General features: G+C 47.7%; 1 protein-coding gene across 2 annotated transcripts; it reads left to right on the forward strand.

Annotated features, from left to right (window-relative positions):
• Positions 1-36039: 36039 nt before the first annotated feature.
• LOC119387163 (protein Wnt-1) lies at positions 36040-98591 on the forward strand. 2 transcript variants are annotated; one of them, XM_037654471.2, is made up of 4 exons: positions 36040-36466; positions 70780-71060; positions 91370-91638; positions 98068-98591. In XM_037654471.2, exons 1-4 carry the CDS (start codon positions 36264-36266, stop codon positions 98575-98577), a joined length of 1263 nt encoding a protein of 420 aa, XP_037510399.1. In that variant the 5' UTR covers positions 36040-36263; the 3' UTR covers positions 98578-98591. The 2 variants fall into 2 exon arrangements, with proteins under 2 accessions (XP_037510399.1, XP_049269347.1); XM_049413390.1 differs by having other exon boundaries at positions 36040-36463.
• Positions 98592-144179: the final 45588 nt, after the last annotated feature.

The following is a 144179-nucleotide window of genomic DNA, read 5'->3' on the forward strand; positions in this document are numbered from 1 at the left end:
TACATGTTTCGCATCACCCCCCCCCCCCCGTTTTTTTTGTTTTTTTCATGTCAACGCCTGCCCCGCCTTACATAACGTATAAGGGCAATGAAGGACGTACTGATACGGAGGAGCCTATATAGTTTCGAGCGCTCAACTGCGGTCGAAGTAAAAAGAGAGAGTGCCACGAAAGCGGCGAACTTTTTCCACTGCCTCAGTCTCTTTCAATATCAGTTCGAAAGTCCGAGCATAACGTCTCCCGTTAGTCCCGCGTCTCTCGAAGGCGCGCGACCAACGTTCGAGACGAAAATGATCCTTGACCCCTGCTTTCTCCACTCCCTGAGCGGCTGTGTTCGCATTATGAAGCTCGTGTTGGACACTCGCCTCTCTCCCCCACCGTCGGAAAGACGCACATACGCGAAGAAACGCACAGTGGCATCGCGACGCTCTCCGCCGTGGCAGCGCAGCGAGCGCGAACGGCATGCTGGCCGCAGTGATCTCAGAGGGGAGAGAGTGCGGCGCGTTATTCGTGCTCCCTGTCGCCATTAATCAGGAAGGCGGCACTAATACCCTTTAACTTATGCCCGGGTCAAGGACATCCTTCGAAATGGCTCCGCTCCGCGACTGAGCGCCAGGAAACGCGCGTGAGAATTCCGGCAGCATCCATATAGCGGGCTGTATACCTCTAACGCTTCGTACACGCACACATATACACACGTACACACACTTAGAGCGCAGCACGTGACATTTCCGCTTTTCTTTTTCTTCCCCTCACCTCCCCTTCGCTCGACGACACATCATTGTCCGAGACCGCGCTGCAGACGCCTGGGCGCGTAACCATAACTCGCTCCGCTGTCCGCCGTTGACCTCGCTGCAGAAAACCGCGGGTTCTTCTCGCGTTTTGAAGACGCCTTCTTCGACCTCCTCTGCCTCGGCAGCCCCTTTGCACGACGTGTCGCGGGGCCGGGGCTCAGGGCGAGGGCCGCCGCTTCCTTCTTGCCCGTGTATAGCGGCGCGTCTCGTAAATCTCTCCGGCTCCATTACGCGAGCGAGGCTACTGTCCACCGAGCGAGGCTTAGCGCGGCAGCATTCTCGGCCGTCTCTTGGCAAGTCCCCGTGACGCGTAATCCCTCTTTTCAGGCGGAAACTACGACGTCTTCGCTTGCATATAAGCGCCATCTTCCAAACCGCAGCGAGTTCTTATATACACCACGCCCCATCCTCGCATACTGCACCCCCCCCCCTCCCCCATCTTCAGTTCTCTTTATTCTTCGACAGGCATTTGGCACTTTCCGTTGTGCCTGCTTGTACGAGCTATTCAGTCGCGCTCCGTCGGACCGCGTTCTCATTCTGCAGCAATCGACCCCAAACCGAAGTGTTAAGTCACGCCCGCCCATATATGCGTGGAGGGTGCACTCTTCCGAAGTGCAGCGCTCGGAGTGACTGTCGTGTGGCACTGGTGCATCTTGACACCGCGATCGTGTGCCTCTTCGACCGTGTGCGCAGCCATCCGGCGCGGGCTGCGCGCATTGTTATGGCCAAGAATGGCCGGCCATTGCCGCGGCAGCGAATAAGAGACGCCGTTTGTCTCGCCGTCTTTCGACGGTTGAAGGGACGCTCACAAAGACAACGTTATGAATGATGCCCATACGATATCGGATAAGACACCGCAGCCAACGACGTCTCTATAATGCAGCTCGTCCTCGTGCGTGCGTTGCAGCACGCGCGAGAGATGCGCGACCTTTTTTTTTTTCTTCCTCACCCTCTCTATTCTTTTCATGCAGCACGGAGAAATGGAACGTTTCCCTCACTGTGCCTCTACAAACGTCTCGCAAATCCGTGAAAGGGCCTATTCTGTGTCTTGCTTGACCAGGTCCATTATGTCAATGGAACAGCGTTCAGTATATCATATCAGCGGCGTCAGATTGATCAACCGAATTTCCCGTAAACTGTTTGCTTAAGGCTTATCATCTCGCTGTCGCCTTCACATTTTTTTTTTAATACGAGTATTCGTTATCTCATTCCATTGAATATGGCGTGCGCGCCACATCACATCACATTTAGCACATACTCGTACTACAGTCTACCAGTCGGCCACGTATACTTACCGCTGTCTTTCCAGTATTTCACGAGCAGGAGAAACGCGTCAGTTTCTCTCATTCTAGCCTATATTCGCCGCGAGATCGGGCTAAAGGTGGCAGCACCGTCGCCGCGCTAGTGTGGATAGGCGATTGCCGGCGCGTATATAAACGCACACAACAGCGCTTCGTTGTGAGCGATTTGACCCGAATTCCGGCAAACAAAATGCGTTGGCTGCAGCTTTCTGGTAATACGTGCGCTCTTCATTCTCCAATTAATGCACGAAGCGCGCCGAACGTTACTTTTACTTGTGAGAGAAGCGCATTCTGCGAACGAACGGGTTGCTCGCCTTCGGCAACAGTCGGCGTTTTCGCAATGGATGACGTTTTGTTGTTGTTTTATTTGTACATGTTTAGCTTGTGTTCTACCTACTACGCACTGCTGTAGTGCGACTGAATTAAGTATTTACTTCTTGTTCATCTAGATATCCCCCAACAAAAGGAAAGCCCGTACGTATTCCTGCACGATGAGTTCCGTATTACGTATTCCTGCACGATGAGTGAACTATGTGCAATGTGTGCTCAAATATTCATTCGCATTTCTTAATCAGTTCTCCATAAAATGTAGAACAGTTGATAGGTTTACTGATGAAGGCTGACAGCGCTTTAGCGCTACGGAGACGTTTAACACGCAGACGCTTGTTTTTATTCCAGTAACAGTACACACAGGTAACTATACAGCATGGAACTTTCTTCGATTGATTACGTGCACGACAGAATTGGAACAAAGGCCCGGCTATTTCACGGGACCAAAGTACGTTTTTTCATGCGAATAATGTCCGCTGCCTTCCGGCAATCTACTATAACAACGCAACACAAACGCTCAAGATAATGTAAAGAAAAAATAGATGTGGCTTCGCGTGAAATTACTGCGACATAAATGTAAAGTACGCCATTTGGATTAAGTTTGACTATCAGGGTTCTTTAACGCGTACCTTAATCTAAGTACACGGGTGTCTTTTTATACATTTCGCCACAAGTTATAATTGCGCAAGGCAACTCAGTTTTGCGATTTCAGTGTCATTCCATTTTCTGTTCTTTTAAGGGGACAATTTAAGTACCGAAGTGTCATACGTGACTTGAGAGAAATATTTCTCTGTAGTGGGACCACGACCGTGCACAACTAGAGCTCGTCGCGTAACCTATAAACGAGAGTCCCGAAGTTATACACCTAACCACAATGCGCAAGTGCATGAGAGCCTTTTTTTTTTTTTTTTACCACCGAGCTGCTAAAAGGCTATATTCACATGAGATTTAGTACTTCTCATCTTTACGACAACGCCAAGTGCACTTTGCAATGCGCTTGTACCAGCGGCACCTATAGACTGATATGACACTCGTGAACGGAAGGTACAACGACCACACACAGCACTCTCGACAAGAGCATTCACTGATCTTAGTACAGCACATATACAGCCGATCAAGGCCTAATGCTTCTTTACATCCTGTTAGGCATACGTACGAGCAGTTAAAGTTGCACTAACGCAACGGAACAAACCGCCTTTTGAGGACCTGCATGACGTACGCGCACATGCAAACACAACGTGGCTAGCAGACGACGCATGGAGCAATCCACACTATAGGCGCGGTTCAGCCAGAAGCCGCCAGGCGGCGACTACGCTCAATCTCGCGGCCAATAGCGGCAGTTTTCAGAGATGGGTTGTAGACTTCACCGCCTTCGCGAGGGACCGCATTATCCAGTGTACAGTTCATTTCTCGTAGCGCATACGATTAGTATGTCATTAAGTGCGCATTAAACCATATTCTGCTGTAACAATTTCCTCTAACATTCTTTGAAATTTTTCTTGCGGCGAATCTGAACTCATGAAGTCGAGCGTTACCACATCTTCCACGCATCATCTGTTCATCTTGAGTTGCTTCTGCTTAAAAGTTGTAAAACGAGGATATATATGCCGTTGTTATAAGCACGATGTTGACAAAGACAAATATTCCACAGAATCTGCGTTTGTGTCACCAGAGTGACACAGCAAATAACGAAAAGCCGGTCTCCATTGAGACTATATACGCCACGTCGTTGTTGCGCATAAAAGCAAGGGAAATCAACAGAAAGGGCTTGTTAATGTGTCTTGCTTGTGTCCCCGTTTAAGTGCGCTACAATATTATATAAAGATGCCATATAAACAAGCTCAACACTATTGCCGATGACACCATTTCGTTTCATTATTTTCATATAACGCCGTTGACCGCCTTTCTCGAACAGGGTGGGAGTTTGCTACGTTTCTTGAACGCGCGAGTGCGTGCCTCCACAATATACAGTCGTACAAGAAAGAGTATGTCTTTTTCACAGATCTTTGGTTTTCTTCGCCATCTATACGGAAGTGACACGCGCTGGGGTAGGCTCCCGTGGTAGAGTCCATGCAGGAAAAGGAAGTGCCGGCGTCGTCGGCCACAAATCAGCTGGAAGCCACCGCGGTCCAGGCACAGTCGAAAACGCCCTCTGGCCATAACTACGCCGCTTTTATACTGTCAAGATGGCCGGGTAACACGTGTTCAGTGTCACCGGTGCATCACGCGAAGGTCAGGAAACACAGTTGCGTCACGTGTTTCACAAATTAAAAGGTACAAATAAAGAAAAATACAGTGTGTGGACTAGGGCACGCCGGGTAATCATTTGTCACATTCCTTATACAAAACAAAACAACAACAAAACGGTTATAGACTACGACAGTTGGAGTTGTTTGCCTGGTCGTCCGCTATACCGCGTAACTTCCTACAAGGCGATGGCCTTACATTACATGGCGATCTTACACGATCTATACACAACCACACACCCTAAGTACTAATCGCAGTATCTAGCTGATACGCAAAGGTGTGCAGGCATTCTTGCAAGGTCTATGGGCAGGATTGACATGCACCGCCGGGCTGAATAATTATATACACTTCTGCTTGTTTGTATTGTGAGTGAGCTTTCGTTTGACGGCGGAGTGAATTCCACACTGAGAAGATAAAAGAAAAGAAGACGAAGTGGGTAGCTCGCGTGCCGCGGTAATGAAAAACAAGTCTTTCACACATGTATACTAGTCTGCAAACTGATAAAACAAAGACAATACAGTTCTATAACCAAGGTTTTGTGCCTTTAACGAGTACAAGGGTTCCTTTTCCTGTTTCAAGTAGAACGAACGTTGTAGCGCAGGTTTTCGCTGCCGTATGAGAAACGTTGCCGAGCTTCCCATGACAGCCTCACTGCACTATTCGATTTTAACTCAAAAGTGTTTTATATGCCGGGGTCCACCGAGACTTCATTGACGTCATTTCCGTCATGGAGGTGACGTCGGTAAAATGAACACGAACAGATGACAAAGAAAAGCCAGAAGAAAAAGTTTCGTTGATTTAGAAGACGTGGGAGTCGAACCCACGACCTCTCGGTACGCAACGATAGGTGCCGGGCGCTGTGCCCAATGTGATACCTACAGGAGGCTTCGCAAACGCGCCTTATATCTCTCACGCCTTCTGCTTCTTGCAGTGACCTTGGTTGGCGGGTGCGGTGTCGCCGTCTGGAAGCGGTGAAGTGAAGTACTGCATCATGCATGACACTAACGAGCCCGGACAGAGAGCGCTTCGGCAGTTTCAGCGCAACCGAGACAGGCCAGTGGGAAGGGGAACGCCTTCCCGCGTTTGCAGCTCAAGCTACGAGCTCTGCATCATGGTGTTCCTGCAGCGCTGTGTGGTGTATTCATTAGCACAGGCGTAGGTTACCCTATTTGGGAGCGCACACCTCGCCGTTTCTCTTGTGAAATGACGACATCTTGAATGAGTGCATATAGACCAGTGTTTATTCATTACGTACTTGTTGGCGCCATCTTTTGCGCGGGATTCACCATATGTTGTGTCCAGGTGTAAACTACACTGTAAAAAAAAAATTACTCCCAGGTGGGAGTAAAATGCTTGTCCTCTAGCGACCCCCCCATTCGGAGTTTTTTATACTCCGGACTTCCGGAGTAAAGCATTTACTCCGGCTGGCCGGAGTTATTGCGTGGCGCCTCCGGAGTGTTTCTGCCGCTCCTTCACTCCGGCTGGCCGGAGTTATTGCGTGGCATCTTCGGAGTATTTTTCACTGTTCTTTTACTCCGGCTGGCCGGAGTTTTTGCGCGGCACCTCCGGAATATTTTTTGCCGTTCTTTCACTCCGGCTGGCCGGAGTGACTGCGTGGCACCTTCGGAGTATTTTTCGCCGTTGTTTCACTCCGGCTATCCGGAGTTTTTTCGTGTCACCTCCGGAGTATTTTACGAATCTCCTTACTCCGTCCGGACGGAATTTCAGTGAGATGCATCGGGAGTATTCTTCTCCTTGCTTCGCTGCTACAGTTTCTTCACTATATGCTGATCGTGTCACGCGTTGGTTACATAAGGGAATTGTCATCAAAACACTCCAGAGACACTGTGTACTTTTATCCACAGACCTCTAGCAGATGAAAGTCAAGAGAACACGTGAGTTTTTATTATTTCATTTATTCACAATAAGCTGCAGTTTTCTGTTCATGAGCCAGCATTTGGGAAAGCAATACAAGAAACAAATATGCAAAAGGCCACCAAAAAAACAAAGCAGAAGTCAGATCACGTGAAACCAACAGCGCTCAAGTTTTAAGCGCAGCCTGTCGAAATGAAGCCCAGAATGCTGCAAAAGAATGCACAACAAACGAAGGAAGCGTAGTCGCCGGAAACCATCCACGACGGACCATCCATCAGATTCATTGACGACGCAAGGATTCAGCTGATTTCTTCCTGCATAATTTAGCAAAAAAGTAGTACATGAGAACTAAGTCATGCCACAAACACGAAAACTGAGGACACTGAAGCCACAGATACTCATTAAATTACATGCAGGGTGGCAGTCCATGAGAACACCCAGGTTCTTACAGCATAGTCAATACTAAAATTAACGACAAAGTTTGACAGAGCAGCACTAATTAAACGGACCACACAAAGTACACAATATCACAAAGAAGTCAATATAAAGAAGCACATCCCACGTACTCTGGTGTCAGCCAGCCGCTCTATGATAAAAACACACCTCCGCGCCGCGAACAAAGTGCAAAACGCGCGAAACTTCCATACAATTATAAATCGATACCTCTACTTCTGCTCAGTCTTTCAAAACTTTCTTTTTCACTAAAATGAGCGAATTTCAGTACTCTCGACGAAAGTATCACGAATGCCTCTCCCGATTAACTTGCTAATTTTATAAAATATCATTACTGGTTATTACAGTTGCATTTCAATCTGTTCTTATCGTCCTACTTCCCGCATATTAGGCGCTTCCAGTTTTTATGCTTACGACCGCTCCATAAGAAAAGCGTTCCTCTATTCTGCTTTCCAAAACAGGCTTCGAGGCAAGTTGGCGTTGTACCTTCCTTTCTTAATTTGCTGCGCCCATCTGTCATGAAACTTTTCGTAACGGACATTTTTCAAAATAGTTATTGCCTGGTAAGACGACGATGTGTACACAACTACTGCACTTAGAAAAACACGTCGATCCACCTCGTAACGCTTGGCCCAACAAAAAAAAAAAATGCAGCCTCGCTCACTGCTTCGCATGAAACCGATTCCCACAAGGCGTGGGATCTGCCGAATATTTAATACCTTGTTATCCTGTCTACATGTTAACATTGTCTCCCAACATTTGAAAAGGATACCCTACGTCTCTTATTCGATCTTCGGCTTTCTTTACGCAATGCTTCGCCGATCGCACATGTTGTTCCTCCGGTGTACATCGCGCAAACTCCCGTTCCCGTTTTGCTTTCATTTTCTTTTCGATGCGTCGCGGATTCTAATATTTCAACAGCTATCTTCAGTCTATGTATTTCATGTAGCTTGATGCAACGAGGGTCGTCGTTGGCGGCCGGTGCGCGAACAAGGCCGTCGGCGACGGCGATTGCAGACGGGAACCGATGGAACTAGGTCTACTCCCCAGCTTTATCCCTGTTTGCATAGCTGTTTGTGCTGCCTGCAGTTCAGCCTGTCTGCTCGGGCTTGGTTCCCGGGGCCTTTCGGCAGCGCAGGACAAGCGACGAGAGCACAATGAAGCGCAGCCGACATCCAGCACCGCGTCCCCGCAGCTAGCGCCTGCTCCTTTCTGGCACTCACATGCCATTAGTCCGCGCCTCCACTCCCAACCCGTTTCTGTGCCAAGCGACCCTTGCCTTCCTTTCGCATTCCTCGTCACCCACAAACTGGTCTCGACACCCCTCTCTCCCTTTCTTTTATGGACGGAACACATTCTCCGAAGTGTCAATTACATTCCTACATTGATATTTCGGATGCCACTTATCATATGAAATAATTTTTCGCCAAAATGAGCACGTATATGCGTTCTAAAAATCTGTACCAAACACATTTCTCTAGCTCTATTCGCTAAATATATAAAAAAATTAATACTGGTTTCAGTTTTTCATGTCCTATTAGTTCCGCTTATATGAAAGATCAAGAATATTAACACTTAATGATAGACCCCGACCTGGCGTATATTAATATCGAAAGCGGACAAAAATTACCTTTTATTTATACTAACCAGGCCAACAATATCTCTTTACCAATTAGATTTACTTATCACTTAATAACTCTTTATTGAATTAACCCACAATTATGATGTTTTCCATGAATGCATATCGCTAGGGTCACTCCGCGCTCCGAATATTACAGTGCTGTGTTTAAGTTACCGCAGTTATCCATATTAAAAAAAAAAACCTAGTCCAAACAATGCGTTTTCTAAATTTCCGCTGGATTTTTTTACTGCCATCCTGTAATGCCAACCTAGTCTTCGTAATCTCTTTGGTTATCAACATAACAGTACCCAATCTTAGCACTTTTCGAGAAAAATGACGCAGATAATTCAACAAGAGCTCACTCACCAGGTTGGCGCCGCACCCGCGACCGTCCGCTTGTTCGCCACTCGCGAGATCACAATGTGTCGTTTGCTGCACGGCACCATCACGCGATTAGGGCGCCGCAACTTGCTGCTGTCGATGAGATGACAACCTTCGCTGACGCTTGTAGTCGTTTGTAATGTCCGCAAGGTGCATGGAACGATTTCCTTTTTCCGAACGCGGCCGAAGGCTTCGGACAATCCTCGCTGCACTATGATGCGGACACACGCGCTTCAGGCCGGGTCACTAGGGAGACAGGGGATTGGAATGCAAGGCAAGCGAACTCGTCGGACGGGTTGGACGGCCGGCGGCTTGTGTCGTCAAATTCTTGCTCGCAGGCCTGAAAACCTGCCTAAGAGGTGTTGGTGGAAACCGGTCGGCCGGCGAGGCTGCCTACGTCACTCCTCCAGCAGCCAATGAACGTCGCTGAGCGATGCCGCCGACGTATTTGCGGCACGTGCACCGGAGTATATTCAGGGAATGGGCGCCTTTTTCCTCCCATCCATCGGCCGCGGGAGGAGAACGGCGGTGAAAGAACGTATATACTCCGGCAAATTCCGATGTGCTCGAGTTGGGGAGAGGTCACCGGAGTTAGGCGGGAGCATCATCCTCCAAGACCTCCCAGCTAGGTACATTTTCGTTTACAGTGTACTACCAGGGGCGTAGCCAAAAATTTTTTTTCGGGGGGGGGGGGGGGTGTTCAACCATACTTTATGTATGTTCGTGCGTGCGTTTGTATGTGTGCGTGTATATATACGCTAGCAAAATTGAAAAATTTCGGGGGGGTTTCAACCCCCCCAACCCCCCCCCCCCCCCCCTTGGCTACGCCCCTGACTACTACTGATACCACGGGGTATACATCATGTTCATGGACGTTTTTCGTCGGGTTGGAGATGTGCCACTAGGCGTCAACGTGGGTGCATCCACGTCAAACGGTGCTACTGCACCAAACAATAATAGACATTGTGCAAGCTTTCATACCACAATTTACAATAAATAAGCAATCAACTACTCCTGTGAAGACATGGCTCACTTTCGTGTTATACCGATTCCTATGACGGAAGGATCAACCATGTTTTTTTTCCCATACATCGAGGTCGCCGTGCCGCCCAATAGTGCACGCTCAGATGAAGCTTAGTTGACACCAAAGAAAGCATACTTAATTGAGTCAGCTTGCAGTACATGAAGTGAAGTGCTAAATATAAATTTCAGTAACGGTCCGAGAAATCGCTGGTAAATGGACAACGGCCCACAGCTCTGCGAGAGTGCGACTCAACATTCGTAGGAAAGGTCTTCAACCTCACACAATAAAAACGCCTCGTCGGAAACAGGCTGACCCTTCAGCACTATAGTATACGTGTACAGTAGCTCATTGAACTTCCGTTGTTCACGGAAGCTTTTTTGAGAAGACGTACGTTCTGAAACGTTTAACGTGAATGGCTCGCGGTCACAGTAGCCGTACGAACATACGGTAGTGCCCTAATAAACTGGCGTAAGAACGCGGCCACTGCCGACTGGTACGGGAGCAGCGCTTGATGCATGGTCGAGAACTGTCAACAGCGCGGCTCCTTTTTTCGCAACGCGCATATACCCCTCTCGAGCGAGCGCGGTGCCCCGTAGAGTGAAAGCCACGGCAGCAAATTTACGCAGCGCACAGAGGGACGCCCCTCTAGAGTGAAAGAGGGCGGAATACCAGAGCACACCAAACACACACGTATACATGTACACCGTGCCCCCCATTTGTACTACACCACCGCAGAGCTCACCACAAACGGTGTCCGGAGCCCACAAAACAGGAACACTGCACGCGTGTGGTCGGGTTCCCGAGCTAGCGGTGTCAGCGACCAACGTGTTCTCGTGGCTCCTGCATGCGCGCCCCTTTTCCACAACCTCCACAACCACCAACACCCCCACCGCGCGCGCGAGGGCCGATGCATCAGCGGACAATTCGCCATTGTCATCGAGAGCGTGAGCTGAAAAATGGTGGCGGCGGTCAGTTGGTGGCGTGCGTGCGCCTTGTGTGACGACGAGTCGGTGATCATGGGCGACGGCCGAAGTCTGGCCCCCACAGGCCACTCTCTCACAGTGCGCCGGTGGTCCCATCGCCACCTCGGGGCCTCCACAATGGGGGCCTCTTTCCTCGCGAGACCCGCGCCGATTCGACTCGCTTTCGGGACCCGGCTTCTCCATTTTTCCTCGTCGGCGGGGGAAAGCGACCCTCAGTGAGTGGCCGCGGCGCGACAATGGGCCCGATGCGAACACATGTTTCCGTCTCGCGCTACAATAGCCGACGCGCCGGGGGACAAAAACAACTCGTCATCGACATCGCGATCCGAGGATGCATGAAGCCGGTAGAAGCAGCGGTCAGGCGCGAGCCGCTCTTTCTCTCTTTCCGACAGCGCTGTTCAGAGAGAGAGTGAGTACGCGTAGTGCCGACAAGCTCTCATGTCCTCACTGACCATCGTGTGCGTGACTCTCGCCCTTTCTTACGTATGCACCGCCTTTATTTTTCTTTGTTTCTTCTCTTTTCGGGAGACGTGTCGACGCTGATGTCTTGTTTTCCATCGAGGGGACAACGAGGAGCGAGCTGGCTCGATGGTGGCCTCTTCGAGGATGCAGCTCGTCGACTGGCCGGTCCGCGCGTGCGTGCGTGCACATGTGAAGAGATCGGTGTCCGTCGATGGCCAGTTGGAGGAAAACGCGCGCGGCTTCATTATATAAGCGCACGAAGGCGTTGCTTTGTGCGTCGATCATCTGTCTATCGCGCTCGCACCTTTGTATACAACGCTGCCCATCAGTTTCTTTGCGCCTGCTCACTGTAGCTCCTATAGCTGCGCGAGCATTGAGGTGTCATGATGGCGCTGTACTTTTTCATTCAGTTGTTTGCAGGAGCATCAGATTTCTCGGAGGAATATCTTGCTTTGCCGGGTGTATTTTAGGTTTTATACTTGTTCTTCGCATCATCTTTGAAGAGCTAACATCTTCAGCATATCATAAAAGAAATTTTCTCTGCCTCTCCACATACGTGTAGAGATACCACTGTCGAAAACTTCAAATGCGGTATTCCTTTATTTCTTGTTTTACTGACACCCGAGTGACTTGTAAAAGTTTTTGTAATTATATATATACCGCTTAGTAAGGAGGAGTTGGAATGGGCAGTAGCTTTTAGTTTTTACTTCGTGAACATTAAATGTTGCTTGCTGATGAGCATTTCGTTTTTTTTTTTTTTTTTCTATTCAACAGAGGGTGACTTGTGGTAACCCATTAGCTGAACATTCCAGAAATTCACGTTTACTAAATCCCGCGGATTCAAACTGACTGGTCCCTGTCGACAATTTATTTCTGGCACTTTCGTTAACTTATTTCACATTCGTTGAGACGACAATATCGCATACTCATAATTACGTCTCGCGGTAAGATTAATTCTTATCGACTCCATCGAGGCCAGCTTTCACTTACAGCCGACCATGTAGAAGGCTCAACAAAAGAATGCTCGCCATCCATAACTAATTACGGCCGTGCACTTCTTTCCAGCATTCGCGCACCGTCGGTTCCTTTAGCGGTCTTCACAGCGACTTCGAGCAACAGACATGCGCAGCGATTACTCCCGAGACGCCTCACAATGCGTCCCTTCCTAATGGTGTCTGCTTGCGACGATTAATGAATCGCATTACGTAGAAACACTCTCTTTGTCATATTGTGAGCGCAGTACAACTCGTCCCCGAACGCTCGTGTGTATCTGTCACTGTCGGTGCTATCTTTCAACTCGAAAAATGGGAGAACGCTTATACCGCAAAGAGAGCGACGCGGCGATGTATACACCCGAGTTGTGCCTTTTGTCCGATGCTCATTTCGTGCCCAGAGCTCGTTTCGCTTAATTTTTGACAGTTGCTCGTGTATATTTCTTTTTCGGAACTTTCGTCGCGTCATGCAGGCACTCGCGAAGCCTGTTTCGGAGGGCTATTTAGGAGGAAGCTGCCGCGCATATATGTATGCGCATGGCTTCATTCCGACTGCCGCTGCATTCTCCATATCATCGCCGTCTCTCAGGTTAACGCCTCTTTTTCATTTTTTTTTTCTTTTGCGTCCGACGAAGGAAGAGAGAGAAGTGGCCAGTCCCGGACCACCTCGGTAGCGAACAAATCGTATACGATTGCCTACGGCGCACATCGCGTGCATAGTCTACGCGCCACCCAAAGTGAGAGGACACGAGAAAGAGAGAGCGAAAGAAAGCGTGGACAGGCGGTGAGCGAGCAACGCGAAGTGACAGCGGTTCGATCAAGGTCTTCATTCTCAGGCCTGGCTGCTGCCAGCCGCAGCCGAATTTCGGGTGTTTTCGCTTCAATTGTGTGGCATTTGGCTCCGCCGAGCACGCAGGCCTTCCGACGCGATGACTGGCATGGGATACTGCTATGGCCTGCTATTGAGTTTCGCGGCTCGCTCGTATAGATTCAGAGCGCAGGGCGTTGAGTCAGCAGCGGGCTCCGAAAATCGGACTTCCCGGCCTTGTCAAACATGCGGAGCGTCGCCGGTGGTGGCGAGGTGTCTGTGTGTGCGTGCGTGCGTGCGTGCGTGCGAGAGCCTATGCAACGACGAAGCGAGGGGCGTTGTTCGTCCGCCTACGCCGCCATGTTTTCTCACACCTCGGCGGCGCAAATTAGGCGGCCAGCAGCCCTTCTTTCTCGCTCGTCGGAAATAGCCCGCCGCTGAGAGATGCGCCTCTCGCTGACAATTGGCGCCGCGTTGGTGCAGTCACGCTGTGGCGCCGGGCATGTATGTATACAGCCGAACGCCACACACGTGTGTTGTACTGTACATACACCCTCGACGGTCGTCGTCTCGGCTGGAAATTGCGCTCCGCTCGCCCTCGCTCGAAGCCGGCTGAATCTATTGCGCGTTCGCGCGAACGTGCGCACCCGAGACCCACGTAGGCAGCCGAACCTTCGCGTGCCGTACGAGTGTGAAGCGCGCCCTAATCGTTTCTGCGGAGGCGGCGGTCTCTAACGAGCGAGGCGTTGTTTGTTTCTGGGAGGAATCGGCTTTATACGCTCTTGCGGTCACAATGCTTGCTTTAGGCAATATTCAAGGCCCGTACAGGCGCGGCACGGCAAGCTCTTTCTGCGGTTATGAGCATAACGCGGTCGCTCATATGTAGAGCAGGAAGTACGAGTTGCGCTTAAGCATGCAGCATGCGTAGCGCAAACGCATAGAGGGAGTCTATAAGTGTGGTTTTTGGGCCACGCTGCCATGGCCCGTGTTGTAGAAGCTGTAGAGTGGCTGTCGCAGGCACAACAATCGCGACTGCACACGTTGTGGTCGACATGGAGACCAATTCAATAGATAACCAGCGTAGAAGGAGCACCACCTCCGTGTACCATTTTCGCGGTATTTATGGGCAATTTGTTATCCCTCGTGTGAACTGGCGGGATTTAGATACCAGCGAAACGTTTCCCGGCTACATGGTAACGACGCCGAATAGAAAATCGCATACGCTTTTCGAGGCACGTGCACGTAGATAAGACAAACTCAACTCGCCATTCGCGGGACTGTGCGCAACCAAGCTACGATAGGAGCACAACCCCAAGGGCTTTAGATTAGATATAGAGAAACATCCTAAACGGAGTTGCCATTCCCGATATCTCGTGGCTGTCTTCTGACGATATCATATCCAGCGTATATGCCTCACTATCGCCTCATAAGTGTTGTCGAGGATGCTTTCATTTGTAATGTTCTCTTTGTACAGAGACGAACGGTAACCTATATACACCTAGTTATATTGTCACACACGATGAATCCACGAATGCGACGCAAAAAAAAAAAAAAAGTTTCTCCCTTGCCAGATCTCTACATTGAGCACCAGTCATATACTCTGCAATAAGCACAACCATGTGTATGCCATCGCGTGTGTCAAATATTGTTTATTAACACGTTATCTATTGTGCGTTTTGGTCCAACCTTCTGCCTCTATATATCGGCAAAGAAGAACTGTTCTGAGTCGAAGAAACTTTGCAGGTCTCAGACATCCGAGCAGGACACCGCTTATCTCTAGACAGCTTTATTAGAAAATCAATCAACGCACGTCAAGAGAAAGTCTACCTGCCCCGTCGCCCCTATATAGTCGTCGGCCGGAATCCCTCCCTTGAGGCACGGCAGCAGCAAGGGCTCTTAGAAAACCACAGTATTATTGTTCCACCCTAATTAAACTGGTGCCGAATGCCCGGCCAAAGTGAATCATACTCACGAAAAACAAAACTTAGTTGCTAGTTTTTTCACTCTCATTGAGTTAAACAAAGAGCTGGCAGTATCGTGGTCTTGCTTCATACTGTACGATGTGCCCCGGAACCTTTTTAGTTGGCTTCACTGCAGTAAAACAACGTGTGCAGTGAAGTTGAGATGTCGGTGTTGAACAGTATTTTGAGACGAAAAAAAAAGGGGGGGGGGGCGAAGTTGAAAAAGAACAGTTACATGAAAAGCAGAACGAAATGGCTCCAAAAACGACCGAGTGAACGAATGTATTAAACCTCTTAGCAGTCTAAAATTAAAAAAAAAATAATTAAATAACACCTCTAGTGATATCATAACTAGAAGTTATGCTGCTGAAGGCTATGGTGAAGAAAACAACGTGACTCGAATCACGTGTCACTGCAGATACGAAGTGCCGAGGAATTTCGGGGTTCGAGTGCGTACAGAATAAAGGTGACGCGACGCGCACGATTAACAGATTCGATGTAGCGCGTTATAATAATAGGTTGCCTCGAAAATGAACACTGGAGCTTCTCTTAGTGGCGAATGTAGACGTGACTACATAACTGGCTGACCTTTGCGCCACTGTTGCAACATGGGCTCCAAAGTAATTAACTAAACAAACCGGCTGATTAACGAAATAGCCTCAGTGGATAATTTGGGGTGCGAATAGTGGGAGCCAATTGAAAAAATCGCTTGAAACGGCGAAATACAATTACGTGAAAACAACAACCATACCTTTCCTTGCCCTTTCTCCGCATTGAAAAAAAAAATAAAAGACCAGCAAGCATCACCGTTTGCTGCGTCTAAAAGATTATGTACTGTGGCCGTTAATACAGTCTTTTAATACAGTAAAGCAGAGACAAACGTCACATGAAAACGATCAACTTCATTTCTGCGCTGCGAAAAACATTCTTTTAGTCGGGGTCTCAGAGTCTGATTCTGAGTCTGAGTGCGGCGCAATAAAAATTGCGAATATTATCAAGTGGAAATGCGGTGCAAATAGAATTGCTGGGGTTTTTATGTGTCGTTGTGCACTAGATCGGCGGGCTACGCGTCCAACTTCTCAACACACATGTTCACACAAGAGCAGCATCCTTGAAACCCTTGTGGTGGCGGGCACAATTCTATGTTAAAGTAAAGCTCGTTTTTTATTCTCCACTGCAAGGCTAGCGCTTATTAGATGTGTTTTTGGTTTAAAACACGAAGCACTGACAGATACATGCACGTTACTACGAAGCGAAACGAGGAAATACTTCTATAATGGGAGTAGACGAACTAGACGCTCGTGTTTGAAAATGTTTGCACACGTATACGTGTCTCTCTGAAGATAATTTCTTTGACACATTTCAACGAAGCAAGAATGGCTGACTGGGCGTGTTGGGTCAGCATGTTTCGAAGTGTAAGGCGGACAAGGGGAGAGCCGTACACACACACACACACACACACACACACACACACACACACACACACACACACACACGCACACGCACACGCACACACACACACACACACACACACACACACACACACACACACACACACACACACACACACACACACACACACACACACACACGGAGTGCCACTTAGAACAATGTTTATTCAAAAAGGACCGCAGTATATATATACTCTACGGGCTGTCACCTATCATCAATGCGCAGTCGCATTAGTATAACAACCCCTTTAGTGATAACGAAGTTGAAGCCGCGCTAACACACTTATCGCCTGCTTCGTGTGTACAGTATTGATGCAGATCTATCGGTAAATTGACTATCTATAGTATCGATAGTTTTTGTTTTTTTAACTATCGATAGTGCTACTATCGACAAACTATCGATAGTGCAATCGGTAGTACTATCGTTAATATTACTATAGCGATATTACTGCCACGCGTGTTTATTGCATTGTTTTGGCGTATTCGGGTTTCACCCACACAAACTTTTAGCAACGTTTGACGCAGACAGCGCCGTAATGTTTGAGAAGCTTCACAATTGTTTGAGATCATTCTGTTAAGATTACGCGCTGGACGCGAATAGCCAAATTTATTCGAGAGTTTACGCGAGCACCAGCGATAACGCTGGAAGGTTTGATGACATGATGTATAAAGGACGACGCGTTCCACCGATGATCGGATTACTCGACGGCTGACGACTGCTCCCGCCGCTATCAGTGCGCAACATGCATCGCTTGTATTTTGAGTTTTGATTTTCTGGACACAAGTTCGCCCAAATAAAGAGCTCCGTATTTCCCAGTCTTGCTGCAGAATTTTTCACCGTCACAACCACGTGACAATACTATCGATAGTGGTGTGAATAATGATGCGGTTACTGGCCGGCCATATTGCCCAAAAATTGCGATCGCCTACTACCAGCTTCGCTTAATTTATGAGCAATTATTGGCGGAGAAAAAAATAATTATTTCCGCAGTGAAAGTGATGGAATATATCCATCAATAAATTCGTATCCAAAAGCAACCAGTTACAACTTAATATTTTTTTTATTTTGAAATCATAAAATGCAATATCAATTTGAAGCCGCGCAGTCCCACCACATGTAAAGGTTTCCTTTCCGCTACAGCTGAACAGTTTGACTTTATGATCATGTGTCAGCAAAGCACTCTGGTGAAGTACACAATCATGTCAACTTTCTTGCCCTTCAGCCTGCTCCTATACGGCTACACTATAGGCTACACTATGTACCACGCGCGCGAGGAACCAAGTCTATTCTGCAGTGAGTCCGCGCTGTTGATTTTATACTATGGATAGTACCATCGAATTTCTTACTATTGATAGCGCTATCGATAGTATTTTTCACCATCGATAGTTCGATAGTGACTCATCTATCGATAGTATCGATAGTACCATCTATAGTTCTGCATCACTAGTGTACAGCACGCTTAACACGAACGCTCCGCAGCGTGACCTCGACTGGTTTGACTGATGCCAACCGCGAAGTGCTGGGTGCTGTTGCCTCGGTATGCTTGTATAGTATGTCAGCATGTATTGGCAACATCTCGGCAACAGAACCCAAAGCTACGCGGCACTGGCGTCCATCAAACCGTTTCAGGCCACGCTGCGGAGCGTTCGCGTTAAGCGTGCTGACGGCTGTACATATATATATTATTGAGAAATAGGGCTCTGTCGCCTCCAGAAGCCACGATAAATGGGTGAGATTAATCGTCGAAGCCAAGAGAATCATCGAAGCAGGCGATAAGTGTGTTAGCGTGGCTTCAAATTCATGATCACCATAGGAGTTGTTAGTGTTTAATGCGACTGCCATTGATGATCTGCGACAGTGCGTGGTCTACATGTACCGTGGGTCTTTTCCGAATAAATATCGTTGTAAGTGGCGCCTCGTGTGTGTGTATGACTCTCCCTTTTGTCCGTTGTCGCTGTCGCGCCTTGCACTTCAAAATTTCAACGAAGCGTCGCTTAACGTTGATACACGTGGTAGTTGAATCAAGTACGTCCTGTCCCGTTCTTTCGTAATACAGTGGAACCTCGATGATACGATCACAGCTCATACGAATTTCGGGGTGATACGAATTTTTTGTTGGTCCCGGCCAAGGCCCATTGGCCTGCAATATAATAAAGTACGGAGCGAACCGATTTTCACCCAGCGACGTTTGATACGAACGTACGCTACCGCCCAGGTACGAAGAGGTGCTGTCCGCGCTGTCGCGAAGACGCGCCAAGCACGGGCGAGCGCGGGAACGCAAGCGTGGGCATGCGCGCCGCACCGCCAAATCGCCAGAATCGCCGTGTAGGAAAAACACTCTTCTGAAGGTGGACAATGACCGAAAGAAGGCGAGGGCGGTCTTGGCAAAGGCGTCAGGCCTCACAACGTCAACATGCGCGACCGTTGAGGTCGCACTTGTGCGGGCACGGCCGTAAATCTCCCAAAAACATCCCCAACACCTACGCGATAACAAAATCATAACACAGGACCGCGGTTCCAGACTCCGGTGTCGTGCAAAACGACATACTAAAAATTTGGAAGGGGCTACTGCTGTCGCGGGTCAACGCCCCTGGTTCATTAATTAAATACGCGCGTACGTGCCGTATATTTACGAGTGCTGGTATGATTACCGATATCTAAAAACTTAACTAAAAATCATTCAGGATTCTTCCTGACGTTTGCTGCTGCCCTGAAAAACAGTAAATGAAAATTTACGCCAGCTTTCTTTTGTCGCATGCTAATTTTCCATGCTTTCTGGTGATACGAATTTCGGATGATACGAATATTTTTTGTGGTCCCGTGAGATTCGTATCATCGATGTTTCACTGTATTCCTATTCCCGCGTGACGTTAGACCAGCCGTTTTGTCTTTTTTCCATGGTGAATGCGAATTCTTGATACGAGAAGAGTTGCTTGACGACGACGTAACAGAAAGAAGAGGCGGACAGATACAGCACAGCCAATCTGTTCGGCGTGCTTAGTTACTATATCGCCGAGCCATTAAAGTTTACCCTACACAACGAATCGCTTTGTTCGTCCAACAACGACGTCGGAAAGGTGAATGAAGTTCTCGTGCTTTCCTATAGTAGTAGTACAGCGTGTAACAATGTGTGCATGCATGCCTTATTTTCCGGTAATTCTGTTCCGTCCTTGAGCTTCGGGGCTTTGTACTCGCCGATTGATTGAATGAAGGATAGGAGCGGCTCCTCCCTAACACAACGTCCAGCAAGGCGTGCGACGTCGTTGTAAGAGAATCAACAGATAAGCGAAAAAAAAACTTCATGGTTGTATCTCGAACAAGCTCGGCTACGTGTATACATATACACCACGACAATTCAAAACGTACGCGTCCAGGCTGTATGGCGTGAGACTCTTCTCTGTTCATCACCGACTTCAGAACATTGGAGTTTGTTTTAAAGGTGTGAGCAGACGGGGGTCGAAGAGGCACCTCTCACGTCTCAGCATCTCGCGTATTAGACTCTGAAGATAAAAAGAAAGAATCAAGACCTTACAGAGCACCGGAGCCAGTCCAAAGTCACTTGTCTTTGACATCCTGTCGGCGGAGACCCTTCGTGTTTATACTTCGAGTGACGCGAAAGACATGTACAAGTTCGAAAGCTGACGCCTCAACCTCCTTATTTTCCTCCCTTTCTGCAAACACGTCGCACAGCGGAGGCACGTCTTTGTTAACGCCTATAAAGCAACGACGCGTCGACCGATGACATGCACGTCAGTGACGGAATGCGTGCTCGGCGGCTCGTTCGTGTATGCTTCGCTCCACGAGCAAGCCCGTCTTCGAAGCGTCGCAATAGATTTTTCACGCGCCAAGCGCCCCTTAATTAGACTTAGTCGTGGGCGTTTGCATGCGAATGGCGCCCCTTTTGTGTGTGCGCGCAGTGGCGCTCTCAGATGCAGCAAAGCGTCGTTTGGCATTGACGCGAACGCCCCACAGAGGTCGTACGCGCGAGACAGAAAAGACGATGACTTTGAGTGTACGAATTCAGCACGGACTTATATCACAGTCGTCGTCAGTCAACTCCGGTCTCACCTTCTTAATTTATCTCTCTTTGTTTTGGTTTTTTTCACAGCGGCTGAGGCAGACTTGCCTCAACCGGGGAACAACTGTAACAGGATTCTTATACGTGGACTTTATTAAGTGTGTCAAGCCAATTCTTCTGTACCCGCTAACCAACCATATAAAGATATGCACAATGCACTCCAGGTAAACAAAACACTTAAATGAAAATGCCGGATAAACGAAACAGCGGTATCAGCGTTGGTTGGCAGTCCATGGGCACAATGTTAACAAACTTAGGTTAAACGACACTACTCTTTTTTTCTGTTTTCTGGTTAAACGGCACTTTAACCGGAATTGTCATTTGTCTAATCGACGTATCGAATAAGAAAAGTCCAACAAGCACGTGAAATGGTGATGTATACAGTGAAGAGAATGCAATTTATTAGGCAGTTGAGGAGAAGTTAGTGCAAAGTATGTGGAAGTCCGAAGTTGCAACGGCGTTTCTGTCATGATGAATTCGCTGACCATTCAGAAGGGAGAGAACGGACTTGGTAAGGTTACTTGTCTGGTGACCACTTCGTTTACAGCGCCAAATACATGACTCTGATGTTTTAGCTTCTGGTGCGCCAGCTTGCGTACATTCTCGAAAGGAGTCCCAGTGACCCCGCACAGTTCTCGCATTCAAAATAAATCCTCAGTCTTTCAAGAGCACCTCTTTCCACCTGCTCCTGTGACAGAAACGCACGCGGGGAAAGTATAACCTGCCTTCGTTACCAGCGTCTTTCTCGAATCTTTCTCGATTAACTCTGATGATAACATTTTTAACTGCCTCCTCAGTGTAGGTAACCAGCACACTATCTACAGTGTGCTCGTTTTCGCCCTGTCTTGTGAGAACACATCAGCTTGCACCGACCACGGAGTCTTAATTCCACAGAAACACGAAATGGTTCATGATCACTTGAACGTCGCTTATCTATGAAGTTTGAATAGCTATGAGCTATTTCGTTCTAATGCAAAGGGCTTCTCTGTTTGAAAGTTCGTGCTGTTTCCTTTTTTTTTGCATTAACTCTGAAAGCTCTTGCTGCTAAGATCACGTAGCATACTTCGCGATGTAATTAACAACAACAAAAACAATGACAACTACTGCAACAACAGCAACAATGACACCAAAAATCTGTTCAGTGTTTGGTGTTACGAGATGCTCGCATGCCAGTATGTTTTAATTCGTGTTCACCGTTGAGGCAAAATTTAAGATTCTCACCGTAGAGCTTGATTTTATTCGCTGTATGCTGCAACGCGAGCATCGAAGACGTTTCGAGGGTGTCTGCACGCATAGTCGGCACGTTGAAAGGCGGCTTCTCCGCAACGTAAGGCTCTGTGAGAGGAAGCCAGTTTTTGTGTTCTTGCTTTTATGGATGTCATAAACATGTCGTGTAAGCTTTCATTGTAATTATATTACGACAGCGACAGGGTGACACTGTGGGACGTCGTATGCCAAGTTCATATAAGAGAATGTCTGCTAGTGTTGTGATTTGACCACACGGTAGCAAAGGCGATGACGACGCAAGCATTTCTTATTGGTGATTGGTTCGAATTACTCACGCATATAGTTTCTCTCGGTATTTTTATTTTCGCATTTTTACCTACCAAGTTCTGTGGCCCATTGCATCTCGGCTGCACCGTCCGAAATGACGCCGATGAATTGAAGTGCGCGGCAAAAAAAAAAAAAGTTAGATTTAAAGGAAACGCAAGCGCAACATGCAAGCAAACTTCCATATAAGATGAGTAACTGCTTTTGGCAACTTTCCACGCCTTCCTATGTGGAAAGTCAGAAAGTAGGCGAGATCGAAGAGGAGAATTTAAACCAGTACGCTATGTCACTATGCATTGCTTCAATGCTACTGGCCTTAGCATCGACGTTCGCTGAAAGACGGGCTACAGTGGTGGCAAATCATTTAGTTAACTAACAGTTTATCTTTCCTTGAACAAACATTCACAAATGTTTCATTTCTTGTAAAGGGTCGTTTTATATGTGTGTCATACGTTTAATGCTTTGTGGGTATTTATATGCTTACGCCACACAACAAAAAGAAAAAAAAGAGGAACTACACGACTGCAATAAAAATACCGCCGAAAGCTCGCTATCTCGTTTTGAGCGGTTCGTGTTTACCTTTGAAAAGCTTTATCTATAGGCTACTATGCAGCTCAATTTTCTAAATAAAGAACAACTCTACCAATCTCCCGATCATCCAGATTCACGCTGAGACGTCGAAACCGGTGGCAGAGGTAATTTTCTTATCGCCGCCCGCTAACTCGTACGCGCCTTTCATTTGAACGGGTAAACTCTTAAAAGATAACAAGTTCGCAGTCCAGTGGCGTTTTGCTTATAAAGCACCAGCAGTCAGCGACGCAGACATTCAAGTTTCACTGATCAAGGACAAGGACCGCTTGTTTGAAATTTTTTTTTCTACTTCCTAAGCCACACAGCGGGCGATTAGAAAGTCAGTGGCTTAGAGTAACAACATCAAGCACAAAGACAAACAACCGAGACGCACCTTTAGAAGTACAAACCCTTATCCTCTACGTGCGTCGCGCACACATCTGTGTACGCTATTTGGGTTTGCCATGACGATAGAAAATAAAGAAGCAACACACATGTTGAGATTTGCATAAACTCAGCCCTTGTCCCTACTTGTACATATTTAACTTGCAGTGTGCAGCCTACTGGTAAGAATGATTTTTCGTAAGGCTCGCAGCCAATAATTCACTTGTGCATGCACTTCAAGTTGGTAATTCGATCATTTTTATGCAAAGATGCGATACGATTGACTGCACAATAAGTTGATATTTAATTACCCTGAAATTATCATGGCTCACTCTAATATTGCATTTCAGTGGCAATCTCAAGGAAAAGGTCCCGCCGACTATCCCGTGTTCAATTAGTTGTTCGTTGTCATACTGCTGTGGATCTTTATAAATACCTAGGAGTAATAATCACTCCCGACCACCGGTGGAATCAACCCACTGCTTTTACAGAAAATAAAGCCATGAAAAAGCTTCGATACCTCAGGAGATAGCTACACCAGTCAGCACTAGAAATAATATTACTGCCTTACAAAATATACATTCGTCTAATTTTAGAATGTGCTTCCGTCGTTTCGGATTCATTCACCCTTCGAAAGCTTTCTGGACCTAACGTGGTTTTGCACTGTCTACAAGATCGGAGGCACCACACATGGTTTTGCATTGCCTCCGTGATCGGACCACCTTTGACTAAGCTACGACGTTATATGGTGACGTCATAATGACGTCACAAATTTTGTGATGATTTCTGCAACACACGTCCCCGACGCCGCGGGACGCCGACGCCGACGGTCAAATTTCGCGTTTGATGAGACACTTAAAGGTTTCGCCTTAAAATATTGATACGCTAGAAAACTTAGAGAAGGTCCGCTAGATTTACCTTCTGCTCGCAAAATCGCCTTGCGTCAGTTTATAGTGCTCTACTTGAGACAGCGAACTTGGAGCTCCTGCAACTGCGACGAAAGATTAGAGAACATGTACTACATGCTCTTTCACAATAATCTTGGCATTCGATCAGTGCGTACAGTTACAACCCACGTGGCCGTATCACTAAAAAAATTTTTTTTTAGGTTGAAGGAATTTTTTTATAGGGCTAACACCTATACATGGGTTCTTTTTGCCCGCTAATTGTACGCGAGTGGAATCGCCTCCTAGTCGAAGCTGTACGTGCGACGACCATGCCTTCATGTTTAGTGGCGCTGGATAAACCATAGTGTTTCGTGTCAAAATATCTCTTTTGTTTTTTTTTTTTTCTGACGTCGGAGCTTCTGTCTTCTATTTAAAAGCGGAGCTGCTCAAGCCGGGCGTAAAGTGTCTGCTGACTACGAAAACTATCATCATCATGAACCGGTGCGTGCATCTTTACAGCTATTCGTGCACGTGTCCGCTGCGTAGAAATTGTGGACCTGCACGGACCACTGGTAAGGACATCGCAATAAGAGCTTGCAGCGTGGTAGGCGTCCTACAGGTATTGGAGCTGCCACATAAGCGGCAGGTCGGCGAGTACGTCCCGGGGTGGAAGAGGGCAAGACGTGCGGGAGTAAGGAAGGTGTGGGCCTGCAGTTGGCGCCACAAGTGCTGGTGATGCTGGGAAAGGGATTTGTGCGGTGGGGGGAAAGCCCTCTTGGCACTTAAGAAGTCCGCAGCAGTGGGAGGCTGCTCTGTCCAGCACCAGGCCGGATCTCCTACTTCGGCTGGTGACTTGGGCGGAGGACGTCGCGGTTAGGCACGGCTTGGACGCCACAACCGGCAGCCCGAAGGCCGCCAACAACGCTGCTTTTAAATTTTTTAAATATTTTTTTTTACCTTTTGGCCTTCTCAAAAATGAAGTTTTTCACCACCACCACCCACAGGTAAGCTAACCAGAGGCCGAGCGCTAGCACTTAGGGTGACGATAGCACTTGCATTCCTTTGTGAAAAATAGGCTTGGCCTTTGCCTGACTTGTAAAATCTGGGCTTGGCCTTTGCCTGATTTTGTGAAAACTGTGCATAACCCTTGCAAAGCTGGCGAATGGGCTTCGAAGTTGCGCTGCAGAGTTGAAGCTTAGTTTAGCTTGTGGGTGTAGAGCACTGCACGGGCTCGGGCTTACCCGAAAACCCGGGCCCGGCCGGGCCGGGTAAAGTAGTTTTCACGGCGTGCCCGGGCCGGGCTCGGGTCTGAAGCTCCGGGCTTAGGGCCGGGCCCGGGTTTGAGGTGGCGGGCTCGGGTCGGGCCGGGCTGGCACATTGCTCAGTTCTTAAAGGGACACTAAAGTGATACAATGAATTGGTTAAGACTGATAAAGTGTACTCTGAGAACTCGAATGTAGTTAGTTTCACCATCATAAGGAAAAAAATCAAGGGCAAAGTCCCATTTTTAAATTTGGCGCCGAAATCTCCGCGCGTGACGTCACGGATTTCAAACTGTATTTGTCGTTTTTGGGGACATTGGGTCAACGAAACTTCTTGATACTTGGTACGTTAAGTGTATGGCCCACTCAGAGGTCAATATACTTAATTTTTACCGATTAGGAACTACGTAGATCCCAGTAGACGCCGTGAGAATCTATGACGTCACGGTGTTGCACGAATTTCAAAGTGGCGTCGGCACCCGCATTTTCTTTTTGCGCGTTTTCTCGCTTACAAAGACCCTTGTCGCCAGGTGTGCCACCCACTGGCTACGCCACTGGTCGAGAAGCTTATTCGCATCTTTAGTACCAAACCGGAATTAACCCCTAAAATAGATCGCAATCACTTCGTCCACCAACTGCCACTCCTGCCATTGTAGTCTTACCAGCGTAGGCCACCTTCTACAGGTACAACATTGTTAGGAAGGCATACACCATTGTAATATAAAAAAGAAGCACTCTGTGCAAGCCGTCCATAACAAACACTGCTGAAAACTGCAAGGAGAAGCCCTCAGAGGTATATATAGATCATATTGAAGAGTGGCACAACATTCGGGAACGAGATAAATGAAGAGATCAGCTTGACGGATATTATTTTTATTCTGCAGAGGTCCAGAAAAGACATTCTAAATTTACTACAGTGGTGGAAATTAAAAACTACGACTGCCGACGCCTTCACATTTCGCAAGGCAGGTGTGCGCCCCTGCGGCCTGCGCAATCAGGAAACTTCAGCGCGGCAGGACATGTGATGCAACGGCGCATGGTGTGCTTATAGCGGAATCTCTTTATAATATTATTTTTGAACAATAACGTGCGAACAAATAAACTATAAACTATGCCACAAAAACTTAGGCTGTATAAATAGCAGTGGTGTGATATATGAAAAGAATGCTATGACAAAAAGTTTTTTTTTGTTTTTCATTCGGATTGTATACGTATTTCCAAAGTGCACGTGGTGCGCGCGGTTCGTTATAATTTTATCCAGGTTAGTGTATTTACAACAAATGTAATAAATGTGGCTTTTTTCCTCTATTTCTCTTGATGTGGCAAGGTGCCACTATGATGAAGATATATGTGTTACATATCCAGAAGTGTGCACGGTTGGCTTTGTCGTTACAGCGAAAGCGCTAAGCGTGTGCCGATACGAGTGACGCCGCGTCTTTTCTCGAGAAAGGCTTGACCATTTCTCTCGAGGATTCGTGTCAAGCTTTGGCAGCATAATCAGCCTGGACGTTGCCTTGTATTCCGCAGTGGGCAGGTATTTAGTGGAGAACAATGTGGCGATGCAGTTCATGCAGTTCGCAGGCTTTGTTGCATATAGGCGTTTGATGTCCATTACGAGTTGTTCCTGCTTGCGTGGGAACTTCAGCGACTGCATGCAGGGCCGTTCTTGAGTCGGTAAAGATGACCCAAGACTCAGCTCTCTGGTCTACGATGTAATTACAAGTAGTCAGCAGTGCAGCCAGTTCAGTGACTGTATACAGATGAATTGCGGTGACTGAGAGTGGCAGAGATGGTGACATTCGCAGGCGGAATCCGCACACCAATGGCAGATGATGTATAGGCGTAACAGAGCCGTCAGTGTAAATATGACGATGAGCCTTATAGCTGTTTTCTACGGGCTGTAGAGTGAAATATGTTAGCACTGGCCCGGGTGTACGTCTCTTGTTGTTGAGCCCAGGCACGAAAGTGACAACTGACGACGAAGGAATATTCCACGATGGCTTCGTCGGCGTTGATGCGCTTCGATAATGCAGCGGGAGCAAGCTCCGCACTACAGGACCGCTGTCTGGAGGAAGCGGTTGACCCGGCACTCTGATATAGCATAGGGCAAGTGGACTCGAACTCCTGAAGCACTGGAGCTGATAGGCGTCTGCTTTCTGCAAGGGTTCCCATACCTGATGTATTTTTCGGTATAGGCCAAGGCACACCGTCAGGGCTTTTGCTTGAGCTCCAGTGAGTGCTTGTATGTTGGTTTGGGAAATGCCATGTAGCGCAGGAAGGCTGTATCGTAGAAGACCTTCGCAGAGAACCGTGTACAATCTCAGCAGAGCATTTACGGAATAGGGATGGTAAAATCGATGAACAATTAATCGATTAATCGATTAAAGGTCCACATACAATCGATTAATCGTCATCGATTTCCGCCTTTCGATTAATCGAATTAATCGATTAAAGCTGTTCGATTAATCGATTACGGCACCCCAACTCCCGCTGCCAACTTCTCCCCATGGCCGGAGCGCATGACTGCGAGGCGCGCTATCCTGAGACGCAGATGCCGTGCACATCGCCTCTCTTTCACTGCTTTCACTGCAGCGCATATTTAGGCGCTAGCAGAACGAGCCAGGAGCTGGCGGCGGCCATACCCCATAGAGAAAGATATGAACTTGCTCTGAACTCCAAGCACTGCCCAATGCTTCAAGCCCGGACAGGAGGCGGCTCCACCCCGTCGAGGCAGAAATGAACTTGCCCGCTTCGTTCCGGCTCATAGTCTACTGCTGCTACTGCCTTCACCTCCTCTCCCTTAAGCTGGTTGAGCGTCGCCTGAGTATACGTGGGGCTTGCGTTGCTTGCGTGTTATATTGCGTAATTATTACACATTGGTGGTTATACTGCTACCTTTGGGATGCCATAATGCCGGGCAATCGGAAGAGGAGCGCAGTGTGGTCGTTGTTCGTTGAAGATGAAAAAACGAAGACTGCAAAGTGTAATAAATGTGGCAAGAACTTCTCGAAGCCAGCGACGGAGAGTCTAAGGTATCACCAGCTGCACCCCCACTATATTCACGTGCCAAAGAGCCATCTCCCAAAGAAAGGTGGTAACGACGAAGCTGACGAAGAACCCTATCCTGACGACACCAATCCGCCTCTTCAGGTAAGTTATCAGTATCTCGCTAGTTAGCCAACAGCCATCTCCCGACGACGGGCCCCTTGTGTCCAGTGTGCGAAAGTGGGAATTTTCGCACACTGGACAGAAGAGGCCCATCGTCGACACTTTCGAAAGCGCGAACTTTCGATCGTCAGCGCGTCTGATAAAAAGATTTGGGTCCATATCAAGCACGCACGATGCCTCTCAAACAAAGACATATCGGTTTTAAAGCACCCATAAAAAATGTCGATTAATCGATTAAAACTTTCCACCGAAAGCAATTAATCGATTAAAGGCTAAATCGGTTAATGATTAACGATTAACCGAATAAAAATTTTAATCGACCATCCCTATTACGGAGCAGCCCCTATAGCGACTAAGAAATGCTTCGCATTTAAAACGTAGTAGCGTAACTATAGGCACCCACTGCGCATCAATGTCTCTGCAGCAATGCAGACCTGATGGGACACTTCATGCGCATATAGTACCACCACTGTTTGGCCGCATGCACAAGTCTATTCGGGGAACGTGGATTCGAATCCCACCGCTGCCACCGTAATGTTACAATAAACCACGCGACGTTAACACAGCAGAAGAGAACGCTAAACGCAAACGTCACGCCATATGTAGAATCAACTTCACTCCATCTATTTCAAACTATAGCTCTTCGTCTTCCTCATCCTTCTGAGAATATGTCCCACTGGCATTCTTTTCCGTATAGCAATATACACGCAGTGCCTCAGCAGTCACGTGCCTCCGACTAGGACTCTTAACCCTTGTCCACGTGTCATCGGTCTCCAACTCCATGCCCACCTTGGCCGAGCATTGAGGAGTATGCAACTGCAGAGTATATCACACAGCTCGGTAAGCTTGCTTTGAAATGATGTTAGTTACCTTTATTTTAATACCTGCCTATATGAGTTCTGATTGCGGTTGTGTTGATGGTGTTAATGATGACGGCTATGGCAATGATGATTATAGCGACCGTGCTCTGTGGTCAAGGCTCAGTGAATAATGCACAAGAAATTCTTTATCACTACTATTTTAATTTCGCACAAATTAAACATACACAAAATAACAAAAGGCAGACCAAGGCAAACGCTTAGTATCAAGATAGTGATAATGCAAGACCAACTAGCCCACGGGTTCGTCATTTATACTGAAATTTTTTTAGTGCGACCCACAATAAGTAAACTTAAGAGCAATTTCGACTTTGCACATTTCTCCTGTCGGTGATATGCGCTGGACACCTAAGAATAGAACGCTTTGAGGGATATGCTTTGCTATCACAATTTGGGATTAATTGCCCCAATTGCTGTTAAAAACACCTTTGCTTCAGTAAGGCAGATGAACAAAGCAAGTGCGAAGTACACAAGATAGTGTGCGAAATATTCGAGAGACGAACATTGTTTTCCATGTTTACGCAAGGAGGAATCAACTTTATTTACATATATGGCTCGGTCCTGCAGGGTGGCTCCACGTGGGCAGCGACCCTTTCGGCCCAGGCAGCAATAGCGAGCTGCGTTTTAATGGAAGTTTTAACAAGCTCCTCCCACGTTGACCGCGAGCGAGTTGGCAGGAGCGTTCTGGGGGGAGTAAAGCCTTCACAGCCCCACAATATGTGATTTTGCGTGGCCAATTCTTGGGCGCTGCAATTTTGGCAGAGTGGGTTAACCGACCCGCATGTAATTAGCGCCAGCTGATGAGGACTAGGAAATGTGTAAGTTTGAATGCGGCGAAGGATCGTGGCCTGCGCTTTCGTGAAGTTTTCATCGGGCGGAGGGTAGACTCGCCGTTCACTTTTATAGATATTCGTTATATCATTAAAGGAAGTCAGTGCCTTACCAGGGAAGAGCGGGTCCGAGAGACGAGCCTCCCGGTTTGTTAGACCTCGGGCTACGCGGTACGCCTCCTCGTTCCCAGGGTTCCCCGACTGGGCAGAGACCCATACTAATTCAATAATTTTATCACGTTGGCAGTTTCTTCGAATCCTCGCCGCTCGGATGTTTATGCTCCCTTTCGAGATATTGATGATGGCTCTCTTCGAGTCACTTAATATCGTTCGAGCGGAGGCACTCGTCATGGCCAAAGCAATAGCGGTGTCTTGAGCTTTACTACGGCGGAAGGCACCTGTACCGTATTGATAATACCGTACGAATCTGTCTTCCTCCGGTCACCACACTTACGGTATACCATTGGTGATATTGTTTGGCCGCGTCCACGTACACGACGAATTGGTTGTTTTTGTATTTTGCATAAAGGCATTTTGCTCTGGCAGACCGCCTTCCGTCATGTCTGCCCGATAGCATGTTCTATGGGAAGAGGCCTCACCACGAGCTGACGTCTGATCGCCTGTGGTAGCGAGGTACGTCCCGCTATAGTCCACAACAGGACTTATATGCTATAATCTGTCCAGGACTCCTCCATCGGTCCTTGACAGACGGGCTAGCTGCGCATTTTTATGTGCCTCAATGAGTTCATTGAGGGTGTTATATATGCCTAATTCTAGTGTTTACGCAACACAGCGAGCAAGAGCAGGAGTCTATTCAGTGTAGCGTCCTGGTATATAGCAGAATGCCGTGTAAATATTGAGAGACGACTTTTTTTTTTTCCAAACACAGAATAACGCTGTTTACATGCATGACGCTGTACAGCTAACTTACATGCAAGACAAAAGTAGTTATCTCTGGGAGGATGATATCTAGACATGCTCACTGAACCTTTCAGAAAATAAAAATCTTGGAGGACGCTTGAGCTTCGCCTTCAAGAGTAGAACGCGATAGCGTAATCGGACCCCGTGCGCATCGCCTTCTCAACTGCTACCCTGTCCTCAGCTCTCGTGCATGCCTCAACCGTGCCGCAAAAAACAAAAAACAAAAAAACGAACATCTGTGCCCGTAACACTGGCCTTTTCAAACTATCTTAGAATGCCTACCGCAAGTATACAGTTGCGCAGTGCCCAATATACGCCATAATTCTTCCTTTTGCCAGTCTGTATGGTAACACGCGAACATACGTAGCTGCTCACTTTGTTGATGCTTCTGTCTGAGCGCTTTGTAATGTCTGTCTGAACGCTTTGTAATATGTCTGAGCGCTTTCTAATGGGTGGGCCTTTAAAACTCCCACTCGTTGCTGAATTCACATTTTTTTTTTTTTTGACGCCTGGCGCGATTCTACGCTTCTTCCACATAGTTTTTTTTTAAGCTTTCAAGCAATGGCGTGGCTCTGTGGTAGAACACCTGCTTGCACGCAGAAGACCTGGGTTCGATTCTCACTCGAACAAAAGATTTTTATTATTTATTTTATTTGCTTCTTTCTCGATTTTTCGGTCACGCACAACGCTGATTTTTCGCTCACAGCAAACGACGTGCACACCGGAATTTCTGCGGAACGAGCGTTAAAATCTGGTTATATACGCTTGTCTCGAACTACATAGTTTTCTTCATTTTGTGTATCTAATTTCAGCATTCCAGCTTCATTCGAATCATTTATGGTTAACGTGTTTAGCTCGTCCGACTAGGCAGTGTGACAACTCGCGCGGGCTGCTGAAATGTTTGGTGCCTTTCAGTGTACCAAACATTCTGCACTGCTGTGTAACGCCCAGACATGCACACACACCGGCACCGCTGCCGTCCAACACATATACAGGTCCATGGTGTTGTGCCGCCTCGCACTGTATATTTATATATACCGCAAACCAACTGCATCGCTTCTCGCAATACCTTGCGCTCTGGTTCATACAACGCACTGCGCCTTGACCAGAGGAGCGTGTTGTTTGCCAAGAGAATAAGTACATGCCGTACATATACTGTGGTGTGTATTGCTACAGCATCGACATTATATTTCACTTGCGTATAGCCAAGGTACAACAATCAATTTTATCTTGCGAAATTTTCACTCTTAGTCATTAGCATGTGACAAAGTCGGCCACCGTTATCATCCGGATTGGGCACTCGGTGCGACGATTGCATAAGGAATAGAATAATTAAATTTTTATGAGTTATGTACATGCATGTGACGAGTGTCGACGAGCGGCCATGGTTTTTATATAGCACTCCGCAGGCACATGAGCGAAAAAATTTCGCCTGTTGTACGCAGTTATATAGTTGAAAGCGTACATCTAAGTTACACTGGCATTCAGCGCAGCGTTAGAAAAGACCTTCATCTGGCTAGCAAATGACGCGGCAGAAAACTATCCTCTGCGACCACTGAGCATTGAGCCTTTTCGTCACCTTATCCACAGCAATTACTAACAGCGAGTCTGCGCCTCTATATCGAAAAAGCTAATGTCGCTCGTGAGGGTGGAAACTCATTTTAACGAAACAAGCAACACAACAAACTGCGGCCTCCCATTTCCTTTCAACTCGTTATATATATATATAATTCTGGGTTTTTTTGGCGAACCGTATACCTGGACAATACGTGTCATTGATGTACTTAATGATGTTCATCCACATTAATATAGCGTTCGAAGCGTCAATAAATGCAGGAAAGATCCTGCAGTTATAAGTGAAAAGATAACAGGGAGCATGAAGTTTGCTATAGCTCACATTAATTTTCAGCTTGGCGCAAACTTGAGGAAGTTATTTTACATACGTATAGCGTTCTGCCATTCGTTTTTAAAGTAACAGCCAGCAATTCAAGTCGGCCTTCGATGTATCACATATTTGGCACATTGTCATCAGAAAGATGAACGCAGCGCATCGGCTACAATACTGAGTGCGAAATCTAACGTAATTTTAATGAGAACTAGACACGGTATACGCTATGGAAATATACCTGACCTGCTAATAGATGTGATTGGTCGTGTGAGGAGTGAAATACAGAACACCATGTAGCAATAGGTCGAAGTCGAACAGCACAAATTACGTTTTCCTTATTGCAATAAAAATAACTGTCGTTGTCGCCATTTCTTTCTGACAGCTACCTCTTTTCACTTGGTTATTAGGAATAAAAGATTTTAAGAAAAAAAATCTTGCGTTCTGTGAGTCAAAGTTCTCGTTTCAACCCGCAGTATGGTGGGAGTTGTATAGTTTACAAATCAAAGAGGGACGCATTTGGTGGGTATATTCTTATGTTTGTAATTGGCGTAAGGTGCACACTCACTGGCTGCTTCGTTGATCATGATGGGGAATGGCAGCGGACTTCAAGATGTGTACAAAGCGCTCGACGCCATGTTCCACTGACATGTGTTTCTGTCGCTATGTTTTGTCATTATATGTCGAATAAACTGGCAGCTATTTATGAAAATATGGCTGACGAGCAACGTTGCTTGTTGGGCGAGTTGGAACGAGTCAGTCATAGCGTAGTTTAGGCTGAGGCTGAGGAATCATCGAGGCTGAGGAAATTAAACGGTCTGGGGACGCATGCGTAAGCACGCCTTCCTTGCATCTTTCTGACAAAGAGCTTTTGTTTTTGGCGAGACATGGGAAGGGGGGCGGTGTTGGCACACGTGTGTGACTTATCGGCACTTTTATTCTTTTCACCTTTCGGTTTTTACTTCTTGGTTTTTTTTTCTTTTCTTGCTTTCCCTGCGTGTATATATACATGCGTCCCAATCCAATAAACTTTAGTTGGAAGGAAAAATGCGCTGTGTCCTTGTCCTCTCACTCGCCTGTTTTTTGCGCTAAACTACGCTATGGCTGACGAAATCATAATAAAACAAGAGGGAGATTTGCGTGGCTAGCTTTTATACATGCATGGCTGGAAATGTACAGTCGTGCTCAATATGACTTGCAACACGGGAGCGCGTGGCCTCATGCGTTCAAAGATTGCGCATGGCTTCAACTTGTTTTCATTTCAGCAACTAAGTGATATTTTCATATGCGGAATCATCTTCGAGTGCGAGAACAGCGTGTAGTTATGGAAATAAGGGCTAGTGGAAGCCATGAGCAGTTTTTGAACTCGTGAGGCCACGCGCTCCCGTGTTGCAAGTCATATTGAGCGTGACTGTATACTGTTTTTCTGCTGCAAGTTATAGTTCTCCAAGAGTCATCTATTGGCATAAGACAGATAAATAACGGGTGTAATTAGCACCTGTTTTTATTTATGTATTTATTCACTGAACCTGCAGTGCACCGAGAAGAAGCTGTAAAATTCCCCAAATTACATTTCTCTGCCACCTGTATCCGTCGATTCAGGCAAGTTTCAAGCATGCAGGAGACTGTGAGCATCGGCTATGCTGGCTGAGGCGAAGAAAGCTCAGTTCGAGCAAACCGCGGTCATGAACTGTCGCTCCTTACTGACTCCAGTGAAAGTTTCTTAACAAGTATGGTCAGGAACCAAAGCGGGGGGAAAACCCATAATTAAAACGACGGTTGTTGAACCTCGGCTGTCAGAACAAGAAAAAGAAAGGCGCCACTGGGTGGTTCCACTGGATATGCGTGTGTGTGTGTGTGTGCACGCGCGGGACGCCTTGTGTGTTCATGCTCCGTCGAGGTTTCCGCGAACCTTTTACAATCAACATTTCTGTCTCGTGACTCCGCTGTCTGCGCGAACGGCGCCATGCGTTGACCAACGCCGGTGACGCAAGCGGCGCATCAGCGGCCGCGAGGATACTGCGCTCGTTCCCGTCCTCTTATTCTTCCTCACACCAGATTTATCCGCCGAGCAAGCAGCCGTACACATACACAGCGAGGCGGCAGCCGCGGAGGACCGGAAACGCGGTCCGCGATGAATAAGTGAATCAAGTGAGTGGGCTCGCTTCCCTCCGCTGGTGCTGTCGGTCGGAAGTCCCGAAGCCTTCTCCACCGCCGGTCGACGCCGACGCTCTCAACGACGTCGTTCCTCGACGTCTGCGAATGGCTTTCGCGATTTTCTCCCTCGCCCACTAAATCGCCGGCTTGAGAGCGCGTTCCTTCCCTCTCTTTTTTTGTCGCGCATTCTGCGTTGGATTGGGAGGGTGGGGGGGGGGGGGGGGGGAGGGGTTGCCGAGGGAAGTGATTGTCTTGCAGAAACGAGTGGTGCTACGACCCCCCCCCCTCCTTCGAGCAGCTTCCATAATTGAAGGCCCCGCCACTGCTTATAGTATCATGCGCGCCACATCACGTGCAGGACAACCCTGGGCAGCGCCTGGCAGCCGGGGACACACGCACACACACGCTGGCGAGCAAAGGGGAAGGTAACGGTATGAGGAAAGGTTAAGCGTATACGGCGCTGGCTTTTTGTTGTCGGCTGTTCCACCTCAGCTCTCATTGGAGGGAACAGTGAAGGGGCAGGTATCCTGGGGGGTCCTCGTCGGGCCACCCATAAGCAGGCTACGGCGGCGCACCTCGCTTCCTATTGGCCGAAGCACTCCGGAGGTGGGGGGGGTTGCAAGGCAGGGAGGGAGGGGGAATCGATGAATCTTTTTCGAGTTCGCCGTCTCGTCGTCGTCGCCGTCGGCAGCGGCGCGCGATCGGAGGCGCGAGAGAAAAAAAAAAAAAAAAAAAAGAGAGCCAGAGACCAGGTGGGGGGTGTTTCGGGGGCTGAGAGGGGGGGGGGGGGTCGAATCCAAGAGAGGCAGAGGAAGAACAAGAGAAAGACGACACGGTGCGGAGAGAGGGTGCGAGGGAGAGAAAAAAAAAAAAGGACATCCGCGCGAACGTGGAGACGGCCCGGATCCAGAAGGGTCCAGGACAGGTACCGCCGACATGCGCTCGCCCCGGACGACAGCCGCGCGTCGAGGTGTGGTTCGGACCAGGGTACGACGCTGAGCGGCTTCGCCATGGCGCAGCCGCGACGGTCTTCTACCGCGCCGCCGCACCGACAACGTCGGGCATCAACGTCGTCGTCTTGGTGGTCTACCGTCGTGCTCGTGATGGTCTTCGTCCTCTTGTGCTTCTGCTGCCTGCCTCCGGGATCGGAGGCAGTGGGCTCCGACAACGTGGCCAAACGCAAACCGGGCCGAGGCCGAGGATCTAGATGGTGGTGAGTGACCGTTCCACTCGGGATCACTGCTTGGCGCGAGCGCCTTCTTTTGCCATTGAGGAACTCGTTATCGCGCGCGCTCAAAACACCGCCGGACAAGGGCGTCGTCGTCAACGTCTCTTTCCCTCGCTAACGGGTTGTTGCGCAGTTTCTTCTTCTTCTTCCGAAGTCCTCCCTCCTCGGGTCACGACTCCGCATAATCCGGGCCGCCTAATTATGCTCCGCTGATCGGTATCGTGCGCGCCGATGCCGCCGAGCTGGCGTCCGTTCATCCTTCTTCGGTGCGTTTCTCTCCCGCAAAATAATATTCCCCCACCAGAAGCTCACCGGACGGAGGAAAGATACTCCTTCAGCTTTGCATTGTAAATCAGCTGCGTGGCGTCGGCCTCCGACGCCTTATCGGCTGGGACGATCGATGGCAGCGGGCCAATAATACGGAGAGCTAAACACCAGATTCAATGAACTCGCGGGTCACCCGCCTTTTCACTTGAACGCGTTCCAAGTTTCTCTTTCTTCTTATACGTTCTCTTCGTCCTTCGAAACAGTTCATAATCCAAGTGGGGTAATATTTCGTCAGTCAAGCAAGCAAACTTCTTCGAGAGAGCGCCGGCGTACGAAGCCGCGTTTACTTTCGGAAGCTCTCTATATCACGCGGGTGCCGTATGCTCACACGGCTTCATTTACTGTGAATGGTTACAATGTAGGCGTGTTTTCAGAAACTTCGTGACCTCAGAGCAGCTCGCCGCCGAAAACAACGCCGCGGCCTTGAGGAAACATCGCACGACGTACATTGTGAAAAACACGTTTCTTCATCGATTTCCCAATCTCATCTGACAGGACGCTATACAGTGCGTTTTTCGCAGCGCCTTCCTAACGAGTGACAACTTATAGTTAAAGAAGTCTAATACGTCTTGCTTGCGCGCATACGTGCGCTATCAAGGTGACCTTATGCAAATGTTCAGTGGAACGTTGTCATTTCTTTGTCAGTGTCATGGTGCATCGACAGCGAACGGCGAGCGCCCTTATCTTTTTGTGTGTATTTAGAACGAATGATCCTACAAATATAGCCTACAGAACAACGGTGAAGCCGCAAATCTCACGCTTGCAGATGCATGCGCACAGCGAAGCCCGCACTGGGCACGTCCATCCAGGCGAAAGCCACCTGGCAATGACGCGTCGGCGAAGGGACAAACCTTTAGAAACGAAAAAAGAATGGGGTTTCCTCTCCTTCAGTTTGAACGGCCGGACCGCACACACACACACACACACACATTGCGATACACGTGTAACGCCACTCACGGACGCACACAAGTATCCATGGAGGCGCGAATGTACACGAACTAATGTTTCGCACCGTCGCCTCGGATAATGGGTGCCCGGGCGGATTCTCCGAAAGACATCGCGAAGTGACCTGGCCACCACCGCCGCCTCCCTTGCTTTCGAACGGAACCTGCCATTTGGGCTTCGAGCTGCGTGCCCTGACGTACGCCATATGTACTATTCTCATATACACAAACAAACACGCACCAGTGAACACGTTTGTCACGTGTGTGTATACTGTGCAATCTCTCCCGTGAGCATGCACGGCCGAAGCGCTGATAGGTCTTTCTTTCTCGCACTGGCATTATAATGGTTTCAAGCTGCGTTTTGCTGGTGACCACATAATCGCACACAGCTTCGGTTTCCGGCCCGCCGAAGATGGAGTGCTGCACAACAACGACAAAACAACTTTTCAGCTGGAACTTGGCCGGTTTCCCCACGCCCGCTCTTCAAGGTTAAACTTACAAGCCTTTCTTCAGATTTGGCGTCCGCCGATGTTTCACGCAGCTACAGGCATGACCTCCAACACGTGCGGTGTTCTTTGACAGCAGATAGTAATGAATTCAATGAGTTCACAAACTGTGCGTCCAGCTTGTGCGTACGTATTGAAGGAAGTTTGCGCGTAAAGTGTGGCGTGTCCGTTGTTTGTTTCTGGGTTTCATTATGGTTAAGCAGCGCAAACAACACGAACGAAGAAGGAGACACAACGGCCGTTGTGTCTCCTTCGTCCGTGTTGTTTGCGCTGCTTTAACTGTAATGGAACCTTACCAACCAGTCCAGTTGTCAACCTTGTGTCTGGGTGTTGAAACATTTCCGGGAAATTCATTCATCACTGCCAGGAGAGTGGAATACTGCTTACAAGCCCCTTGCGATATCCCTAGGGGTGTGCGAATAGCGAATTTTAGAACCAAATCGAATACGAATAGTGATGACACCGAATCGAATACGAATACAAATCGAATACTCTATCTTCGAATATAGTTTTCGAATAGTAAGGCAACCATTTTCAATGCAGCCGCAGACTGGTAAGGTAACAATTTTCAAAAGATCCTTTGAATTCCATATTTTATTGGAAACAAATATTCACAAGCTTTAACAAAGGAACATCACAATTACTTTAATTTGACAAAAAATACCACAATTATTTAAACTGAGGCAAGCTCGTTGACAGCCGCAACTATAGAGCCTTCGAAATATTTTGTAACTACAGGCTGAAATATAGTAGTGACTACAGCATTGAAGGTGGTACGTTGTGAACAGCCTTTAAATAAAACTGAAAACAAAACTGATACATAAATATTAAGCAGTTTTCATCAGTTAACATCATCATGATATTATGGTGAAGATAGTGAACTGATGACAAAGTAAAAATGCCTTAATCTTGTGATCAATATGCGTCGATATTTCCTAAAGTACATGGGCTGCATGCAGCTGGGTAATTCGATGACGAAAATAAGAGGGGTTGCCCCTCGCTGCTCCAACGTCTCGTTCCTTCGAGCATTTTTCGTCGTTGCTGACTATTCGAAAAATATTCGGTATTTCGAATATGCGCTATTCGATTCGAGTATACCGAATCGAATAGAACGCCATTCGATTCGTTATTCGAATTTTTCGAATATTCGCACATCCCTAGATATCTCTAAGATGAATCGAACGTTGCGTCTTTACAGAAACACCCTTCACGATGAATTGCTGGCTATAGCCATGGATGTGTTCTATAATCAGTATTTTCTTGAAAGGTATACATGAGAAACCCAATGCGAAAACAAAACTGCGCGATTGCTTGAAGAGATGCATCGCCTTTCAAGATAATAGCTGTCTCGATTTGTTATACCGTGCAGGTAGAATTCCGCAATATACTATAATCGCACGCGGTACTTACTTTCCATGTAACCCTATCACCTGTATAGCATATTCATATGCAAGCAAATAGTCCATTATGGCGTGTTGCTTAAGCGCTGTTGAAAGTTTCTAAACTGATGCATGATGAGTGTAAGAGATAACGAGATAATAATATATTCCAATTTACGGGCTAGTGTTCAAATTCTGTGCGCTATACCTAGCTAAAACAAATGACCGGAACTTCGAATAACGATGTAGACAAACGATTTTTCTTTAAGCATCTTCATTAAAATGTGTGTAATAGTGGTGGATGAACGTGTGGTCGCCCGGGAAATAAACGTTCGACCATATGGTTAACCATTAAGCTCTCTTGGTATTTCTATGAAATTCATTCATCGAAATTTGAAGAATGCCTGTGTGAAAGTATAGACAAGAATTTCAGAAGACTCATCAAGAGTATGGTGCGAATACTGTTCTCCTATCCTGTCTTGAACAATCAATACTTTCTATATAGATGAGCAGAAGCATGATTGAAAAAAAATCGCCGATTATTACGATACTGCCTAATGCGAATTCTGAGCGCAGCTTCGTGTTGGGGCAAGGCCGTGGGCAAGGCCAACTGTTTTTGAAATTTTGGCTTTCCGCAAGGTATCGATTACGCCAAAAATCATAATTTTTGTGAAATATAGGACAGCACCCATTACGCCATTATTCGTCCTTCTGCGGATAATCGAGGTACCCGCTATACATCTGTAAGGTATTATGTGCACTTTGTTGATGCTGCATGTTGCTGATGACGACGAAGAATTATGGCTGAGCACTTTGCAGTGCGTGGGAAGCATTAAACCCCAAAATCGTTGCGCAATTATCATTGTGTGATCACTGGTTGTTATTTTAATCTTCTGCCGCGCTATATTACATAGGTTAACGCGATTTCTTGCCCGACATGACGCCTGTATAGGGTCTCTTTGCAAATGAGCTTCAAGCACCAGCGTGGCTCTGTGGTAGAATACTCGACTGCCACGCATAGGGCCCGGGTTCAAGTCCCATGCAATACTGGGTGTTTCTTTCCCATTTCATTTTTTTTTTTTCAAGTCTATCGGTTACTTCTTTATGTCTATCGGTCACGCCACCGACGGCGACGGCGACGCCGCTCAACGCAGGAACGGGCGCCTGAGCTGCGCTCTAAAACGTGAAGCTATATTAGCCAAGAACGAAAACAGCCAGTCGTTCAATGAATCACGTATGCAGAGCTCATAAATCCCAGCACTGAAGCATTCCGAAACTACTTCAATGCATTGTTTCATTTACAGTTTTATCTGCTTTTGTAAGAATGGTTTAATTGAGATCCAATACGTATACACACCAGCCCGTGGACTCCACTTTATTCTATCACGCGCCACAATTCCTGTATTTCAGTGTAAAATACGCCTGATGCTCTTGGCGTTTAAAGTTATGAGCAATGTACATTTCTGAAACTGTGCATGATAGCCGCCCACAATAAGTATTTTATTTATTTATTTATTTATTTATTTATTTATTTATTTATTTATTTATTTATTTATTTATTTATTTATTTGACGAGAGAGCTGATATATAGAACGGAAGCCAAGAAAATTACACAGCTCTTTACAATGCAAAATTACACTGCAATGATATGAAGCGGGTTGTATAGAAACCAAACCTCTTTTTATTAGCAATGTTGTAAAAATATGTATATCATTTGCTGGGACCGCCCATGCAATATAGGGCCAATCCGCCCACAAAGGTTTATAATTGAGTATACTGCCACACAGTTGATGTTCACTGTTATATCATTAAGCCTTGGAATCAGCTGATAGTCTCAACTTAAAGCTGCGACGTTTAAAGCAGCGAACTATATACCTTACTCTCTGTCTGTGCTTCTCTCAGTTTTCGTTCTAGCGAATACTTCTTGGCCTAGTATCATATCCGAATACAAAGTATGACGAGAAAAGGGGTTAACCACGATATGCATATTATGGCGTTAGGTACTGAAAGCATTGTAACGTTTCTCTTCAATTGTAAGTGAATTTTATACGTCGAATTTATATAGGCAAGATATGTAAACGTACGCCCTAATATAAGGTCTTTCTTCGAGATAAACGTTGATTTGTGCCAAAAATGTTAGTACATTAGAACCTACTGACCTTCTTAACATGCGATATTCATGGCGGTCAAGAATTTGCTGATTGAAATACTACATCGCCAAAGTATATACAGGAACATTCCCATCAAAGTTTTGACAATGTAGTTATATTTACTTTAAATGCAGAATAATGAGAAGTGATAGGCTACGTGGGGTCTGGCTATATCACACTATTGCAAATGCCATACTCGAAAAAAATTTAAAATAAGCAAAAAAATAAAAAAACACTATAAACACATCACAAGCACGGAGCACCAACACCAAATACACATTATGGCTTTGTTGGCGCCATGTATGCGCTCCTTTGCAGGCTTTTTTTAATAGTAGTTGGCGATGCATGGATGTAATTGAATACGATTGTTTACAGTTTATTACCGCGTGACCTACAGCGCTTGCAGACGAAGTTACGAATTCAATTTCTTATTCCTTGACCTTCACAACTAAACGTTAGTGTGTTGTGGCTGATTAGAGATTAAAAACGATGTCGTGTTTCCGTCAGACAAATGTGGGTGTGCCATATGCCCTCTCAATACAGGTTTAATCAGAACTGTTTCGATGATCTTCAAACACAGCTAACCGCTATGAAGGTATGAAGGAAGGGAATTCTGAGGGCTCGTTTCTTTGTCTGACACCACAACCTTAATGAAAACCAGCAGATATTAAAGCCGAGGAAGGGATAGGGGACGGTAGTTGGACTGTTTTAAGTGTATTGCAGTAATTGCGATATAGATGTGAAGAAAGTTGTCACAAGTGAAGTTTCTTTCCTTCTTTCTTTCTTTCTTTCTTTCTTTCTTTCTTTCTTTCTTTCTTTCTTTCTTTCTTTCTTTCTTTCTTTCTTTCTTTCTTTCTTTCTTTCTTTTTCTTTCTTTGTCGGGACGCAAGGTTGCAAAGTGTTCTAACTACAGGGGGAGATAATTTCCCCCTTTGGGGCAGACAGCCATTCCGCGCGTCGTACTGCACGTTATTCAACCCCGAGGAAAGAAAACTGACGTGCGCAGTGACAAAGTTCTTGTCGTTCAGAGCACATCGGGGTGTCTCGTGAAGTGTGAAGCGATGTACTGAGGCTGCTATCATCAGCCTTGCAGACAGTGGTGTATAGGGAAACAAAAGAAAAGATAGAAAAAAAAAGAAATGTGTCCGGGGATGCCGTTGTAGGGGCCACTTGTCAGCTCTGATGATGACGGAGTACCCCCGGACTGTGGATAAGTGCACGGCACACGCACTAGCGCGTACATACATATATATATACCCTCTATAGAGGGAGAGACGTGTTGTTTCTGACATAACGGCAAAGCTACAGAGCGCGCATTCTTTAAAGGTGACGATTTGTAAGCGCTCCGTGATAAATGACAACGTCGTGAATGGAGGTGCGAATTGCAGGAGAATAACCGCGGCACGTTTCGTGTCACTGTTGATGCACGCTATATAGGGGTAAAAGAGAGGCAATTGCTGAAACCGAAGTTGTTGGGCAAGCGGTGATCAAACCCTGTTGTGCGAACGTGCTTGAATGAATGGGATTGCTCGTTGAAGGAAAGTTTCACGTCGGGAAGGTCTTTATACCATGCTATTAAAGGATTTGCGCGGCTGCGGGCAATCTCTTTCTTTTATTTCATCTAGTTAGAGTGATAGTTTTCTTCGGTGTTCTTTGAGATTTGTCACGTCAGCTCTTTAACACTAAACAAGAACTTCCACTCCATTGTGGGACTTATTGGTTTTTTTCTCGGTTTATCGGAAACATTTTTTTTGGGGGGGGGGGGGGGGGGGGGGGGGGGGGGGGGGGAGGCGTTGACGTGACTTTGTGTAATTGTACAAGCAGCTGTGCCCAGCATCATTCTTGTAATACACTGTCAGCATAGCAGTATACATCACGCAAGAGAGTTTTAAAAGTGACTTGATTAAATTATACGAATGCTGAGTGGAAGTGACCTATATGAGCGAATGAATCCACACACGCACTGAGTAACGCTGTGCGCTAAACGACGACTCGTGTATTTATACTGTGTACGTTTAGGTAGCCGGAAAAAAATCATTCCTTTATTCGTATACATTCATTCATAGGCTGTCGTGCTTGCGGTTGTGCAGAATGACGCCTTAAGAGTGAATTGCATAACCTTCGACGCTTCTGGAGTGATTTGAAAAATGAAATTTTGAAGAAATCATGCACTAGAAATAATGCGTTCGTCAGGATGCGCGCTTGTATACTAAAAAAAAATGGAAATGGCGGTCACGGATATTTATAAACGGTTCACTCTTATTCAGGTCCCGCTTAAAGTACTAGATATAGCCAGGAGACCGGGCATTTTTCCTCTAGTTTTCTGGATATAGCCAGCATTTAGCCAGGACCTAATTGAGAGTGTTTGAAGTTTGGAATGAAAAGGAGAAGAAAAGCTGGCGTATACGTGTTTTATATTGCTGTAAATTGAGATCAGTTGGCTACCCTGAACAGGGAAAGCAATTAAGACGAGAGAAAGTCAACGCATAATGTGCTTTGCAGCCCATGTGCAGTGTGCAAGCTTTTCTATGCATTTATTGCACACATACGTAATATGGTATAACTTACCACTGCGTCATCACATAGCGTGCAGGCCAATCAAAAGTCCAATCATGCGAATCTTTATCACATGTGGGCAACACTAATAGAAAGGGCGCTTGTGGGTCTGTGCTTGTTGGTTGGTCCGTATTACAATCACCAGCTGGTCCGCGGTCAGGTCACGACACTAATGCAATCTAAATCAACGAATGAGATTGCAATATCCCTCAGTCCTAGATGCAGTTTAGTTGTCAAAGCATGTGAGTGTCACCGCAATAAAATATATTCAAGATTAATGCTCCTTGGGTTGTTCGTATCAGGGCGAACAAAGAAAATAATGAATTTTTACTTAAAACCGGCACGACGTCAACAATTTTTTTTTAACATAATGTACACAGTAGGAAAGATTTCCATTGTTAAGCAGTGTTTACGGTGGCGTGTTTCTTCCTAAACGCTAGTAAGATTCATGTTTCTCAATCGACTGTTACGCGCAGAACGCGCACGTATATTCGTATTTAACAAACGTTAGCTGATAAGACCTCTTGCGCACAAGCAAGAATATTACGTGTACTTTCAAAATATCCAAACGGCTGATGCAATGCCTTATCGTTAATGCACTAATATGCCGCTTTATGGAGAATTTCAGAACGCAGAGCATAAAATAAACATAAAAAGGCAACACTGTCAAGTGCTAAGCATTGTATAACCAAGACTCCAAGAGAGTTATTCATTAGCAGCGCTCCACAAACAACCATATAGGGCAAAAAGTACCCACATAAACGCTAAATATGCGTTAAACGCAAGACATGAACGCCTGAAAGAGTAGAGAACTGCAAAAATTAGGACTTGCATGAAGTCAACCGCAGTGCAAGCGCTTTTAGCGCTTAATTGTGTCGCATTTTCTCCACCGTCCTGTCGTAAGTTGAGCGCATCTCAACTCCGCAAGCATGAACCAAATAGCCGAGCAACATTTCCATATAATTCCTATATACATAAACTCCGCTTTGAATAAAAGTGAGGAAAAATTTTAAATTTTCGACTTCCGGAAGGAAATCCCGTTCTTCGCGCACTGTTTCTTTCACTAAGAACGCTGTATTGTACAAGGAGCATAGCGTTTCGGATAAATCAATGTTTTGTTTCCTAGACAACGCGGAGACGTCGCAGCTGAGCTCCTCCAAAGACTTTGCAACGCAGAAGGTCTGCAGGATACAACGTGTTTACAACGGCTCAAATTTCTTTCTCTCTCTCACATATTTCGCTACCGCTTGTCGCTCGCTTTTCCCTTCCCTGCATTCCTTCTCCCCTCTAAAAGTGAATTGCTTGTTGCACCGAGCTGGCGAGTCGCTCTCCTCTTATTTGCCAGACCTCCCGTATAACCAAACACTCGACTGCTACTTACCGCCGCTCGCTTTCTTCGATCCAACAATACCTCTCAGCGAGGCAGGTAACTCACTCCGCTTCCCGTGTGTCAGAGAACCTATACCTCGAGTGGTTTACACGCTGAATTGAGCGATCTAAGCCACTGCTGATGGAGACGGCCCGCGCGTACTTATACCGTCAAACACAAGCAGTCGACAGCATAAACAAAGCGAGCTGCAGCGGTGTCCACAGAGCTCATGATCAGAAGCGCATGCACGGAGGGGCTCAACTGACTCCCCGCGCAGGAAACCACTGTCCTGCAGCGTCGACGCTCGAAGTTCGCGAGAGAAAAGGTGACTCGTACCAGGGAGGATAATAACGGTTTGCTTTTCTTTTGCAGAAAGGATCGAGAAGTGTTATATACAGCTGCCTCGCGGTGAGAGGGTGGTGAGGGGGTCGAGGATGCTGCCGCAGCCATCGCTGAAAAGCCCCAAAAGGGCTTATAGCGACCGCGTCGAACACACGGCTGCATGCGGCGGCTTCAGGGGTCGAGCACGGAAGTGCTAGACGCAGGTGCGCGTGCTCACGCGGCTCTGCATGCTGCCCTTCCCGTCGCGCCTCCAAGGAGTCTGTGTTGCCGCTAGCTGCTTCTTGCAGAGGACGACGCGCACGCGCTTTGCGTGGCGTGGCGGCTGCGGAGTCGTTTCCCTCATGACCGGCGATTTCATCCTATACACAGGACCATACATGTATATGCGATATGTAAAGTCTCGCGCCTCCCTCGTTGTGCACTCCGCGATCATGACTTCGAAACCTCTCTTCCTCCCCGAGGCTTATTACGTGCACGCTCTCTTGCCGCCGCCGCCGCCACCGCATTTCAAGTTCAGGCGTTGTTGAATAACCGCGCCCTTTCTTTCGCGCGAGATCACGCTGCCGTGTGCGGGCGTGATCTAGGAAGCGGCGCGCGTGTATACATACACCTCAAGCGGCTGCAGTCAATCTTAGCCAATTTCCGCTCTCTGAGAAGGGACCCGTTAGGAGAAGGCGGCTGCTGCCCCGCTTTCGAGGTGCGCCTTGCGCGTTTCTATTTGTATGTGTGTATGTGTGAGCAAGAGCGGCCCGATAAATCTCTTAAAGCTACACGAGGAAGTGAGCGCTATATGGGTGGCGCACGCATGGTGTATACCCCCGCGGCGCCATGATTAGGCCGTGGCTATCGCTTGTGCTTTCATAAATGAGAAGTTTGTATCAGGCAGGCGTATACGAATTGTTTCGGATGTGCATTTCTTTGTTTACTCTCGTGTGCACTGTGGCGACATTACGAAGCCACTGAATATTTGTGAGAACACTGATGAGCACGCGGTTCACGAACGTTACAGCATTTTGCACCCCAGGGATCGCGCGGCTGCTCAGCGATGCGAATCCGCGATAATGTGCTCGTATATGCAGGTAGCTACACCGCTTAATACCTCGGCGGGGCAATGGATGAAATTAAATATTGTAGCTCCCTTTGGCAACAAAAACCGGGCACAAAGGTGTGCACCGTGATCATCACTTGTGGGCCTCAGTGAGACGAAACTCGATTGGATGACCCAGAAGCAATCATTATATTTGTGTCTTCTTTACAGCGAATATTAACGCGATAGCGTTAAAGAGCTCGTATCGCAGAAATTCCGCCGTCGGCGTCGGTGTCGGCGCCGTTGGTTTTGAGCGAAAAATCACCATCTTGTCCGTGACCGAAAAATCGAAAAAGCTGCAAATAAAGTAAATAATAAACATGTTGGGGCCGGGTGAGGATCGAACCCAGGCCGTCTGCGCGGCAAGCAGGTGTCCTACCACACAGCCACGCCTCTGCTTGGAGCTGCACTGAAAGTAACTTTCATGCTTCCCAAAAATACGCGTCCTGTATACAGGTGTCACAGTACGAGATGCAATATCGCAGTAATATTGCGTGGTACAAGCGTACATTGCCATCGGGCGTCACACCATGTCAATATCATGACGACTTGGTGGTTTAAAGACAGCCACCCGTTACAAAAGGCACACACATTACTGCCCGTATTCCCTTAAGACCACGTAGTGGGTGCATCGCAACTTCGAAAAATTTCTCGCGCATAATTGCTTCTGGTTTAAAGCATGCTACCCATTACATAAGGCACACACCTTAGTGCGCGCATTCTGTTAAACACTCGTAGTGTTCGAAGTGCGCACTAGGGGCAGGATATCGCTATCGCGTTGAACTCTTAAAGGCGAATCTTAAGCGTCCCCCAATTTTTTTTTAATAAAATAAAAGAAATCTGTCCAACGCGCCCAACATTTGTACGTGCATGTGTGTGTGTGTGTGTGTGTGTGTGTGTGTGTGTGTGTGTGTGTGTGTGTGTGTGTGTGTGTGTGTGTGTGTGTGTGTGTGTGTGTGTGTGTGTGTGTGTGTGTGTGTGTGTGTGTGTGTGTGTGTGTGTGTGTGCGTGCGTGTGTGCGTGCGTGCGTGCGTGCGTGCGTGCGTGCGTGCGAGCGAGCGTGCGCGCACGCTCTACATATGCAATGTGGTCGCTAAAGAAGGACATCATTCTCCGAGGACACACACGCATGCATGCCATTCGAACAGATATCGGTTTCTCACAGTGTGTAGAGTAATTTACGATTATCGGCAACTTACAACGCGTGGACTACGTAGGACGTATAGTAGTGCGCATTTGTTTGCCGTGCCCAATAATTAGTAGTTCCGTTTTTTCCGCTTAATTCCCTAATTTAGCGATACCGAGAGTGTTGTCATTGCCAAATTTATTGCTAATCTCCATCGCGCTTCATACGCGTTCACTTACAACATATTAACGTTACATGCTGCGAAATGTCTATTGAATTGATGTTCTCAATGTTCGATGGAGGTTAACACAAAGGAGCAGAAGAGAATAGCGAATCAATTCGCATTCGGTCGATGTTGCGTATATTGATCTTGACATCTTCATAGCGTACCCGTCTTTCCTTAATTGTATAATTAAGCAAACGCGCGCGAGTGTTATGAGTAACATGAAGACGATGATCCGCAGCGCATGTGCGAGAGAGCCCTGCTGCCGGCAAAGGCTGCAGCAGTGCCTGGCTGGACATCGTCACATACACCTGCTTCATACACAGTTACCCCTTTGCATCATTTCTCTTTGGTTTTTAACCTCAGCTGGATACTGTGTAATACAATTTAGTTCGTCATTTCGTTTACTACTCGCTATCAGCGTATATTTTAAATCGAATGTATCTCGATCGAAAACGTGCATAAATTTGTTGTGGGGCTTTGTTACTTTATTTTCTTTAAAAAAAATGAAAAAAAAAAAGAGCACGTGTTACTCTTTCTGTTGGATTCTGGCTTGTCACATGTGTAGCTCTCTTTCAGATGCGCTTTAACTCTCTCTTGGAGAGTCGAGCCCCCCACGACGCTCCGAATAGTGTGCAATAATCTCTATTTATTGATGTGTATCTTTAAAGACAGTCGTAACAGCGGAGGACTCACCAAACAGAGTAAAAAAACTTAATTGTACTAACAAGAAAAGAAAGAAAAGAAAGAAAGAAAGAAAGAAAGAAAGAAAGAAAGAAAGAAAGAAAGAAAGAAAGAAAGAAAGAAGGAAGGAAATGAGACAGTGTAGGCTACATTTACACTATTCCAGAAGTGGGCGTTTTAGCTCGAGGAGCTCGGTTCAGTGAGCAGGCGGTGAACGTATGCACTTACATGGAGGTGAAATACCCGAGTACATATATAGATCCGCATGTACGTTAAAGAAACCCGAAGAGTCAAGCTTAATTCATAGTCTCCCTCTATATAGCGTACCTTACAATCAGATAGTAGTTTCGGCACGCAAACCCCGAATTTTATTAATAAGAAATAGCGAACAAGGACCCTTATCTCAACAACCTACACGCTGAGCGGCTTAGTTTAAGCCTCGCACGGGTTTACTGCCATTATATTGCGGTAGAAGGGAACCATAACGATGAAGACGAGATAATAATACAGAAAAAAGTATAAGAAGAGTGAACTGGCGAGAGGGAGCAGAGCACTCAAGTAGGATATTTGGAGGACCAGCTTGGTCTTAAAACCAGTGCCACAGGATAGCTTAACCGTAGTTTACTTAATAACGTACAAGAGCTTCTTCGTTCACTTACTTCTCTGTACAGCTTTCGCGAATGGACACGCACCTTTACACCGGTACACCGGCCACTCGCTTTCTCACTTTCTATTGGTTAAAATGTCTTGTCGCTACAAAGCCTACCAATAATAGGGAAAAAAGAAAGGATATAATAGAATCACCAAGGATCCACGAATTAGAAAGCATGTGCACGGCACATTATGCAATTTGAAAGATTTATTTCGAAAAACCAAAACGGGAAATACAAAGCAGGGCATAGCAGACATGCGCATAAGTAAGACAGTAAAGCTAATTATTGAACAACTTTCAAACATGAGAAAAACACAAGGTAGTCGTCAACATATCGAAAGACGGAACACGCCAATTCCTTTAGGTTACCCTGTATTTTTCTCATGTGATAACAATAGTAGAAAGGCGACTGATGTCTTGAAGGTCTTTCGTGAATGTGGACTCGGGCTTAAGTTTACAATTGAGTTGATTAAGGACAACAAGTTACAGTTCTTAGATTTGTGCCTTTCTTTTGAAGTTAACCATGTTTGTTGGTGTTACCTTCCCAGGTCAAAAATATCGCTCCTACCTTTTTCTTCAAGTCACTCAAAAGTTGTCAAAAAGCAGCAAAATAACCCGTGAAGTTATCGAGGCTTTTCGCATTAAAAGAATGGGAGACGCATGCGTGAGCCATCCGTCGATTTTCTTGACACACAAGGAGTTTGCGTATCTGCTTGGCTCATGCATTATCAGGTGACATGTTTGAATTTGTTCTTAAGAATGTGCACGTGTTGTTGTTCAATAATTAGCTTTACTGTCTTACTTATGCGCATGTCTGCTATGCTATGCAATTTGATTTTCTGAAAGGGTGTTGCATACAGGATCCCGGTACTCTGGCAATGAGACATTGACCTGCAACTTAACTGAGCGTGCGAGCAAGCACGAGTTGCAGAAATGATGGCTAAACGTTTCGTTGTTGAACATCGCACCGAAACATATCAGCCAGGCTGTGCATGGTATCATGGATTCTGAAGTATGTTTTTCTTCTTTTTCTGTGTCACTGATAGCTTTCTCAAGCTATGCAGTCGGTAGTTCCCTTAAGTGCCTACAGTTAAACGTAGTTTTTCATAACCGATAACCAGCTGAGTGTAGACCCAAGCAGACGCTTTCAAGACATGTCGTCACAGTGATCTATATGTACGGCAGTCTCACAGAGGCGTCGCCATCTCTCCTTCTCGCGTCTTCCTTGCTCTACAACATCTTCCTCTTAGCACGTTCCCTCTTTCGGTTTAGCAAATGCAGAAGTCTGTAGTCCACTATAGTACATATAGACCAAATTATTGTTACGCTACACGCTTCGTGTACAAGAAGCAACTCCATCACTAGGGGAGTTTATACCTGCTGCAATGACGTGCACATATAGCTGCAAAGATAGTCTATTTTAATGCAGAAAAAAATTCAAGAGCCCTTGCCCTGTCGGGAAAATGGGGGCTAGCGAAGCCTTGCGTCTGCGTGCATGCCTGAAGTACTACTTTTCTCTCCTTCTTCCTTCCTTTCTTTCTTTCTTTCTTTTTTTCTTTCTTCCTTTCCTTCTTTCTTCCTTTCTTTCCTTCTTTCTTCCTTTCTTTCCTTCTTTCTTCCTTTCTTTCCCTCTTTCTTTCTTCCTTTCTTTCTTTCCCTCTTTCTTTCTCTCCTTCTTCCTTTCTTTCCCTCTTTCTTTCTTTCTTCCTTCCTTTCTTTCGCATCGCGCAATACTCCTTCCTAATTCATTCCTTCCTCGATGCCGCGAATTCGACCTTCATCCCCGTGCTTAGCAGCACAGCACTTCAGTTGTTACAGGCAACAACGACGGTGATGCGTTCATATCCAGGCAAAAATGAAATGTGCCAACATCAAATGACAAGTCACCTCGATAAAAGACCTGGAGTGCTATTCTGGACATTGTCAAATTCCGCCTTGTTGTCGACTTCCGCCATTTGTCTAGTCTGATTGGCCCGGAGGGCTGCTATGACCTCTCCGATTGGCTTACAATGCCGCCATTACGAAATTTGACAAAATGGCGGAAGTTGACAGTGTCCAGGATAGCACTCCAGATTATCATATCAGTAACGACTGAAAGCCGACAAGCCCGCGATGGAGAGATCCCGAATTATTGGAGAACGCCGCATGCTAATACGCACGTCCGGCACACCTTCGAGGGCTGCATTTCTGCTACGCTCGCCGGCGCCGGGGTTTTTCTCGCAGGACGCCGAAATCTGTGCGTTATAAAAGCTTCGCTTAAAAAGGAGTGAGTTCAAGTAATTGGACGATCGTATACGTGCGTCAAAGGAGGGCTTTAGCGCTGCCTACTTCCCATGCTCTAATCTCCCGCGTCACTGACGATGATGTAAGGCGCATTCCTGTTCATATCTCGTGGTTCGTCGTCGCTTCCACGGTCAGTCGTCCGCATGCACGCCGGACACATGCTAGACGAGACGGATTATCCGGCCGGTATCGCCGGTCCTTGTTTATGCGGTGTCGTACAAGCCACGGCGACTTTTTTTCTCAGGCATGGACTTCCCCGCAAAGCGCGAGACGATGCGTTCCCGACTGTATAGTGTGCACCGCGCTTAGCTATAGGCGCTGTCGCGGCGAGCGATAGAGACAGATTATACTCGGGGCCGTCCCTCCGTGGCGTGTATGTATCAATTTATGCGCCCGTTATCTGCGCCCCGCCACTCGTGAATGATTTACGGCGCCATTGGCCGTGACAAACTGAGCCGCGGGCGGGCTTGCGGGAGCCTCGAAGGAAAAAAACTGGTTTTTTGTTTGCCCCTGAAAGCATTTATTTAAAAAGAAGAACAAAAAAAAAAAGAAGAGAAAGAGATTGCGGCTGGTGTAGAGAAATGTAGAACGCATTTTTAACAACCCTCGAGAGTGAGGGATGAAGAAGCGCGGTAGCTGATAAGCAAGTGTAAATGACTTCCAATTTTCAAGAAGCCGAGCCGCGCTTATCGCGGCGTGTCGGATAGCCCTTTTATTTCTTTTCTCGCGTCTCTGTCACGCGAGAGCGGATAAACGTCGATTTAGTCAAGTGGATATTGAAAAATGCCGGTGGGAAAACGTGCTACGTGAACGGTAATGTCGCGGTGTATATATATATATATATATACTCTCAAGTGCTAAGACAACGTCATCGCACGTTAACTTTTCCTTGTGTGCGTGTGTGTGGTGTTAGCGATTCGAGAGGCTTGCCCTCTAAAATGCGACATACCGTAAACAAAAACCCTCCTCGCGCATAAATTTCAGTGAGGGTCTCTAGCGAATTCGTCCACCATGCCAACGCGTGTGTACTTCATCTTTTCGTTTAACTTAGGAGCTCTTATTAGATTCTCTCTCGACTAATCATCGTCCCTGCAGAAATGAGCCACAATTGCAATGGTGGTAAATGTTATAATGTATAACCGATCATCACAGCGCTACAACCACTCTATACATATCTGCATACTGATATCATTGCCACCAGCTGGGTTTGTCACGTAGCTCTAGCAAATGGCACGGTCAGGTTATGGTGAAAGAGCGGCAGCCTTACGATCAAGTTGGTTTCTGTGCAATGAACGCGGTTGTTAATGAGTGTATAAAACGTATAAGACGGCATACAAATCACCATTTGAGATATTATATAGCACAGAGGCCAGGCACGTAGCCAGGATTTTTTTTCGGGGGGGGGGGCCCAAAGCCTAAATGTTCGAAAGAAAGTCTTTCCACGGCAAAAAGAAAAAAAAAAGTTGCCCAGGCATATAGAAGGCTGGACGAATTTCGGGGGGGGGGGGGGGGGCCGGGCCCCCCGGGCCCCCCCCTTGCCTACGTGCCTGACAGAGGCTATCAAATCTGTTTTGCGGGCTTTCGCGCAAAACAGATTTGCCGTAAATTGTTTCGCCGCCGCGTTGCGATAAGCGGTAGCCTCCCGATTTAGCGCAGTTGGTGGAGTGAGCCCCTCGGAAAGGCATTGGTCCCGGATTCGAAACTCGTGCAACGACGAATTTTTCGCCAACTGGAGAAGCTTTATTTCGGAGAAATCCGCTACAATCGGATTTCTCAGACTATGTATTATAATCTGGTTACATAATTAGAAACTTGTTATATCTTATACATATTCATGTATATAGTGTATAACCAGCTTGAAAAACTGTATTTCCACACTGCTGCTCCTTTATTTATTTGCGGGTTTTGGGGGCTGGTCAAGCGGTCATGGAGCCGCTTTTTTCCCCACTCGCCCTCTGCAACTCTATTGGTTTTGTGGAAAAAATAAGGCATGCATTCACACACATACATACATACATACATACATACATACATACATACATACATACATACATACATACATACATACATACATACATACATACATACATACATACATACATACATACAAAAACGGGTGAAGAGATTTTCTTTTCACTGAGCAAAGTACTTCACGTAAAAATTTCTCACAGCTAAACCTGTAATATTTTTAAATGGCGGGAAATTAACCTAAATAGTGATGAAGCTACAAAAGAAAAGCTCTACAGGACAGACGCTACATATAATGCTTGGGACAGTTCACTATAAATGATACTGCTTGCAGGCCCGTAGCCAAAGGGGTGGGCCCTAGGCCCCCCCCCCCCTCGAAATTTTGCTGAAGTACGTGTTTTTACTAAAAATAAATAATAAAAATAGGTGTTTTTCTCAAAAGGTCAAGGTTTTCATCAAGTGCACCCCCCGAAAAAAATTCCTGGCTACGGGCCTGACTGTTTGGTGTAGCCGGGATGAGTTTGAACAACTCGTTTCTGTGCAAAAAGTTACTGGAGAGGCGCTTACACTTTATAAGAAGCTTTTTTTGTTTCGTCAAAGCTTTTTACTGCGTGCTTTGCACATGGCAAGACGCTTTAGCGAGAGGGATAGGCATTTATATAAACTGAAAATGATATACCATTTATTTTTATTTTAAGGCTGAAAATGAAAGAAAAAGAAATAGAATGTTTTTTTCAGTCCTTAAACAGAGGCAAACACTACAAGGAAATTGTCTGTGTAAACTCGCTCTGTGGGTATTTTGATTTTTACCACGGTGTGCATTACATTCCGGAACTGTGACTGCGTAGAACTTTTCGAAGAACTTCATGGATTGACCCATTTTCAGTTGCCGCGGCTAACAAAGAGGGCTCTCCTCTGCAAGAACTACAAAACTTCCCCATTGGGCACTCAAGCTAGCTTTGTCTTTCATTTTATTTTTAAATATTTTATGAATGCTGCTTAGTCGACGTCAAGACCATTGTGACGACGCCAGCTACTCCTTTTTTTACGCAGAATTAATGCCCAGTGAATACTTGGGAACACCGGAACTGTGTGAACGAAATTCCACAGAATAAAAAAAAATTACAGCATATCCACGGGTGAATGATGAAGAGCTTGGGCGAAGCTCCTGAAGCAATCATGGTCTCGGGATCCGCTTCTCGTTGAGCCTGTCTCGCAGCGGCGTCCTTGGCGCGCACCGACTCGGGATCCGCCTGGCTGCCGCCAAGCGAGCGCCCGCCGCTGCGCATCGTCCATGCTCCACCAACGATCCGACACCTACGGCGACGATCCAGGAGAATGAGAGAGGCGCTCGCTCCCCGCGCATCCCCGCGCAGCCCGCGCAGCAGCCAATCGGAGAGCAGCGGCACTTCCAGCGCCATCTAGTGGCGATTCACACAAGCGCCATATTGCACACAATTCTATTGGACGAACGCCATCTAGGAAATGACACGAGAAACGGTGATGACACAGATTGTGTACAGCGCCATCTAGAATATCGTCCCTGACCTGCAGTTTGTATATGTACCTCTATGAGACAGTGCCATCTATTATACTGTTCGGGAGATACTGCCACTGCCGGTTACGCCTGACATGGGACAAGGTTAGACTAAGAGGAGCTACGCCCCTAAAAATCTGCTAACAAGACAATCGCTCTAACGTAAATCACAAGGTATTCCTATAAGAACACTCGGAATAGATCGTATACACAACGTACGAGAAACACACGCGCACGCGATATTTGTTAGGCCACACAGCGAGGCACGTAAAAGTGTTTTCGATTCCGATCTGAAGAATAATATACGAAAAATTCCATCAGACATCCGTGCCGAATTTATAGCTGACGCTTAGTTGAACGTATAGTGCTTGGAGAACGTAGTGCTATCAGTTTCTGGCATCCTAAGAGAGAAATTCAAAAGCATGCTAGAAAAACTGAATTTATATTTTCTGAGGCGAAGTGCAGCACCGTATGCATACGGAAGCAAATAATAAAAAAAAGACTCACAGGGTCCCTTATGGGTTCACCTAAGACAAGTGGAAGGCGTAGGCCATCTTCTTTAAAATGCGAAGCATTTCTTAGCGAACCCTAGGCACTTTGAGCGTTTCTATCTATCTATCTATCTATCTATCTATCTATCTATCTATCTATCTATATCTATCTATCTATCTATCTATCTATCTATCTATCTATCTATCTATCTATCTATCTATCTATCTATCTATCTATCTATCTATCTATCTATCTATCTATCTATCTATCTATCTATCTATCTATCTAGCCGCCTGCGTCTCGGTGCTATCGTGACCGCCTCCCTAACTTGGTGTAGACCACAATTGGCATGAGAGAGTAAGAGGATTTGACGAATGTCACTGTCTGGTCATGACATGAATAACGTGAAAATCCTTTCGCGTACGTTTTCAAACCCTTTCCTCCAGACATGCGTGGCACATACCCGTTTACCACGGGCCGCGATGTACGGGTATGCAGCACAGATGATTGACAGTTTATATCTACCCAGGAACGGCGAGAACAGACATTGGTAATTCAAGTTCGTGAGCGTTAAGAAAAACGCCAGGCCTGCGCTGAAACCGCAGCACAGTCACAGCGAAAGCTGGAAGAGCGGCGTTTCTAGAGCCCGTTGTAAGCTAGCTCACTTGGGGCCAGGGGCGTAGCCAGGGGGGGGGCTTATGGGGCTTCAGCCCCCCCCCCCGAAATTTTTCGTGCTCTCATACACCACCAACCAGCGGCGTCACCCGGGTGGTGGGATTTACTGGGCTTCAGCCTGATTATCATTTATTTAATTATTTATCTTTTTATGACCCTCAAAATGTTAGCAGAAGCAAGTTTGATATCGGGCTCTACACAGATGGCTCAAAAGTGGATGATGACACAAAACATCAACTGCTAGCTTCTCCTTGGATTCCTCCGCCATGCTATATGTTTAAGTCTATGAACGATTTTAAGCAGAAACGAATGTTTACGTGGCTTGGCTGGACAGGTACCGATGGCTTAGCTTCTCAGCGCTTCAAGAGGGTGCGTTTTGCCGAGTGTGTGTCCTTTTTAGCAGAAGTGAGATTGGCAAGGGCCAACATGCGCGCACTAAGGCCCTCGTATCCAATCCATTTCAAAAGTGGAAGCACGCCCTCGAAGTCTTCGGTGCACATGAAGTCACTAAATATCACACTGACGCTCATCTGGTAGCCGATAGTTTTCTTCAAACCTTCTCAGGATGTGTGCCCAGTGTTGTTGATCAGCTGGACCATGGCAGGCAAATTCAAATAAGACAGATCCGAAGGAAGTTACAGCCTATTGTTGAGACAGTTCTCTTTTGCGGGTGGCAAAGTGTGGCTCTCCGTGGACATAGAGACAGTGGTCCCATGGATTCAAGCACAGCCTCCTCTACAAATACAGGCAACTTCAAAGAGCTGCTTCGCATGCGCGCGGATTGTGGCGACACAGATAAAAAAAAAGCATTTGGAAAGTTGCCCAAATAAGGCCTCATATTTTAGTTTATATGTATAAAACCACATTATAGAAATCTCTGCTGCAATCATCAAGGAAAGCCTATATAGTCGCAAAAGTAAACGCTGCAGGCTGCTTCTCCGTACTTGCTGATGAAACGACGGATGTTGCGGGTATCGAGCAGCTTACTGTTTGTGCAAGGTACCTTAATAAGGATGCGAACGGAATCGAAGAAGTGTTCTTAGGCTTTGTGCCAATTCACGACCAAATGGCCGGGCCCTGGCCGCCACCATCATAAGGCTCCTTATAGAAATGGGAATTAACATGCAGCATCTCCGTGGTCAAGGCTACGGTGGTGCAAGTTCGATGGCCGACAAAACGAATGGTGTTCAAGCTGCTGTCCGTGAGAAATATCCAGCCGCACTCTATGTATTCATTGCGCGTGTCACTCCCTTTATCTAGTTGTGTGTGCAGCATGCTCCATCACAGACATTCGAAACTGTTTTGGGACTCTGAAGGCGACGTCAGCCTTTTTCCGTAAATCTTCTAGCCGCTCACACGTTTTGCGAAGAGTGATAAGTTTGAGCTGTCCTGAGCCTACAAGGCAGCGCCTTTTGGGACTATGCGAAACGCGCTGGGCCGAGAAGCACGATGCAGTGCTTTCATTTGTGAGTCTCTTTCAGCCGTTGATCGCAGCACTAGAGGAGACTAAGTTTAACGGAAATGGCGAAAGTCCAGTGCAGGCAAACAGTCTAATGTTGGCACTCTTTTCACCAGCGTTCCTTGTAAGCCTGCATGTGACGGAACACGTGTTAGCACTGACTTTGCCACTGTCAAAGAAGCTGCAGACGAGGAGTATCGACATGAGCGCTGCCATTGACGACATAGAAGTGATACAGCAGACAATTGAAAGTGACCGCAAGAACACGAATGTTTCTTTCTCAAAAATATTTGCACAAATGCAGGCATTGGCAGAAAAACTGAATGTGGAGATCACCAGCCGTCGAGCCGGTGTCCGGAAGCAAAACCTTGGGAGCAATGCATTCGAAAGTGCGGAAGAATATTTTCGCAGAACCCTGTTCATTCCGTTCATGAACCACGTACTAGCCCAGTTAAACCAACGGTTCGAACAGCACAAGACACTTCTAAAGGACTTTTCATTAATTGTATCATCCGCAATACCACCAATGCAAGATGATCGGGAAAAAGGAGCAGAAAATCTCCTGACCGTTTTTGCGCATGACGTCGAAACAAGGGCCGGTTTTGGAGAACTGCGACTATGGTGGACAAAGTGGGCGAACAAAGCAGCAAACCAGAGCCCCGGTACAGGAACCGATGCCCTCTCTCATTGCGACAGCAGGTTCTGTGCGAATGTGTACAAGGTACTCCGGATTCTAGTCACCCTTCCAGTGACCACTGCCAGCGCAGAGGGAACGTTTTCAAGCATGAGGTTACTTAAGAACTACTTACGCTCCACGATGTCTGAGGAACGCATGGTTGGCCAGGCACTTCTGTACGCCCACAGAAATGTCGACATCAGCATGTCGGAAGTCATTGACCGCTTCGCTAAGCTTCCTCGCCGGGTCAACGTTGTCCTTTGATACCGAGCAGGACAAAAATCAGCGCAAACGAAAGGAAAAGACACTACTGTTCCAGAGTTCAGGTCAATGAGCCCGTAATTCTGACGCAATATTATTGTTCACCACCTTTTAAAGCCGTGAGGATTTTGTACCTTTTAGCAGTTAACACTGTGACCTAATATAAACATAAGAATACGGGCATCAGGTGGACATTACCAGCCAATCGACAGCTTCACCTTGTTCACTGAGAGGTCGGCATACGCGGCGTTACCAAACAAATTCAACTATTGGGAAGCCGTACTAACAGCATTGTTTGTTACTTTCATTTGTCGTTTTTGTTCTTCATTGCTTTTTGAACTAGAAGCGGCAACCTTCCTTTAAATTGAGTGCACAATAGTGGTTCGCACTTTTAAAACAGTTTTGAAGTAGTTTCTTTCGTTATTTCTGCGCTCTTCCTTTATAGTTCTGTTTACATGGTGCGTCCGAGACAGCAGCTTGGCCCAAGGACATATCAGTTGGCCATTATGTATAGTGATCATTGCTTAGTTCCGTTTATTGATTGCATATTTAAATGTACATTTGTGAAGTTTGCGTAAGCATACCGCGCACTGTTTCCGGTGACTTATATTTTGCCCGTATTCGAGGTGTACTTTCCCATTCTTGCTTTTCCCTGGCCGCATCATTTGTGCAAAAAGATTAACATTTTGCGTAAACAATCTGCATTAAAATCCTGGTTATTTCGTGGACTTCATTTTTTGTTATCAGGCACCTCTTCAGTTCAAAGCTGATGCAGTTCCGAAGTTTACGTGATATTTGCCATACCTGTTACACACACACACAAACACAAATATTGAAAAGATTGAAGACAGTTATTCCTGGAAAGATTTTGCGGGCATGCCAACATAATATTTTTACGAAAAAACACATTTCTTACTCGTTCTTAACAGAGGGCAGCATTCAAGAAGTGATTTGCAGCATCTAATACAAATTGTCACTGGTAATACATATTAATGGTAATACCAGTGACAATGTATGTACATGGTAATACATGTACATACCCACGCCGCTTTGGAAAATTATGAAACCGGACGACAAAACCACAGTCTCTCTTTGTGACACTTCTGGATCCCCCGTTGCCGACTGCGACGTTCCATCCGTCAACTCTGCATTTTGTTCAGTCTTTACTAACGAACCTAACAACGAACTTCCTGATTTTCCGCATTTTGCTTTTCCGCAATGCCAAAGATTACATTCAATTCAGAGGGAATTGTAAAAGTTATTAACCAATTAAAGAACTCTTCGTCATGCGGTATAGATGGCATAAACGCCAAAATTCTGAAAAATACTAAACATGTATGTAGTTCCATATTGTCAATCATTTTTCAGCAGTCACCCGACACAGGTGAAGTCCCATTAGACTGGAGAGTTGGGAAGGTCTTTCCGTTCTTCAAGAAAGGTGACCGCTCATTTGCAGGTTACTACCGACCAATCTCGCTCACTAGTGTTTGTTCAAAGATCATGGAACACGTCATCTTTTCTCATGTTGCTACATTTTTATCATCCGTAAACTTCTTTCACCCAAACCAACATGGCTTTCGTAAAGATCACTCATTCGAGACCCAACTAACATTATTCCTGCACGACATTCACCTTCATATGGACCGTAACATCCCAATTGACACACTGTTCTTAGATTTTGAAAAAGCCTTCGATAAGGTACCCCACTCCCGTCTCCTTCAAAAAACCTCGCGTCTAAACCTTCATCGGCATGTTTTTAACTGGATTAAAGCATTCCTAACAAACCGTAAACAATTCGTGCATGTTAATGATCACTCCTCCGACCTCTCGCATGTCTTGTCCAGCGTGCCCCAGGGTATCGTCCTAGGGCCTCTTTTATTCCTAATATACATTAACGATATTCCGCTTTCCGTTGAATCTAACATCCATCTTTTTGCTGATGATTGTGTCCTCTACCGCCCTATAAATAACCCCACCGATGTCTCCTCTCTACAGCATGACCTCTCACGCATTCAGCAGTGGTGTACCACCTGGTTGATGTCCCTTAATGCGAAAAAAACATTACTAATTTCTTTCCATCGTCGCCGAAACCACACGCCGGCTACTTACACAATCAACAACTGTCATATAGCTGCTACTGACTCGAATAAATACCTGCGTGTCCATCTTTCGAGTAACCTATCTTGGGGCGACCATATAAATCACATAATTCACTCCGATAACTGCGCTCTCGGGTACACACGCCGTAACATTTCCATGACACCACATTCCGTTAAACTACTCGCTTATAACACCATTGTCAGACCAAAACTTGAGTATGCAGCTGCTGTCTTTGACCCCCACCAAACTAATATCGAAATACTTGAGTCAGTACAGAACCGAGCAACCAGATTCATTGTTTCAGATTATTCCCGCTACTCGAGCGTCTCCGCCCTCAAATACCAGTTAAATCTTTCTACCCTCGCTCTTCGTCGTCGTATTGCACGTCTCTGCCTTTTTCACAGATTCTTTTATTCAACCCCGCGTGACAACCACCTCATCCAGCCGGTCCATCGAGGTCATCGCACAAGTCATCCAAATGCTGTGATTCCGCCATGTGCCCACACCACCTCATTTCAGCAGCCCTTCTTTTTGCGCACCACCCGAGACTGGAATGACCTTCCGAACGAAGCAGCAGTCATCCGCGATTTTGCGCGCTTCAAAAATACCATCCAGGAAGCAGACTCAACCACATCCTAACATACACCGTCATCGGTACCGCCATTTTATGACGCCCACCCCTCATGTAAAGTCCCATATGGGACCTTTGAGGATATAATAAATAAATAAATAAATAAATAAATAAATAAATAAATAAATAAATAAATAAATAAATAAATAAATAAATAAATAAATAAATAAACAAACAAATAAATAAATAAATAAATAAATAAATAAATAAATAAATAAACAAACAAATAAATAAATAAATAAATAAATAAATACATAGATAAATAAATAAATGTTACGCTGCAACGTGAGCCCCCCCCGAACAAAATTCCTGGCTACGCCACTGCTTGGGGCTACAATACAAGTACACTAGAAAGGTACCCACTACGCAATAAATCACAATTTTTGTGAAGTTGCGAAGCACCTACTAAGCCATTATTCGTCATTCTGCGGAGCAGCGAGGCACCAGCCGCACGTCTGGAAGTCATTATGTGCACTTTGTTGACGCGGCGACTGATGACGATGAAGAATTATGGCTCAGCTTTATCTTTAAATCTTTAATCTTTAACTTAATCTTTAAACGGCCCAGCAGTTATGTAATTTGCAGTGGGTGACGCCCGGTTGCTATTTCCCTCTCCCGTCATGCTGTATAACATACGTTGCCGTGGGAGAGAGACAGGGTGGGGTGAAGAACTTTACTGACACCCCAAGTAAATGGATCATGCGCTTATGAGATTCTTTGGCAACCAATACAAATGCACTTGCGAGGAACCCACTACGCTCTAAATCATTGTAATTTTACTGAGACCCCGAGGAAATGGATCATGCCCTGATGGGCTTCATTGGCAACCAATACAAGTGCACTTGCGAGGAACCCACTACGCTCTAAATCATTGTAATTTTACTGAGACCCCGAGGAAATGGAACATCCGCTTATGGGCTTCCTTGGCAACCAATACAAGTGCACTTGCGAGAAACGCACTACGCTCTAAATCACTGTAATTTATCTGAGACCCCGAGGAAATGGATCATGCGCTTATGTGCTTCCTTGGCAACCACTACAAGTGCACTTGCGAGAAACCCACTACGCTATAAATCATTGTAATGTTTGAGAAGTAGGGCAGCTGGCACTGGGCCATTTTTCGTCATTCTACGAAGAGCCGTGGTACCTGCTAAACGCATGTAAGGCATTATGCGCACTTTGTTGATGCTGTGCCTGACGACGATGAAGAATTATGGCAGAGTCCTTTGTAATGGGTTGGAAGCATTCAACAACCTACTCATTGCGCAATTAGCATTGTGTGACGCCTGGTTACAGAATTCGCGTTGTGCGACGCGATGCGCGACACTTGGTGCTTATTTTACTCTCTACCACGCTATATTGCATATGCTAAGGTGGTTCCTTCCCGACATGAAGTCTGTATAGGACCTTTTTGCATAGCAGTTCCAAGCACCGGAATGGCTCAGAGGTTGAATACTGGGCTCCCACGCAGAGGGCCCGGGTTCGAACCTCGTTCCATCCTGGAGTTTTTTTCTTATTTCGTTTTTTTTTTTCTTATTTCGAGCGATACTGGTTACGGACACCGGCGGCGGCGGCGGCGGACAACTACGGCGCCAAAAACGGCCGGTGAAATGATCTCATAACAGCTTTCGCTGTAAAATCGACATCAGTGACGTTGACCCGACCAATGCAAATAATAAAAATTAGGATCCCAGCAGGAATCGAACCCAAGCATTCTGGGTGGCAGTGAGCTAGGTATTCTACCACGGAGCCACGTCAGGTCTAGAAACTACTTTGGAAAAACACCCTATACAGGTGTACAGTTAGTGCAATGTCAACTGTGGTCGTGGTGCTGGCTATATAATTTTATAACAATGCAATAAACACTTCATATGTTCTCCTACAATACAGGCGTCATGTCAGGTTGACGTCTGTGGTTCCAGCGTTGGCTTCGCTTTCATAGCAGTCTAATTAACATTACATTTGTATTCCTATGATTCAGCAAGCTATATGCAAGCGTTGCTCGAACCCGGAGGAATACTCTAACGAAAGTTACGTGTGATATTCACATCATCGCACCGTAAAGTGCACTTCGTTTCGGTAATACTGACGTATGTGCTCTAACGTGAGTGCTGACGTTACGTCAAACCATAAGTTACCCTTTAACCGCTAGTGTTGTCGGCGTGCCTGGTAAGCCCACGATGTGCACACAACTATTACACTTACAAACGTCGATCCACCTCGTAACGCTTGGCTCGAAGCCAAAAAATGCAGCATAAACAGCTACTCACTGACTGCTTCGCATGAAACCCGATTCCCACAAGGCGCGGGATCTGGTGAATTTTTTCTTAGTCGATGTATTGATGCTGCCCCGCCACCCTCCGAAAGCTTTCTCCCCCTAACGTGGTTTTCCACTGCCTCCAGGATCGGAGGCACCTCATCTGATTTTGCATTGTCTCCGTGATCGGCCCACCCTTGACCAAGCTACGATGTCATGTGACTTTACGCCACGTGATGTCATTTTGACGACAATTCGACGTCACAAATTTTGGTTATCTGTGACGTAGTATGGTGACGTCATCACGTGATGATTTTTTGCATCACTCGTGTTGACGCCGCCGACGCGGGACGCCTGTGAATTTTCGCGTTTGTTGAGGCATCTAAGGCTTTCGCCTTAATAAAGATGTTCCCAGAACAAACTCACGTTATGTATACGCGAAAGCAGTAACTCAGTTGGATTGTGCTTGAATGAAGATAATGTTACTGTTACTGGATAACATTAGCCGATCGACACCAGCCGAAATCAGCCAATCCTTATTATCATCTAGCCAACACAACATATCATTGAAGCTGCAAATGGAAACGTTAGCCGCCATTTGCCTATTGTAGCGCTACTGTTGCCAACATTAGCACCCATTTATCTATGTTTAGCCAACATTAACTATCATTAAAGCAACAATTACCAGTGCTAACTAAAGTCCCTGTGCTGCAGTGTTACAATGTGATAGTAAATATACGGCACTCCAGGAAACAACCGTTCCCCGTTCACAAACTGCGGGAAAGTTCACCGAGATATGCTGATATCAAGGGGAAAAAAATAATAATAAACTCGTTTGTCCAACTCTACAAAAAACACACTATCTTCCAAGGATGTCTGCTGACCCGAAGGTCGCGGTATCGAATCCCAGCCGCGGCGGCCGCATTTCCGATGGAGGCACAAATGCTTGAGGCCCGTGTACTTCGATTTAGGTGCACGTTTAAAGAACACCAGATGGTCGAAATTTCCGGAGCCCCCCGCTACGGCTTCTCTCATAATCATATCGTGGTTTGGGACGTTCAACCCCAACAATTATTATTATATCTTCCAAGAATGCGTAAAAAATGCTGGTGTGGAAATTATGTTTTGAAAGTGAAGCCAGACCTCTGCCATGTTACCATGGGCACGATAAAACGTTAGCTCGTGTTTAGAACAAATGTTCTACAATTTAGTATACGATGCGATTGCCCTCTACTACAACGAAGAAAAAGTAAAATTTTCTCACACGCCACATGAGCCTCATACGTCAAACATGTTCCGGCCAGATGCTGTTCAACGTACCTCATTGCGTTACCATGGTTTCCTTGAGAAGCTTAAACGTCTTGGTAAATTGGTAAATTGTATTGAGGTCACGTCACCAATACTCGTTCGCATATATTGCTTCCGACGGGAACAACGATCTCTTATTTTATAACTGACCTAGCATCTGCGTTAGCAGAACAAAAGCACTTTATCTCTAGTCGGTCATCACGCGAGACGGCTATATCTTTTTTTTATTTTTTTTAGGTAAAATGTGGGTATATAGTAAAGCATGGTAAAGTATGGTAAAATATGGTATGGTTTAAGGTAAATTACGGGTGAATTAAGGTAAAGTTCACATTTTCTGCTAAGAAGTTGCGAGAGGCACCATGCACTCCTCTTTTCTTTTCTTTTTTTTAAACCACCTTGTTATCTTCGACGATCGCACTGACCTCTCGTGAAATGGAGAAACGCGACTCAAGATAGTGTCGCGCAACAATGCAGGGGGCGCCACGGTCCGCGTACCGTGGGAAAGGACGGCATTCTGATGCCTCCCCATGCGCCTCGCTTCCGAGAAACAAAGGGCCGCATCTGTGCACACACGGAGACGCAGGCTCAACCAGACTGTGTGTATACTCGAGCCGCTAAGCATCTATGCAAACATCTCGTGACACGGAACGCCCATTGCGGCGTCTACCTTTCCTCTACATACACGTGGAGATCTCTACAGCCTTCGCTCGTTCGGTCTTTTAGCCCGTCCAGTAGATCAGGCGCTCGGTAGAGCGTGCGTGCGCGCGCTCCAACCCCGTTCGTTCCCGAAATGCGGCTATAGAAATTCAGACGCCGCGTCCGCGCATACCTTTTCACGGTGTCTCGCTCGGCGTTCATAAAGTTTTCGTGTGTAGAGTACGCGTTATGCAGCCGCGTGCGCGGAGAGAGAGTGTGAGGCACGGGAACGAAAAGCGCTGGCCCAGTGACGCACGTCTGAGCTGGAATACAAGTCCGAGTAAGAATGCGTCACGCGCCGCGTCACGCGGCCATGCAGTGTCTCCTGCCGGTGCGGCTTCCCCACGCGTCTCCGCGTGTTGTGGAACGGAGACCCGCTCGTCCGGACATACCGCACAAAACATGAGTATACACCTGAACGTAATTCGCTTTCAGTCGACAGCGCGTATGCCTCGAAAGCAAACTGAGTCGTGAGTATTTCGTCGTATGAATACGTATACGCTACATTATTTACGGCGCGTATCCGGGACCGTTATTCCCTCCTGAACGCGCATTTGTGCGTTATTTGTTACATCGCTCACGTTTGTGCGTAGGTGTATTGCTATAGTAAATGGCTGTGGGATTGGAGGGGGGGGGGGGGGCTATATCACTTAATAAACAAGAAGTTGTCGATGAGCACCGTGCTTCTTGCTTAAAGCAGCTCTGACTGCCCAAAACTCGCAGGTGCAAATGCTGCTGTCACTCAAGCACCGGGAAATCCCGTCGTGGTATAGCTTAGCACGTAAGGTGCGGAGAGCTCGAGGTAGCGGGTTCGATTCCTCGGCCACGGCGGCCGCATTTCGATGGGGGCGAAATGCAAAGAACACCCGTGTACTCAGATTTAGGTGCACGTTGACGAATGCCGGATTGTCTAAATCTGGAATTCCCCACGGCGGCGTGCCTCATAATCATATCGTGATTTTGGCACTTTGAAACCCCAACAATTATCACTATGAAGCACCAAAAGATACCGCAGAGGAGTTAACCCAATGGCTTCCTTCTATAGTGCTCATGTCACGCAGAAACACTAACTAAAGGCTGCATAGTTAAGTGTGAAACAAAGCAATTGAAAACCTGTATGTTGATACTGTACGCATTCCTTTTTTTATTCTACACACTCACAGTCTGAAATTCTCACATAATCGCTTTCGGAATCAGCCTTCCGAGTTTTCTCGAGAAGTATTCACATTTCTTTACGCTTCGGCTGCTCGACATGGAAGCGGCATTTGCTGCTCTCCAACGTTCAACGTTGATCGAAGTTGCTGCATACCTGACATAACAACATATATGCGCGTTGTGCGCCGTGCGCGATTATCAATCAGCCGGGGCGACGGAGGGAGCATTTCAGAGCTCAACTCATGGAAGAGCTTCAGATCCGATCGTTCGATTGCATGTCCCCCCGGAAAGTCTTTCTTTCTCCTACCTAATTTAAAATGAAGCAGAATGGTAACCGACACGGCCGACCCTTATCTCGTTCAACAAGACGGATGACTAGCGTACTCGAGTGCATTGCGCTTACCTTAAGCAGTCGCTGGAGATTTAAAAATAATAGCAATAAAAGAGCACGCAGATCACTCGAAAAGCGCAGTAGACAGGGAGGATCTATATACACGGAAAGCCGGATCGCTATCGCGGTCCGTAGCATCCGCATGCTCGTTATGGGAGCATCAGTTCGCATCGAGGCGGAATTAAAAGGCTGCTAATTTGTTATACGGGCGCGATAGAAATCGCGCCTCTCCAAACGTCACTTCATCCGTAAGTAACGCAAACATTCGATAGAATTTTGTTCCTTTCTCCGCTCACATTGTCGTTCGTTCTTCGGATTGTGATCGTCGGAATGCGCTCGCGCAGTGGCGTATACAACTTGGAAAGCTCTTCGGACTGAGCGCGATAAAAATCAGACAGCGTCGGCCGGGGCTGCCGCGCGCATCCCAAGATGCGCAAGGGCGCTCCAGCAATATGGGAAGTGCACGGCTGCGCGCGCACTTCGGCCGCACGATGCGGCCACGCAAGCCATGCGGCGGAGCCTTGCCCCAATCCTCTGAAAGACAACGAAACCAAAGCGCGACATCGCGCACCCCTGTGTTTGTGCAGACATGCAGGGGCCATGCAGCAGCAGCAGAGGCGAGCGATGCGCTTTCACGATAAGCGCATGCACGCTGGCCGCAGAAACCGAGGGAGGGGGAAAAACCGTCCATCAGGAAGAGAAGGCCCCCTCCGTGGCGCTTTACAAAGTTCAGCCCCAGCGCCGGGAGACACCTTATATAACCTGTCTCCCGTTTTCGAAGTCCGCTCTATTGCCGCTTCTTTCTCTTCGACTGCAGCCTTGCTCTTTTGTTTCTCGTTCACATGGCGAACCTGGACGTTTTCCGTAACGTTAGTGCCGTGATCGCTCTTCGGGTCGCCTCGACCGGGAACGTTGCAGGCGAAACACTCTCGAACGTGTTCTTAGGCAAAGCGAAGGGCGGGCTGAGGTATAAGAGGCGGAGGGGGGTCGAGGCGGTTGCACGTCGTTGATGGAAGAGGTGGAGCTACTGGCTGCCGATAGAAGTGTGCTCTTCTTTTCACGTAATGGCCACTCAAACATACGCAGGCATCTCGCATACAGGAAGCACGAAGATATGCGACGGATGGCAGGCGAGTAAAAAGCAACGCGGTCTGCTGATTCGGAAGTCACTTCAACGCGCGAACAGCAGGCTCGCAACGATGTGTCTGACGGTTTGACGTGAGTTTGGACGCAAACGCGCGATGTGCGTATACGGAGATGCTTTCGTTTGCTCCGAGTGTTTCCCGCGGCGATGGGAGGCGTTCGATGACGCTTGTCCGGTAGTTGACAAGCCGAGGTGACGATAACATCTTGCACGTTGTCTTGCGTGCATGCCTTGCCTAGCTGCCGTTCGTTTAGCAGAGCCGAGTTCGCGCTCTTCATCGCTCGGGGCGCGCCTTTCCCGTGACCTGCACTGAGCGCTTGGCTTCTCTCTTTTCTGTACAAGACTCGCGAGCTGAGTGCGTGGAACCCTTGAGAAAACATGTGTCGATGAGCAGCGCGGTACAAGCTCTCTCCGAGCTGAGCGTCCTGCCGAGGGGGTGAGACATGGAACGCAACGTCGTTCGTTATTGTTTCTTGCTGCTCTCTTGTTTCCAGTTCTCCTAAAGACGTTCCAGGCATTCGTCGCAGCGATCGAAGCTCTTATTCCCGGTTTCTTTTTTCAGAGCAGCGCGATAGACGTAAGCATACACACGAGAACACAAGTGCAGCTTCTTGCCCGCACTTCGGTTCTTCTTTGTTGTTGTTGTCGTTGTTGGTTGTTCAACTAACCCTATATTTTTCTCATGTTTTCCTGCCTTTGGCAACGGAGGTATAATCTTAATTTTCGTATTCGTCAAATGAAAACTACATATCTGTCAGAAATCGGGAGCAATGATTGCGTCGTGGTGATGAGTGTGTTGTGGCGATTGTATGGTCATTCTTCCGGGATTGAAACGTGATACCTTACAGCCGCGTTCACACGAATGCGTGTAGCACTTCTTAGCGTATCGCGGCAATGCAACGCCACAGCGTTTACATATTTGTAAACGCTGTGGCGTTGCAGTACCTCGTATACGCCAACCTAACTTACCCGCATTTGGCAAGCTCCGTACACAGAGCTTGCCAAATGCGGGTACGCGCCCTGAAGCCTGATACAGATCATTCGGTAGGATACTGCAGCATCTGATAAAACATAGGATTAGACTTGATATAGGAATGCCACGAAATATCCCGTATATTCTCCGTACATTACATTAGCGTTGCTTCATGTAATATAAGGGAGCCCACAAGGGTACCCATACGTTCATGTAAGCATGCGGGACTTGCCCACACACCGCATGATAAGAAAATATGAGGATCATTAAGTGGACCCTCCATATGTGTATACATGGAGATGTTCTATGTGTATATGTTTATATGTTTATGTGTATATGTTTATGTTTGTAATGAGTATATTTATATGTGTATATGTCCATATGTGTATATGTTTGTGTTATTTTTTTTTTAATGGACCCGCCATGGTGGTCTAGTGGTTATGGTGCTCTACTGCTGATTCGAAGGTCTCGAGATCGAATCCCGGCCGCGGCGGCCGCATTTTCGATGGAGGCTCGAGGAAATGCTCGAGGCCCGTGTGCTTAGATTTAGGTGCACCTTAAAGGACCCCAGGTGTTCGAAATTTCCAGGGCCCTTCACTGCAGCGTCCTTCATAATCATATCGTGGTTTTGGGACGTTAAATCCCAACAATTATTATTATTATTATTCCTACACATTACATTAGCGTTGTTCCATGTAATATAAGGGAGCACACAGGGGTACCCGTATACGTTCCTGCAAGCATGCGGGACTCTCCTCCCACACCGCATGATAACGAAACATACGGATCGTTTACCCTCCATATGTGTATATGGAGATGTACGGTTTGTTGTATCTTCCCAATGTGATTACCAAATAAGGAAAAGTGCCCCTCTCCACGAGATGAGTACACGAGGCGTGCCAAGCCGACGTAACGACTTGTCCCGTTGTCACGCGCTCCGTGTGCAGGGGCCTGGCGTCGGGAGGCCCCGAGGAGCCCAACAACGCGGTGGTGGCCACGGCGTTGGGCAGCGCCGTCATGAGCGGCACGCAACTGCAGCTGAGCGTGCCCCTGAGGAGAAAGCAGCGAGGCCTGGTGCGCGCCAATCCGGGTTCCCTGCAGGCCATCGCGAGAGGCATGCGACTCGCGATCGCCGAGTGCAAGCACCAGTTCCGGAATCGGCGCTGGAACTGTCCCACGCCCGAGTACATGCGCGGCAAGTCGCTCTTCGGAAAGATTGTCCAGAGGGGTGAGTCTTATCTTGTGATAGTATCAACGAATGGTGCTTACACAGCACGTATGGTATCTGTATATCAAAAAACAGATGACCTGTACGCGCAAAGTACTGATGTATACCTTACAATTTATAACTTGTATTAGTCGAGACCTGTTGAAATATCTTTAATTTATTATTCATTCACTAATGAAACAACTATATGAAGCACATATTGCCTCAAAGGTATCTCCACACCAATACCTTGTAAATGTTACCTTACAGAAATAATACCTTCTCAGTTGTCATTCATTCATTCATTCATTCATTCATTCATTCATTCATTCATTCATTCATTCATTCATTCATTCATTCATTCCCGAAATTCATTCATTCATTCATTCCCCCCCGAAATTCGTACAGCCTTCTATATTCCCGGCCAACTTTTTTTTTCTTTTTGCCATGGAAAGACTTTCTTTCGAACAATTAGGCCTTGCCCCCCCCCCCCCCCCCAAAAAAAAAAGAAATCCTGGCTACGTGTCTGCATGGCGTAAGGGAAATGGTTTTATTTTACAACTGGATATTTTTTAATGTGCTTGTAAATAACGAGGACCCGTGGTCATAGACGTCTTTACTGTGCAAGGGCTAGCTCCGAACTCCACGTCGTTCTTGTCTTTCCTTACTGTCTCTCGCGCCTCTCCCCGAGCCCATGCCCCACTTTTTTATTTTCAACATCCTCCGAGGGGACGGGACCAACGTGACATAGGTCGTTTCGTTTCTGACAACATGCACAACCTAAGTACAGGGCTTCAGAACGTGGTCCGGTTCAAGACGAACGAAACGAGCTCTGTCCATTGCATCTCGCCCGGAATGTAGCGATGTCACTCGAAGATATGTCTTCGTCTTGCCCCATTCCCGCGTCTCCAACATAAATATGCGTTGAAGCTTGGTCTGGGCGGTAGCGCGCCGATGCGGCATGAAAACGATGTGCGCGCTTCAATCTCCGCCGTTTCCATCCTGGCACGGCACTGGTGGTGTGCTCCACATTCAGGTTCTCCTGCCCACGCTTTACCGCAGCGTAATGGCGTTGTGTCCTCCACGAAGTGCCTGGACATCTGCGGCGATCTTTGTTTCTGTGGCACGAACTGTGCGACATCCCGAATTCGGAGACGGATGCCGGCATGGACGCATTTTCTTCCGATAGGCTCATCACATCAGTGGCGAGTTTCTGTGCCTGGCTCTCCTTCTGCTGCCTGGGAACAAACCGGTTGATGCGCTTGCGCACTCGGCTCTCGTGATGACGGGTTCGCTTCGGCGACGTCTGCAGGGCACTGTACTTCACTTCCGGAGGCAGAAGCAGCGCTTTCACTTCCTTTTCTAGACGAACATCCCCTTGTTTGGTCAGAATATCGTCCAGTTCCTCGAAGTTGAGCGGAACAAATTCCTGACGTCCAGGCTGTGCATCCAACGACGAAGACACCACAGGGAACGCAGTAGGACTGCTAGCTTCCCCGCCAAAGAGATCGAAGGAGCCATCGTTGCTGGTGGGAAGGCGGTCGGCAGGTTCCTCACTTGCACGCTTCCTCAGTTGGTCGCTGACAGCCCCCTGTTCATCTTCGTCCTTGACCTTCACAGCACTGCTTCCACCATTTGTTTGATTTACCGCTGGGCTGCCTTCGACATCAGTCATCGGTTGATCTTCTTCTCGTGGTTCTACAATGTACTTCAAAATGCTGCCAAAATGTTCAACTTCTTCGGACATGTCTGTCCAGTAGTCTAACAGCTGTGCTGGATCAACAGAGTCAAGCGATTGCTCAGGAAGTTCATCTATCACGCACGTCGTTGCCGCTTCACCACCGCCAAATGAGACCTCGATCGTTGGATCCTCTCCCGGCGGCTCCATGTTTCTGCAGGTCATCACGGCAGATTCGGTGTTATTCCCTTCCACTTCGATCGAAACGCTCTCATCATTTTCTGGACTCGCAGACAATCCGTTTCGTGGTTGGAATCGGTGCCTTCGAAACTTGGCATGTCTCTTTGCATGCCTTCGGAAATGCTGTCACAGTCGTCGGCGATTTTACACAAACCAGCTCGGTTGTAGTTTCCGCTGTCACGTCTGGCATAAGCAAAAGGCGGGTAGCACGTGTCACGTAGATGAACAGACTGTTCGCGGTCAGACAGGAAATACTTCCCATCAGCGATAGCTTGCAATACCTTCTCATGGTAGTCTGCAGCATCTTCGAGTTCCTTTTCAACTGCTTCGTCAACAATAACGTCGATGATCTTCTTATCCAACTGGCGGAGTTCAGCTTCCTTGCTCTTCAAAACGGCGACTTGCCTGTTGACCTCGCGCGCATCGGTGTCGGGGTTCTGCAGTAGTCCTGTCAGGAGCGTAATATTTCGTGAGACGCTGGCCCTGACAGTTCCACGCACCTTCTGAAGACGCTCGGCTGAAGTCATGGTAGTCCCGGACTGACCACTCCCGGGTTTCACGGCACCAAATGTAAATAACGAGGACCCGTGGTCATAGACGTCTTTACTGTGCAAGGGCTAGCTCCGAACTCCACTTCGTTCTTCTCTTTCCTTACTGTCTCTCGCGCCTCTCCCCGAGCCCATGCCCCACTTTTTTATTTTCAACAGTGCTCCTAAATTTGAGTGCGCGAGCTTCCTCACATTTCGCCCCCAAGTCACAAATTGAGCACTGAACCGCCACTGTCCTATAGGCATGTTAACGACATCCTATTTTAAAGTTAAAATAAACACGAAGCGTCAGTAAGAAGCATGTAGATAGGAGAAGCTATAGGAGAACTATACATCATGTACAGCTCCTCGCTAACTATACTGGGTGATTCCACGAGAGATCGAACATGCCTGTCCGGTCGCAATTTTTGTTTTGCCTGGGTTTTTTATATCTTCTGTGGGCACATTCAAAGTGCACGGAACTGAAAATTTTATTTCCAAGAAACGCTCCCAGCGCGCCAAAAAAATATTTGAAGGTGGCGGCGCGTGCCTCCTGTTTTTGCTCACTGCAATGTTTTCGGATTTCACGGCCGAATTTAGCGCGAACTATAAACGATGTGTCAAAAATTTCTTTTGCTGGTTTTAATACGCATTACTGTGAATTACATCCATGCTTTTTTTATGCCGTCCTCAAAAAGAAGAAAATGTGAAAAAATGGCAAACACGGCCAAAATCAAAAAAGGGTCCTAAGTTTGAGGCGCCTTGGCGCCTTTACTATTTCAAACAGAAACTTGAAAACAGTGTCAACTATAGAAAAGAGCCTTTGCAACATTTATACGGAAGATCATTTTCCTACGGGCAGCGCAAGAAAAGAAAAAAATAGTTAAAGAAGCGAGTTTTTTCAAAAAAGTACATTTTCAAAAAATAAAATAAAAAAAACTCCGGTCTCAATTTTGACGGCAATTTTTTATCGAAGAGCGCTTATGTCAATGAATACACGGTTTTAATATCATATGTCCTCATTTGCTTTGTTTACGAGATATAACTGGCCAAAGTGACCCTTGCTGTGAGTGCTCACTTCAGTGCGACTGATGGTTGTTAATAGCTTGCATTGTGCGTAAATCGCAGTTTTAATTATTCTGCTGCAGCAAAACCTTGCTCTGGTGGCTTTTCGTCAAGAAAAATGTGTTCTCAGATTTTATTTGTGTCTAGCGTGTGCAAAAGTGGGCTGCTGCCGCCCTCTAAATGGCTCACGTGTAAACAGTTTGCAGCCTACAACCTCGCCTACAATCATCAGAGGAAAGATGGGCGCGCCTGTTCAAGATATCAACCGCTTCTTCTTCCCGCAAGAATGCCTGGTCTACCTCATCGAGGTTAGATGTAGACAGGTTCTCCTTGAGGAGCCTAAAGCAATGCAAGCAGACCTCGCAGGTGTCGCGAAGATCCTCAGCCTATGACAATAGCTTCTGGATGTAGGCAACAACAAAACGAGCAAAGAAAAAACATTTGCGCAACGAAAACGTTTTCCTCAGCAATCTTCTTTTTGTGAACGCGTAAATAATGAGTGAGTGAAATAACTTTATTTAAGATCCGGCAAATGGAAGGCCCGGGTCGGCACAGAACAATCGGACGTAGCCATGGGCCGCGCGCATCGCGTGTAGTGAACAGCTAGACCTAGAGCAAGCCGAAACGTTTATACTGAACGGCGCCGCACAAATTATCTCACATCTGCGCAGCTGTCATGAATGCCTTTCCAGAACTGATAACGGTTTAACATTTTATGACTAAGGGTGTCTAAGCGCTTTGGGCTGTAATATTTAATTTGTAGGCAGCACTCATTGTCAAAACTAAGGGTAATGTCCGTCTGGTGCCACCAATGACCTCTGCTGTCCTCGACGTGGGAAAGCACTTTAGTAAAGTGGCAACAAAACATCATAAATTGACATCATAAATTGGGCAGCTTCGGCCACTCATGGCTTAATCATGCCGCACCGCACGTTTTCTGGCTGCTGAAACGCTGAGGTAAAGGTCGAGATGATACAGGAAGACGTTATCTGCGACGCCGAAAACATGTGATAGCGGGAAGTGAAATAAACGGCTCGGAAATCATTGGGCTTACTTTTTTACAAATGTTGTTTAGGCACAGTGTGCGTCGAATGGGGAAGATGGTTAGAGCGTACAATGCATGTAATGGAAGGGAAGCAAGCAGGCAGTGAGAAAACAACTGCATAACAGCGCGCCTGCTCATTGTGGCATTTAGTTACAGATTAAGTTGGCCTTCGCTGCATACAGATGCTTTATTCTGTGTGCAAGGAGAGTTTTGACAAAGTGACCTAAACCATGTGTTCGCGGTGTCTCGCGTGCTTCTGATTAGCGAATACTGGCGGGGTAAGTTGAGGTTGTAAGCTGCAAACTGCGTACGCGTTCGGCCTTTAGAGAGCGGCAGCAGCCCACCCCCACACACGCTAGACACAATTAAAGTTTGAGAATACATTTTTCTTGACGACAAGACACCAGAGCAAGGTTTTACTGCAGGAAAATAATTAAAACTAGATTTAAGTGCAATGTAAGCTGATGACAACTATCAATCGCACTGAAGTGAGCACACACAGCAAAGGTAATTTTGGCCCGTTAAATCTCGTGAACAAAGCAAATGAGGACATACATATTAACACGGTATTTTCACTGACATAGGCGCTTTTCGACAAAAAAATGTCGTCAAAATTGAGGCCTGAGTTTTTTTTATTTTTTGAAAATGTACTTTTTTGAAAAGAACTCGCTTCTTTAACTATTTTCTTCTTATTTTGCGCTGCCTGTTGGAAAACGATCTTCCGCATAAATGTTGCAAAGGCTCCTTGAAATACTTGGAAAAAAGCATGGATGTAATTCACAGTAATGCGTATTAAAACCAACAAAAAACTTTTCGACACATCGTTTATAGTTTGCGTTAAATTCGGCCGTGAAATCCCAAAACATTGCAGTGAACAAAAACAGGAGGTCTGCGCCGCCACCTTCAAATACTTTTTTGGCACGCTGGGAGCATTTCTTGGAAATAAAATTTTCGGTTCCGTGCACTTTGAATGTGCCCACATAACATATAAAAAACCCAGGGAAAACAAAAATATCGACCGGACAGGCACGTTCGATCTCTCGTGGAATCACCCTTTAGAGGGCGGCAGCAGCCCACTTTCGCACACGGTAGAACCAAATAAAATCTGAGAACACATTTTTCTTGAGGAAAAGCCACCAGAACAAGATTTTGCTGCAGCAGAATAATTAAAACTGCGATTTACGCACAATGCAAGCTATTAACAACCATCAGTCGCACTGAAGTGAGCACTCACAGCAAGGGCCACTTTGGCCAGTTATATCTCGTAAACAAAGCAAATGAGGACATATGATATTAAAACCGTGTGTTTATTGACATAAGCGCTCTTCGATAAAAAATTGCTGTCAAAATTGAGACCGGAGTTTTTTTTATTTTATTTTTTGAAAATGTAGTTTTTTGAAAAAACTCGCTTCTTTAACTATTTTTTTCTTTTCTTGCGCTGCCCGTAGGAAAATGATCTTCCGTATAAATGTTGCAAAGTCTCTTTTCTATAGTTGACACTGTTTTCAAGTTTCTGTTTGAAATAGTAAAGGCGCCAAGGCGCCTCAAACTTAGGACCCTTTTTTGATTTTGGCCGTGTTTGCCATTTTTGCACATTTTCTTCTTTATGAGGACGGCATAAAAAAAGCATGGATGTAATTCACAGTAATGCGTATTAAAACCAGCAAAAGAAATTTTCGACACATCATTTATAGTTCGCGCTAAATTCGGCCGTGAAATCCGAAAACATTGCAGTGAGCAAAAACAGGAGGCACGCGCCGCCACCTTCAAATATTTTTTTGGCGCGCTGGGAGCGTTTCTTGGAAATAAAATTTTCAGTTCCGTGCACTTTGAATGTGCCCACATAACATATAAAAAACCCAGGCAAAACAAAAATTGCGACCGGACAGGCATGTTCGATCTCTCGTGGAATCACCCTACTGTATAAGTTATTAGAGTTATGAGAGTTATTCTTACAAATGAGTGTGTGTGTGCACCTGTGTATTAGTTGTATGTCGCGTTTGCTTCTCGCTAATTATTATGAACGACGTCTTGTTTTATTTATGTACCGTAACAATGTGACCATATTCACGCTACTTGTTTTACCTTTTAACGCTTCTACTTATGACAACGTATACCCTGCCTCGCCGAATTCTCTTGGAGCCTGTGGGACTTTATGAATAAAAAATAAAAACGATGCCAGCCCGTACGCGCGCGCACGCGAGACCTGCGCTCACACACGCGTGCACTGAACGCGCGCTCGTATATTCGTAAAAAAAAATATTAAAAAACGGTGCACGGTCGTCGAAATGGGAGCAGCGCGCCTGCGCCGTATGTAAGACACAACGCAGACAGGCAGCGATAGCGAGACGTGCTCGTGCGCACGTGCCGTGCGCGTATGGTGGCGCGAGTATATAGAGCTCTTAGGGACACGGTGTAAATCAGGTAGGCGCAACATGCAAGCCGCCAGTTACATGCAAGAGCAAAAGCCCTTCAGGGAGGAAGGAAGCAGCTACGGCCCTCTCCACTGCGACGGTTCCCGATACGGCCGCCGTCTATCTTAATGACCGATCGCAGGGCGCATGCACGCGCCGAGCCAACCCCCCTCTGTATCGTTTACAGCGCGCAGTGCTTCCCCGCAGCGCTTTTCCCGTTTCGCGGACCGTGGAGAAAGCCCAGCCCGGTGAACGCTGTCCTAACGGGACTATAGGTGCAGAGAATGCGGCCTCCGCCTAAATAATGTTGACGCGTCTTCCTTGAAAGGCGACTGGACAGGCAGCCGGCGTATTTGCTTTTGAGCTGTCAAGACCCGTTCTGTGAATACAATAATATCTGCTGTTCAATTGCTCAAGTCAGCCTTGAACGTGCCTTTGTGCAAGGCTTTATCTTCATTATGGCATTTCGAAAAACCATCGTGCGACTAGGACCTTACTGTAGACCAAACTGACTCTGTCAATGATCGCATTCGTCGAAAACGCTCAATTCGAATCGTGATGTAACGTGTGTAACTGCTTTCTGGAATATAGCTAGAAGCCAGCGCCCACCCTGCGTTCTTGTGCCTTCATTGTCCTCGTTCTTTGCTCTACCCGTGAATGTTTACAGCGATGAACCGACTGGCCCAAAACAAAAGCTTTAACGCCTGTGTGTCTATTCTTGAGCGTCGTTCGGGTTTCGATGTGCGCAGCCATGCTGCATCACTTCAGACTTCGTCGCTCGATATTAGCAATATTAGTTGCCAGCGTTTTCTCATAAGGCGCCTGTTGCGTCAAACCGGGGGTTATGACGAGAAATTCAATTACGCAGCATTATCTTTCAATCAGAATCTGGCTATATAAGAGAGAGAGAGAGAGACGATGGAGGGAGAGAGAGAAATAAGTTGCAGAGACTAAAGGAAGATCGAGGCAGATTGTATAATGCAGTGTGCCACAGCGCTCGCGTCATACCTCATCAAGGCTGGAGAAAGCCTTGACTTCATATTTGTATATTTTCTAAAAATAATACACTACACCTCTTGTGCGGAAAGTCTCCTAGCTTGCGGTCCGCGTCCCGATGTTGCCAAGCTGCAGCGTTTGGTTCTGAAAGTATATATCAAAACAAAATAAACATATAAACATGCGGTATGTTTGAGGAGGTATAAGGCTTTCAAAGTAATATGCGCTGTATTCGTTTATACAGGCATAGGTTTCACTGGTGCGAGCGCATACTTAAAGATATATTAAAGTTCTGCTATTTCTCGTCTCGAAAGCCTTCGATAACCTGGCGTATCGCAGACTATAGTGGATCGACACTCCTCGCCTAAAGCCGGCTTTCTCGTGCTTTCCGGGGAGTCTGAAAAAACACCAGGGAAAGGAATGGAAAGCACGCGTCATTTAAACGCAAGCATTCGCAAAGTTGGAGTCGTGATGCACCCTCCTCCCCTTCTTTTTTCCCAGCTTTCTTATTATTATTATTTTTCCCTTCTGTGTACATATTTTCTTTACAAGTTCTAAAGGTGTCTAAAAAAAAACAGGACGCTCACGATTCCGAGAAGTGTGCGTGAGCTCCTCTCGGGGGACAATAAAAACAGGCATTAGAGAGCTTTCGTTTTTCTTTTTTTCTTTTTTGGTGGCATAGCGAAAGCCAACGTCGCAGCATGAGAAAATAACAGACTCCGCTACGGAACTCCAGGGGTCGCGGTCAGAGGTTGCGGACGAATACCGAGTCTCATATTGTCCATATGACTTCATGTATGCACTAAAGCGCGCGCGAATGGCGAAGGTGACGTGACGTAGGTTCTCACACAAATACCACGCTTTCGAGACAGGGACAGAACCGAAAGCAATCTTATTCAAAACAGTGCACAAGCAAATACTCCGAAACTTGAGAAAAGTCAGCAGAGATCCACGGAAAGTGTTTTCGCATTATTAAGGCCTTATATACAGTGTCCTAGCTCACTGTACTTATACGTTTCATGCGACCATGACCTTGAGCAAAAATCCACTTTGTCGCACAAAAAGTCACAGCGTTATCTCGTGCTATGTCGGTCGTTTATTTCTTCAAAGGAAAGGACCGCACACTTGTAGCAACGAAAGAAAAATCACAAGCTCCCTTATGCATTCGCCTAAGGCAACTCGAAGGTGAAAGTCATCTTCTTTTGCTTCTCAGCCGATGTATCGATCCTGCCCCGCCACCCACCGAAAGCTTTCCGCAGCTAACGTGGTATTGCGCTGCTTTCAGGATCAGGGGCATGTCACCTGGTTTTGCACTGCCTCCGTGATCGGCGCACTTTTGGCAAAGGAATGATGTGACGTCGTGACGTCACGTGACGTCACAAATTTTGGCGATCTGTGACGTCATCACATGATGACTTTTTACATCACTCGAGTTGGCGCCGACGCTACGGACGCCGACGCCACGCACTCCAGTCAATTTTCGCGTTTGATGAGTCATCTAAGGAGAAATTAGAGAAGGGAACAGGAAAGTCGTCGGCATTCTCCAAGCGCGGGATTCTTCTAGCACAACAGTAACTAGGTCAATGTGTGATATATAAGATGTCAGAATGGCAGACTGGGCGTGTTGGTTCAGCATGTTTGGAGTGTAAGGCGCGACGACGACCACGGACGAAAAGGAGAGTACACATCATGTGTGGTGTACTGGCTTAACACACACGATGTGTGGTGTGTGTACTCTCCCTTTTGTCCGTGGTCGTCGTCGCACCTTACACTTCAAATATGATATATAGGCCTCTACGCAACGACGTTTGTTGAAAACACCATGTTCGTCAGCTTAATTACATAAGTGATTGTATGGAATCCCAAAGAAACAAATTTAGGCACGTGTACACTGCACTATAGCGAGAAAAAAAGATAAAACAAATTAATATAGGATCTCTGGAACAAATTTAGGCATTTATACACTCGAGACACATAGCGAGAAAAAATAAAACAAATTAATGTAGGCTCTCTGGAGCAGTACTCTCACTGTCAACGTCACTTCCCAACAGCCGATGGGTGTTTGTTATACGAAAACCACCCCAATACTGGAAGGAGCAGGTTATTACAGTCTGACTCAAATGTTTGTAATACAAAGCCTGAAACTTTTTATTTTCTGCACGCATGAGGAGAAATCATATGGAGCCATTACGAAGAAAAGTGAAAGGGCGCGGGGTCGACTACAGCTGGATTGTCGCGAAGCTTTCCCGGGATCATGACACTCCGTTCCGTGACCAAGTTGTAAAATTTTCGCCTCAACAATAAGTTTCCTTCTTCTTATTCCTTTTCTGCAGCGTTGGTATAAAGAAGCCTGTCGATCGGGGCAAAAGAAAAAGTGAAAGATTCGACATATATGAAAGTCGAAGGCAGACGCGGTGCGAAAATCTTTAAGTCAGAGAGGCGACAAAAGAGGTCAGAGGTCAAACGTCCGGTTCCGCGGCTCCAAGCCACCATCAAGCGAGTTCGTTCTCAAACGCCTATCCGTCCACTCGCCAACGGTCATCGCGCTCCGCACAGGGGGTAAACCTTTATGTTGGCCCACAACCGAAGGACTGCATGCCCAGATGGGAGGCTACACTAAAGCGTCGCTGAACGGCTGCATAATTGTGAGGAGGAAGAGAGTAGAGGAGGGTGAAGAGACAGAGCGCCCGGGAAAAAGAAAGAAGAGACTGTGCGCAGTGAAATGGTCTCCGCCCGACATTAAATCCCCCCCCCCCTTTTTTTTCTAAACCTCCCCGTCGTTTTGAGCATTGACCATATATACTATAACCCCGAATATCGTGAGCGCGGGGCTGGGCGCACCGTCGTGAAACCTCCGCCATTAACGGACAGCTTTTCCACTGCTACCCCCCTCGAGCCACCCTCCACCTCCTCCCAGTGGTTCCCTCGCCGCCGCGCTGCGTTGAAATATGCATGCGCACAGACGTCGCAACCACGAAAGGTCAAATCGCTGTCTAAAGCGTCTTATACCCTCGGCGATGAAGAAGAGAGAAAACCGGGGCGAAGCGGGGGCAGCGCAACACTGAGGACCATTGAGCTTAACTGGGTCTCACAGGGTCGTCTTAACAGAAGACATTCGCGCAAGTGTCTAGAGAAGGGTAGGGTATCATCAGTCCCTACTTGTATATATGCGTAAAATGAGAGCTTTATATTCTTGCTTCGAACGGCCAAATTCTAGCGATTTCTATCCGACAGCGCCGCAGAACCTACTTTCATTACGCGTAGAGGGATAAGAACATTCATATAAGTGCGAAGAAACACCGGCACAACAACACGGACCGCCCGTGTTGTTGTATCTCTGTGTCCTTCCTGCTTTATCGTGTGTTTTGAGCGGCAATTATGTCATACATTAGGCCACGATCGCATGCACACTTCTACTGTGTGAAAGTCAACTTTTGAAATCTTTCACTCGCGCCCGTCAGGTGGCCGTTTCATGGCGTTCTATATTCCTGCACGCACTAGACACGTTGTTAGACTCTGCTGCCTTCGTCATAGGCCCGCTTTTCTAGTCCTCGCAGCATCCAATGATAAATTGAAGTCATGCGACACTACCACGCCTTTGCATTCGTAATCAGCTCAGATCGAGCTGTTGTCATCCTCGTTCCAACGTAGTTTCACCGTAGAGATAGCATTTAACGTACAGATACATAACGTGCAGATAGTAGACGTATAGGTACGTACGGTATCATCACACTTGCTCGCTGATGGCGTCACAATACGTGCTGATCCTGTTTGCGCTTCTCCGGTACACACTTGTGTGCAACCTTGGCAACAATTACCGCTCGAACGTATATATTGCGCAAGGTAAGACATGTCATGCGTTCACTTCCTCGGTTCATTTTCTTTTTTTCCTTCTTTCTTTCTTTTTACAGTGGGGCTTCATCTACGAACACTCGTGTAGTGTGGTGCAAGCAATTACCAAGGGGCGGGAAGAAAGCAAACTTGGCTCTATCGAGTGAGGACACTTTTGAAGGGGGTGACAGACCAATTCTCGAACATCAGAGTGAGGAGAATGAGACGTTCACTTGTATCGCTGCTGAATTGAGAAATGATGTCATTGAATACGTTAAGTGAACAAACTGAACACTGATACTTCATTCATGCGTTCGCACTTCACGTGCCCCGACTAAGTGGTTATGGAATCTGACTAGTCATCTACTTTTACTGCATAAAAGCCACGTGATGACCAGAGCAGGTGACTTTCTTACGCAGAAAGCAAGAAAGAAACACCGAACACAACCTAACACACACGCACGCACGCACGCACAAGGGCATACGAGAACGTGCGACGAGTAAAAGTGTACGGTTTATGTCCCATTTGAGGTCTGGACAATGTAGGAAGACCACCACCCCGAGTTTGGTTGACTGCCGCAGGTGAAAAAGCAGCAGCCAGTTCCGCGTCCAAACAACCCCAACCATGCCGGCCACGCGCTGACCGCGCAAGACGACTTGGTGTACGCACACGCGCGGCCCCGCCGCACACAGACGACCCCGTTGCTTCGGCGGAACCAACACACACACACACACACACAGAGCGCCCACGCGGTTCCCGCGGTCAGCGGGTGGCGCTTATTCGGGTATTCGCGCGCCCAGGCACACGCGAGGCCGGATACAATACCAAAGAAGTGAGGATACGGGCGACGAGCGCGGGGGCGAGAAAACGAAGGAGGCTGATCGTAAAAACTGGGGGGAGTTGTCATTATTAGGGCCATTAAAAAGGCACCTGGACCTCTCCGAGGGGGGGGCTACTAGGGCCATCCGCGCGCGCGAGCTCTTCTCTGCCGAGCGCGGTGCTCTGCGGACGAACGGCTCGCGACTGCGGTAGTTGCGGACTCTCTTCGAGCCTGTGCCAAGGCTCGAAGAGAGTCCGCTTGATGGGCCGCAGTGTTTTTTCTCTCCCCTTTCTCACCCCTTTCCTCCTAACCTTCCGTGAAGAAAACGCTGCAGCGAAAAACGAAAAACAAAGCTACTGTACGCGCTATGTCTGAAGGCTTGTGTTCTGATGCCAAGGCGCGTGAGGGCCGTTTCTTTCTTTTTTTTAAGGGCTTTTTTCGTTGTACCTGCTGCTTGGATTGTTAACGACAAGTGGTTATATTAATTTGATCTTTGCGTGAGTCTCGCGCACCGAGAACGCACTTGCAGTAGACGTACCTCTCATGTCGTTTCATATATGCACAGCTCGCGATTCGCAGGGTTCCACGAACTCTTCACGCAACGCAAGCGAGCAATGGTATATTACCGGAAGGGTGTAGAAGTCCGGTACACCTCAGGAATGAGGAACCCTTCCTGCCAGCACAACACGTCTGTGCATTTGTGTACAGTAAGGCTGTGGCCTTTTCACCACGACGTTCATTGTTGGTTCGGCGCGCACGCGGTAAATACCCCAGCGTTCTATAGGTTGCTTGTCAGTGCGCGTTGATTGCGAAGGCTATATGGCAAAAAAAAGGATAAAGAAAGAAAGGGACAGAGGGTATATTGCCAGTCGACTTCCAGTACTGTTTCGGGAGACAGCTGCACCCAGGCAGTAGAAAAGATAGAGCCCATCTACGTGTGATGCGTCAGCTGCCGTCGATATATAGCGGGTGCGTTGTTTCCAGATGCATTATTTCCGTCAATGTAGCCTCATCGGAATGGGAGAATGATATCTTGCACTTCGACGAAGCATTTGCCAGCTGTATATTTCGCGGTTTTCCGCAGCAGCAGTCAGTCTGTGCTTTTTCTTCGTTTCATTGCAGAGAGCTCGCTATTGGTGAATATACGTCAGCCCCCACGTCATACAGGAATTTTTACGTGACATACCGACTGCAGTACTCTCGCCCTGTATAATGGCTCTGTGCTTTTGTAGAAATGCACAGCACTAGCTGGCCCGTTCTGGCGTTGCGAACGCCCTAAGACCCACTGCCTTGTTTACTTAAGGAACCGTCTGAAAACATATCTAGCAGGCATCAAAGCTAGTCTTGGTTCTCGTTTCATCTCGAATAAATTGCGATCGAGGCACTTGGAGGCAAGACAAACACCACACGAGCCTACTATATGTAATACTTTCACCCGCTCATCAAAGCCCACACGTCGCAGTGAATTCGCATCAGCGTTTCCAGAGTGTACACGTTCTTCAGTGCATAATTCTATGCACAGAGTGGGCAACAGTGGTGCATGTTCTTTTTACATGCGAGCGCTTGCCAAAGGCGTAAAGGTTAGATTCCCCCTTACTTGCATCGCATCTTTCCATATATTCTTTCAGCACATATTTAACTCCCAATTATTAGCTGCTCTACCCGTACATTGTTTCGCGGCAGCGTTAAATTGACATCGCTTGACAGAATACCGAATTCGCGATAAATGACACGTACATGGCGGCGTTGCATGAACCGAAAATAGAACTGTCTTGTCCAATGTCGCTGAGGGGGTATATCAACCCGGAATTTTAAATATCAGTAATTTTTCAAGCTTCAGCCTCGTACAAAAGCGACAACTTTATCCTACGAGTGTAAGGCAAAGCAAAATCGAATCCACACTTGTCGAGTAATCACGAGGCAGAAAGTAAAATGTGTTTTCATTTTTCTTTATCTGTTTCTGCTTCATGCGTACTATTATAAGAATACTCTAGCTTCACCGGTGGTAGGTGGCCACACCTTCAAGGTGTCGCAAACGTACGCCCTTCCTGCGCACAATTTCGAGACAATGCCTTCGAATTGCAAAACGAGGTCGTTCTCACGGCAATGTGATTTGTCTGACTTCTACATAAATGCGTCCTTCGCACACAACCTGCGCAAACTCTTGCGGCAGTCTGGACGCCAAACGTGTCTTTAATTGTATGCTTGTGTTACAATCTTCTCTCCTCCTCCTGATCTTTCAGTCCTCTTTTCCCTTCCGCAGTGCAGGGTGCCCAGGCGGGCTGGTCAACCACCCTGCCTTTTCCTCATGCTTCCCTCTCTCCACACATGATAAACAGAAAAAAAAAAAATCGGCAGATCCCACGTACCGTGAGAGTCGACGTTATGCGAAGCATGCGCAGGAAGGTGACTGTGTCGCAATTTTTCAAATTGAGCGAGACGTTACGGAATGACGCTAGAGAAATGTGCAAATGATATACGCACACACATATTTTCAAGAGTCGCACATGTATTATATAACCAGTTGTTTACAGCTGCTTAACGATGCCAACATCAACATAAGTGTTACCAACACCAAACGCAAGAAGCTGATATGTGGTGCCTATATATTCTTCAATGCTGGATAGCGCGAATTTGAATAGGACAATGAAGGAACACAGACGCACAGGACAGGTGCGACTCGCAACTAAGCTTTATTCAGAAAAGTTTCCCGATATATACACAGCCGAGTGGCACGCGCAGGCGCACTACACGTACGATACAGTCAGAGTTGCAGTTGTTAGAGTTGCGTTACAGTTGTTATGCTCACACTTATCCATTGTGACGGAGAACGCACGCACGTTTCACGAACCCGTGTGCATGTGTGGAAGGGGCTCTTGGCAGTTCTTGAATAAGGTCATCATCACCGTTATCAATGAGCGCCAGCAGCTGGACAGGACTTGTTATCGGATCCGTTCGTGATCGCTGCTACGAACGGTCTAAGTGTAGGGAAGTGCGAGGTATAGTAGAGCTGGTGAGAACTACGGATGAATTTTACGAAGAAATGATCTATGATGCCTTCTGTCCTGCACCTGGCTCCGAGGTTTTGTGATACCCTGTCCACATCCAAGCCGTCTTTCATACCGTCTAAGAACCAGGCGTTGTTGGGTTTTGATAAATAAATTCTGAAGTCACCGGTAATCATGAGGGAGATGGCCCTCTCGGCAGAATTATTGTAGGAAGCATTGACCCCGGTTTTTGCGTAATCCACGTGATCGACGTTGCGGACCACATGGACGAGTGGATGGTATCCCAGTGTCTTCCAGTGGCGCTCTGTCTTCAGCTCCCTAACTTTTCTTGTGTCGGCCGCTGTGGTGTATCGTTACGGCGCTCGGATGCTGACCCGAAGGTCGCTGGTTCGATCCCGGCCGCGGCGGTCGCATTTCGATGGAGGCGAAATGCTATCGGCACGCTTACTGTGCGATGTCAGTTCACATTAAAGAATATCAGATCTTGGTCAAAACTTCCGGAGACCTTCACTATGGCGTCTCTCATAATCCTATCGTGGTTTTGAGACGCAAAAACCCCAACAATTATTATTATTATAACTTTCCTTCCGTGTACATGTGTATGTTCGCGGTCACTGCGTTGATTGAGACTCTGTTATCACCTGTGGCACATACCATGAACTCTGGTATGCGGGTATGTGCCACACGTGACTGAGGGAAATGGTTTCATGACGTACGCGACAGGTATTTTGCGTTATTCATGTCATCATGCAGTGAATCGTGTTCGTCATACTCTCATCCTATGCTATGCAAATTTTGGTATATTACAACCTATGAAAACGACCGGGAGAGCGCCCAGACGTAGGCGGCTAGATAGATAGATAGATAGATAGATAGATAGATAGATAGATAGATAGATAGATAGATAGATAGATAGATAGATAGATAGATAGATAGATAGATAGATAGATAGATAGATAGATAGAAACGCCCAAAGTGCCAGAGGTTCGCTAAGAAATGCTTCGCACTATTGGTGCCAAGCCTGAAGGAAGAGCGCAGTTGGGGTGGCCTTCCTTGTTTCTCTTTCTTTACTTCTATCTTTATTCTCTTTCTTTCTCTTTCTCTCCGTCTTGTATCTCTTTTTTGTATCTGTTTGTTTCTATTTCTTTCTTTCTCTCTATTTCTCTTGCTTGCTCTCTCTGTATTTTCTCTTTCTATCTCTTTCTTTTTTTTCTCTCTCTCTCTCACGGGCTCCACTTCGCCGAGCAGAGTCTATGTTTAACGCTAGCACCTGCTGTACTCGTTAGTGAGGCTCGTCCAATTTCTGTGGCGCATACGCACCTTTGGAGTTTTTGCAACGCCGCACAAACTACGGCGAGCTACAACAGCTGTTAACTCGCTGTTACAATTAGGGAAGGGTACGCATCTTCTACCTTGTCTTTTCCCTTTATCCCTCCGCACAGACGATATGAAAGAAGAGGCGGGAGTAGGCTTCCCGACTTCCCGGTCGCAAACAGCAGCGGCGTTGCTTTCTGCGCGAGTGTTAGGCCTAAGCGCTCGGAAACTGCGCTTCTTCATCCAGGTGGCGCTGCTCGGACGCGGACCGGTTTAAAGAGCGGCCGATCGCCGCCGCTACAGCTTAATTGCCGAGCGGCCCCCCAGGTGGACGGAGCGGTGTTCGGGGACGACACCTCGGAGAGGGCGCCACTTCGGGGCGGGCTCGCTTCTCGCGCACGAGGCGGATAATATACGGCGCTCCCGGCGCGCGCGTTCCTCGCACGCATCGCAGGCACCGATGCGCTGTGTAATTAAGCGGTCAGACTTGTGTGCTGAGAAGTGGGCGCGGGTATACGGGGGTTCTGTTTGTACCAGCGGGCACCGCCGCTCTCTTCTTTTTTGCTCCTGCGCCTCACTTCATCCTCACGCGAGCAAGCGTGGTGGCACTGCCTGGCCAGCCGGGCCTCGTTAATGTTGTACGCACGAACTCCGCGCCAGAGGGCGCTCGTGTACGGAGAGGCGTTTCGGGGACGACGACACCGCGCGCGGCGGGTCTGTGGACTAACAGCGCGTGGCGATACACCTCCGTGCGCGCCTGCGATCAGCCTTTTTCTCGCGGTATCTCACCTCGAACGTTAAACCGCGTGCAAGAAGCTCTAACGAGCCGGCGCGGATGACGGTGATGAGGAAGATAATTACGGTGGCGATCGTGATGACCTTCTCTTACGAAACTGCTCAATGAAAGAGGTGGAACGCCATAAGCTTTCGTGCTCGTACGCGTAGGCACGATGTACCGGTACCTTAGCATTTATGGGCTCTTGTAAGCTCTCAAAAGTACAAGGCAAACTACATACGCGCGGATAAAGCTAGCTGCTGTGCCTGTAATGAGCCTCATATTGCGTATCCAGCTGTTCGAAGCGCTACGTGGAGAAGGATAAAAATGATCAGCCTTCAGAGTTCTAGAATGTCAGTACGCAGATCGCTGTCGTTTTGAAACGCGCCGTGCACTTTTGACAAAGACAGTGAAAACTATATATGCCCGTAAAGTGCGGTCCCTTAAGTTCTTTTTTATTATTATTTTAATTTTTCCGTTGGCGCTCTTATATAGAGAACGAAGCGACAAGATTATATCCTCCAACCAAAGAAGCATGTCTTCTTTTCTGTTTTTATAAAACCAACGGCGTATCCTGGAATGCTACGGGGTGGCGGTATAGGTTAGATGTCGGAGCGTGCTTAAAGAATAAAATATAACTGTACGTTAGGATGATATATTGTAAGAAGATTTCTGCTATTAAGGATAAAAATGACTTCGAACATGACGTAATAAACTTCGCCGTGCCTCATATACGACCTAGCTGTCTTCGACAAAAGCATGTTGACCACTTCGATTGTTCGTGAGTCTCATGCATGACACAACTCAGCCAACCTTTATGTACGTTCGTGCGTGTGTTTGTATGTGTGCGTGTATATACACATGCAAAACTGAAAAATTTCGGGCAGGGCATTGACTGGCTACGCCGCGAACCGAGAATGAATAGGTTGCCCACTGTCTGCATGCGTGGACAGTGCATGGTGTCTCGGGCGACAACACGGTCTGACAGGATGGTGGCCGCGCTTCGCAAAACAGATCCGGTGGCATGCCCAGGAGCGCGCTTTTTCTGTCCTCGAGTCGGCGTCAGAGCGTGCGTGAACCATACGCGTACACCTCCGGGGGGTGGTTAGGCGATGTGGGGGGTGGGGGGGGTTAGAACAGACAGCCCACCACTAGTCGCGAAGCACGCTGCGCTCGCACGGTCCGCCCCAAAAGCACACACGCATCCAGTGCGCGCACGAAGGGCACCCCGCCCACAGCGCAAACTCGCCGCTTCCTGCGCGCGCACCGTGGGTCTTGCTTGCTTATACCAGACACGGAGCCCTCTCCGTTCTTTTTTTTTTTTTCGCCTTTTTTTTTGACGAGATCCCGTTCGTGCCGAAAGCCTGGTTCGAGGCGGCGACGGTGAGCGCAGATCGGCTTCTGCAGCCGTTAGCGCGCATCACCTCCCCTCTCCTCCTCCTCCAACCGTGATTCCTCTTTTGTCTGAGCTCACTTCAGCGCTTGAAGGACAGTTGCGTGAAGGCTGAGTGCGTACATACGTGTACACATTTACTCACGCTCAGAGGCCTTGCTCCGCGTTCCTGAGCGTTTACTCTGTGTATACCATGTTTTCTTTTTATTTCGTTTCTCGCTCGCCGGCGAGCAGGATGTAAAATACCGCGCCAGCGAACGAACGACGCACGCACGAGCTATCCTTGGCGCCACAGGTGACTATTTTATTAGCTTGTGCCGGACGCGTTGGTTTCGTGCCCCGATGTTCCCGACGTTGGCAGCGTCGATGAAGTTACGGTGTGGGGATATTTAACAGCGTTGTGGATATATGTACGCATATATGTACGTCCAATTCTCGTCCCGGAGAGAGCATCTGATGCGATCATACGTGGTAGGGGAGGAGGTGCAATAACGAATAGACACTTGATCGCATCTGCCTCCCGGCCCCCACTTCAGATCAAGGAGGTGCCCCCTCACCACCACCCCCCCCAAAAATAAAGAATATATATATATATATATATATATATATATATATATATATATATATATATATATATATATATATACCACAATATGATTATGAGGGACACCGTAGTGGAGGGCTCCGGAAATTTCGACCACCTGGTGTTCTTTAACGTGCACCTATAAATTTAAGTACACGCGCCTCGAGCATTTCGCCTCCATCTAAATGCGGCTGCCGCGCCCGAGGTTCGATCCCGCGACCTTGAAACAGCAGTCGGGCACCATAACCACTAGACCACGGTGGCGGGTCTTTCTCTCTCTCTCTCTTGCAAAACGGCCCAAGAGGACATCCCTTTCTTGTTTCCACTTATTTATGCCCGGCATAACTACCACATTGTTAACAGAAGCATTTGAAGTACACATATTCTCTTACGCCAAATGCCGAAAGTGATACATATTAAGTGAAGCAGTGCACAGAGAGGCATGTCTTACTTTTCTTGTGCGTATAAGGGACAAAATATCATCAAGGTCAGTCAAGTTAGGCGAGACCACGATGTAAACACGGGATACGGTATAAAAGGAACGACTACCGTTGTCACGATAGCATCATGAGGATGCTGATTACTGATCATATGATGATTATGGTTCATATGATCCTTTATGGTTTCTCTTCACGTGCAGGCTGCCGCGAGACGGCGTTCGTGTACGCGGTGACGAGCGCGGGCGTGGCGCACGCCGTGTCGCGGGCGTGCAGCGAGGGCGCCATCGACACCTGCACCTGCGACTACCGGCAGCGGGGTCCCCCCTCGGGTCTCGACTGGCAGTGGGGCGGCTGCTCGGACAACGTCCACTTCGGCTACAAGTTCGCGCGAGCCTTCGTCGACGCCGCCGAGAGGGGAAGGGACCTGCGCTTCGTCATCAACCTGCACAACAACGAAGCCGGGAGGCTGGTACGTCACTAGCGCGCATGCGCAGAGAAGGGCCTTGGACATCGGAGGGAGGGAAGTGCGGAACGCGTGTGACTGTCCGTCTGTTATACGCCTATAACAGTCGATAACCGAGGCCGAAGCTTTCTTGCAGACTAACTTGACGTGGTGCGCAAGCAGAAAGGAAGGGGAGGAACGCAGAAAATAGCGCTCTTTTCCTGCTCCTCCTTTCTGCTTGCGCAGTACGTCTAAAATAAACACCGAGGACAGTCGATTTCGAAAACAGTAGCGACGTCCTCTTCGAAAAGCTATATAGGCGAACATTGCAGCTATGAAACAGCACAGGGTTGTAGTCCTGCGCGTCATAACTCTAAAATAATGGAAAGAAAATAGTATACACAAGTTGATGCTTGATACGTCTGATTCAGCCACACGTGTAATCACACCTTCACTTTTTTATTTCATACTGTTTCACGCAAAGCGTTAGAGAATGACTGTGAATCATGTGTGCACCTAATCTCTGCACAGATATGTATTCGAGCTACGTCAATAATTTCACCTTGGCTCTTCTCGCTAATGCATATCTGGCCACTAAGTAGAAGGAGTATCCACTGAGTTTCAGTGTAGCTTACTATTTTTAAATGCGAAGCATTTCTTAGCGAACCTCTGGCACTTTGAGCGTTTCTATCTACGTATCTATCTATCTATCTATCTAGCCGCCTACGTCTGGGTGCTCTCATGATTGCCTCTTTAACTTCGTGTAGACCAAAATTTGCATGGGGGGGTAAGAGGATTTGACGAATATGATTGCCAGGTCGTGACATGAATAACTTTAAAATCTTGTCGCGTACGTCATCAAACCCTTTCCACTAGACACGTGTGGCACATACCCGTTTACCACGGGCCGCGGTGTACGGGTATGCGCCACAGGTGATTGACAGTTTATATCTACCCAGGAACGGCGAGAACAGACATTGGTAACTTAAATGCTAGAGCGTTAAGGAAAGCCAACATCGGCAGCGTTGACTCAACGGATGGAAAGAATGAAATTAGGATCGCAGCAGGAATCGAACCCAAGCATTCTGCGTGGTAATCGGGTATTCTACCACTGAGCCACGCCAGGTCTATAAACTGGTTTGGAAAAACAGCCTACGCAGGCGTAAGATCGGTGCAACGTCAATTGGGGTTGTGGTGCTGGCTATGTAATTTTACAAGAAAGCAATAAACACTACATGATACTGCTACGATGTGTACTCCTACGATACAGGCGTCATATGAGATTAACGTCTGTAGTTGCAGTGTTGGCTCCGCTTTTATAGCAGTGTAATAAACATTCGTTTGTATTCCTATGATTCGGCAAGCTATATTGAAGCATTGCTCGACCCCGGAGGAATACATTAACGAAAGTTAAGTTACATATGATATCCACATCACCGCACTGTAAACTGCACTTCGTCCACCAGAACGACGCAGTGTCCTCTTCATTTCTTACGAGGCTGAGCGATGGCCTCATGCTGACCGAGAATGATGCCAGATTGATTGACAGCCGCTTTGTAGACTAGGCTACGTAGGCTACATACGCCCAGGTAGTCTACGAATACGACAAACACCATCCACTGATGTTGGTCTATGTAGCACTATCCAGGTCTACCAGCCTCGACGGCCTATACCTCACCAACGCGAAGGGTGACTTCAGATTCCGACATCTCGCCGGCTCTGTCGACAAACAATTTGTCGACGAAATGACCGAGGCATCCACGAATTCCAACAGCTCTACTTTACGACATACTTCACTACACATGGACCCCTCGTCACCACGATTACGACCGGATCCTATACGAAGTCATGACCAGCTGCTGGTGCTCACTGATCACGGTGATGGTGCCCTTGTTCAAGAACTGTCAAGAACTTCTGGCACACATGCACACGGGTTTGTGAAACGTGCATGCGTTCTCGGGACACGTATAACCACTACATATCGACTTACCGCTTCTGGTGTTGGCAATACCCACGTTGCCATTGCCAGCGTTACCCAACCGTGAACAGCTGGTTATGTAACACATATGCAGCTCTTCAACATATATATGTGTGCGTATAAAATTTATACAAATCTTTAGCGTCATTTTGTAACGTGTCGCTCAGTAAAAAAAAGTTACGCCACAGTCACCTACCCGCCGCATGCTTCGCATAACATCGACTCCCACGGTACGTGGGATCTGCCGAATTTTTATTTATTTATTTTTTCATCACGCATATACATACAATGCGTACGAAGCGGTGAGGTTGAATGTTTGTGCTTCCCATTCTAGTAACGAGCTGCTTCTCTCTGCAGCATGTTCGCCTTGCAGGAAAGACAGTCATCAGGCGATGCTCGAATGTAACGTTTCCATGCGTTCCGTCGCACTGCGTTCGTAAACTGCTCATTACGTGTAACCTCAAAAGATGAGGGTCAACTTCTATGCGGCAAATAAATGCAGCGCAGGGGCCACAAGTGAGCCCCTCTGTTGGACATCTCTGCCGGATGACTGTTGTTTCTGTTAAAGAATGTATCAGTGTCACGATGACATATACGAGTCAAGAATATTCACATAAGCTTCGTTTGCACGCAATGCAGTTGCTATTACACCTGCACGAAAGCAGGGAAATTGTCCGGGGGGCTCGTTTTCTGCATTATACACAACTAATGAAAACCAACTGACAATTAAGCCAAGGAAAGCGTAGAGGACATTATTTCTGGTATCTTAACTGCATTGTGGTGATTCTCACTTAAATTGAAAGAAATAAAAGCGGTCTAAAAATCACCCTTTCCTTCTGTGGGATCCGAACCCACAACCTTCGAATTACACATTACACAGTTACACAACCTTCGGTGAGGTTTAACCTCATCCACCCTCCCCCTACCCCGAAATTGTCAATTTTGCGTGTGTATATATACACGCACACATACAAACGCACGCATGAACATACATAAAGTATAGCTGAAGCACCCCCCCCCCCCCCCGTAAAAGACTTCTGGCTTCGCTACTAACTGAAGTTAAGCGACTTACTACTACGAACCGGTTCCGGTGTGTCGGGTAAATAGGGCACACTCGCGAATCAAGTGGTGCAAAAATGAGGACAGAGCATATGCGGTTGCTGCCGAACCCTGCAGACGTGGCACGCCTCTGTAGTAGGTTCAATGCCCTTGCAGCGATAAGAGCAGAGCAATGGGTTTGATCAGTCAACGGAATAATGTGGCTCCGACAGTTGCCGAGGTCTGACGAAATGCGCATCCCACTGTTCATTAGCGCAGGCGTGACGGTCGGATCTCCGTCTGAACCACGTATATAGGCCAAGGGTTGCGCGCTTGCCGTTGACACAGCTCTGGGCGCCGCATCGTCGACAGCGTTCAGGCGGTGCGCAACGACCGCGTTCATGCGCAACCAGTGGACAGGTTTCTGTGCCTTCTTCACACTCGACGTTGAACGGGCCGGGGCAGTATAACACAACGCACGTCCCGACTGCGGTGGCGGCTGCGCGGCAGGGTGACTCCAAATGGGGGCTCTTTAGGCGCCCCCCTCTCGCGCCACGAGGCCATGAAGAATCGCGGATTGGGTTTCGGAAGCGAGGACCCCGTCGAAAAGCGCAGACTGGCGAACCCCCCGTGGACTTGCCGACCGCCGGGGGCCAGCGGCGGCCATAACTCAATGTGTCACCGAAATCCTGCTCCCGGGTGGCTCTTGCCCACTCGCGGCGCGGCCCGTCTTCGGACTCTCTCTCTCCCCCCCTTCCTTCTTCTTTCCTCTTCACTCAGGACTTTGCGCGCTCTTTAATATTGCGTCTTTCTGGTTCTCCTACACGCACCTGACAGCTTTCTTCCTTCCTTTTTCTTTATTTTTTTTCCTGTACGAAGACGCAGCAGGGAGAAACACTCGGTCTTGTTTTGCTGACTCCCCGGGTTCGGTCCTTCGTCGTCGTTCGCCAGGTTGCTACTCTCCCTCGCACGACACGGAGTCGCTAAATTGAAGAGACTCTATCGACACGGTGGCTGGCCGCAATGTGGGTGAGAAAGAAGGTATAGACAGTGCAGGCTATATGAAATGGACTGTAGGTGGTAGGGAACGCAAGGACGTGGCTGTTGGACTCGGCAGTATTGAGTTCTCGGCGCTGTATTTTGGCGTGCATATGCGGGCACAAATCTATGCGCCATCACTGAGAGAGAGCGCGTAGCCGTTGGAGGCAGAGGAGGCCACCTTTTTCTGCTTTCGCGATGGACGGTAAGACTCGCGAGGAACGCATCGGGGCGGTGTGCGCAGGATGCGAAGGCGACTGGGGTGATGTGTGTGTGTGTGTGTGGGGGGGGGGGGGGGGGGGGGGGCTGCAAGCGAAAGGAATGCGATACGCAGGATTTCCTTTTTGTCTTCTCCTTGCTGCCACCTTTGCTCTTTCTTTTATCTTCCATTCCTGGGAGGAGCTGTCGCTGACCTTTCCTTGTACAGAGCACTTGTAGCTGCCGCGGCGATCCCTCCATCCCACTGCACCTCTCCGCGGTCATCTTGTAGTCGATGACAAGCGTTGCGTAAGTGGTTGTGTGGGTGGGAGTAATGCGTCTTCTTCCACTGAGACGTGTGTTGTCGCCAGTTTTCTTGCCTATTTTGGTTCTTCCCTATTTCTGTCCATTAATTGGTTTCCTTCTTTTAGTTCTCATTCTCTTCATTTCTAACCTTGGAATCTTTCGGAGCGACGAGCCAACGGTAGACGAGGGGGACAGCTTGGAAGGAGGCCTGTAGATAACTAAGTGGCGGAGCTGCGGTCTTCGTGGGGGACCTTATGGGTCTTCGGAGACCTCCTTATAGGGCTAACTTGACAAAACAGCTCTTCGGTTGTGTCGAGCCTGTGTCAGCGTTTGTCCCATTCGCGTTTTCTTTTATCGGGGAAGCGTTACCTCGCGACCTGAGCTTCGTTAATGGCCGGCCGTATGACTGATAGTGGCGAAGCACTGGCCGTGCGGTGACCCTCCTCCCGTCCCCCTGTCGTGATTGATGCGATGCACGAGAAACGGATGCACGCGACGCCTATTCGCTTTTTTTTTCTCTCTCTCTCTCTCTTTCTGTGCCACGGCGTGAGTCAGGTATACACCGCGGATTGCGTCGTAACGCGCTTTCAGAATGGCCCTTCTCGACCGTTCGTAGTCTGGACGCGTTGTGGTGTTCTATGTCCGATGGGTATAGACAAGGCTGGCCGCCTGCAGCGAACATCGTCTCTTTTGCCTTATCGCAATGGGAGCATATAGAGGCGCTGCTGGTTCGGCATTCCGCGCATGTCGAAGCTAGTTTTGAGGAATTGTACAAGGTGAGCATTCCTCCTGGGGCATCTACGGAGGAGGCGAATGAGTTGTTTGATCAAGTACTGTTCCTCTCTTATTTCACGAGGGAAAAAAGATGTTACGAAATGAGACACGGGCAGTTCCGTGCATCGGGTCAGTTTATTTATACCGATTTGCGGCTGCAGATGATTACGGGATGCCAGGCTCACGCCGATTTAAAAAAGAAAGAGTGAGAGAAAGGACCAATTTGAATAGTTGCCTTATTTATTAAATAGTATATATAATGCCGGTGTCACACGGTCACTTTTGGTCGTGATCGGGCCTGATCCGGATCGACTTTCTTGATCGTGATTGGCTCCTTTACGCGAGCTGCAGAAGGTAGCCAATCAATGTTGAGAAATTTGATCCCGATTGGGCTTAATCGCGATCAGCAGTACACCGCATGGACAAAGGTATAACTCGTTTAACTGTTTATCCCATAGCTGTCGAAATTGTCCCATGGGCTTACAAAATTACCTTCAGATTAGTAATGATGCACTGTGTTTACTCTTTGCAAGAACGGCGCCTTTCTATCTAAAAGCGTACTGTGACTTTGTTGGCTGGTTGAGTGAATCCAATGACACCGTGAGTACTATGAAATGATGCCTGCTAAAAGACACTATGGTACATATCCTTACAAGTGGGCGCAGATTAGCATGATTGAATGTGGAGTCCATTGGCTGAAATAGCTGGAATAGCTTATAACGTAAAGAAAAAAAGAAAGAAATGAGACTGCAATATGCCTTCGACGGTGGCGAAGACATAGTTCTGTCTTGTCACTGATGCGTGTGCTCGCGTCGCGATACATATGGCTTCCAACATCAACAGAGGCGCGCCGCTCAGTCTCAAAGGTTATTCAATGAATATATTTTTTGGACACTACTAAGATTCTCAAACATGCGGTCCATCCAGTTTTGGTATAGACGTATACGTGGTGTCGTGGTCCTTCTGAGCATTACCAGTGCCACTCCTTCAACGGGGCTTAAACTAAATGGCCAGTTGCTTCCGTCCATGAATACGTCATGCATGGGACTGCGCAAACTAACGTTGGTTTATTAACCCTTAGTATGCCTGTTTCCTGACTGTCGATCTGTTTTCTCACATTGCAGCAGGTGACGACCGAGACGCGGCGCGAGTGCAAGTGTCACGGCATGTCCGGCAGCTGCACGGTGAAGACGTGCTGGATGCGGCTTCCTCTGTTCCGCGACGTGGGTAACCAGCTGAAGGAACGCTTCGATGGCGCTTCGCGGGTGCTGCTCAGCAACCAGGGCAACATCCGGGGCTTCCGGGGCCGCCGGCGCAAGGGGCAGCCGCGCTCCTTCCACCTGAAGCCCTTCTACCCGGACCACAGGCCGCCGTCGCGCAAGGACCTCGTGTACTTCGAGAACTCGCCCGACTTCTGCGTGCCCAACGCCCGGCTCGGCGTGCACGGCACGAGAGGCCGCCACTGCAACGAGTCGTCGGCCGGCGTGGACGGCTGCGAGCTCATGTGCTGCGGCCGTGGTCATCGGACCGAGGTCCGCGAGGACTTGGAGCGCTGCGCCTGCACGTTCCACTGGTGCTGCCAGGTCAAGTGCAAGGTGTGCAAGGTTCGCCGCACCGTCCACACGTGCCTGTGAAACGACCCGCCATTGCCGGAGCACGCGCCGGACACGAGTACAAGGGAACGACTTGCGGAGTCATCAGAGTGATTTATATTAACGCTGTCCCTCCACAGTTACCGCTACCGTCCAGGCCGCTTCTAAGCCTAGTCAGACGCACATCTGGCATGGCTTAGCTAGCCTATGTAATGCTGGTCGATGACCGAAGCTGCAGTGGCACCGGCAGCTGTATCTTGAAGCTCTCGTTAGTGTCCGTGCGTACTGGTCGATGCACGAACTGGAACTCTTGGCTGAGGTCCCACATTTTAAAAGCTGCACGCGCAACTGGCTCCTCGCCTTGATCTTCTGGTCTCATTGTCACCGCGACCTCCAGAAACCTTCGTGCGGGAAAGTACAGTGCGTCACGCATAGACGAACGAAATGACCCCGTGTGACCTTGCGGTGACGTGTTCTGAACTGTGGATCTCTATCGCCGGTGGTGACTGTCAACTGCTGGAAAGTGGGAGGCCACTTCTTGGTGCGCACCTTCGCTTACACACATGCGCTTTATGTTAGAGAGCTCTGAGACTCTTGTCCATAGGGTTTTGCCAATCGAACGACGAGTGAACATGCGTCCTCGCGCGACTGTTGTGGACGGACCTTGCCGGTGAGCTGTTGTGGTATGTAGTTGTCCCGATGCAAAATGCGAGAACAGGATTCGGTGACAGCTTGTGTTTATAATGGACCGAGTGTTGTAAATTGTGAATGATGTACTTCCCAAGAACGGTGAGAGCTTGGAAACTGTTTTCTTCTTCCCTTTTGCTCGCTACGCATAAGCACTCGTGTATCAAATTGCGAAGCAAGGAATGATGTGCCATTCGTTTATTACGAGCGTATATCTATCTATACAAAAGGACTCGCTTCCGCGGAAAGGTTAACTTGTTTGTGAGCACGCCACCAGTTGGAATGTTCAGAAAGCCCGCGTCGTGACCCATCGTTCTTCATCAAACCATCTTCTATGAAGTTGAAACTGAAACGACAAACATGCACTTATATACTGACCCGTATATACGGGTGAGCTTCGACGGGTTCTCAGAGTATCTGTGGCAACAAATAGGCTATCGTTCTCGCTAACATGGCCTAGACAAGTCAGAAAGGACAGGACAGGCGAGCAGCAACACCTCCTTCATATTTCTGCCAGCGGATAGAAAACTGTGCCGTACGTGCGTAAAAAATACAATTAAACCAGAATTCTTCTTAAGAGAAAATGCCAACAAACCGGCATATCGGAAACATTATCAACCGTCCAACGGCAAACGTTGGTTACGAGAAGTCTTGTGAATCGGGTCCCTCTTTATAAAACGAAAAGAGAATAATGCATTCGAATGTAAGTATGCATATATACGTATTACACATGCCACCTTTTGGCATTCATTTTCTGCAGAGGAAATGCCAAAATGAGTGAGCGTGAACTTAAGCTACGTCATGCTAATGTTAGGACATCTCACTCGGTGCGCGAAATTGAAAAAAAAATAGTGACTTAAAAAAAAAAGACATTTGTGTCCGAGTTGAAAAACCTTCCTCGTTCGCGAAACAAGAAACAATGTTCTGAAAGTTCATTTTAGCACTGTAAACTGCTTAAATGCGCTCCTATTCTTTAACGAGTCTTTAAGTTGTGCCGTACCATATTTGTTTTATTGCTTGCGCAAACCGAAACGGCAGACTCCCACAAATTTATTCGACAGCCCATTTGCGCCATTATATAGGCGAGATCTCAGGATTGAGCATATGCTTGTAGACAGACATTATCGCGCATGCGTGGATTTATACCGATTTCTAAACTACACTGTATCGCCTTATCTGGGCCTGTGCTATATTATTTTCCCCTCTCTCCTTGTTTATAGGCATACTATTGGCGACCTTGTAAATTTGACGTGTTAATGATCTACACATACGCATTTTTTTTTCTTTTTTATAGAACATGACGGAATAGAGGCCAGACGAGGTGGCGAGTGGTGATTTATTGTTGCGAGCAAACGTTGAGAACCGCGCGCCACTGCATATACTTCCTGAGAAGTGCACTTCCTATCTCAGCGTGCTCAGCGGTGAAGTATGCTTTACCGGAAACATCGCTGCTAATACGCGCTGAGCACTGTGTTCGCGCATGCGATAGAATCAAATCGTCTACGTCTAAGGTGTTCGATGACTTGTTGCTATTCCCCGTTCGGAATAACCCGCAGCTGTTGGCTAGCGGCTATCGCACAATGTGTGAAATGTTTAAAAGGCGCGTATAGATGGGCGCGAACTGACTGGCGCAGTTCGATAGACCCATCTAATGCAGTGCAGTATATCATTACTCGGATGCATGCGTGTTAACTTATTATGATTATTATTATTAATATACTATGTACATATTCAGTATGGTCATTCAGCTTTGTTTTGTAAATGTTTTCTGAACCATTTGTAGTAGTTTTCACTTATCTTTCTTTTTTTTTTCTTCTTAGCAGCATGGACTACACGAGTGTGTGCTCGCCTACACTTTTCCCGATAAAAAGAGCGGGGAGAGGACTGCTTTTCATTAAGTCGGTACATTCTTCGAATGCCCAAAAATCAAGCGTTCAATTTTCTCATGCAGGAATGACCGATAGCCTTTCGGACTTTCCACGTCAAATTACGAACACCTCAAGTGTCGGGTCATATTTTTGATGATCGTGCCGACAACGCCATCAAGCTTAAGTTGTATGTGAAGAAAATATAACATCAAGACCGAATGAAACAAATGACTGCATAGAAAGTGACATCAGTTACGTCCTATATGCACACCTAAGAGGTATTTTTTACAAATGTTGTAGCAGATAGAATATCTTCTGACGAAATTGTCGATGCAGAGTTTCTCTGACGCTGTCGTTACGCGGCGTTTCTTTCTTTCTTTTAAGACAGGCTCGTCAAATATAGGTACGCCCACCTGATCCAACTGCGTGATGAAGAAATGAATCAATCAGTCAATCACGCAACTAATTTTTATTTATTTCTATTATAACGCTTATTTCTTTTAAACGATTAGTTTCCTTGTCCGGAGGTAAGCGTTGCTCAGTAATTGAACAAAAGAGTGTGGGCAATTTTAGACGATGTACGAAGACGCCTGTTCAAGTTTGGGTCACGTGACACGTAGGTGGCAGCTTCTTAAAGGCCGCTGTACGCCAGATGCTGCAAACCAAAGCTGCTACGCATGCCTCTTACGACGAGAAGTCTTAGCGTACACGTCAAATTTCACTCATATTACCCCATCTGCTGTAGATCAAGGGATCTACTCGATCACCATCTCACCTAACTTATTCTTGTTTTGTGAATCGTGTTGCAAACCCGAAACGTGCCATCAGTGACGTGAATGTATCGCCTTTACAGTTTGAGCGTTGATTGTTCTTTCCATTGTACTTTTGGCTGAATGTTCCTTCAGGCAGACAAGGCCATTCTACCTGTCTTCACGCGCTTTTTTTTTTTCATGCGAATTACATGCACTATGATATAATTATGCGTGCACAATGTTCCTCAGATCTAAACGACTTCGAGCCTTATCAACTTTTATACGTGATAAGGTGACGCAGGCATCAGTGCATGTCTATTTTTAGACAGCGCGCTTTACTGCTTGCTCTGTTTGAAAAAGCCGGATAAGAAACTGTAACTGATTGGTGAATCACTGTCGGTCTTCTCTATATTATATAGTAAAGCTTGTCTCATGTTTCTTTGTTTGTTTTTTTTTCTTTACACCTTTGGCACCCACTTTGAAATAAATTATCCTAGAACTGTTCGTTACACTTGTTCTTTATTCCGCCGTTTGATGCACTAATCACTGATTTTGAATGCTGATAAGTTTGTAGAAAGCTAATTAAGCAGCCGATGCATTAATTCACCGCGGGAGAAAGTATAACATAGGCTGACACGGACGCAACGGACGATAGCCATGAGAAAACGCCGACTATCAGCTGAAAGGTATTGCACTGTTTGAGTCAGCCTTAGATTACCTTGCTTAACGAAGAAATGTAATTAGTAGCTTGAAAACTGGGTACCAGCTAATACACAGACACACCTATACACAAGAAGAAGGCCTTACACACGGACGGACGCTGGACTTTCACCCGTGCTGATGTTGTAGTGATTAGGCAGTTATCTGTCGCGGTCCCTTGCTTGACAGGTGGCTCTACCGTATCTGAGCATGCGCAGATAAGTTTTGTGTCCAAACCGCCTCTTCTGCCGCAGCGTGACCTTTCAGTTAGTAGTCCGCGTTTGCTTTTCTCTTTTTTTTTTGTCTCCTTTTTTTTTTTGCATCCGTGCTTGCATGCCTTACGTTTTTTTTTTCCCCCCGATAAACACCTACCAACTATACGCTATAATTCCTGTTGTGAGATTAATACCGCTGTTTTTCTTCTTCTTTTTTTATATAGTTGTGTACATATAAGCTTTTTTGCGACCCAGTTCGCCAAGCTGGCGGCATTGTTGTACTTGTCACGTACTACGTAGCTATACGTTGTCTTTTTTTTCTAGCTCTTATGACGATCGAAGAAGCAACACGTGAGTTTCGTGATGAAATCGTGCTCAAGAGACAAGCTCAGACACCGCGGTGACTTAGTGGGTGCTTGGCTGCTGACCCGAAAGTCGCGGGTTCGATCCCAGCCTCGGCGTTCGTAATTCAATGGAGGCGAACCGCTAGAGGCCGTCTATTGTGCGATTTCAGTGCACGTTAACGATAGAACCCCAGGTGGTTGAAATTATTCGGAGCCCTCCACTACGGCGTCCCTCATAGCCTGAGTCGTTTTGGGACGTTAAACTCCATAAACCAACCAAGAGACAAGCTCCAGCACACGTGTGCAGCTATAGAGGTTCCTTAACATTTGAATCATAAGGGACGTTTGGGCAAATATACAGTGCAAAGAAGCGCACTAAAGCAGAGCGAGTAAATGCTTAGAGGGTGGTCATTAGCTGCGGGCTGTGAGCACTCTCACCGAACGCCTTAAGTTTTTCTTCACTAATGAGCCTTGGTTTGCCTTACTCCGAACGAAGATTATTTTCTTTAAGCCGAAATAATAAAGCCCTTCATGTACATGTATAACTGAAAACGGCTGTTCCATTACCTTCGACGAGAGTGCGTTAAAGGGACACTAAAGAGAAACACTGAATCGGTTTAGATCGATAAATTGTGCTCTGAAAACTTTAATGTCGTTAATTTCGCCATCATAGAGGAGAAAATCAAGTTCAAAGTTTCATTTTTACATTTCGCGCCGAAATCTCCCCGCGTGACGTCCCGAATTCCAAAGTGTATTTATCGTATTTTGGCGCCATTGGCTCAACAAAATTACCCCAAACTTGGTACGTTGAGTCTATGGCCCCCTCAGAGGACAATGTAATTCATTTTTACCGATTAGAAACTACGTAGTCCCTATAGGAGGCGCCGTCAAAACGTGTGACGTCACCGACGAATGGTACGGAAACTTCAAGGTGGCGTCGCCACCCACATTTTGTTTTTGCGTGTTTTCTCGCTTACTAAGCGTCTTGTCGCAGCAAGCATGGTGTTTTTGTTATCGTGAAACAGTGCTTTACTAATATGAGAAAAATCGCTTTGCTCTTTAGTGTCCCTTTAAATGTATATCGTGTCTTAGTGACCTCTAATTGACCCCGTGAAACAAATTTAAAGAAAGGTTCCGTGAAATATCATTGGTCCTGCAATGACTCGCAGCTGTGTTTGCGGTTGGTGCCAGGAAATCACCAACGGTTGACCTTTTAATTTTGAAGGCTTTCCTAATAGGTATACGTATGGCGGGCAATGTACAATCCTGTTTTCTAGTTGTGACGAAAAAACCGGCGCTATTTCTGTTATTGCAAAAATTTTTTGCGGAAGATTTGTTATTGCAAAAATTAGTTAATTAACAGTGAAGGTTGCCGAGTCGACCACTTACAACGCCACTAACACTTTGACTGATCGCATGTAATAACTTACGTGAAATTATTTAAATGCAAGCCATGCTCACACCCGATACAAGGCACCGTTGCATTCTGGAGGCAGGAGACAGGTGCGAGCCGAATTGCGTACCTTTAGATGCTGCCGATGCGCAGATATCACTGCTCGGAACCTGTACAACGTCAAGGGAACTGTCACCAAAACCAGTTTTGCTATCATGAGTGGGATTAAGCCCGAATGTTCCTTCGAGGTAAAGGTTCTGAATCTACAACATTCCTACTTTGATTATGACCGGTTCAGTATCACGTAAACTGGTGCTAGCTATAATGGAAGGAAAGTGTAAAAAGCACTGCCAGTTAGATGGGATTCCTCAGGAACACAGGAAAGCGAATCGGTATGCTATAGCGCAATACAACTTGCGTTAAACAGATCTCACTGATGTTCATATACCAAGGCCTCACCAAGAGTCGACAGCTCACCGAACAGCTCAGCGCTCTATTAAGTTAACCTGCATTGCTACACGCTTCGACAGAGATCGCCAAATGCCAGGAAATCACCAATGGATGACATTTTGTCTGCTTTTCATTGGCTTTCGGCGAACCCTAGCCACAATGACGCGCTGCTATTCAGAAAGAAAGGTAAGCATTCAGAAAGGTAAGCATTATATTGTGGATATACAACACCGACCTCCCCTTCATAGCTCAAATAGAGTCACTTTTTGGAGTCGCTGCTTGCATCTTCAGAAGTATAAACGTGCTAAGACGAGGTTAACTACAAAAAATTTATAAAATTAACTGGTGAAGGTAAACGTGTAAGCGAACGGCTGCAGAGGACGCACTGGAAGAGCCAGGGCATGCAGCTATAGTTATATTTGCTGTATTTGTGCCGTTTTCATCATAGTTTGGAGGAAATTAACCTAACGATAATTGATTACATTTTAGCAATTGGTAAGTTAATTACATTTACTCACCACCCCCCTCAACCCGGTAAATGGTCAATCGGTCATGGTAATTAAAATACATTTTCTAATGGAGTAATTGTGAAAGGTTTAGCAGTACAGTGTTGCTTTTGACACTTTGTAAGAAGCACGCGAAAACACCCTTATACAGGGAGGGTTCGTGCCTAAGAAAATAAGACAAACAGGTTCTTCAGTGGTAAATACGACACGTTTATGGGGCTAAAAAAAATAAATCGCGACTGGAAGTCACGCGCACATCTGGGACACACTCGGGGACATCAATTGGAGCGCCGTGTTTGACGTCTCTTCTGACTCGCAGGTCGCCGTCTTCAGCGCGATCTAGCGACGACATCTCTACCCAACTCGAAATGGCCTTCGCTCACATGCGTTACGAAGTCGTTGCGCAGATACGTCAGGTGTCGCCGACTCTAGTCTCTCGTGCCAGTCTGTGTGCGTACTACGTACGAAGGGGCACGTAATACACGGACAAGCGACGACGACATGTTGCGTTTTTGTGCGTCGCCTTTTCTCCGCCGCCGCCTCACTTGGACAGCATTGCAGGGAACAAGCGCAGTGCGAGAAGGCAGGCCGCCTCGCAGGCACAGCCAAGACGGCATTCCGATCTGGACGGCCGGCCGGGTCTCGCTCCTGTCAGCCGCAGAATTGACACATCAGCGATTTTCGAGCCCGGGGCAGCCAAGGCGGGCGCAGCTCGGCGAGCAATGCATGCGCCTCTGTACAACGTCCGCACACGCGGCCAGCAGCAGCAACAGAAGCGCAACACACACACACACACACACGACACGCAGGCGCGCTTCTTCGTCTTCTCTGCACACGACGCCGCCCGCCCCGTCCATTTCGGCGGGCGCTTAGGGAAGCCCGCTGCCTAATAACCGCCCTTGCCCGGGGGCCGAGAGCGGGCGGGAAAATTTATTAGTCTCCCCCCCCCCCTCCTCCCCCCGTTCCTACCACTTCGAGTGGTGTCCGGGCAACACCACCACCGACGGCGGCGGCCAGCACAACAGGAACTGCGCGCGCGCACACTGCTGCCAGGTAGAAGGCGATTGCCTCGCAAGAGGCGTGACCGCCGCAGAGAGCGGGAATGGCGAGGGGGGACACCTCCGGCGGGCCACACAGGGCGGCATGAGGCGCGCGTGAACCGGCTTGCCCGGCGCGCGAGGTGTCGGACCCCCGTTGAAGGCGTCGGAAATTACCGATAACGCCGGCCGACGCGAGAAGAAGTGCTGTTTATCTCCCCCCAATTGCTAGTCGCCCCCCTCCCAGCGTATATATGCCTATACCTGGCGGCCTTCTTGTTTTTTCTGACTCCTTGTTTCTTTGTTATTTTATTTTTCTTCGAGGCGTCTTCTCCCCCCTCGCTTTGCAGCCGTCGCCGCCGCGTGGTAGCAGTGCAGTTGAAAGAGAAAGAAACCGATGAGGGGAGGGGGGGGGGGGGATGTTGCTTGCGGGCCTTCTTCACCGGCGGGGGTTTTTGTGTCATCCTGCAGCGATGACCGTCGGTTGAGCACAGGTTCTTCTTTCGGTTCCCTAACGCAGGAATGAGCGCCTTCCAAAGTGGTCGGCTTTCATCGAGATTTCCTTTCTTTTCCCTCTCTCTTTCTCTCGCCCCCCCTCGTCGACCTTCAGCGCCCGTTGACTTCTTGCTGTGTTGTAGCTGTTCTAAGCGTTGTCGTCTTTGTTCGCCTGTCCCCCTCCTCTCCGCTTTCTTGTTTACCGCTGTGTTTTCATCGCTGAGCTTGGTTCCCGCGCGCGAAGACGAAGCCGTGAACTGCACGCACACGCAAGGGGGGGGGGGGGTGCCTTGTTCTGTGTGCGCGGCGATGCGCAGAGCCCGACGAACTTGATTGGAAAATGGGCACAGGGGGCAAGCGGATCGCTCGCAGTGACGAGTGTTCCTGTTCGCGGTTAGAGTTGTCCAATTTGTCGAGTTGGGGACTGAGCTAAGTAAGCGCTTCTTATCTTCAGTGCAAAGCGATGATGCGAGGCGCTGCGTGCTAACTGCTAAATCTTTAGTCAGTGGTCGTGTGTATAGAAGGAACGCCTGCACACGAAATGTGAGCCAGCGCCCTCTGAAGAGGCCCCGAACATCTGTTTCGTCAATAAATGATTTTCACCCCAACCACCACCATCTGCCAGCGAAGAAATTAATAGCAGCGACAGGTTCGATCACGCCAAGGCCTGGCCTTCTGCCTGTCCCTTCCTCTGTTGTCACGCGATTCATTTACGCAGAGTTCAACGCACCAATTTACGCCTCAACAAGTTCTACTAAAGCTTATAGAGGGAAAACTTTCACAGGCCGCAAATATTTAAGAAATTGCGGGAATTGATCGGACAAACTGAAATTTAAGTAGCGTGGAATGCGAATACGTATACTCCCACGCCGTCTTGGAAGTAGAGCCACCAGACGACCAAGCTTTCGAGTTTATTTACAGAATACGGTCGCTAACGCATACTATAGTGATCTGAAGGTATACGTGTCGCATCTGATATTGACATTGTGGGCAGACGAAACGCCGTGCGAATAATATACTGCATTTGACGCTGTGAAGCGGCATAGCGTGAACACAAGAAGCCAGGGCCGAAGCTTGACCAGTTCGAACAACGGTAAGGGCCCGAGTAGGCTGGAGGCGATGTAAACAGAACACGTTTAATACAGAGTTACGACGTCAAGCGCTATAACTACTATAACGTATCCCAGCGTCCAAAGAAGTGCCAAATGTAAGTATTATACGCAAGCATCAAATGCATAAGAGTCGGTTATACGTGGGGCAAAGCTGCTTAAACTCCACGCCCTCCCTTAGGTTGTCGTTTACCTTCCCTCCCTCAATCCCCCAAGCAGCAGGGTATTGTAGTAACATGAAAGATCTGTGGCGCAAACTGAGAACCAAGGAAAAAAAAAAAACTTGGAGGACGCTTGAGCTTCGCCTTCAAGAGCAGAATGCGATAGCGTAATCCGACCCTGTTGGCATCGTCTTCTCAATCGCTAGCCTGGCTTCGCTTCTGGGTGGACTACAAAACGGTACCGTAAAAAAAAAAAAGGAAAAAAAACGTCTGTGCCCGTAACATTGGCCCTTCAAGCTATCCTAGAATGTCTACTGCAAGTACAGTTGCGAAGTGCCCACTATTCGACCGAATTCTTCCCTTTGCGAGTTGGCCAGGTACACACTACGTGTCCGTAAAGCAACGCGTGCACCTGCGCAGCTGCACACGTTCTTAATAATTAAGAGTCAATTGCTGGGGTTTTACGTCGCGAAACCCCTATTTTATTAAAAAAAGCTGCACACGTTCTTGAGGCTGTTGTTGATAATGATAAATTATTATGTCAGTGTGCTTTGTAATGGGTCGGCCTTTGAACCAACCACTCGTTGAGCAATTCACATGTTCTGACGCCTGGTGTGATCCAACGCTTCTGCCACGCAACATTACATTTGTTAATGACACTCCTGGCACTGCGTAACATTCATATAGTGTTTTTTTTTTTCTTTTTCGGAACCAATTTCGAGCACGGACAAGGCTCTGTGGTAGAACACCTGCTTGCCACGCAGAAGTCCTGGGCTCGATTCACACTCGAACCAAAGATTTGTATTCCTTTGTTTGCATCTATCTCGAATTTTCGCTGCTCATGGACAAAGCTGATTTTTCGCTCACAACCGCCAACGCCGAAATCGACACCGGTATTTCTACGAAACGAGCTCTTTAACGCGACGGCATTACAAAATGGGGCAGCTACGCACTAGACGAACACGGACGAAAGAGCGGAGCTGGTGGTGTTCCCCTCTCGTATCCCTCCTCCTCACTTTCCTTTACCGCCCCGTTGCCATACTACACTACACAATGTTATGCTATGCTTTACCCTCTCCCCACCTCCTTTCCCTCCTCCCCACCCTCACTTCCTACTCCCTACCCTTTGCTACCCTACAGTATACAACGCTACTCTTTACATTCGCCCCTCCTCGTCCCCCTCACTTCCCTTTCCCACCACTTGTGATACACTATACCATAGAAGTGTTGACGGACTATCACTACACTATACGAGGCTATGCTATGCTTTACTCTCTCCCCACCTCATTTCCCTCCTCCTCCCCTCACACCTCTCCTCCTCCTCACTTCCTCTTCCACCCCCTTGCTACACTATAAAGGCTAGGATATGGTCTGCTTGCTAACGTGCCTGGATAGCCGAGTGGTTACGACGCTCGCCTTCAGATCGTGGGTACGCGGGTTCGAATCCCACTGTATAAGGTTCGGAGAAACGACCGAGCCAGTGGGAGGCCGTTCGCCTGTATGCCCGCAACTTAGAAGAATAGACTGTTGGGCGAGTTGGTAATTCACGATGAATTAAAACAGCGCGAAAAAACGTAGGACGAGACGAAGGCTACAGCAGTGCTGTAGCCTTCTTCGTTTCGTCTTACGTTTTTTCGCTCTGTTTTCATTCATCATGCCCGCAACGTCGCCCCCGCAAACAGAGAGAAGGCGCGGGGGTTCCCGAACAATGATACCATTACTGGAATGCAAGGTCAGTCACCGGAGGCAAGTTGACGCTGAGGGAAGACCGCCGGTGGCGGGAATTCTCCCGAGTGTGAGCTACCGCGGAAGAACTACACGTAAACATCCTGATCTTACAGATGTTTACCACTGTTCAGTAAAATGTTAATCGGTTTGAAAATTTTGAATAATGCAAGCGAAAGAAGGCAACTTTATTGAGAGGAGAATAGTGCATGTATAGGTCGGCCTGAGCTATGTGGCTCGAGCCTGCAACATCAATGCGAGAAAGGGCTTTGGGAAACGACAATGACAAAGTAGAATGATTGACGAAAATGGTGATAGCTGTTGCACGGTCGCAGCTTCCATATGCGTAACCTCAGGAAGCACTCATTCAGTCTACTTTGTCGTCTTCATTTCCATTTGCACGCCACTTTTCTATATTATCTGAGCGTTCTGCGCATTCCTAAGTGCTCGACTCAGATGAAAAGCTCTGCCGTACTCGAAAAGAAATTGGCAGCAGGCAACGCTCTCGCTCTGCTGCGCAAGTTGTCCCTCCTTTCGACATAGCAGTCAATTACCGAGAGCTGCTAATCAGAATCACGATTATCGGAAAGGCTCTCCCACGTCGCTGTATAAACGTGTATACATATATACGGTCGCGTGGGCTTGGCACTAATGAGTGGGGATGGAGCCAGTCGATTACGTCGTTGGATTCCGCGTCCAAAATAGCAGCTCATCCCCGCACATGCACTATGGGTTCCACAACCGCAATATAAATAAGAAAAGGTGTGTCGTCCTTCAGATTTCGTATCGTAGGTCCGAGGTGTGGCTAACAGTACGAGGTATAGTACGAGCATGGTGATGTGTTATATAGCGTCAGCTATGGGTGTGAGCAACGGTGCAGTGTGCACTACGGTGAGGGTGGGCGAGGGGAGGCTATAGCCATCAGCAAAAGCGAACAGTGCACCACGTACGTCTCGCGAACATATTGCATGTAATCCAGCTTACGCTGTCTGGGCTTGAAGAAACGAAGAGGACAGACGAGTTTCTGATTTGTGGAGTAGGCGTGAGTAATCATGCACATGGCTGGAAAAACGAAACGGCGCGCCCTTCCCACGGACGATTCGAGGAATTCTCATTGCTCACCGCCGTCTGAATGCCGCACATTTCGATTACTCACTATAGCGACGAAGTATAGGCCTGTGACCAACCACCTTGCATAGTGCCGCTCGTCGAAGGCACCTTGGCCAGGGTAAGCAAAGGACACTTCGTTCTAAGTTGGGCTGGCTTAATTATTCATGCAGAGGCGTAGATTTCCCATTCACCCGAGTGTTGCGGTACTGAGTGAGGTATACACAAAGTAAATCTAATATTGTCGCGATCATAATTTGGAAGTTTGTTGCGCAAGGTTAATTCCGAAAGTGTACTACATGTGTAGAACGAAATGAAGCCGGTATACTTAGGGCTGCTCCCCGTCACGGTGGCCTACTGGTTACAGGTGCTCGACTGCTGACCCGAAGGTCGCGGGATCGAATCCCGGCCTCGGCGGCCGCATTTCGGTGGCGGCGAAGTGCTCGAGGCCCGTGCACCTAGATTTTGGGGTACGGTAAAAACACCAGATGGTCAAAATTTCTGGAGCCCTCCCTCCACCACGGCGTCCCTCATAATCATATCGTAGGTTTTGGGACGTAAAACACCAACAATTATTATTACTTAGGGCTGCTAAAGTATGCGGCTCCCGGTAAGTGCATGAGAGTGAAGGTCCTCTGAAGGTCAGTACGGGGGATGAGAGAAAGCAGTTTTCAGCTTACAAAACGTTAATTTCGTGCCACTACTGACATATTTACTGACAACGTAAAGTCTTACCTGTAGTATATATGAGCATAAAAAAAAGGGGGGGGGGGGGGGCAGGGCATATGGTTCGGAGTGGCCGCCAGGGTGCTTCATGGTGTGAAAGACCCACTCTGAATCATCTCATAATGCGACGTGACTGGCAGGCTAATGCGACGCTGTGATGCATATAGTGGGAACAGGTGTGTATAAAGAGTAGCATGGAAGAAAGCGACGCATGTTCAACGTTTCACTGCCTCTGACGAGCACGTGGTCAGAGAACCATTTCCCGCCACGCGACCTCTCGCTAAATGCATCCGGTGACAAGACCTTGGTCCTGTAAGTGCTCTTCCCTGAACGCGCTGCAGTTGAGCGGGAAACCCACCGCTATACTTAGCAAAGGGCCGATGCAAACTCATGACGAAGAAGCAAGGACATGACATATGCTAAACAAGCAGCTGTAAATCCATAGTATTGTCACAATTATCAGGGTAGTCTCGCGTTACAAACCGCCCTGAAACCCTTGTGAGGGCTTAATTAAACATCTGGTGCAAGGATCGAGTCACCGAACGATAACCTCTTGATCACACTGTCTCTGGAATTGAAGAATATTACCATACACGATTTCTCAGGTCAGGCCAGTTTATTGTTTGCACTGTCCTCAAGATTGGCCTGTAGCTACGAGGCTAAGAAACCTTTACTTTATTGTTCGTATAAGCGCTGAAAGGAAACTATCAAAATGAATTAAATTAGTGTGGGCGTTCAGGTAAGGGATCTGAATGGTATGGACTGTTCGCGGAAAAAAAAAAAAAGGAGACTGTATTGAAATGTAAACAAGCGTGTTCCACAGTAACGTGAAATGCCTTGCCTGAATTTCAGTGAATGTCTAGTTTCGGTGACATCGCAAAGCCATCACCCACATTCAGGAATGGCAGTTTAAGTATGCATCAGGTTCGAATAGCCTCACTTGACAAAATTCAACCTTCCTAATATAATGCCTCCGCTATGAGGCGTACCGCAGTGGAAGGCTCGGGATTATGTTTGACGGCAAGGCGCGATTAAATCTATACTGCAATGCACACGAGCGTCCGCATACGTACAGTCGCGCTCAATATGACTTGCAACACGGGAGTGCGTGGACTCACAAACTCAAAGATTGTGCATGGCTTCATGTTGCCCTTATTTCCACAACTGAATGATATATTGTTGTCGGAGATCATCACCAAGTGACAGAACATTGTTTAGTTGTGGAAATAAAGGCTAGTGGAAGCCATGAGCAATCTTTCAGCTCTTGAGGCCACGCGCTGCCGTGTTGCAAGTCATATTGAACGCGACTGTACGTCGTAATGCCGCACCAGAGAGCAAGAATAGAACAGGAATCATCGTGTTAAGCGCAGTACAGTGGCCGCTGCCATCGATCCATCAAGACGTGAATTCGAGCAAGTATGAGCGTTACATTTTCGCGCAGGGGTCGGATGCGGACAACGCCTCGCGTCTCGCACTGTGAGTCAATTAACGCAAATTGAGATAACGCAGTTATGCGCCGGCTTCCAGCCACAGCCACGTGTAGTGTCATCCTTTATCGCCTTAAGATCCGAGCGCTGCTTCCCGCGACGGTGATTGACAGAAAAGCCTACCAGTCACGCGCGCATATACCGAAAGTGCGTATAGGAAAGAACTTGTCAGCGCCACAAGCAGATTAAGCCTGACGAAGACGACGCATATAGAGCGGAGCCTTTCGTAAACGGCGGCCACAATGCGCGGAATGCGCGAAGAAAAGCCCATTAGGGGAAACGGACGAGAGGTTTCGTTTACAAAAAAAAAAAGCCACCGCCCCACATTCCGTACAAATATTTTTTTTTCTTTTCTTGGGTAACACAACAAACGGCCACGAGCACAATGAGGGCACCAAGAAAAGAAAAAAAAATGAAGAAAGGTCTGTTCAGGAGGGACTGCAGTGAGAGCGATAACCAAACCGACTCTCAACAACGACATCGACAACAACGGGGGGACACCAAAAAAGATACGTGTCACCCGCAGGAAAGTGCCGCGGACAAAACGGCCCAAGAATGGAAGGTAGTAATAATAATAAGGATGCCCATAGGCGAGCTCACAACGGAACCGCGCCACGAGAGCCTAACTGTATACCCACAGAAGAAGAAATCTGCTCTTCTGTATGCTGCCAAATACAGAGCTGCCCCGGCAGTGCCACACGGTGCGGCGACCGACCACCGAAGGTCTGCTGCTGCAAGCATGCATCCCGTCGCTGGCGCCGCAGGGGACGCGTTGTCCGCGGACGATCATCGCGGTCATTATACGCACACTGTCCGGCGCGGTTGCTCGCCGAGAGAGGGCAGCAGCCACAGACGGCGGGAGCAAAAGCAAGCTCGCAAGTCATGCGCACTCTTCTTTTCTTGTACACCTCAGCGGGGCCACGGATCGGTGTGAGGTCGGAATCCATTGCCTCGCGCTCTTCTTCCTCTTTTTATTTCTTCCCGCTTGTCCACTTCTGTGAAGCCGCGGGCCGGTCGGCTGTGTACGGGGGCAGCGTCCAGCGTGTCCTCTGCATAGGTGTTGTTGTGAGGAGTTTGGCAACAGGCGGCAGCGCTTGGTTCCCGGTTCGAGCGCCCAGCGGGAGAGCTCGCATGGCGCGCCGTGACGTCTCAATGCAAAAACGGCCAGGGGAGGCATAGGCGAGAACGAACACGCCTGGGCGACGCCTCTCTCCGTTGCTCGCACCCTTTCTCTCACCTTGTTCCTCGCGGTGCCCACACACGGCGAGTCCTTGTTGTTCACCCTCGCCACTTGTCGGTGTTCCCGAGCTCTTTTTTTTTTCCCCAGCCCGCCCTCGACTGAACGATTGAGATGGACACCTAACTCCGTGACGTGGACTCTCTATTATGGCTCGCGGAAGCCTGGCATCGTGAGGAGTATCTCTTATGCCCGAGTAGTTAGCTTTTAAGCCTTCCCCACGCGGCCTCCCATCGTCGCAGGCTTAGGCGATAAGCTCGCCTAAACCTGTCACAAGAGACCTCTATTACCCGCCTGGAGTGCGACAAGTTTGGAAAGGAATAACTCTTTTCGTCGAGTACTTAATTCTGGTGCAAAGTGGTGGCTGGGGGGATCGGTAGATCTGTTATTGCGCTCAACACACGATATTTTTACTTGAGCAGTGGTTCGTTTCACCAACAAAAGCGTAGGTAAGTTTCAAGCTCACTTCACATCTTATATAGGTGGATGCTCACAAAATAAACGAAGGTTTGATATGGTCTGCACATCCTGCCACGTGACAAGCAGAATAGACATATCGGAACGTAGTGACGAATAAAAACAACCCTTGGACAGGTGCGAGAACAAATAACATTCGCGCTCTTTCCTATATGCGATTAAACGAACTGAGCCACTAAACAGCCTCGTCGGTAGTGCATTTTTTGAGGGGATACGCCTATTTAGCGCAGCCCAAAGAGGACTATGGCGGCGCCCAGGGAGCCGTCTGTGAAAAGACCTACACTTCCAGTCGGCCGAGTGGCGTACGACTATTCCCGGTATCTAGATTCTCTTAAAGGTTCCCACTTCTGGTTCCTTAATTCGCTTCGAGTGCGTAAGCACGGCTAATATAATCAGCTTTGTCGGAAACAGCTCGGTACCGCCTGTCGCGCGCTTCGCGACTAAAATGAAAGCACCTCTTCACGCGTGTTATGCTTACACGGGAGCTCGGAAGCTTACTTTTGCACGAGTTAGCAGGTGACGCGATTTCTCTGTGGATGCGGATGCCGCACGCCGATATTTAGGGCGTGCGAGTGCGTCAGCCAGAACTGCGCTGTAGCGTTTACATTTCGTTTGCGTCGACATAAAGTCCACTAAAAGAAGCCGCGCCATGCATCGGACTGGAATCTATACGTAAAATACGGCGTGGCGAGGGTAAGAATACGAGGCTTCAGACGGGATCGCCGCCCCTTCCCTCCGTCTAAAATACCCACCTTACACCATCGCCTCCTCCTAGGTTAGCAGGTTATAAACCGACTTCCGTTGCCCCAAGCATGCACGACCACCGCCGCAGCAGTGCATGATGGGGTTGGGCGTCTCCCTTATTTGCACGATCCTTCTCTCTTTCTCACTTACATGGTCTTTTACCCTAACCCTTTGCCCTTTCTCTTCAACACACACTTGCCGACGAATCCAGGTTCGCATGTACCGTACTTACAAACGTATACATGCTGCACTTGCCTACGTGAACCGAGTTAAAAGTTACGGACCTTCTGCCCAAAGAGAGTGATGAGAGAAAATTGGCGGACTACTCGTTCATGTATGATATGGAAAGAATATATGGGAATTGGTGGCATAGGCAAAGTTTTCGTTCATCTTTAGGGAAAAGCCAACGTGACGGCGAGCGAGTGAGTGAGTGAAACAACGTCCTGCAAAGCACGATGGATCGCGCACCTGGCGAGGCGGTCAATGCCGGCCTTATCGCGGGCTTGCTGGACAGTCCCGATTTCGTCTCGCACTCTTCCCTTGAGGAAGAGTGCGAGACGTGAAATCACACTCCCAGAGCATATGTAACACGCCGGTTTAAGCTTTAGTTGCACGACCAGCGTATCTTCCTGGTCCTATTGTCTATTTGCTTTCTGAACTTCTCCCTTTTTCCCTCGAAAGAGGTGGAAATGCATCGTTTCACATAGAAGGTTCCACGTTAATCGTAGTACAAATTTTTCTATGCTATTCTTTCTAATTTTTTAGGGGCGAAGCTCCTTAAGGCAGCACCCGTTCGTCCCTCGTAGTCGTAGTCGTAGTAGTCGTAGTGCGTAACGAGTCTTACGCTTTGACCTCCAAGGTGGTGCCGGTGGGAGATTTTTCCTGTGCGTTGTTGAACAATAAAAAATTCGCAGCGTGCGCGTTACTAAAAGCCGAATTCTTCTGTCTCTCATTCCCCATTAGCAGCCATTGGCATGTTCCAGTAGGAAACTTTAGTAGAAGTGCAAGTGTTAGCTAAAAGCCGACTTCTTCTGTCTCTCATTCCCATTAGCAGCCATTGTTTACCTCCAAGGTAGTGCCTGGTGAGATTTCTCCTGTGCGTGATTAAACAATAAAAATTTTGTTCAAAACGCCGTTGATTGATGAAATAAACCAACGAAAGACGCCAGATGTTTTCTAAAAGCAAAACGAAAGAACGCCAGATGTTTCTAAAGCAAAACGAAAAGACGCCAGATGTTTTCTAAAGCAATGGTTTTCTAAACAATGAAAATTCACAGCGTACATGTAAAATTAAAGTGAGCTGCAAGTCATCATAACACATCGAACATTTAGTATAAACGCGCCCGATCTCACGTCGGTGATGATGTACTGGGCAGAATTCACGGAAGATTCACGGTTTACCGATGAACCTCCGCAGCTTCGCCCACTCATCATCATTCACTCCGTGGATATGCTGTGATTTTTTTCTATTCTTTTTATTCTGAGTTGATTAAAAATGCGCCGTAATGTAGCACGCTCTGCCAAATTACCGAGAAAAACATTATCGATATGGCTGCAGCTTGTTGGCAAATGGAGAATTCCGTTATTTGTGTTAAATGAAGAAGCCCGTTTTTTACATGTAGTTAGCTCAAGTTTTGTCTGACGAAAAAAAAACACGAAACAAAACTATGGGAGGAAGTGAGGAGGTGCAGTGATTTTAGCACCATATCTATTTGTCTAATAAGCCTTGGTCATTACGAATGCATGCAATGCAGTGCGCAGCACTTGCGACGACCCATACTCGTCATGCACGACAGCGCCAGCGCAACGCCGACTCGACTGACGTGGCGAAACACACACGTAACGCGTACCGCTACACTGGATCTTTCTTTTTTTTTTTTTTTGCAAATCACTTGTTGTTGCACTGCATCTGGCTCAGACCGATCCACAACGTCAACTGATTACGTCATCATGTGACGTCACCGATTTCTCGGAGGAGGTCACGTGTTTGTTTTTTTCTTTTCGCGGACGGACGCCGCAAAATCAACCAGGTGTGACATTTGCAGCTCCGCTGTCATAATTTGCGCGTAACCCCTCCGCCTCCTCCTTTGGACGATCATCCTACGTCATTCATTTTCGCTTCTCGTAATAGTCGAGGAAACACGCTACGTGCGCTTTACATGTTGGATCGCTATTGCACCTTCGGTGCTGCCGAGGATGGCTGGCCCCAACCAGCTTCGGTGGCGGCCGGTCTTTCTTTCGCCATAAGCCAAGAGGCGCTTCCTCACTTTGCGGACTCAGTGAAGGCAAGGAGAGAGAGGAGGCAGGACGGAGAGGGCAAAGCGACCGAGGAGGCGCCTCTTAAGCTCAATTTAGCAGTGTCGTTAAAGTGTATGAAATGATGATCTGTCTTGCGCGGCTCCCGCAACGCCAGAGCTCCCGCTGTTCCCCGCCGCTGCACCTCCCTACACCGACGGCGACGATGCTCGAAACGCCGCTGCGGTGTGCCTATGCACGCGGCGGTGCTGCTGTGTTGTTGCACGCCTGGGCGCGTTCGTTCTTCATGCCACCGAAACCGCACACCGCGTGGCTGAAGTTGTTGTTGTTGTTGCTTAGAACGGCGTTTTGTATAAGTGATCTTCCTTTTCTGTATTTACTTCTCGCACGCTCTTCGCGCCTTATACCTTAATAGCTCTTTCCGATTCCTGACGCCCAAGCTGCAGCGTAATTATACGGAAGCTATCCGCAAGGCGCAATTTACGGAACCGCGCCTTAGTTTGACTTTTGCGACTTCAGGTGTGTTCCCTTCGTTCACGTCTATCGAGGATATTCGCCCTTATCTTTCTACTTATTTCTTTCTCTAGTGATTATCTCTGCATCTCTATCTCTCCTCGCCCATGCACCTTTTCGTCTTTCTTGTGCGTCGACGACGTTGACAACAACAATGACAACGTTGGATTCTATGTTTTCCAGTGTAATTAAAGTACCTAAACGAGCTTAACAAGGCGGAGGCTAATTTGTGGCGTTCATCGATGGGCCCGACTACGTCAGATACGGCCATTGGTTGATTTAATCATCGCGAAGGCATGCTCAAGGACATGATGCGCACTGACGTGACTTCTTTCACCATTAGTTTCTGTTGCGTTTGTCGGGACGAAAGAAGAGAAAAAGCGCTTAAAGGCGTGCGACGAATCCCTGTAACTCCGCTCGCACTTGGCGTATTCGTGTTTTTTTTTTTTTTCTGTAGTCGATTCGTTAGGCGATAAAGTCCAATAGTGAGTTCATTCGATGACTACTAGGAAAGGTCTTGCAGGGTCCCTAAAAAATTTCACTCTGTATATGTAGCGCTCGAGCAAATCCGTGTAGAAGGTGCAGGTCGCCACTGTGATGGATTCATTCTCCATTACGCCATTTAAGTTTTCAACCTCAATGCTATACATATCAAATTTCTCAAACAGTGATCCTGCTGAATTCGGGAACATTAGCACCGTCTTATTAAATGACGCTCATACGGCGCAGCGAACAATGCTCGGAACTGCTGTAAATTCGTACAACAAACGAACAAAATGATGAAGAAATAAACTGAAAGGGCGAGTAACGAGTGGGTTTACCTATAACGAGTGGAATTCGAGGCGAGATTACAACTACGGCCACCAGAGGACAGAAAATCTCTCTCTCCAGACCCTTGCCTCATCCCTTAAAGGAGGTGACTGAAATGAGGGGGAGGACGAAGGTGTAGCGAAGGTAGGGTGGCTAGAAGGGGAGGTGTGCTGAGCGCGGCGGCCAGCCATAGGAGAGGGTGGTCCTCTTTCGCGTGATCGCCGCTAGGGCACAACATAGCGCTGCCATCTGGGGCGCCGTCAGCGTTTCCGCGGCACTAATCCGGCTGTCAACACCTGGCCGGCGGTTTGTAGTTGTGTAGTTGCTGCGAAGTGTTGGCGTGTTCTGTTTATTCATGAGTGCTGTGTGCTGGCAAAGATGCCGTCTATCTCAAAGAAAAAAACTCGGCGTTATTGGTGCTTCGTGCCAGGGTGTGATTCCGGCTACAGATCTTGTTCGGAAAAGTGTCCCTTTTCCACGCACCGACTTGCCACGAACTGTTCTTGAAGTGGGCATGCGCCATACCGAGGGCTGACAAACCGCTTCAAGAGAATTCCGCTGTTTGCGCAAAGCATTTGCGCAAACAGCAGAATGAATGATAAAAAGTCAAAGAAATTAATGACAAAAAAGTCAAACGAAGAAAGCCATGTGTGATATGAGACAAGCCGCGGAAACGATCAAGTGCGTTCTGTTGTACACAATAAAGTTTCTTTACCTAGTAACATATGTTGCGTTTATTTATTTGGATCTGAATTGATCGAGCCTGAAAAGACCACCGAACGTTGTATTACCATGTGCCATGGTTTAATCCTGATTGGTTGGCGTAAATCAAGTTATCTGCTTTCGCACGTAATGAGGCGCACGAATAAAATGATCAGAGCGCATTGGAGCATAATAGGCCCCCAGGGCCGTAACTAAAAGGGGGGGGGGTGAGGGGGTTATGACACCCCCCCGAAATTTTTTCATGCTTTATTTATTTATCTATCATAGTACCCACAGCACCCAAGGGCATATTACAGTGGGGTGGGGGGGGAGGGTGGGGGGGGGGAGGGGGGGGGGGGGGGGGGGGGGGGGGGTGAGGTGGGGGGGGGGGGGGGAGAATACAAATTTTTCGATACAGAATACAGATTCCAACTCTTAACATTACAATAAACGCAATTCACTGTCAACTTACGTAGTGATACATGGGATATACACAAGTAAATCGGGTTCATAGTACAGTTTTGTCCTTACACAACCCGCGCCAGTACACTACTGGAGACCCAGCACTGAACTTGAAATACTTCATGTGAAGTAATTTCTGCTACTTCAGGAGACAAAACCTATTCCACTTGCTTATCGTCCTCGGGAAAAAGCGACATTTTAAATGCGTCAGTCGGGCAGCTTATTTCCTTTATCTTATTGGGCATGATGTAATCGCAGCGAAACGTATCCGGTTTGGAAAGTATCGCGAGGGGTCCAGATCCGTACGGTCGTGAAATACGTTATGAAATAGTTTCAACCGCAGATATTCATTCGTCTGTGTAGAAGTTCCCAACCAAGCCTTACTTTTGCTTTTGGAACACTGAAATTCCTGGTATATAGTCAGAGCAGACAAACCGAACAGCCATGTCTGAATTCTTTCTAAATTGGACACGTCGCCTCCCTTCCACGGATCCCACACAACACAAGCGTAATCTAAGATAGATCGAACGTTAGGACATGTACAGTTGAGTCTTGGCCTCAAATGGTAACTTTTTTGCATTTCTGCGCAGGAAACCTAGCACACGCACAGCTTTAATTGTGACGTGATGATGTGACGGCTCCAGGAAAGCTGGTGTGAAATATACACGAAGATGCTTGTGTTCGCGAACTGATAGCAGCTTGGTTGAATTTATACCCTAAAAAGAGTCATGGGCGGCCTTTTTTCCTAGTGAAACCCTATGCACTGTTTTTTTTTTTCATTAATAAACATACGCCGCCTATCACACATTCTAAACCCCTGTCGAGGTCGTTTTGGAGAGTAGTGCAATCATGGGAGCTATGTATAATTCTGTACAAAACGCAGTCATCGGCAGATAATTGATATGTGATGAAATACCGGAACAAATGTCATTATGTAGATGAGGAACAATAGCGGACCCAAGACTGACCCATGGTGCACGCTAGAGGACACATCAACTTCCCGGGATGCGTCTTACTATTGATAACGACCTTCTGCCTTCTCAAATTTAAATACTCGTTTATCCAGTTCACAATTAACTGATCGTTCACATATACATTTTTAGTTTTTCAATTGTTAAAGAGTGGGCGTGCAACGCCAAAGGCATTTTTTTTTTAAATCTAGGAAGAAGCAGTCAACGGAGAAACCCTTATCTAAAGCACAGGATAAGTCGTGTGTCCATTCAAGTAATTGTGTTGTACAGGAAAAACGACTGCGAAAACCGTGCTGCTGAGGATTAAGTAAGGAATGCGTGTTCATATGAGTCATAATAGAACATGTTCAAGTATTTTGCATGCAAAGTTGTAAGGGAAATGGGCCTATAATTTAAAACACTACTTTGCGGTCCACTCGTGAACAGGCACTAAATTAGCAAGTCATATAGTCCATCGGGTAATGAAGATTATTCTAAAGACTTTTCGGGTGACACTAAAATACTTGCACGCCTTCAGAGCGACCACCACTTGCTTTCGTCGGAACAAAACGCGGCTCTGTACCCGTATTTCAAACCGCATAACAGTAGCGCAATACAAGCTGTGCGCTAAGGAACTGCTTATTAGCTAAAGTTTTATATAATTTGGTAACGCACTTCTACTGAAGCGTTCTCCCTGCCGAGGACGGATAACGGCCACGTTCGCTGACGGCGCCCCCGACGACAGCGCCGCCCCACGGCATTCACGCGAATGGCGGCCAACGTTTGCCGTCCGGTCATCACACCTCCCCTTCTAGCCACCCTAGCGAAGGGTCGCGCGCAAGGCGCTGGTGTGGTTGGCACGGGCATTGCGCGCGGCAGCCAAAGGCCCGCCAAGGAAGAATTCGCCCGGTTCTCATCGCGGTAGACATCAAAGGCGAGAGTGTGGCGACATCTTGCAGCCGATCCCTGCACTACGGGCGGCATCCAGCTCTACCGGCGGCGGCGGCAAGTCAGCTAGCCAGCCATGCAAGCGGCTGGGGAGAGGAGTCGGTTCCCACGGGGGATTTGCACAAGAGCGAGCTTAGCCGATGTGCTCTCCTGCCGCCACCGACGCTCGTGTTTTTTGGTTCCGGATCTGCCGACTACACTTACTTGTTCTTTCTTCCTCTGCCTCCTCGCTCGGTCTTCGTGTGCATGACTTTTTCAAACAGAAAGAAGGAAACAGTCAGGTAGTACATGCACATATAAATACACACGCACACCTGGCTACGCCTGTGCCCGCCACGCAGCCGCCGTGGCTCGCGCGTTTTTGTGGCGTTCTCGGCGGCCGCCACGGGCTTTCGGTCTAAACGCTCCGTCGGGCAGGAACACGTTGAATGGGGCTGCCGCTGCTGTAGCCCCGTCTTTTTTGCTTGCTGCTGCGGCGAGTGCTATCACGAAGCATTTATTGAGACAGGAATACAAGTTCGCGGTACTCGGGTTGCTGCTGCCCCCTCTCGTCGTAATCGGCTTTCTCTCTCCCCCGCTCCCCTCTCGCGCGCCGCTCTTATCCGATGGCGCAAAACGAAGTAAAACACGACGATGACGGACCACTACTCTCCCATATACCGGCGTCGAAATTCAATGTAACCAAGCGGGGCTTCGCCCTCTCCCTTTGCTTCCACATTCGGATTGTAGCTTTTTTTCCTTTTTTTTTTTTTTTTCCTTTACCTGGTCTCTCCTTTCACTCGCAGTTCCATTTCCGCATACAGAGGCAGCGCGGGAACGATTCCGTTTCGACAGAGCCCCGAACATCATCTCCACTCGGTGCCGCTCTTATGGGCAAGAAAAGCTGGGCGTACGCGCGTACATAGAAAGTGAAGCGACCGCGAGCCCGTTGAAATCGCGTTGCCTTGTGGCTTCGGAGCTCTCGGCGCTTTGTGGTGGTGCTGCAAGCGATGGGAGGACCCGCTGAGAGCTCCTGACGGGGAACGAATGGCTCTCGCCACTCTGATTGCCCGAGATTACAGGCTCAGACCATTCTTTTCATATTTTGAGCCTTTCGTCCCGCTGTCGTCGTGTTCACTAAACATACTCGGAGTGGATGTGCAAAGCCACAACCCGTTTCTCGGTTTTTTATCCCTCGTATCAATGTAACGGAACGACTCGTTGCGCAAGTCCGCCCCCACCTCCACCCCTTATCTCTCTGTGCCCTTGTTGTTTGGTTCGCAAGTGTCCTAGATTTTCTTTGTGTCTCCTCCCTAACTGTCCCTCCAATCTCATATATTCCTTTGTTGCGCTACCATCACTGCATGCAACGAACCAACTAGCAGGCGTGTTCACACGTTTGTGTAGTTCGAGACATTCTGCAGCGGATTCGGAACCCCATTTGCCAGAAGTCGCAGCTGATCCGTTTATAGCGCATTGCCGAATAATAGCTAGCCCGAGGAACTTGTGAGACACGGTATAATAATTGTTGGGGTTTCACGCCCCAGAACCACGATATGATTATGGGGGACGCCGTAGTGGAGGGCTCCGGAACCATCTGGTGTTCTTTAACGTGTAGCTACATCTAAGTACACGGGCTTCTACAGCATTTCGCCTCCATCGAAATGGGATATGAGACACGGTACGCGGCCTTTGTACTATTGCACGCTTTGTGTTGTTGCAGTTTTTATCTTATTTTATTATTTTTTTTTTTCATCGCGAGAGTAGCAGCATTGCGAGAGTCGTGTTGCTGTAGCATCTTGACTGGGTTTCACAAGGATACCCACACGGTGCCGTGCGTGTTCTTGGCGCTCTGTGTGTCCTTGTGTGTTTTATTTTATCCAGTTTTTATTCGCGATCATCAAACCTAGACAACAACTTTCATTACAATTTGTGGGGGAAGGCTTATAAGAGGACTCGTTAATAAGCTTAGGTGGGTTAGCTGGTACTGACTTAATGCATCCATTATTCTATCCAACACACACTACAGACTGTAGGATAGAAGAGCCCGGGAAAGTCGCAGCCAATGAAGCTAGTAGGAGTGACTCCAAGACCTCCGAGAAACAACTTAGTATTCACAGGAAATATGAGGCGTGATGTATTTCGGTTTTGTGAGCATTTACGCTGTGCGAACACTCTCTTGATGCGTGAACATTTATACTGCAGTACTGAGCCTGACCATGTGAATGTTCGTCCATAGGTTTTTTTTTTTGTCTATTTATGTAGTTGTTGACAACTATTTACGACGACAGCGTCATGTAAGACAGCGATGCAAGACGGTTTTAACCCCCCCCCCCCCCCCCCCCCCCCAGTATTCTGCCGACGACGCCCATGCTCTCCTTACATAGATTTGTTTTTAAAAATGTGGTTAACAACCGTTGAACTATAGGAACGGACTTTAGACGCCATTGGCCATGAATACGTGGCTTAACCGCAACCACCACCACCCCAAGCACCAGCAAAAAAAAGAAAAAAAAGAAAGTGAGTGCTCTACTCAATGAGTGCACAAGAATGAGTGCTCTGCTCAGTTCAGGACTCCAAGACTAACTTTGGGCCGTCCAGTGAGCCATGGAGGCCGGGCGGGAGCAACAGTTCCCAAGGAAACTTCCTTGCAAACCGGACGGTGGGTCCGGTTAACCTCTGTTAGAAGTTGAGGCTTTCCCGACTGCCGCTGTTTCCTCGCGTCGAGGCACGCGGTTGCAGACCTCGTCCTCAAGAAGAGCTGCTGTTGGAGGGAACCAGACTGAGGAGCTGAAGAGGCGTACAGGAGGTTTATTTGCATTTGCACAGTTTGACAGTTCGTTCCAGAATGGGTTTCTCATGCATCCGCTTGCGTCTTTTACCCCTTAGCTGTCCCTAGATGCCAGACCTATAGGGAAACAGGAAGACGTTTCCATCCAATCAGGTGACAAATCCTGCGGGTCACTTTGCTGGCACCACCCCAGCACAAACACACACACCACACACGCACAACCCAAACACGCGTATTGTTCTCGCAACGATGTCGCATCGGGGGAAACATGCCTCCAGCATGCGGGGTGTGGTGAGTCCCTCGTTTCGCTCCTCGGGCCGACCACCCATGCTGTCGAACGGCGGCCGCAGGCCAGGCAAATCCAGTGGTATGTGTCTGGGCAGCTGGTGCTGATTTGAGCGTAAGCGGCCTATCAGCCGGAGACGCACAGCGCGGTGGTCCGAGGTCCGTCTTCGGCGGAAACTCGGCGCCGAGGCCTTTCCTGGGGCACAAAGGTGCCATGTGTCGCATTTCCGCTCTGGCACCAGCGACAATAGTGTTGTTTCGAGCAATTGTAACCATGCACCTCCTAGCTGGTACATGAGAAACAGCCGGGCGTCTTCGCGCTCTTCCTAATCTCCGCGAAGTGAGGCGGCTGCCTTTATTCCGTCCCGGCGCCCCGCGGCAAAGGGTGGCTCGACGATCGCAACACCTCCCTGCCTCTGCTTGCCTCTCTATCCCCACCTTCCAGAAAGCGCTGGGATTCGATGGAAGATATTAACGTGTCAGCAGTCGAGATAAACAAGAACATTTATGGTATTGAAGGAAGGCAAAAGGAAAGAGCAAGGAGGAGATTGGCAGAACCAACCAACAGTGCCGCGGTAATTGCGCGGCACAGAAGTATAGAAGCTTTATCGGGAAAATTTAAGGTATAGATCAACTAGAGATATATAGCCAGAATTTTTATACACACCGTGATGATGCAATAAAAGCTGATTGCCGCCCTGAAAGGGACGGTTAATAAAATCAATCAATTGATCGAGGTTGAGGTTCGAGCTTAGGACGTTCTAGGAATAGAGGCTCTGTTTCGCACTTTACGCATCATTCTAAAGCGTCTCTCCTTCAGCTTATGACTGTGAGGACGTTTGTTAGTACGACATGTCGAGCCTATACGCACTTTACACAATCTGTACCCTTTCGATTCCCTTAATCGCGCCTTATCTCTTTGTTCTACTCTATCGCAATACCTTAATGTTATCTAAATGAACTTTTAGATGAATAGATAATAATTTTCAGTGTTCACATTTATTTCCCGTGTCAATATTGTAATATGGAAGCAGAGCACGCAATATAAATGTTTCTATTCAGCGGGCTCAAGGTTTCGCGAATTCACACACTTTCCTCGTGTGACTAACGAAATAAGGACCCTGTACATAACCCCGATGAATGTTTCTAGCGAAGAGTTCAACAACTTCGCCCAAAGTTCCGTTTATGGACTACTGCTGGAGGGGGCAATAAGGGATGGGGAGTTCTTCGATATAACAAGGCGTTTTTTTTATAGGCACAAAAAAAAATGAAGAAGGATGACATCTGCGTAGTTTCTCCATAAAAAGTTACTCGCTTCAACATGAGTGAGGGCATGACCCCCCGTGTGCCCCATTACCTGCTCCCGCGTGAAAATAAAAGAGCGACGCACCTTACAAAAGCACCTCTTTTTTTTTTTCCGTAGCAAAACAATCTATATGCTTTGTCAAAGCCTCAAGAGCCCCCACCAACGCACTCCCCTTTATTCCGAGTCATTTCGCGCGCACACAAGGGGCTCTTCGGCTAAGCGCCGGAGAGTTTACAAATCTCTTCGTCGTAATTGCCCCTCCAACGCCTTTTAGGCTGGTATTAAAGAGGGCCAGCAGGCCCCCTTTCGCTACCTTCAGGGCTACCACACAGGCCGCGGCGCCAGAGATTGCACCCGCAGACAATATATACATAGGCGACGTTTACAAGCTGCGATGAAAGAGCGTGCGGCTACTGCAAGCAAGCAGGCTTGCGGCTCCCGCGTAGCATCGACCGCAACGCCTCCGCGGCGACGCGCAAGAGGTTTTCCCGACGAGGACCGCTACTCCTGGCGCGGCGTTTACGACGTGGCGCGCCGTCGGGACGGCCCGACGAGGATTCAGCAAAAGAGCTGACTAAGCGAAACCACCCCCCCCCCCCTTGAGGCCCGCGAACAAACGAAGGGAGGGGGGGGGAGATATATAAAGGACAGCTCGTTAAACGGTGGCCGCTTGCCCGTGTGGAGAAAGCTGTGCCGGCAAAGCGCCTTTCCAGACACATACAAACGCGCACTTGCTTCTTCCGGTGGCGGTCAGTGGCACAAGCAGCCGCGTGGGCGCACGCGTGTAATTGAAAGCGTACGCGCGTCCAAGCACTGTCCGTTGGCTGGCTCGTGTTTACGCCCCGCTGAGAGGAGGCAGGTGCCCGCGAAGCGCGTGCCTCGTGCGTGTGGGACGCGCGTGCAAGAGACCAGTCGTAGGAGCCGCGGAATTGTGAGCGATCGACGCTGCAAGCCACGTCTGCGACGAGATCGATTGAATCCTTGCGTTTCGAAGCGGGCACCTATATACAGAATATGTGTAGGTACGCCCCGCAGATAAGAGTCTCCACTCCGCGGGAAAACGAATACCGTGTGGGATCTCACGGGCGTGCGCCTAACTTGAAGCAAATGGCGTAGCCCCAATGGAAAGGTGGCCAATCGCCGGCTTTCTTTTCTTCGTACAGGACGTGCACATTGGCGACTGCGGTTTCCTGCACCTGGTATTTAGATGTTCATTCCAAATGGTGCGCACGTTGCGCAGCCGGTAGTGAAAATCGAACATGAGGTTTCAAGCGAAGCTTCTATACGATTTACAGATTTCGGTGGTGGCGGCATAGTGCGCGAAAAAACCCGGCACCTCCGAGTGTACAGAAATCTGGGTTTGCGCAAATGGAGGCCCTCGAAGGTGCGCCAGTCACGTGTGTATTTGTGTGCGCCGTTTTCCAAATAACTGACGCTCCCTCGATTGCGGGCTTGTCGGCGATTAGTCGCTTCTGATACGGAGACATGATCATTTATAGGCGTCACTTGTCATTTCACGTTGCCGCATATCGTTGTCGCCCTTCATTGTTTCGCGCATGAACGTCGTTGTTGCCTGTAGCAACAGAAGTGTTGCGCCGCTAAGCATGTGGATAAAGGCCCATGCAGTTCCCGGCATGGAGGAAGAAAAAGTTAGGAATGATCGTTGCGCAATGCAAAAGAAAGAAAGAAAGAAAGAAAGAAAGAAAGAAAGAAAGAAAGAAAGAAAGAAAGAAAGAAAGAAAGAAAGAAAGAAAGAAAGAAAGAAAGAAAGAAAGAAAGAAAGAAAGAAAGAAGATCAGGTACGCACATGCCACGCTTCGCTTGCCCTCGTTTTCCCGATAGGGGAGAGGGCTCCTATTTTCTTTTTTTCTGTCATCGAATCGCTTATGAACTCACCCCGCGACTTAATTGTTGTGTGCCCCCCCCCCCTTAGTTTCAGGATCTCAGTGTATAACATTGTGCTCATAATTGGCTGGTTGGTTACGAGGTTTGATCTCCCCAGTCAATTCAGGCCATTGAAAAGACGTCGCAGTGGAAGACTCCAGGTAATTTCGACCACCTGAGGTCCTTTAACGTACACTGACATTGCACAGTCCACGTGGGGCTCTATCATTTCGCCTCCACCGAAATGCCCCCGCCGCGGCCGGGATCGAACCCAACCATCAAGCAACAAAAGGGTGACCTAAGTAAAACACTAACCCTTGTGCATACCAAAAAGGCTATTTGGGGAAGCAAGACATCCTCACACACCCATTTTTGCACATTCTGGTTTGGCTAAAGGCTGTTTCGGGTGCTTGAAACCACTGCAAAGGTGGAAAATGATTTACAGTACATCATCCCTTTACTCGCGAGAAACATGTGGAAGACATGTATACAACATTGCGACTATATTTCGGTACTCACTCTGTGATGCCCCACTTATCGTTCACACTGTATACAGATGCGTATAATGCGTCAATATATTGATTTAAGCACGGGAAACTTGATTCGTAGCCAATGCAGTGATACGGAATTTCTCAAACACTGTGTGTAGCAAAGGATCAGTTGTGGGCAGCAGGCCCGTAGCCAGGGGAAGGGGGGCCCAGGGGGCCCGCCCCCCACCCCGAAATTTTGATCACACATGGTGTTTTATCGAAAATAAATGAAGAAAATAGGCATTTTTCCCAAATAGTGAAGGCTTTAAGCAAGTGGGCCCAATCCGAAAAAAAATCCTGGCTACGGGCCTGGTGGGCAGCTTACAAATTACGTATTCATTACTGCCCATGTATATTTGGTCTGTGAAAGCCACTGAAGTCTAAGCCCATTCATGAAAGGGGGAATTTACATCTGCCTTGGAAATGCATTGGTCTGTAGTTAAATTCTCGTGGCAAGATGAATGCTTCAACTGCGCAGCTTTCTCTCGGAGAAAACCGTGTACGTGCTCAGTTGTGTAGCGTCGCAGTGACCGTACAGAGCGCGTGAATGGAAGTTTTTCTCTTTATTTATTACGGCGCTTGTAAGCACTCCCTCTAAGAACACTTCATTTTTACTGTTGCTGTGACGCTTGCCCGTGGTGCGGCGATTCGTCCACATTATACATACTACGTCTCGTGGAGGTGTGACCGAAAGCCAGATATTAAAAAAAAAAAAAGAAGACGAAACATTTTTAGGTAACAACATTAAATAGTTTGGAGCAGTGGGAGGCGCGACTCGCCAGCTTGGACCCAGAGTTGCAACTATAACACTTCTGGGTCACGTTATAGGCGGGCGGCGGAAGCCAGTGGAGCCCTATATACATGGGGCCCCACCCAACAAGCGCCCCAATCCCCCTTTCTTTACTCCTTCCCTCGAAATAAAGTTCTTCTCTACTCGCGCACGGAAGCTGCATCCACGGGGACCGCGGCGACACTGCGAGCCGCACGCGGCGGATAATCCTACACCACTGCGCACGAAGGCAGCGCTGACTACCGTGCTCGGCATATATGTCGCGAGGGAAAGGAAACCGCGTGCGGCCACCGACCGCGGTCGACTTCGCCCACAACGGAAGTCGTCCTTTAGAGTCTTCGTCGTAACAAGACGCGCGCTCGTGCAGCAGCAGCAGCATCAGCAACCCTGCAGCGGTATCATCATTCAGAGGGGGCGACCCGCGTAAGAGGGGCTCCCGGTGTATCTCCTCCTTTAATCTGCTTATGGAGCGCGGACTACCGAGCAAGAAGAGAGAGAGTGCCGTCGGCATGAATCGGCGACCGTGCGCGATACTCCGTCCGAGGCAGCTTCGTGTTCTTCGCCGTGCATGCTTGGGTGGGCGGCCAGGCCGTCAGCTTCGCTTTTGTGCGCGTTATGTATTATATGCCGAATATACGCCGAGAGGAATGTCAAAGGCCCGAGATTCCCGAGATTGCGCGCGTTGTATATGGGCGGCGCGGTGAATAATTTTTGTGTGTATGGGGAAGACAACGACACCCCCCCCCCCCCCCCCCTGTGTATAAGCGTTGCGCAACTCGCGCACTTGTTCTGTCTCGTATACGCCGTGACCTACCTCTCACCCCTGTCCTTTTCTTAATTCGTGTGTTATATTACAGTGTTCGTTTTCTTATTTCTGTCTCGCTTTTTGTTGCTTTAGTTTTCCAGTGAATTGAACCGGGCCCGGACACGCGCGCACGGTGTTCAAGCAGTTTAGTCTGGGAATGTAGTTTAACGATACCAGAGATGGAGCTGGTTTATATTCCATGATTGGGCTCTCTCTCGCTCTCGGTTTTTTTTTTTTTTGGGGGGGGGGGAGGTGCGTATCTCTTCTGTGTCCGCCTGATTTCTCCGCCCTAAAATAATGAAGGTTTAATATAAAGAAAGCAAGCTCTGTAGAAGAACGTATGTTGTCCACATACCTATGAGTTTGAAGGAAAGTAGGACATAGCACGCACGCACGCATACACACACGTGGATGGATGAATAAACTTTATTTCGGTCCCTCGGAACGCGCCCTAGCACGTTGCGGGCCGCTCCCACGTCGGAACAGAAAGACGAAGTATTTCTGCTGCGTCGCGGGCCCGTTGGACTGCCCATAGTTGGGCTTCGAGTCCGGAGCTTGTGATAGCATCTTCCCATTTTGACGGCGTGATGACTTCGCCGCCGTGTAACGCGTGGCACCTCCAGAGCATATGTTCGAGATTAGCGATATCTGCGCATAATGAACATGCACACACACACACACACGAGAGCACGAAAAAAACTCGCAGGGTCCCTTATGTCTTGGCCTAAGACGACTTGAAGGTTGTCATCATCATCGGAGCTTGAGAAGTCTTTGTACTACACGACACGTTTTCAGGGCTAGCGCCTTTGTTGACGCTGCACCTGCTGCTGCTGCCGCTGCTGCTGATGATGATGATGATGCTCACGATGAATTATAACTCAACCCTTTGTACTTGGTCGGCAACATTAAACCACCCATTCGTTATGCAATTCACATGATGTGACACGTGGTGCGACTCTGCGCTTCTACGACGCAATATTACACCTGTCAGCGCGACTCCTCGCCCGACATGACAGCTGTACATGGTCTTTTTTCCGAGGCGGTTTCCAGCACTGGCGTGGCTCTGTGGTAGAACACTTGACTGCCACCCAGGGCTTCGATTCCAGTTCGAACCCCGATTTTTATTAAGGTCACGTGAGTTTCGTACTTAAAAAAAAAAAGCCCAAACTTGCGACCTCTATGCATCTCAGAGGACCAGGCTTGCAAACGTTGCGAACCGCTGCCAAGCGCATGACATGGTTCCTTGTGTTCATGACAGGGATTTTTACGACTCCTTCTTTATGCCCGACCTTGTTGATATATTTCTGCTATCTTATTTACCCACCCCGTTTCTCTCTCTGTCTCTTACGCCAACACAACTTTAACGGTCTTATCGTACTACGAACCATGCAACAACGCATGCAGTTCACACAGAACGGTGACGATATGGAAGTTTTATAGCACACCTGTGCTCGTACGTCGCTCCAAAGCACCCCGCCCTATTATATAGCACGTGTCTACACAACATATATCGTGTGAGGAAGTTGCCCCGTATTACCCCATTGAAACATGCCCTGTACACGATACATTGGAGCATTCAGGTTTTTTATTTTATTTTTGTAACGAACCTAGAGCTCAGCGAGGACGACAGGCGAGGTGTACCACATGACACGAGCATGCTCCCTCTGCCGCTGGTCTTTTCCGCACTCCATAGTTTCGTTACAACAAATGCAATACCAATAGACCGATCTTACCGCGAGTTGCACTACGCCACCGCACCGCTGCCGCAGTAATAATAATAATAATAATAGTAATATCTCGGGTTTAACATCCCGAAACCACGGTATGATTATGAGGGACGCGGTATAGTGGAGGACTCCGGAAATTTCGACCACTGGGGTTCTTTAACGTGCACCTAAATCTAAGTACACGGGCCTCAAGCATTTTCGCCTCTATCGAAAATGCAGCCGCCGCGGCCAGGATTCGATCCCGCGACCTTCGGGTCAGCAGTCGAATGCCATAACCACTAGACCACCGTGGCGGGCCCGCTGCCGCAGTGCATGCCGGTACTTGGTGTACTCGGTAAGGCCGTACGGCAAGCTGCATTAACGAGCTTTAGCGGCCGTATTTGGATGAATCGCGATGGTTTCGCCTCTATCGAAAATGCAGCCGCCGCGGCCAGGATTCGATCCCGCGACCTTCGGGTCAGCAGTCGAATGCCATAACCACTAGACCACCGTGGCGGGCCCGCTGCCGCAGTGCATGCCGGTACTTGGTGTACTCGGTAAGGCCGTACGGCAAGCTGCATTAACGAGCTTTAGCGGCCGTATTTGGATGAATCGCGATGGTTGGGTTCACGTCATGCGTGTTGGGATGCTACAACAGCAACCTGAAGCAAAAGGATTCGGATTTTAGGTGTTTTCAAAGGATGTCAAGCTTCGACTGGAATGTGTGCGGCAGTCAACGAGGTCGAACGGAGCGGCAACTATACCGCGCACTTTCAATGTATTGTTCAACGCGTTCGTGAATTCCGCGTGCATAATGCATGGTAATTTAGCAGCGCTGTACTGCGTCATAACAAGCTTTCTGCGCGACTGATGGGCCGATCAGCGACAACAAAACTTCATACAACGTGTGCTCGATCCCCTCGCCGGGGCGACGCCACCAGCGGCGACACATTGGATACAACGTGTTTTCTGGGCAAAACAGAGATCGCTTAAATATATAGCGATACCTAAACCGACCTCTCATCAAAAGCGATGACGACTGTCAAGTGTCTAGCATGAACGAGACCTGTGATACAAGCCAAACTTATAACTGCACGCGGTGTACAGCTCGCGCCATGGAGTGCACGGCGAAAACTCGACCGTGCCGGCATCGCAGCCGACTTCGCCGCCGGGATCTCCCTATTCCTTTTAAAATGCGATATTACAGCGAACACAGCATAAAGCAGCAACAGCGGTAGCAAAGCTTAGCTTCTTATATGAGCGTAAGCAGCTCTTATTAACGTACCGTACACTGCAGCTTCGGAGTGGTATGCCTATATATACTATATAGCGACGATATCGGCGCCGAGCCATCGGCTCAGGCTGCTGCCGCCGGCCTGAGCGGGCTACTGGGGCTCTCGTTCGCCGCATCGTGTGTTTCACCAAAACCTCTTTCTGACTTATCCATCCCTTGTGCAGCAGGAAATATTTTGCCGTTCACAAGATTTCCATGAAGTTAAACTTGCAAAAGGCATGCGGCCAGTCGGCGACCCGCGGACGCGCTTCTTGCTTCACGGTGACCGTCTCATATTTATTCACGTTTAACGCATCACCGTGATCGAAGTCCTGCGTTGACAACACAATGTACATTGAAAGTACTGCTTGAACAAAAAAGAGAAGCGCAAAAAGCTTTCTTTCTTTTTTTTTTCGTCCCATCGGTTTTTTTTTTTTCCGTCTTCGTATATAGTCGCGGAGAGCTCTATACTCAATTTGGGCAAGTTATTTTCCGCATGCACATTATAACTTGTATCGCTCGCGTGCTGACGTTCACTAAAGAAGATTTTCTCTCTCATGACGACGTGAACGTGATATACCGTTTGTTTTTTTTTGTTTTTTTTTTGTGCTAATACTTATTCAGTGAAGCGATGCGAGCGCATCAACACGACGAAACGACCTGACCACATGTAAGCGTTGTCTACTGTTCTTTTCTTTTCTTAATGCTAGTATATGCAGTGTAACCTGAAGTCAAATAAGATACATGATAGGTCCGGACACAGTTTAACACAGCGTTCAATTGTCTTCTGTGCCGAGGATTCATGCCAAACGGCAGTATACCTGCAGCACGCAGCAAGCAGCCACCCCAGCAGTGCTCAGAGTACTCCAAGATGGCGGCAGTGCCGCTGCCAGAAACTCGCGCATGCGCAGATCATCTGGTGAGATTGGTCAGTTAGCATCCAGAGGCACGCATTCACCTTAATTCAGTTTTTTTTTTTTTTAACACGAAAGTGTTTTATGCCAGGGTCCACCAAGACTTCACCGACGTATTTCCGTCCAGGATATTCCGTTGCTAAAATGTACCCCAACGGATGACAAGAAAAACTAGAACAAAAAGTTCCGTCATTTGCAGTCGAACCCACGACCTCTCGGCCCTCGACGATAGGTGCACGGCGCTTTACCCACTGCACTACCGACGCTCATGCACGACACTCCACAAATGCGCCTCATATATTTCACATGGTGCTCTTGTTTGGCGGGGCGCAGTGGGGCGGCGCCGCCGTCTGGGAGCGGTGAAGTGAAGCACTGCGTCATGACATTGACGAGCGCCGATAGGGAGCGATTTGGTGACGACGCAACTAGGGCACCTCTATAGTGTTCTAGCATAATACTTTTTATATACTAAATCGCCGTATGTTCATATGAAGTAGTTGAACATGAATCACGTGGTTTACGGGAACATCAATCACGTGGATCACGGGAACATGAATCACGAGGTCAGTTACGGTTGCTAATGATACACTCCACCCTTATTTCGTGCCATCATCATCGCCATGTTTCCACCACCAACGTTTTACTTCGTCGTAAGCATCGAGATAAAATACGAAAAAAAAGACTTGTTCTCATCCAGCACCTGATTTCGAGAGCGCGACCGTATATATATATAAGCCCGTCCTCGCACGGGGCGTAACCCAGTACTTTACAGACGTCAGCTATGTGTGCACGGAAGCTGCGTCATCCGCATGCTTATACGCGAAATAAAGTTTGCCACGAGTGAAGAGGCAGGAAACGGACGTCTCCGTTTAGTTTTGCAGCTCGGTGCAACCCCACAGTTTTCGTCTTTCCATTCTCTGTCTCTCCGTTTTGCTTTTGTTCTTTCTGGGGCGTTTGTTTGAAAACCTGCTCTCGTGGAGGCATTGACGTCTCATTTCAACAGCCGCCCACGAAGAGGAGCGTCAATATTTAATGCCGCTTCGCGATGTCTCACTTCATTGACATCGGATGCAACAAAAAACAAAGAAAAGAAAAAAGAAATAGGAAATAAAAGCAAATAGAGCCCTGGCTCTCACGAGGTAAAACACGGATCCTCCCTCAAAGCAAGCGTGACTGGGTTAGTGTCTGCGACAGTCGTGTCGCCGTCGCTATATATGGAGCAGCCTGGGAAAAGCAAACGTCGAAACGAAGTGTGCCGGATTAAGTGGTCAGAAGCATTCTAGTACATAAGAGTCATCAACTGCAGTCTCATTGTACGCATCGATTCCTTGTGAATAAAGGAAGACAACGTAATATTACATTCCTTATTTTTTACATCTGTAAGCAATGTCACAGCATTTTTTTGTAAATGGCTCTGTGCCTATACGCACAACATTCTCAGGACACTTACTTCTGTCCCACCTTCTACGAGAGAGAGAGAATTAAACTTTATTGAGGGACCAGGCGAGCGTGCTCTTCGCCCAGAGGTGGGTGACTTCCTCATTCCAGGTAGCCATGGCTTGCAGCTGACGCTCGAGCCCTGTCCACCAAGCGGAGCTGGTCCTCAGGGTTCGCGGACGTCAGCAGCGCCTCCCACTGGTCTTCCGGATTTTCGTCCACGTTCAGTTCGTCTATGGGCGGGATAGCGGGATTCCGGGATACTTGGGTTGTTGCGACATCCCCATACCATGTGGTACAGGGTGTTGGCAGTGGCCGGGCAGTATGTACAGTGCCTGTTAAAGTTGCCGGGGTACATTGCGTGGAGTAGTGTACCGTGCGGGTAGGTACCCGCCTGTAGCCTTCTACAAGTCACTGCTTCCTCTCTAGTAAGCCTTTTATGAGCCGCTGGATAGTGGCGTCGTTGCTTCCTGTAGTGCGCGAGTATGTCGGAGTACTTTCTTGGTATTGGCTCCTCTTCGTTTTCGGAGTCCGAATATCGCTGCGGAGTAGCCCGGTGTGTATGCTCTCGGGCTGCGGCATGTGACGCTCGGTTCCCCGCTAGGGATTCGTGCCCCGGTGTCCAGAGGATACTTGCATCTTCGAAGTCGCACTTTAGGAGGATTCGAAGGGTTGATTTACTTATTGATCCTTTTTGAAATCTTCGACATGCTTCTTGCGAATCCGTCACTATGGTTACTGAAGAAGAACTTGTACTTATTGCTAACGCAATGCCAAGTTCTTCTGCGGTAGTTGCGTCATTTGCATGTGTCGAAGCGGCAGCGAGTTCCCTACCTGTTTCATCCACCACGCTAGCTACATATTTGTTTACCCCTCGATACTTAGCAGCATCCGTGTAACGCACGCTCTCTTTGTTGCTATAGGTCGCTCTGTAACAATCGTGCTCGAGCTTGTCGTCTTCCCTTGTCGTGTTCCGGGTGCATGTTCCTGGGTAGTGGACACACAAATATTTTATCTTTGATTTCTTGGGGAATACACTGAGGCAGGTGTGCTGCTTTTTCCACTGTATAGCCAAGATTCTTTGAAAGTGCCTGCCCCGTTTTTGTAAGTTTTAGTCTTTCCAACTGGTTAACCCTTTGCGCTTCAATTAACCCTTCCCAGGTATTGTGTACCCCCATCTGGAGGAGTTTCATCGTGGATGTGGTTGGTGAGAGTCCCATGGCAATTTTATAAGCTTTGCGGATGAGGATGTTCACCTTCTGTCGCTGGCCGTTCTTCATGTCCACGTATGGAGTCCCGTAGGTTATGGTGCTTGTGAGCAACGCTTGAGTCATGGCGATGCAGTCCTCCTCTTTGAGTCCCTGGCGTTTAGTTGCAACTCGCTTGATAAGATGCGTTATTTGCTGAACTGTTCGTTGCAGCTTTTCCAGTTCGGCTCCCCCAGTACCATCTTTCTGAATAAGAAGGCCGAGGATACGTAGAGTAGAGACTTTTGTAATACTGATTCCCCCAAGCGTCACTTCAGGATCTGGGATTTCTTGCGGCCGGCGGCCTCGGGTGCGTCTCCGTAATATCAAGAGAGATTAGGAAAAAAAATCTTAGGTCAGAGGGTAGCACCGTTAGCTGTAGAAGTACACGATACCATACTTATGATGAAATGAAATATGCTTGGGCAGGGTGTGTCGCTATAGTTTCAAGCTCGGTAGATAGATAGATAGATAGATAGATAGATAGATAGATAGATAGATAGATAGATAGATAGATAGATAGATAGATAGATAGATAGATAGATAGATAGATAGATAGATAGATAGATAGATAGATAGATAGATAGATAGATAGATAGATAGATAGATAGATAGATCCGCACAGCTCGTAATCTGTGGCAGTTTGCACGTGTATGCCTCAGTTCTCAAACAAAGGGCGTTGGCGACATGCGCATGCGCGCGTAAACAGCTAGAGCCTCTTGCGCCTGACGACCAGAAGGGACGGCGATGGCGACAGCAGCGGGGTTCCCCGCGCTTTGACAAAGAAAGGAGCGCGCACTCTCAGCGGCGCAGTTAGTTGCTGTCGCTTTTCCTCATAAAAAAGGAAGCGGCACTGCTTTGGCGAGCCGCCGACGCTGCTTCGCACACTTCTCGCGATGAGGTATAGTATATACACGTATACGTGCATGCATACATGCGTGGTCGCCTGCCGCTGCTGGACGGATGCGCGCCGCGAAGCTCGCGTTGTGAATTATAGTCTGGGAACGTAGACACGCTTGTGGACGAAGATTGGTGAACGATAGTAACATAAAAAGAAAAAAATAAACTCGGGCATGTGCTATACTGGAAGCCTTTGGCAAACCTGTGTATGCGATGAGAGTGTTAAGGAAAGGGCGCTGGATGACAGGTTTAGTGTTTGGAGAATGAAGCAACAACAAGTACAACAAAAAGAAAAGATTGCGAAGAGTGTGGACGCAGAGGAGAACGTATGTACTTGAAATACATACGATAGATGTGACTGAAAGACGGTTGCCTTAACAGCCGGAAACACAAACCGCATGAAGCCTTCCGAACGTAAAAGCCTTTGCTTTTGAGCCAAGTGTAAACATCGAAAGTGCGGCGTCATCTCATGTGTATATATGAGTGTTCGGCAGATGGAGAGATACTGAGACAGATGGGGGTGCATTTCCGTTTCTTTTTTTTTTTTCGGGTGATAAATAGCTTTAATGATCATCTCCCGGCTGAATTCGTGGCGTCACCAAACTTCATCCGTTCGTAACACTCTTAAAATTTTGGCAGGGGCTTCGTTATGCGACGTGTACGCGCTATTTTCCATTATCTTTATAGGCTATAAGTCAATATTTAAAGCTATACATGCTCATACGTAAGCCCACAAAACTCGCGCGCAGCACCCGCTATGGCCACCGTGCAGATTAGATGTATACACTACCTTTCCAAATGATGCTGAAGTGGAGGAAAGCGGAAGTCGCCTACATACGTTGCTGGCCATCGTCCCTCGACCTCAAGTTGTTCGGCATCTCTGCGTGAATTGCTGGCCCAACTCTTCAATTAATTTTTTTATATGATCTCTCGAATCATCTCGAACAACTTGCCTGATGTAGAAAGCCCTGATATGGCACGGCTAGCATCTCCGGTTCTTTTGAATATCTATCTATCTATCTATCTATCTATCTATCTATCTATCTATCTATCTATCTATCTATCTATCTATCTATCTATCTATCTATCTATCTATCTATCTATCTATCTATCTATCTATCTATCTATCTATCTATCTATCTATCTATCTATCTATCTATCTATCTATCTATCTATCTATCTATCTATCTATCTATCTATCTATCTATCTATCTATCTATCTATCTATCTATCTATCTCACCCATGGCCCGGTGTGTCCTTCTTGAGACAGGCAGCGATCAGCTTCAAATATCAAACACTTTCAACGCCGTCACACTGAAATGCACTTATAGGCCCGATAAATAAGCAAGGACTGATACGTATCCAGAAAGTTGGTGAAGATTCCCTATAGGATGCATTGTATTATTCCAGGGTAGACTCACTGATTGTCAAGCATCACAGCTATAACGAATGCTTATAGATAAGATTGCGACACGCTCGTATCCGTGCTATGTTACGCACCAAGCAGAAAAAAAATAAGATAAGAAAAGGAAATATAACGCCTTTACAGGGAAAGTATAATGAAAAGAGGGCATTGTCTGCATGCCTTTCTCGAAGGAGTATTCCGGCTGGTAACATGTATTCTTCTCTAGTCGGCCGAACAAGTGCCTATATATGATGGCCAGTTGCGTTGTGTTTGACTGGAGCTGAAGAACTTGTGTGGCACTGGTGTCACACGGAAATTTTCAAATCGTTTCCCATGTTTCTTTCAAGCATGCAGCTCTCACGGGCAGCGTTCCTCCAGCTTCTCGTCAAGTCTCGAAGATATTCGAGATTCGGCGTCGACCTGTCATGAGTTTCCATCGTCGTTCAGCAAGTCAAGGTGCGGAGAAGTCTCAATGCTTCCTGTTGGCGACGTTAGCAGGTGTTAGCAGGTGTTAGCAGGTGTTAGCAGGCGTTAGCAGGTGAACTAGCAGGTGTTCTGCTAAGTGGCCAGGTCACTAATACAACCCAGGGGACATTGTGATTCACCGAGGCTATCCCCATCCCCTTTTGAAGAAGGAGCGAGCATAGATTGGTAGCTTTTAGAGGTAATGTTAAGAAGAGTTATGCATCTGTAATAAGTGTGAACGCATAAAGCATGCCCTACTCCTCAGGATGCATTCGTGAATAGAAAGTTTCAGCTAGATCGCATCAGCCCATTGAAACACACATGCCCAAATACACACACTGGGGAAAACAAAAAGATATGCAATACGCATTCTACGCATAGTATAAATGTTTTGCGCAGTCAGGTCCGCTTTCATTTCATATATCATCTCGAATTAGCATTATGCTGCAAGACATGCGATGATATATATGGGTGGCAAGGAAGCGTCTTGACGGTTGCACGCGCGTTACGAAAGCAATCGTTAACACAGTGATTCATGAGCAACTCCATAACGAAATGTCGGAACGCAAGAGAAGCTGCTGAAACTGATTCACATGCATTGTCGTGGGTTCTCATGCGCAATAATGGTCGATCGCGTTGCTTCCGCCCTTTGCACGCGACGCACAAGGCGCGCTCGCGACCCCCTCGGTATCTGCAGGGCGTATATGCATGTCTTTTCAAGAGGTTCGTTCTCGAACCAAGAATCTGGGCCAAGAAAAAGCGTGCATGTTCGCGCAAGGAGCAGCAGCGCGGAGACGTTGTGTATCCGTGTGGAGGTCCTCCGAGTTGGGAGAGGGGGCTCCAATGACTGGAAGCTTCCATTGTCTTTCAATACACCTGCGCCAGTGTCTTTCGACCTGTTTACCTTGATAAAAGACAACTCTATCTGGCAGCCCCCAAGAACCGTTCTTTTGTTCGGCCACTCGAGACGCGATATGATAGCATTCTCGCCGAGCGCCGTCTTCAAGAACGGCGAGGAAAAGCTGATTCTTCGCGTCAGCGATCGCCATCGAGGGCCCTCTTCGAGGGGTTTCTTTCTTTCTTTCTTTTTCTATCGCTCATTGCTTCTTCGTGAGTACCGTTCTCGAGGTGTCTTTTGTCCTCCTTGTAGTCGAGCCATCGTCGCTGGACGATCGCGTACGAAGACGCCCCTGATCGAGTTTCTTTTTACACCAGCAGTGTGCTCAGTATCGTGCTTTTGCTTGTGGTATTACTGACGATTGCAAGCTTCTGACTCGGGCACGGCGAGTGCATTGCCTCGTCAGCGCGAGTGCTGGACGGAGTATGTGACTTGCGTCGGTTCTTCGCCGGTGTACGTTCACCAGTGGCTTCAAGGTGCGGTGACCGCGGTCCCCATGCCTGTGGAAGCCTGTATAGCTCGCAGCGAAGAAACCAGTGGCCCGATGCCTTCGACAGACTTTCTTCCATTACGAGGCCCACGGTACGTCGGCTAACCAGAATTGACGTCAGCACCCGCTGTGACGGAAGTTGGGCAGTAAGCTATGCTGGTGAGTTTGCGAGAACCATGTTTCGATTGCAAAATGTCCACGTGCCTACACATCGCTGAATGTCTAAGCATGGCAGCGATACAGTGCTATGAAGGAGGGAACAAAGATTCGAATTGTCTTTTGCCATTAAACTATGCTTCTTGTTTCTTCGCTAAAAAGTGGATTTTTGATGTGAAGTTGTTGAAACTCCGTTAGCTTGCGTCACAGTGACCATGTTGCATCATTTTTTTTTTTCTATAGGCAGCCGTTCCGCTTTCCTTCTCAAACATGTCACATACCTATAGAGTACGCAGAGCAGCTGTAACGTGACTCCAAAGCACGTATACATACTCAATTAGCTCATGAAACAAGGCGAGATAATTATTTACGTTGGTGGCACTTGCCCACAATGCTCAGCAGACGCAGTGAAGAAGGGGAAAGCGGAAAATTCAAACAAAGCAAAGCATTGATGACTAACACATTCGCAGTAGTTCGTCCATTCCATTTGCAGCGAATTCCCATGCATGAGCTTTCTCTCCATCTCTCATCCAGAATACCGCAGCTTATCCTTAGTTCGAATATAGGCAAACTCAATCTCATTATTACATGCTGCAATATTCAACGGGGCGACATAAAGCGGCAAGCTTTCGAGCTTGTTTACTCGCGTTCTCAATGTCTCAGAGCGAAAGTTGGTCATCGCCGAAATTCCTGTATTCGCAGGCTGCTTCTGGATGTAATGTGTACAATGCTACGGTTTGTACTAAGCTCGTCCGGGTTCATATAATAAATATAAAATCACAATTACGATTTCCCAGCTCCCGTTCCCCTCAACTGTACAGCTGACGTCACTTTAAGTCAGCCAATGAAATGTCTCTGTCGTCGACAAAACATGGCAACGCAGCGATGTTTGCTGAGCCATAGTTGGCCGACAGTCGTAGCATCATATATACTGTCTCGCTTGTGACGCCGGCAACTTGTGAAAGCGAACGTTGTTTCCACTTTGATTAGTTGTACGGCACTGTCAGACGACGCACACGGCTGGCATAGCGAGGAGTAAGCCACCCAAAACACGCCGTAAAACACAACCTAACGTAACCAGAAAGAAAAAACTGGGACGCTGCACCGTGCGAGCGAAGGCAATAATACACACACGACGGAGCCCGGTTGTACTCGAAAGTGGAAGCAAGCAGATCAGTTGCTGTACTTGCACAGTATACAACTCAGAGCGCGAAAGTTGCTGTGATATTTGTTTCTTTTCTAGGTTCACATAAATCTATTATTTTAGAGCAAAAGAAAGCTAACGCTGTGTTTATAGTTTCCCTTAGCATGACGTCACAAATTAGTGCCTATGGCGGCCGGTAGTGCCGCATAGTCGTTAAGGAGCCCAACAAAAGTGCGATTTCAAACGGGCGTCATTAATTACAGATTGAATATAGCGCCGAAATATTTCGGAATCGGCATGTCTAATCCTTGTTGAAGCAGGGAAAGTTACAACCGGGCAGCTTCATTTTCTTTTCACGACCCCTTTAACCAAAATAGCCGCACTCCAGCACGGTGACACGTGCGCTCCGAAACTTTGAACGGTACAGCTAATAATGATGTAATCAGTCTACATGTTGACACCTTAATTACGACGATTCCAGCACTGTAGTTACGCCGTCGTCGTGGTTAGGTCAAACTCTGCGCTCGGAGAGGCCCTCTTGCAGGCTTTGCGTATCGTCGAGTGCTGTGCAGGCCGCCGCAGAAAGCGATCCCGGTGCGAGACACGTGCACGCAGTCGCCCTTATTCTCTTCGCAGGCATAACAGAGGACGGGGGGCGCCACTGAGGCACGTCGTCGCTAATGCGAGCCGGTCGCGATAAGATCAGAACAATAGGACCGCGGCCGAGAGGGTATACACGGAGACTGACACACAATGCAGCGCTCCCGCAGACACTGGGGGCAACCTGTTCCGGGGGAATGCGTGCGGGGAAGCCCAACAAAGCGGGACATTAATTGCGATCAGCAGCTCAAGTTAATCATTACATCATTTGATGAATAGGCCAGTCATGCTCCCTCACGAAACCGAATCGCACTTCAGCAAGTCGTATACATTGGCATATGAGTGAGTTATCTTTCAAAAACCTATCGATTGTAAGGCAATTTTCTGTTCCCTACACGATAAAGTGAACATCAGTGACGTCGACTTGAATGGAAGGATACCCACAAAGTGTGCCTGTTGTTTATAGAACGCATTTTTGGGGTAATGTTTACATATTGTGCCTGATTCCGCATAATTTCCTTGTTCTTGTTCTTTTTGTACGCATTATGTATCTTGCGCAACAATCTATTGCTATTTGTGTTGGGTCGTAATCCATGTTCACTCCCCCACCCCCTTACGCAATGCTGTGGCGATGTAGGTAAAGTGTAAGTAGATAAACAATAAATAATGTGCGCACGGGCTTCCCTTACTCACCAGAAGTGAGTGAGTGAGTGAGTGAGTGAGTGAGTGAGTGAGTGAGTGAGTGAGTGAGTGAGTGAGTGAGTGAGTGAGTGAGTGA

This window comes from Rhipicephalus sanguineus, chromosome 3 (assembly GCF_013339695.2).
Source record: "Rhipicephalus sanguineus isolate Rsan-2018 chromosome 3, BIME_Rsan_1.4, whole genome shotgun sequence".
In the NCBI taxonomy this organism is placed as follows: Eukaryota; Metazoa; Arthropoda; class Arachnida; order Ixodida; family Ixodidae; genus Rhipicephalus; species Rhipicephalus sanguineus.

Coding starts and splice junctions, on each gene's coding strand:
- LOC119387163 (XM_037654471.2), top strand. CDS start 36,264: ATGGCGCAGCCGCGACGGTCTTCTACCGCGCCGCCGCACCGACAACGT. Junction 36,467..70,779: donor GGCCGAGGATCTAGATGGTG/GTGAGTGACCGT, acceptor CTCCGTGTGCAG/GGGCCTGGCGTCGGGAGGCC. Junction 71,061..91,369: donor CGGAAAGATTGTCCAGAGGG/GTGAGTCTTATC, acceptor CTTCACGTGCAG/GCTGCCGCGAGACGGCGTTC.